Genomic DNA, 144,179 nt, shown 5'->3' with positions numbered 1-144,179 from the left:
AAGATTGACACCAATGATCTTCCGACACTGTTTAACAAAGCTTCCCAGCCTATTCTTCCTAATCAAATTAAGATTGCCGAACCAGCAAATCATTGAAAATGTGAGAATTGACTCAACAAATGATGAATAAAACATTTTCATAAGTGAACTTTCTACATTAAAACTCCTCAATTTCCTTAAATAAAACAGTTTTTGATTGACCTTTTTGCAGATCCTATCTGTATTGGCCTCAAAGGTCAATTTATCATCCAGTATAATTCCCAGGTACTTATACTGACTGACAGTCTCCACTGCTGAGCCATTTATAATGGTACATGGCAAGGCAGATGGTTTCCTACGGAAGTCAAACCGCATGTCTTTAGTTTTTACGACATTTAATTGTAGGAATGACTCCTCACACCATTCTATAAAACTGTCCAAAACTGGACCATGGCCCACCTCATGGTCCTGCAAAAAACTAAGTATCACTGAATCATCAGCATATTTAATTATGGATGATGATTCAGAACTACTGCGCCAGCGATTTGTTTACAATACAAATAACAATGGCGATAAGACACACCCCTGGGGTGATCCAGTAGAGCACACCAGGGCCTCAGACAAGGTGCCATTTACACGTACTCTCTGTGGCCTCCTAGTCAGCCAGCCAACCAACCAACATATAGTACCAACATCTATTGCAGGAATTTCAGAGAGCCTCTGAGCAAGAATATGGGGCTGCATGCAATTAAAAGCTGATGAGAAATCAATAAAAGTAGCCAGTACATGTGTCTTTGTGCCCTCTAAGTGCCCCGTAACACGGTCCAGCAGTGTTGCTGTGGCATCCTCCACCCCTTTGCCTGCCTGATATGCAAATTGGAGTGGGTCAATAATATTCTGTGACATAGCAAGCAAGCTCTCCTTCACAATCTTTTCTAGCCGTTTCATGACTAATGACGTAAGAGCCACAGGGCGGTAATCGTTCAGTCCCTTAGGTGATGGAATCTTAGCCACAGGAACAATAATTGATTCTTTCCATAAAGCAGGAACATCCATCTGAGCTAAAGAAAGCTTGAAAATACAAGAAAAAATATCACATAAAAATAAACCAAAATTTTTGAGCAGGCGGCCACAAACGCCGTCAGGCCCGGGACTTTTTCTCTGGTCAGTCCCCTCCAAAATTCTACAGACATCCATTTCACTAATCTGAATTTTACTGCCCTCAGGAGCCTCCCTAAATTTAGACAGATCCTCAGAGAAATCATGACAGTCAAATCTCACATAGAATTGGTTCAACTCCTCAGCCAGGGCAGTGTCAGACTTATCAGGGTGAAACACCCCCTTTTTTATCCTTAATACAAACCATAGATTCATAGTTATTATTCTTCAGTTCATCCTCCACTTTATCTTTAAACCTTTTTTTGGCCAGCTTTATCTCTTTCTTAACCAGCTTATGGGCCTCTCGTTGCTGGTGAATATTACCCTGGCGGAAAGCCAACTTCTTCTGATTAAGGACACTTTTAAGGGATTTACTAACCCAAGGTTTGTTATTTGGATATATTCTAATTGTCTTCTTGGGAATAATAATATCTTGCATATGTAGTACATTACTTGTTACAGTATCAAGCAATTCATCTATGTCATTACAAGCATATTTAAAAACATCCCAATCAGTGTTATGAAAACAACCATTTAGTTCTTTAATGGCACTCTCTGTCCAAAGAACAACCTCTTTGTGTTCAATCTTCCCTCTCTTAAGGGCTGGCTGATAGACAGGGGCTAGAAGAACACAATTATGGTCAGAGGATCCTAACGGAGCCATTGCATATGATTTATACGCCCCTTTTATAGTGCCATAACACAAGTCTAGCACTTTGCCATGTCTAGTTGGGCAATTTACATATTGGTAAAAATGACCGAGGGGCTTTTTAAGACAGCAAGAGTTAAAATCCCCCAGAATAAAATGTGGAGCATCAGGAGAAATACTCTGCAAACGGTGCACAAGTTTGACAATGGTGGATGTGGCATCTGCCAAACTGGCTTTAGGATGGATGTACACCACCGTCAAAAATACTTGCGGAATTTCACATGGCAAGTAGAATGGACGCAGTGAAATAGATAAGAGTTCAATATTGGAAGTGCAGATCGATTCTCTCACTATGACTGTCTTACACCAGCGTTGATTGACATACAGGGCCACGCCCCCTCCCTGTGTCTTTCCGGTCAGCTGCTCATCATGATCGAGCCGGATAGGTTGACCAAAGCCATCGATTTCATAGTCGTGGCTCGGGTACTGATCTTTCAACCAGGTTTCAGTCAAAGCAATCACACACGCGTTTTTATATTCAGGAATACTCTTAACATGTGCCTGCAGCTCGTCGATCTTATTCCTCAGTGACTGCACGTTTCCTAAAATAATAGAAGGCAGTGGCAGGCGACGAAACCCTTGCCTGCGTAGCCTCTGTCGCACTCCTCCTCTTCGGCCCCGCTTCCGCTTTCGTCCAGCGGACCGCTGCCGGCTGCCTCCAGTCCCATGTGACAAGTGTAGCCACACTTGCCCTCCTCCTTCCCGGCCGCGCCTCCTCGCTCGCACCGCTGTCAGCACATCCAAATTAGCAGCTCCGTGACTGTAGATCTCCGGCGGAATGCAGCTAGGTATCGGCAAAGTCCCGACAGCTGATTTGCCGCACCCTATGAGGAAATCCCGGCTGTATTGGAGCCTACACGGCTGGTTGTTTACTCCGTAGCACTGGACATTTGTTTGGAAGCTCAAGATGGTACCAAGAGTGACAATGTTCATAAGCAAAGCATTCATAAATTCCATGATGATTTCACGCAATTAAAAAAGTGTCAAAAAAGGTTAACAAACACCATGCGCACGACGGTAAAAAAAACAAAAAACATAAATAGACAAATACACGCAGACCCAACCACTGCTGTACGTCGCCGCAATGCAGCGCCGCTTCCACTATGGCAGTTACAACTTATCTTATGAAAAGATAAACAGTAGTTCCTCTGGAAGTAAGAAGGTGAACCTAATTCTAAATTTAACAAATAAATCGAGACATTATTTGTTATTAACTGACATCAGCTATGCAAAATCTAATGTAAATTATTTCATCATATACTGACAACATACACTAATGCCAAGGTCTCTGGAAAGAGGTTTGGTAAAGTGATCTTTACTGAGACATGCAGAGTCCGAGAGGTGACGTCTTCCACTTGCTCAGCTGGGGTGCATTGCAGTGGGAAGAAAGGAGTTGGAATCCGTTTCACACAGAACGTTAAACTCCTAGAGCACAGAGAAGGTCCTTATTCTGGAACATGCAGATGAAGGAGCCTTGAAGTTGAAGATTCTAACGTTTGAGCAGACGATCCTTATAATCTATGCAGATGAAGGATCACTGAAGAGAAGATTCTGAAGTTGGTGCAGACGATCCTTATAATCTAGAACATGCAGATGGAGGATCCTTAAAGAGAAGATTCTGAAGTTGGTGCAAAAGATCTTGAAAGTGCTAAGCTTGTGGTCATAGTTGCTGTTTTCAAACTCCCCAAATTCACTTTTTGCTGAACTTCTTTGTTTCTCTCTTTAGAGCTTCAGAGTCTTGAGATAGCAACTTCACAGCTCCATAGAGTTGCACTTAGAGCCTAGAACATCTTGGAACTGCAAACTTATACCAGAACAACTCTTGTCTCAGAGGGAACCTTTTTAACCTCTCCTGAGGAGGAGGGATTTGCAAATTGGCGGCTTTCAGATTCAACGTTTGATTGGCTGATGCTGTCAGAGGTGGCCAACGTATCTCTGGCATGAGGTTCATTTGCATAGCTTAAAGTTCATGTTTGGAACAATGTCTTTAAGGTTTTTCCTATGCATAATTCACTTTTCAAACCAATTCCAGATTAACCTAGACATTGTGCTGAAAAAATAAAGACTACACTTCATTGGGTAATATTGAACTTTTACCCATGCATTCATGTATACCTTAATAGGCAAGTTTGTTTATTTTGCATGTACACAAACAACACTCATTAAAGGTGCTCTAAGCGATGTTGGGTGATGTCAGTATTGTCGAACAAAACGGAGGCTAGCTCGACCCTCCCTCCTCCTCATCCCGTCCCGTCCCACAGCATTCGCAGCATTTTGTGCCATTGTAAGTTGCAAATATGTTTCTTTTGTGTATATATCCGATAAATCTCACATAGTATGCGTTTGGTTGAGTTAATGAACGGATGCAGTAAAGCACTTCACTTTACCAGTGATAATCTTTAGCTTTAGCGTGCGCAGCTCAAACAGCAATGCACATAAATAACTATGATTGGGACTGTCATATTCATGACATTATAATGAGAACACTATTGTAATAAAATGTTGTGAATTCTCTGGGTTTAGTTGCCGTTTCAGCCCGTTGTTGTGGGAATAGCACGTCCAGAACAGGGGTTTCACATTCTGAGCAGCACAGTCAAGTTAGCTTGTGCATTCGCGTCATGTTGTGCAGATATAAGCCGTAATATTATGTTTATGTAATATAAATATCTGATTAATCTCATATAGGATGCATTTCGTTGAGTTAAATAACCTGCTAGAAAAGTTCTTCAGTTTCCCGGTGCTCATTCTCTTCAGCTTCAGTGAGCGCGCTCAAACAGCGATGCAAAACATTAAAAGCTATGATTGGGACTGTCATATAGCCTACGTATCATTATAATCGTATACACATTATTCAGCGCGTGCATCTCAAACAGCAATGATGTCATTTGAAACAGTAGGCCCAATATTAAAGATGTTTACTATTACTGTAATATTAAAAATGTTGATTTAAAAAAAAACATTGAAACATTATTATTATTAATAACTAGCACTTTTTTGTTCTCGTATTGTCATCAACAATATGGCTTGATTAAAATAATTTCCTTATTGTCCGTGCGGAGGCTATTTCATTTTATTTATCCATGGCACATGCATTTTATGGAAGTAAAATAATGTCAAATGTTTTTGAAGCAAAAAAGCCTGTTGAATTGCACTACTTGAAAAAAAATAGGCATTGCATTAACCATGCTTGCATTTTAATGCAGTGTATTTTTAGGGCTTGCATTTTTATGGGCTGAAATTCAACATGGTTGAATATTTAAGCTGTGAATATTTCAATTAAAAACATTTCAAACACATTTTCATTATTAAAAATTCAATAATCCATATTCACCTTTCATATTTCACTTCCAAAATATTCAAACTGTTTAAAAATACAACCTATAATATTCAACAGGCATTTTTCGGTCCATTTTATTTCGCTTTGCAAATTCGCATCCACAAATTCAGTGGTTCAAATTCGACAGTAAATTCAAAATTAACATCCAGGAACTGCAGGAAAAGCAGTAGATTGCCGAGCATATTCTCCATCTGCTGTTAGTCAACCTCACCAGCAGGGGGTGCAAAAGCGCGTGTTGTTGACGAAGACCAGCAACAGTTAGAACAAGCCATTCATTCATAAAACTCATTTACAGCAATGTAAGTGTATTTGTGATTATTAAGACAGCGGTTTTATGTTAAATTCAGTGTCTTCACGGTTACTTTTCCTGTGTAGCCTACATGCATCTTTCTCTACCGTGAACAAGATTATAATGTTATTCCCCGATGCGGATGTACAGATCCAATGTTACATTTTTGAGGTTGACATATTTCTCTTGGTTGTTTAGTTGCCTTAACTTTATATTGTGGCAATGTGCTGCATGCAGGCTATTAGGGTTTCCCTCAATACTTAAGGATTCTCCTGCTGGACATACAAAACGCTTAACGTAGCTTAATGGACTAATACAGTGATATTAAAAACCAAACTCGCAGGCAAGTAGATGGACTCAGAATAACGCGCAAAGTTTAATGCTGAGCGTTTCCCAGTGATAGACTGGCATAAAGTTGGCTTGACGTTGGATAGTCGCACATTTAGGGACCGTCTCTAAAGTGTATACGACATTGGTATGTATGTTTCTAACTTCAATAGCATTTGAATAGAACGCCTTACAGTCATAAAACCAACTGTAAAGTGTTAATTTAGTGTCAGGCATACTGCGCACCCTTTAGATTTTTGATATATTCAAATAAATTCAAGTTTGCTATTTAAGTTAGAAACGTGTATGCCAATGTTTTATGCAACTTTGGAGACGGTCCCTAAATGTGCGAATGTCAAGCCAATTTTACATTTATTAGGCTACATTTAGTCATTTAGCAGACGCTTTTATCAAAAGCGATTTACAGTTAAACTAACAATAGGAGGACAACAATATGCAAGTGCTTTATGACTTCCCAGTTTAAACTAATGCAATACACGTAGGCATAGCCTACTATACTATATATATATATATATATATATATATATATATATATATATATATATATATATATATATATAGAGAGAGAGAGAGAGAGAGAGAGAGAGAGAGAGAGAGAAGAGAAGAGAAGAGAAGAGAAGAGAAGAGAAGAGAAGAGAAGAGAAGAGAAGAGAAAGTGTTAGTATTAATTGATCAAGTGTTGATTTTGTGCCAGTATATCACGAAACGCTCTGCATGAAACTTTGCGCGTTAAGTTCATATTCTGAGTCCATCTGCTTGCCTGTAGCCTACAGCCTACATCCCCAATAAGGTGCGAGTTTGGTCTTTTATATCACTGTATTAGTCCATAAAGCTACAGTACGTTAAGTGTTTTGTCCCGACGGAAGGGGAATCCTTGAGTATGAGGTATTGAGGGAAACCGATTATAATCCTGTTCATGAGAAAGCTGATGACATGTAGGCTACACAGGGAAAGTAACAATGAAGTTATTGAATGAAACAAACACAGCTTTTGTGTCTTTATCATCTTTTCCGCATATATACTGACACAGATAATCATTTTCATTTTATGAATGAATGGCTTGTTCTAACTGTTGCTGGTCTTCGTCAACAACACGCGCTTTTGCACCCCCTGCTGGTGAGGTTGACTAACAGCAGATGGAGAGTATGCTTGGCAATCCACTGCTTTTCCTGCAGTTCCTGGATGTCAATGTTGAATTTACTGTCGAATTTGAACCACTGAATTTGTGGAAGCGAATTTGCAAAGCGAAATAAAATGGACCGAAAAATGCCTGTTGAATATTATAGGTTGTATTTTTAAACAGTTTGAATATTTTGGAAGTGAAATATGAAAGGTGAATTATGGATTATTGAATTTTGAATAATGCAAATGTGTTTGAAATGTTTTTAATTGAAATATTCAACCATGTTGAATTTCAGCCCATAAAAATGCAAGCCCTAAAAATACATGCATTAAAATGCAAGCATGGTTAATGTAATGCCTTTTTTTTTTCAAGTAGTGCAATTCAACAGGCTTTTTTGTTTCAAAAACATTTTACATTATTTTACTTCCATACATTGTTTCTTTATATGCAGCCCAATGTTACCCAATGACTTGTTTGCATTATTTAGGTAATTTATTTTATTTTAAAGGGATGGTTGATTATGATTTCACTTTTCTAACTTTAGTTAGTGTAATGTTGCTGTTTGAGCATAAACAACATCTGCAAAGTTACAATGCTCAAAGTTCAAAGCAAAGGGAGATATTTTCATTTACAGAAATCAATTTTTAAAGGTGCTCTAAGTGATGTCACGTTTTTTAGGCCAAAACATTTTTTGTCACATACAGCAAACATCTCCTCACTATCCGCTAGCTGCCTGTCCCCTGAACACACTGTAAAAAAAACACGGTCTCTCTAGACACCACAGGCTCCACAAACGGCAACAAAAACAAACTGGGCTCACCCGCACCACGAAACACAACAAACAGTGCTCCAGCCAATCACCGACAAGAAGTATTTGAGGGTGGGGTTTGGGGGTTAGTGCACGTGGACATGAAGGGGGTGTGTGGAGGAGAGAGAAGCATGAAGAGGGAAGTTTGAATTATGGCCGACACACGACCAAAGAGACGACGTTCCGATTAACAAATTGTAAAGAAGAGGGACAAGGATAAGGAACGCGCGAAGTCCCGAATTTACATCGGAAAAAACCCTCGAAATGTGGCGAGAACTCCGCCGGCAGAAGGGATTCCAATCCGACATTCAGTTGCTCTGTTTTTGCAGAACAGGCAAATCCATTTTTCTTTCTAAATTGACGTTCATGTTCGCCAAACCAACACAAGGATGTAATTAGCTAGAACTATGCAGTCAGCGTTAGCTTTGGTGAATACAACATATATGTTTCAGCTAGCGATCAATCTCTATTGTAAATGGTCAAGCAAATTCACAGTAGGGCGACAATTTGTGTGAATTATTGTTTTCACCCACTGTTTGTTATGGATTTGAATGTTCATTTATAGGCTATTGACAACTTTGACTAAATTTGTTTACGACGCCGCCGTTGTTCATGCTAACGTGAAGCTAACGTTATCTTGCTATTATTGCGTCCTTGTATGGGAGCTATAGTTATAACCTCAGGTGGCGAAACGATTTTAAGACAATGTTTCTCTTTTTCTGCATTCTGTTCTGCAATATATAAAAGCATTTATCTAACTTGGTGACATTACACATTGAATGAAGTATCAGTAAAACTTAACTTTGTTTTTAGTGATTACTTTGACTTTCCTTTATGCCGGAAGGGAGGGGAGGAGGGAGGAGACTGGATGAGGAGGAGGGAGGGTCTAGCTAGCCTCCGTTTTGTTTGACAACAATTCGAATGTCAACACTCCCAGCATCACTTAGAGCACCTTTAAGGACTACAAAAATGACTGATAGGGACTACACGAGTTTCCTCCCGGGTTAGTGACATCACAAACCCCAAAATTGACATAAACCCTGCCTCGCAACAAAGGGCTCTATATGGCTCTGCTAAGAACAAGCCAAGAACAAGCTGTTGAAGCTCCGCTTCCTCACAGAGTAAAAATTCTGTTTTTTTGTTGTTTTTTTTTGGCAATTTCACATACACACTCTGGGGACATCAGAGACTTATTTTACATCTTGTAAAAAGGGGCATTATACCACCCCTTTAATTTTTATTTTTTTTCAAGTATTGTTCATACATTGTTGGGTCATGTTAACTAATGCTAACAAAATGAAATTTTATTTTAAAGTGTTACCATTTTTTAATAAAGAAAGTTGGCCATAGGAGTGTAAAATTATTATTAAAATAATGAAAATCTTACACAGGTTCAAACTAGGTTACTGTATTGTATAAATTTGATTTATGTTCAAGTGTTTGGGACATGGCTTTTAATGGTGAGCCTTTTGTTTTTGTAATCAGGCTAATCAAAGTATATAAAAATTTGAATTTAGATATATCGGCCAATATATCGGTTATCGGCTTTCAAATGTAAAGAATTATCGGTATCGGCCAAAATTTTCATATCGGTGCATCCCTAAAGTATATGCAGTTCTTTAAATAGATATGAAGAAGATTTACTCCATTTTACATAGAAAATCCATCCTTTGTGTTTGGTGAGTGAGAGACTGTCGCCATTCACACCTTGGTCTCAGGACTGAGGGACTGGGATAAACAATGGGCAAATGGTGATAGGATCAGTCTTATCAATGACATGCTAATGTCATCATTCTTCCCTTTCTCAGATGGTACCTGGCAATTGTCTTTGCAGGCTTATCTACTAGCCCACCTAGTTCCTTGTTTGTGGAACTTCTTTAGGAGGTGTGAGTTTTAAGCCCCTTTCACACAGCGCTTTGAACCCGGGAAATTGCCGGCAAATTGCCAGAGCGCCTTCTGTGTGAACGCAAACTCGACCCAGGATTGATGCCGGGATCGATGCCGGGTCGGGACCTAGTAACATTGCCGTGTTCAGTCCCGGAACGCGCGCTGTGTGTACAAAAGCCGTAATAATGCCGTGTCGTAGTGATGACGCTGAAGCCGGGCTCGTTCTCCAGCTGTGAAACGGTACGTAAAGCGCAAGTTTATGATCGAATCAGAGAAAAAAATGCACAAGCGTGGTTTCTCGAGAGAGAGATCGCAGCTCATAAGCAAACTTAAGACGCTGCTGAGATTACAAGTCACATCGATGTCACGTGTCTTTACGGCATTTTTACGGGTTGTGTGTGAATGCACTCTCTGATTCTGGAAAATCACTGGCAGTGTGAATGAACCAAAATCAAACGAACCCGGGTCAAATCCCGGGTCACTTTATCCGTGTATTTTCCGGAATCTCTGTGTGAAAGGGGCTTTAAAGTCCTGTCCTTTTCATCATGGCAGATGAAAGGGGACTCCTGTTGTGATGAGGGGAGTCTGCCCTCATGTTTGCCTGCTGATCACTACAACATGTTAACCCTCTTGGGTCGACAAACTCGTTGGCGTATTTTGCTGGATTTTCTTCACATTGCAGCAAAACAGACTTAAAATAACTCCATTTATGGTCATACAGACAAAAGAAATATGAACTGTAAAAGGTTTACTTTTGTATGTGTCCACTTACAATCAAAACAAAACATAGTGCTTTTGTAAAATAAAGAAACTAAACAGGGTGTGTTTTCTGCCTCTCCATCTCTAAACTGTTAGTTGCCAACAGCACAGCAGCTCCAGACACACAATGACACTCAAACACAGTGTTACTCACGTGTGGACCCGAATCAAAGCAACATCCGTGTCTGGTTTCAGGCCTTCCCGATTAGCTCACTCCAGCGCTGGAAAGCTTTTCTAATATTAACACTAAAGCTCTTGCCCAGACATAACCCTTTATTTCCCAGGAATTTCTTCTGAGCTTTGCTCTTTTGTATTGTGTCTCATCTCTATTTCTGCAGTATTTCTTCAGTTCAAATCTCCCTCTTGCTCGTTCTCTCTCCTCCACCGTCATACGGGGTGTTTGATGCACCACTAATGCTGATTGGCTGACACTTTTGTTGTTGGTGTCGGACCGACTAACATCCAATCAGCATATTTAAAAAACTACTGATCCCACCTTTAAAGAACGTTTTAGATAATGCTGTCAGAATGGTGAAATACATTAAAAGTCGTCCACTGCACATTTGTTTTCCCTTTTGTGTGAAGAGATGGGTAGTGAACACCACCAGCTTTTACTACATACTACATTGTTAAAAAAAACTTTGACTCAGTTCTGGTTACATTTGTCAAACAAATACCCTGAACTCACCAACAAGGCAATCATGTTTTTGATGCCGTTTGCCACAACGTATATGTGGTGAAGTGGGATTTTCAGTGCTTGTGGCCTTAAAGACAAAGTACAGGAATGCATTGAGTGTGGAATCTGTTCTCAGTCTTAAATTGACGTAGATTCAGCCAGACATCAAATCCTTAACATCTGAAAAGCAACATCACCCATCTCATTATGTACTGTCTGGAAGACTGCTGATTAGACTGTGGGACTGTTCTTTACTAAAACTGAAACAGTTAACATTGTTCTTTAGTCAGTTTAAATGTAGTTAAATGTGTTTTTAGTGGAGCTTTTGCTATGTTTTTGGAGGGCCTTACCACGAAATTTGGGAAGCTCTGTCTTATGGCAAGCTATTTTAATGCTAGGCCAAATTCGTTTTTTTTCCCATCTCTGCATACATATTGGTGATTGGGTTGAAGACTCTCTCACACCGTGGTCAGCCTCATTTCATGTGATTGATGCGGTGCTTATGATACCAGCACTCACTTCACGTGACTGGCTGCATTTATGTGCTGCAGCATACATTTAATGTGCACTACAAATTTTGGAGCTTTGTTCTACCAAACAGTGATTTGCATGACTAATTATTATGTTCTTCTCAGCTATGCTGTTGTGCTGAGCTGGAACTTTTGCATGAATGTGTTTGCGTGTTAAGAGTAATTTCCTATGGTCTCCTATTGGTGTGGCCTGCCAGCTCCTGTCTTAACTGTCCTGCCGCATGTTGCACCTCAGGCAGTTTTAGGCCAGGGCTTTTCAGTCTTTGTGTACAAACAGCCCATTTATGACAGCGTTCAAAGCCCCCACTGTCGATGTGGTGGGCCAGCCCGATCGGGCGATTGGACCACTTCCTGTTTTAGAAGTTCTCCTCGCCACTCATGTACTTCGGGGGCCCTATGCAGGGAGATCAGTCTATAATAAGTTAATTAAATGCGGTCACTTCACACTATAGAAGCTATAGAAGAAATACCCCCTATCAGATGGAGTCAGGCTTCTACAGCCATTATTACATCAAGAGAAACAGGAAGTTCCTCAGGTTTGCTTTCGGGGGCAAAGCTTACCAATACCAAGTTCTTCCGTATGGACTGGCAATGGATCCTCGAACATTCACAAAGTGTATGGACACGGCTCTTGCCCGGTTGTGGCTCCAGGGCATCTGAATTTTAAATTACCTGGATGATTGGCTGATATTAGATAAAACATAGGGTTTAGCAGTAGCTCATCGAGACTTGGTACTCGATCACTTGGAGTCTAGGATTACGTGTAAACCTTCAAAAGAGTGTATTGCTACCAAGTCAGGGAACAACTTTTCTAGGCGTGGACTTGGATTCTTGCACAAGTCTGTCCCCGCACGTGTTCAGTTATTAAAGCTGTCTGAGCCAGTTCAGAATAGGACATCTAGTCCTCATAGGTTTATTCCGCAGACTGATGGGTCTTATGGCAGCAGTGTCCCTGTGGTTCAGTTGAGCCTGCTCCATATGAGGCCATTCCAGTGGTGGATCAAGAGCCAAGGGGTCTCGCCTCACTGCCACAATTTCCGCAGTGTCATGATTAAGCACAGGGGCTTTCACGTTTTACGTCTGTGGATGAGGCTCCCGCTCCTTTTCAGGAGTCCAGCTAGGTGCGTTTTGTCGTCATAAAACTATCACGACGGCTGATAGCCCTAGGGCTGGGGGGCAGTCTATCAGGGACGTCCGACCTTTAGAGTTTGGAAAGGGGTGCATTGTGACTGCCATAATAAGTAATTTGGAGATGCTGGCAGTGTTTCTGGCACTCAAACGATTCTTATCACAAAAGGCTATCACAAACTGCTCAGTACAAACAACATGACTGTGGTCTAGTACCTGAATCGCCAAGGAGGACTGCGTTCCCGCCCCCATGTGCAGGCTGGCGAGGTGTGTCCTTCTTTGGGTGCAAACAGAGTTTCTGTCAGTCAGAGGGGTTCACGCTCCAGGTCATCTGGAGAGCAGACCTGAGAATGCATGGAGACACCCTCAAGCGGCGAGCCTCATTTGGCAGAGGTTCAGCCGAGTGGAGGTGGATTTGTTTGCTCTGAGCATTACCATGTATTGCCCGCACTGGTTCTCCATCTACTCCGTCCCCTATGTAAGTGAATGCTAAGGCTTAAGACTGCCCCAGGACCAGACTTTATGCCTTCCCGCAGATCTAGCTGCTCTCAGTGGTTCTGCTCAGAATACGGGCGGACAAAATGAGACACCTGTTGCTGGTAGCCCTGTTCTGACCCCTTGACCTGTAGTTCCAATACTGGAATTCCTATAGAGTAGTTTTGCGGTGGGGCCAGCCCCTGCCACACTTAAGGTTTATGTGGCAGCTATTTCTGCTGAGCATGTACTCATGGGAGGTGTTTCCGTAGGGCGTCACCCTCTGGTTTCCCGTTTTCTGCAAGGGTCGAGACGGCTTAGACCTTTCCGCCCTGCACGAATTCCTTAATGAGACTTCCAAATTGTACTGGAAGGTCTAGCAGGCCATCCATTTTAGCCATAGGAGTTGGTGTCAGAAAAGCTTCTGACCCTTAAGACGGTCCTTTCGATGTCTCCATCCTTTCTTAAGAGGATAGGGGACTTGCAGGCTCTTTCAATCAGCCCTTCATATATGGACTTTGCCCCGTGGATGGTTAAAGTCTTGCTGCAACCTAGGCCAGGGTATATTTCTAAGGTCGTGTTGACCCCATTTCACTTCCAGCAGGTGTCTTTTTCCCCTCCTGACTCAGGGACTGGGAGTGATGTGCGACTTCTTGGGCTCTGCCCTGTGAGGACATTGAAGATCTATGTCGACTGCACAGCCCAGTAGTGTAGATCTGACCAACTGCTTGTGTGTTTGAGTGGTAAAAACAGAGGAGCTGCTCTCATTAAACAGAGAATGTCTCATTGGGTGACCAAGGCTCTCTGCGGCCTATGAGGTGCGTGTGCTCATTCCACCAGAGGAATGGCTTCTTCTCAGGCTCTTTTCAGGGGCTCTTCTTTGGAATATATACATGTGTTGCGGCAGGATGGTCCTCTCTGCATACCTTTATCAGGTTTTATGGTCTGAGCGGATTCTTTTCTCGGTCTTCCAGTTAATCTTCAGGAAGGTGAAGGCGTTATGGTATATCGTTCCCATAGCGACGGCTACACAGCGTACAGTGAACCTATGAAAGGGAATGTCTCGATTACGTATGTAACCTTGGTTCCAGGAATAGGGAACGAGACGCTGCATTGTCAACCTTTCCCTTACCTTGCTATTAGACCTTCCTCTGTAATAGAAATCTAATGAAATGGCGCATAAGACGCTCTTATGAAGCATAAGTGACGTAATCGCTACTGGTCAATAAATGCCGTGATGGTATAAAGGCTTCAGACATTGGTCACACCAAAGGTGTTTCCATAGCGACGGCTACGCAGTGTCTCGTTCAGAGACAGTTATGTTTATATTCGTTTATATCATTTATTTTGCATGGTGTATTTTAAGTGTTGTTCAATAAAACCCATATGATTACTTACTTTTGCTACTTTATTTGGACCAATTATTATTGCTTGTTCTTATATATTTGTATTTTAAGTCATTTTAAAGGCTGTTGTTAACTTGGATCTATTTTTTTTTACCACATTTTTTTAAACCGATTAATCGATGGAATAATCTGTAGAATACTCGGTTACTAAAATAATCGATAGCTACTGCCCTACTCATATTCAGCACATCGGGGGATTTTCTTACCGATGAGATCTCTGGCTGTCTCTTGATCTTCTTGAATGCGACATACATCTGACAGCTGCAGGAGTGAATCAATATGATATGGGTTGAGTTGCAGGAGAACCTGAAAGAAAGAAAAAAGAGAGAAACGGAGCGTCAAATACATAATGTAACACATTTGTCACTCATGTGTGCATAAAAAAAAAATCTAATCAGTCCACAGCTAATAGCATATTAGAATAAAATTACCACAATGTTGTTGGGGTCCATTGACTCGACCGCATCAAAAAACTTGAACTGGACTTGCTGATAGTCACGATTATGTTCAAAGGTGAAGTGCTGAATGCCATCTTTAGACTCCACTAGACTCATGGAGATACCTAAGAGACACAACTAGTTAGCTATATTTCACACAAATTATGTTAACAGTACCAAAAGTTCTCTCAAACGCCCACTGCAATTCACTGCTCAACAAAATACACAAATATATTATAAATTGTTTTGTAAACTTAGAACCACACAGATCATTTCACTTTCAGGGAATGAGCGCGTTTACATGCACGTTATTAACTTGATTATGCTGAATAAACTGACAATGCATGTCATGTAAACACATTAACCCGTTTTCCTTTATCGGAGTCAAGTCATAAGTTTAAGTATAACCGATCGACTTTTAGATTTTTGCCTTTGATTTCTCCCGGCATTTAAAACACAACCCGCGTTTTTTTGGGCTTATTGAAGTGCGATATGTGAAGTGCATACAGACAGAGAGAGCACTGGTAGGAGGACATATATCACAAACTCCGACTCTTTCTTGACCTAAGAAATTATTAAAACGTGTTCCCATCTCGTGCAGAAGTAGCCTACAGTCAAAATGCTGCATCTGTAACGGCATATGAGAGGATAATGTGTGTCCGTAAATTTCCCGCTGACATGTTGAAATACTCTAGGATCTTTTTTTACCTCACTATACCGGGAAATAACCTGATTTAGCCTATTAATAAACACTCCACCTTTGCTAGCAAAATAGAAAACAATTCTCATATATAAAACGAACTAATAAAACAAGCAAATTAACGAGTAAATAAGCAAGTTAATAATCAAATAAGTAAGCCTCGCCCCCCTCACGATAATATCGTGTATCGCCGATCTCAAAGGCTGACGATAGGACGATATGAAAATAGAGCATTTCGCCCAACACTATCACATCGTGTATAGAGTCGATGGGCGAGCTTAACATAATGGCGGCAGAGTTGTGTTTTTTTACATTTAGTTCTCCTTCCAATAGTAAGTTTCCCCTTTTGTTTGTTGTTTTGGCCTGACCTTCTTCTGAAGATTGGATGCTTCCATTTTCTTTAACAAAAATAAATAATTTTACTTTTGCATCATCAAGTGGTTGGCTCACATTTTTGGGGCAGAGGATTGAAGGGAATACTCCATGTTTATGTTTCTCCTTTTTGATTTAATTTAATCCTGTTACCCTCTCCCAACCCTAGACTGGGAGAGCTTGTAACAAGTGGAAGGACTAGACAGCCTTTCCAGTAGAGACAACCTAACAACCCCGGATGAACTAGTATTCATTATAATGATGTGCTTCAGTCACTTCTTGATACTTAAAAGAACCGTATGTAAGATTGTGGCCAAAACTGGTACTGCAATCACTTTCAAATTACTGTAGAGCGGTGTTGCTTATTTTTCACTAGATTTTTTTATAAGCAATATTTACGTTTAAACAGCATGTAGCCTTCAATGCTTATATGTATTATTTACTACTTTTTTTTTTAAATAGTTAAATGAAATAGAAAAATAGTTCCAACAGATTTGGCTGTGGTACCGAAATTGGTACCGAGAACCGTACAATTTTAATGGTATCGGGTACCGACTACTGGAATTTTGGTATCGTGACATCCCTACATTCTTTAATGTAAAAATTGAAAATATACACCAGTCTCTGTTAGTTTCAGATTTGGCCTGTCCTTTATCTTGTATCAGTTTTACACAGTCAATTAACTCTACTCTATCTGCTTTTAAACTTCCTACAGTCGATGAGGTAATCTAAATTATTCGGAAATCTAAATCAACCACCTGTCAATTAGACCCTCTTCCAACTCAATTAGTTAAAGCCTGCCTATCAGTTCTTTTGCATTTTATTACTGAGATCATGCATTCTTCTCTCATTTCTGGCACTGTTCCTTATTCATTTAAAACTGCATTAATAACTCCTGTACTCAAGAAGCCAGGTGCAGATACAAATCATTTTGATAATATCCGACCAATCTCCAATTTGACATTTCTATCTAAAATTTAAAAAAGGTTGTTGCGGCTCAGGTACACAATCATCTCTCAGTGAACAACCTATATAATCAATTTCAATCAGGTTTTCGTTCTCATCGTAGTACTGAGACTGCCCTTGTCAAAATTTACAAAAACTTATTGGTAGAGGCTGACTCAGGACTCTTATCTATATTAATTCTTCTCGACTTAACTTCAGCATTCAACACTATTTCTCATGAAATTCTTTTAGACAGACTGCAGTCCGTTTAAATTATAGGAACTTCACTGGCTTGGTTCATATCTTTTTTTCTCTGGTCGTACTCAATTTGTTCAATTAGGCCAGTTTAAATCTAAACCATCACGTATTACTACAGGTGTCCCGCAGGTATCAGTTCGTGGCCCTTTATTATTTATCATTTATTGTCTGCCACTTGGAACCATTTTTAGGAAATATGGTATCCATTTTCATTGTTACGCTGACGACACCCAGATCTATTTATCTTCAAAACCTACTTCTGTAAATTTCTTAAGCTTAACGGTAGTAAAACAGAAATACTTCTTGTGGGAACAAAAACTAATCTATCAAAGACCAGTGGTTTCTCCATGGGCATTGATGATTCTACAATTGCTCAATCAATGCAGGTCAAGAGCTTGGGTGTCATACTTGACTATACTCTATCTTTCGAATCACAAATCAATAAGATTACTCGGACGGCTTATTATCACATATGTAACATTAACCGCCTCCGCCCAGCCCCATCAACGAGGAGCACAGCCATTATGGTTAATGCTCGTCACCTCACGTATTGACTATTGCAATGCTCTTTTTTATGGTCTTCCCTTTAAACGTTTACAAAAGTTACAGTTAGTGCAGAACTCAGCGGCACGTATTTCGCTTGGCAGTGTGCATGGCTTTTTTTGTAACAGCGCGCGGCTCCACATCCGAAGATGAACTTTTCACCACACCGGCACCCAGTTTGCGCGTCTAAATTAGTTGCTTACATTTAAAAAATGAGCATACAATAGCATAAAAAGTATTTTTAATGAACATAAAGGTCCATGTTTAATAAAAATGTTCATTCGGAACTTAATGAAATGTTTAGTGAAATTAGAAAATATGTAAGAGATTGTTAATTTAGTTATGTTGTATACACATTCTCATATCCATATATTTTGTTTTATTGTCACGAGTAATAATCTCAGGGTTTACTGGGTTTTACACGATTCTTTTTGTAGTGTGGTATTGGTGGTGGTGTACTAAAATAAACTGTCACGTGTGTATAGCTTTCTTCTTCTCACCGCTGATTCCTGATGGTTAAGAGGACAATTACTCGAGTCGCCCCCTATTGTTTCAAAGAATAGTACAACGGCGAGCACATCAAGTATAAATGCCTCGTCCGTTTGGAGAGGTGCGCACACAGTCTGTGGAGACTTGCGCTGCGGAGACAGGCGAAAGTATTAAACAAGGCTTAAGATGGAACACATATCTCTCGCATACAACTGCATTGGCTTCCTGTTAAACAGCGCATTGAATTTAAAATTTTGACTCTAGCTTACAAAGCAGTGCATAACCTAGCTCCTTCCTATTTATCTGACCTACTTTCAACCAGGTTTACATGCATCAAAGGTCAAAAAACTGTTTAATTTCCTCATAATATACATTTGTACATCACCACATTTTCAATGATTCTCAAACGACTCGTCAGATGAAATCCCTCCTTTCCACAAGCTACTCTGCTCTGATTGGCCAGACGGCTCAGTCTGTTGTGATTGGTTTACCGAGTACAGCGCGCACGTCGAAAACAAAAAACGCCCATTGCGTTTTTAACAACGTTCATAACGTCAGCTCTGCGTGTCCTGGCATAGACTGTTCATTACTGTGTTTAGTTTACAGTGTAGGAAGCTTTTACAATGACGTTGATTTTACGATATCAATCCGACTGCGAGTCCGATGATGAAACATTGGAAGAACTAGTTATTCAACCCGAACCTCCATCGCAAGGACGACTCGAGCAGGACGTTTCTCAGTGATACACTACTCCGTTTGAGGTAAATTATTAGATGTTGCAACTATAATTCCTCACCATCAGCATTAACAAGTGCAAGTCCATCAACAAACCGATTATTTTACTTGTACTAATTTATTTACAAAGTATTTCTCTAATGTTATGCGGTGAACACGTGGAAACTGTATCAATGACAGTGCATGTATGCAATATATACATTAGCCGAGCTCTAGCGTGAATGACTGATGTAACAAACGTTGGTAAAACAAATCTTGTTCCATGCTTAATCTTTCCTCAAAGTAGTGAGAACGACATATAATCTGCATTAACAGAGTTTTAGGTAATAGTGGCCCACAACTGATTAGGAGAAGTATTTCAGTAAGACAGTAATAATGTGAGTTAACCAGGTAGCAGGAGACCAACACAATATAAAAATCAAAACTAAGTATTTTGAACACTATCTTTCAAGAGCAAGCGGTTTGCGAATCCTGCATTGAACTCTGAGATTTGAGAAGCAGTCTTAAGTAAAATGAAGGCAAAAGTTTAGGATTATACTGCAGTGGAATCGCGGTAAAGATGAATTTTAACCACAGATTCATCACATGCTCATCCTTGGGCCGTGAAAAAAAAAAAAACTGCCTTTACCTTCAGATTGTAGAGCACAGCGTCTTCTCGACATGAGGTTGAAGTTTTCCCTGGTGTCTGCGCGCGAAATAAGTGGGCGGGCAATATGTTAATGTTTCGTCTTGACGTCACAACAAAACGGCTTATGACTCGTTTGAAAAACGATTCATTTCATTGACTCAGAGTCGACTTTTACTTTTGAAAGACAATAACTTTATATACGGTGCACTTACAGATTTAAAACTTTGCAGGATGTTTTCATTCACTTAGAGCTATGTTACACACTATTTGAAAGGTCATTCTCAAAAATCCATAATCCTTATTAACCATTAATAAGCAGTAATTATGAGTTTATTGAGGCAGAAGTCATAGTTAATAGTTAGTTAATAGTGAGAATTGGTCCCTAATCTAAAGTGTGACCCAAATAAATTCTTCATTACGTGACAACAAATACAGCAACAGTAGGGGTGTGAACCGACACTGGTCTCACGGTTCGGTTCGATTATGATTATTATGTCATCGATCCGGTTCAATTCGATATCACGATGCATCACGATGCACCGCATCCTCAATTTTAAATTTTACTTCAAAAGTGATGTGCGCGCATGTGCTCGCCTGTTCGGGAAGTTGCAGTGACATTCCAGTTTAAGTTTCAAGGGATTAAAGCTGGTTTATGACACTAAGAAAAGGAAAATCTGTCAAATAAATTTTGTTTTAAAGAAATGTTCATTTAAAAGCAGCGCTCATTAATCAGTGTATTATGTTACCATTAAAGATGCGCGCATCAACCGCCGCCGAGTCCGCTGTTGAAAGTGACGATCATCCATTTATAATCACGCGTAACAACACAGAATAATTGTAATTTGACCATCGGGTGCGGATACTTAAATCAGAGAAAGTTATTGGGGCGGGTGGATGATTTGTTTTTGGCTGCGGATTCGGGTTACGGAGCTCATCCACTTACTCTAAAGCAGTCAGACTCTGCCGGGCGATAACAGCTCGGGGTGAAAACGGCTAACGTGGTTTATCAAGTGGTATTACCTCCTGCATTTTCTATTTGTGCGTGACATGAGCGTACACAGCGCGTGTCTTCTGCAGGTCGTGCTTACCACGTTGTTCATAAAAGCCGAAATGTGCCCAGATGTTGGCTTTTAAAGTAGTTGGAGCATTTTTAATTTTCTCTCACTCGCGTCTCACCTCCCTCTGCCATTGTATGCTACCGCAACAAAGCACGTACGCGACAAATGACGTAAGAAAAGCGTCAGTACTAGGGCTGGGACAACGCGTCGAGGTCATCGATGACGTCGACGCAAAAAATACGTCGACGCAAAATATGCGCATCGATTCGTCGACCTGTTTTTATTTCTCTAAAAAACGTTTGCAAAACCTTATGTGCGCTGAATATACGCGATGGCCGGATCAACATTCTGTCCAACGTTATATAACCAATCCAGGGGTTTTTCTGCATTGATCTTTTTTTTGGCGGCTGTCAAAGCCTTATTTGATCGGTGAGTGATGTAGAATAGAATGACTGCTGAGGCGCGTACGAGAGAGAGCCCCGGCCGCGCGCGCGCACTCTTCAAACAACACGAGCGCTGCTTGCTCTCTCTCCCCCTCGTGCATATTAATCAAAATCATTAAACACGATAGAAAAAGGGCGAAACACCAAAGTTTCACGCGCGCTCGCGCACTCACAGTCTTCAAACTACACGAGCGCTGTCTTGCTCTCTCTCTATCCCTCGTGCATATTAACCAAAATCATTAGACACGATAGAAAAAGGGCGGAACACCAAAGTTTCACGTGGAGCATTCGGAGATTTTTTTTTTTCTCCATGACAGGCTGCTGGCTCCCACTGTTAATTTTTATAAATTTTTTGTTGGAAAAGCACTCTCTGTATTAGCTTAAAGCCCTCAAGTTGACATTGGTTACTGTATTCTTTCAGTTGCTCTAAACAAGTATTTTGGGTGACCTTTTTTATTTTTTTATTGAATGCTAGTCATCAAGTTGTTGTTATTTTCATCTGAAAGAACTTTTTTTCAGTAAGCTAGGCCCTATGTGTTCAGTAAGCTTGTTTCAGTAAGCTATGTGTTTTCAAGGCTTCAAGGTTTTATTGAATGCTATCTCTGACTAAGAATGCATTACTTTGCACTTGTATAGTCTTTTATTTTGTAATTTTAAGAGCAATAAACATATATTGCAATGTTAAGGAATTCATGTTTTTTCATTCAGATATGTAAATCAACATGTATAAATTGTTAGTAGTCAATTAATGGGGAGATAATCGATAATCGAATCGAAATCGAATCGGTCCGGAAAAATTAATCGTTAGATTAATCGATGCATCGAAAAAATAATCGCTAGATTAATCGTTTAAAAAATAATCGTTTATCCCAGCCCTAGTCAGTACATTATAACCGGTTATGGTCTATTACTGAACCGATACCGAATCGTCCTCGTCTGCATCGCGATGCATCGTAGAAACGATTAATTTTGACACCCCTAAGCAACAGTATAAAAAGATGCAGCTATGACTATTCAGGTGAACTGATAAAAGCTTACAAGTGATACAGCTTCACAATTAAAGGTTAAAAGATTGCAATATCAATTCAAACACCCATGCAATTTTATTTAGCCTTTGTTTAACCAGGTAAGTCAATTAAGAATGAATTCTTATTTTCAACAACAACCTGGCAGAAATCTTATTCCTAAAATACAATGGTTCAGCTATGTCTATTAAACCTTTAACAAGTACGATCACAGTGGAATATTTAAATCTGTGTTGGCGTTGCCTCTGACCAAGAGCAGTTGCATGAAACAGCTTCACAAACAAAGTCTTTTTAACCACACAGTATCATCATTTCCATGTTATGACAATTCACATTATCACAGAACTACTGGGATTAAAGTTTGGATATAAAAACTGATGTCTACAGTAGCGATCAAAATAGAGTAAATCACCTTTTGAAAGTAACTTGATGCTTCAAATAAAGATTGCATAGATTACATTGCTACAACAGTAGGTGGCAACAAGTGACTGTTAAAAAATGTATGCGCCACTGAATCATTGAAAAGATTTGTTAAAAAAATGCTGATTCATCTAGTAATGAAACAAGTGAAGTCTTAATGAGGGACTCACTGAAACATTCATTCAAACTGATGGAATGATTCATTCATGACCACCAGTCATTGCTAAAATACAAAATCTACACTTACACATAAAACATATTCCATTTCAATAACATAGATTTTAACGATGTTTAAAAAAAGAAAATTGACAGGCATGTTATTTGTCAACAACCTACAGTGTACTTATTGTTAGTGATTTGATTTCAGTGTATTTGTCATGTTTGTAGTGGTTATATAGTTTTAATAATATGCCAATATTGGTGGGGCCCATTTTCATGCTCTTGCCTGGGGTCCCACCAGCGCTCTACAGTGCGCCCATTTTACTCGCACATGCGAGTAAATATTTCGGCGTGCGAACGTGAAAAAATATTTGGGCGCACTCGTGCGAGTGACAGCATTTTTCTATAGAAACAGCTGCAAATACATCATCATGAGGAGGGGCAGAGTAGGACACTTTACCGGGAGATCAGTTATTTAGGCCTAAATCTTCAGTAGCTAGTCTGTAGCCTCATAAAAAAAACTACAGTGCCCACACACGAACTATTTTAGGGCCCTATAATTTCCGCGATCACAGAATCGCAGAATTGGCAAATTAACGCGGAATCTAGTGACAACGCGGAATTTTACTAGCCTGACTACATCAGACTTCCTACTTCCGCTAATTTCATTTCGCTCCTGTAGTCAGTCTGAGATAGCAGCCTATCTTTCAGTTTTCCACCGGCCTGAAAACAGCCGGGCCAATCAACGAACAGAGGGCGGGCTGAGAGCCGTGACGTAGACGCTGATTGTACCGTGGATGCGTAGATTTACTTCACATAATCTCCAAAAGTCATTCACAGCCATGTTCACTCCGGTATTTCGCTCGGTGGTTTAGTTTTTGCATCATACATGCGTTTACAGTGGAAGTTAGATGCGGCTGAGCATGCGCATAACACACGCCATAACCAAACGTTATGTGATTGGCTTACGGGTAACCAATGATTTTAAACATCAGACAAGCGCCCCCCCGCGCGAGAGAAAACACTTCTCTATTATGCCCTTCCAGACTCTGTATACGAAGCAAAGTGAAGTAGCAGAGTCTGGTATTACCAGGCTAGAATTTTACATATTTGGAATAAAATTCTGTTTTTGTGTGGGAAAAAAACGTATGTCTGAGGAAAATCGCATATTACTGAAAGAACGAGCAGAGAGAGAGACCCGGTCGCGCGCGCGTCTTCAAACTGTCTTGCTCTCTCTCACTCCCTCGCGCTTATTAATCTAAATCAATTGAGAATTGACACAATGGTAAAAGATCGGAAGAACGAGGTTTCACGTGGAGCATTCGGATATTTTTTTTTTCTGAATTAGGCTACCGCTGTGTGTGAATTGTGCAAAAAAAAATTTTTTTACCTTTCCTTCTCTGAAAAGCGTTCCGCCCATTCAGCTGACATAAAAAAACACTTTCAATAAACTAAACAAATCCTATCCAATGATGAAATGTTTTCTGTGTTGACAAATCTTGTGCGATGTCCTAAAACTGCCGGGATAATCACACAACGCGTACAAGTCTGCTAATGATACGTCCGATTCGCGAACTAATGACTCCTTTGAACCGATTCACTTTAATGAATGGTTAAAACAACTGATCTGTCCAACACTGAATCGGTTCGGTGTTTAACAAAATCGGTAACACTTTACAATAAGGTTCCATTTATTAAACTCTAGTTAACTAGATCAGTTAACATTAACTATTAATAAACTGCACTTCTACAGCATTTATTAATCTTTATTAAAATTAATTTCACCATTTAGTAGCCTACATTATTTAAATGAAAAGTTGTATTTGTTAACATTAGTTAGCTTAATGCACTGTGTGCAAGTGTGCAAATGCAAGTGTGAAGTAACATTAAAAATACAGGGTTAGGGTTAACTAAGATTAACAAAGATTAATAAATACAGTAACAAATGTTTTGCTCGTGGTTCATGTTAGTTAGCCTAATACATTCACTAATGTAAACAAACCAAACCACATTTAACATCTCTTAAAATGAGAATTTTGTTTGTTACCTCAATAAATTTAGGGTCATTCCTATTTTATTTGTGTACATTTTAATCATTAACATTAAAAACACTCTTTTTACGACTTAAATTACAGTAAAGGGTAAAAAAAAAACTGAATACCCAAAAATTAAAACGGAAAAAACTGAATTTGCTAAAAAATAAACGGAAAAAACGGAATTTGGGAAAAAATAAAACGGAATTTGGGAAAAAATAAAACGGATTTTATAGGGCCCTACTAATTCGGATCAGCACAGAGGGGCCCTCCCTGGAACTGTTTGATCCTACAAAATGTGCTGAAAATTGGCTGTCTGCTGGAAAGAGGTCAAAGCGACCAGGCTACAAAGCTTGGCCAAGTGACTCAGACATGATTTTCATTTCAGATAAAATGTGAAACATACATAGGGCCTACATACAATGATAAATGAAATCTACATGACGATAAAATAGAATTAAATGAAAATCTTTTGTTGGAAAGTTTTGGTCTGATGTTCTTAACCTTACAATGAGCATTGTAAATTTAATTGTTGAATAATTCTAATAATAAAACTATAATGATAAACTTATACAACAAAAATGACTGTGCCCCCAAATATTTGTCTGTGCTCCTAAATTTTTTTATTTAGGCGCACCAGTGCTCCTTGTTCAAAAAGTAAGTGTAGAGCCCTGGGTCCCACAAACCCAAAGGCCAGCCCTGCACAAATCCTACAAACTGATACTCTGGGTGGTACTTCGATTTACTGAACAAACATTCTGGGAAAATGAGATAAATTGGTTAAAGTCTGACCTGGTCGACTGAAGCGGGGCCACGTGTCTTTATAAACAGTCATCCACGAGCAACGATGAAACTGCCTCTGTCTCTGTTTCGATCTGAATGTGGACACAAACAAAAAAGAAAACAATTAGTAGTATAATTCTCAGGCTTTGTGCACATAACACAAATCTCCAGAACTTAATATGATGCAAGAGATGAGATCAGATCCATTTGTTCATTTTGCAATTATCGGTGTAGTGGATGATGCAGACATCTGCACAATGGCGACAGACTTTCTACACTTGGTCACATCATGCGTCATGAAAAAAAGACTTGGTTGTAAAAGCTCTTCAAAACGTATTCGACATGTATTGCATCCAATCACTTAAACCACTTCAAACGATGTGACTCGGCCAAGTACAAATGGATCTGGTTGTTCAAGGCACATACTGTATTTAAAAAATTCTCCTCCCAACAGTGTAAAAAAAAAATAAAGGCGTAAGAGGATGTTATAGCCAGATACCACAGCGTTATTGTAACACGGATCTCCACAGATAATCAAGCACAGGCACAAACTACCTCAACGCATAACTGTTGGTCCGTGCTAACTGGAAGCAGACAGAAGAGTTCAAAGAGTACAAAGCATCTTTTGCAGCGATTTTTGTGTGAGCATATCAGTGAACACCCCTGACCACTCGGTGAGTTTCACGTCTTTGTAAACGAAAGTTTAATGCGTTTTTGGAAGGATTGTTCCAGTGCACCTATGCAACCATTGTGGAGGTGGGAGGGTGCTACCACAGAAACTGAAAATTCTCGGGACAGCAGCATGTGTCCAAATTTCAATCTTAACCGTTCTATTTCATCAGAAACGATCTGAAAGCAGGGCTATAAGTGTAAAATACCGAACTTGTCCTTTAAGTGCGCTCTCTTACCGGTAGGCGTGGCTTGGGAGTGGCAGTTTTTCAACAAAAAAAATAAAATCTTGTGACCAAGCACAAATGAAACATTTAAACTCAATTGGATAAACTGTCAGATAAACTGCAAATAAGGAAAAATAAACTGAAAAGAAAAAAATAGCACAACTGAAAATAGTATTTTAAAATTACCTCTGGTCTCCCAGAACTGCCCGTGCTCCAAAATACTTCTTCAACTCCGTCTCTGGATTCAGATTCCTTTGCGACCCAGAAGAAAAAGATATCATTTGATTACATATTTGTCTTATTACATATAAATGTAACAGAATTATGACATGAATGCATCTCACCTGTGTTCCACGTACAACACAGGTCTGTGTTCAGAGGCGCTGTTGTCTGTGCTCCGATGCGACAGGCCTTTGCTCTTCTCCAGGGTCTCTAAAATAGCATCAATATTATCTCCCGCACCCATATTGTCCTGCAATCACAAAAACGCACTAAATTAGACAAACTAAGCTGGTGACAGATCTACAGCATGATTTTGATTATATTGCTTTTTTTAATTTTTTTATTACAAATCAATAAACTAGAGGTTAATAACAAATAGTGTACATTTCAGACACTATTTTATTTATTTATCCAAAGACAACAGTCCCAAAAGAAGCCATGAACACAGACATGCAGAGTGATAAAAACAGTGAAACCCTGCAGTGCTGTTATAAACAATATTGGCACTTTTGGAAAACTGCTTGAAAAATGTATTTAAAAGACCAGGGCTATGTTTCTCAAAAGCATTGCAAGCCTAAAAAGATCCTGAATTTTGAGTGTTTTATGATTTATTTGATCTTTTTAGGTCATCACGCTGTAAAAATCTCCAGTTTTCACAGAACTTTTGGAACTCCCTACTTCCGTTCATTGTCCAGGCAAAACCAACAATAGACCTCTACTGGGTTTGTCAACAAAACAACTATCAGGTGTACCGCAGTGCCACTCAGCCGGATGTTGTAAAGTCAGTCAAGTTGAAAAAAACAGGAGGGACATCATATCGTTGACAAGATTTAGGCCGCTGTACGTGAGCTGTATCGTTCGGTTTCGTTCCGACAAACGGGGCACTATTTCTAGGCCTCTTTTAGGCTACCGGCAGCGGCCTAATTGTTTAGTTTATTGTGAGATGGTAGCGGCTGCAAAAGTGACCCTTCAAGATCTGTCTGTTCGCCTTGAGCCCAATCCACCATGTTCCAAGGATTGTCATATTCATTACTCTTTTGACTTTGCACAACAGGTTCATTTACCTAGTGACCAATGCCAGTATATTTTTTGACACCAAGGAAATGTGGGGCCCAGTACTAGGACAGTTGCTTTTCACTCTGTACATGCTACCCTTGGGAGATATCATTAGGAAGCATGGAATTAGTTTTCACTGTTATGCTGATGATACTCAGCTCTATATTTCTTCACGCCCTGACGAAACTTACCAATTGACAAAATTAACGGAATGCATAGGTGATATAAAAAATTGGATGACTAGTAATTTCCTACTACTTAATTCTGAAAAAACAGATTCTAATTATTGGACAAAAAGACGACAGCGCAGTCCTGAAGTGTCAACTAGTCTCTACCCTGTGAAGACCTCCCTCCCCTCCCTTTACCTCTCTGCAGATAAAGCGTTGTTGGGATAATTCCGATTCGCGTGGCTACACGGAAGCGATAAAAATTATGTATTATAAATTAAGGCCAGACAAGTAGTATGATGAGGGTTGATTTGTAGGGAAGGACTACACGCCTGCGCACATATATTCAAACGCGCATACCTATAGACTGAACTCGTAATGTGCATGTGCACGCCATCTGCATTCTCACTGGTTTGCGTTTTTGAAGTCTGCGCAGAAAGAACTTAAGAGTTTTCTGTTAAAACGGTGTCCTGTTAGCGGCCCCTAAGTTAATAACTAATGATCGTTGCGACGGAAGTGAACCAATCAAAACTAACTTTAGCTGGACAATAACTTTATTCTAGAGCTGCTATAAAGCCAAAACAATCTCTGTTACTTTAATTTCCTATTATCAATGTAAAGCTGCTTTGGAACAATCTACATTGTTGACTTGACTTGATGAAGTCCAACAAAATAATCCTTAGCTGTGATCAATTACTTGCACCATTTTTCAAGTCACATGGTTTGGGTGAACTGTAATTTTGATCTTGATTGTGACAATTGCACGGGACAAAATAAGAACAAGTTTGTCTTGTAGTATTTGTCCAGGAGGGTGATTCATGGTCTCCACAAATCCATAACATTGAATTTTCTTATTACACTCAAAATTGACTTGATTTTATTGATACTTTGTTGCATAATTTTGCTACAGGGATTGCTACATGGGTAGCCCTTAACCGGTGACATGCTTCCCAAACAGATTTTTCTGCTTAGCAATCATATAGGTAACAACATTAAATATTCTCTTTATAAATATTATCAATAAAGTTGAAAATATTTTTTTTCTATAGATATATGGTTTTGAATTGGTATGTGACAAATTTGGTGTTATTATCAGGGTTATGGTATGGTATGGTATGGTATGGTATGGTATGGTATGGTAGCTAAGTGATTTTGTTTTGGAACCTTCAGAAAACTTGAACTAGATGTTTCTGAAAATTTACTTTGCTGACTGTATCGACTTCTAACAGGTGTAGCTCACTGATATTTTTGTCAAATTCCAACAAATCATACATCATTATGAAGTTTTTTTTTTTTTATGGATTAAATTCAATTTGATTTAATGGAGAATTAATTGTGGAAAATGTGCTCAATGTCACTCTTTTTGCCAGCATGGGTCACATACATTGTATATATGTGTATATACATTATATGTGTGTATATAAATATATATATATATATATATATATATATAGTCGTGAAAAAAAAAATACACCCTTTTGAATTCTACTGTGTTTTATTGTAGATTTGCTGGTGAGCTTGGGATCATTGTCCTGTTGCATGACCCAATTTTGGGCAAGCTTTAGCTGTCAGACAGATGGCCTCACATTTGAGTCTAGAATACTTATGCAGAGGAGCTCATGGTCGTCATCATCATCATCATCACCAGGTTTGCACAACTCAGGAGGGAATTTGGTCCATTCCTCTTTACAGATCCTCTCTAAATCCTTAAGGTTCCTTGGCTGTCGCTTTGCAACTCGAAGTTTCAGCTCCCTCCACAGATTTTCTATAGGATTAAGATCTGGAGACTGGCTAGGCCACTGCAAGACCTTAATGTGCTGCTTCTTGAGCCACTCCTTTGTTGCCTTGGCGGTGTGTTCTGGGTCATTGTCATCCTGGAAGACCCATCTTCAGTGTTCTGGCTGAAGGAAGGAGGTTCTTGTCCAAGATTTTACGGTACATGGCCCCTTCCATCAGCCCCTCAATACGGTGAAGTCGTCCTGTACCCTTAGCAGAGAAACAGCCCCAGAGTATAATGTTTCCACCTCCGTGCTTGACTGTAGGTATGGTGTTCTTGGGGACATAGTCAATATTTCTCTTCCTCCAAACACGACGAGTTGAGCTGAGGCCAAAGAGCTCAATTTTGGTCTCATCTGCCACAGCACTTTCTCCCAAACCTTCTCTGAGTCATTAGATGTTCATTGGCAAACTTCAGACAGGCTTTTACATATGCCTTCTTGAGCAGGGCATCTTGCGGGCACTACAGGATTTCAATCCATTGCGGCGTAGTGTGTTACCAATGGTTTGCTAGGTGACTCTGGTCCCAACTGCCTTGAGATCATTAACAAGCTCCTCCCGTATTGTTCTGGGCTCCCTCACCTTTCTCAGGATCATCCTTACCCCATGAGGCGAGATCTTGCATGGAGCTACAGACCGAGGGCGATTGATGGATATTTTGTATTTCTTCCATTTCCGAATAATGGCACCAACAGTTGTCTCCTTCTCACCAAGTTTCTTGCTGATGGTCTTGTAGCCCATTCCAGCCTTGTGCAGGTCTACAATCTTGTCCCTGATGTCCTTTGACAGCTCATTGGTCTTGCCCATGCTGGTGGAGAGGTTGGAATGGAAGATAGAGACTCTGTGGACAGGTGTCTTTTATATACATAACGAGCTAACATTAGGAGTACTTTCTTAAAGTGACAGGACTAATCTGTGTTTCACATGGGCACACAACCAATCTGTGGGAGGCAGAATTCTTGCTGGTTGGTAGGGGATCAAATACTTATTTCACTCGATCAAATGCTAATCAATTTATAACCTTTATATAAAGTGTTTTTTCTGGATTTTTTGGTTGATATTCTGTCTCTAGCCGTTAAAAAAAAACAACCATAAAAATTATAGACCCTTAATTTCTTTGTGAGCAAACTTACAAAATCATCAGGGGATAAAATAATTATTTTCTCCACTGTATATAGCGCTTTTTACAATACAGATTGTTTTAAAGGTGCCTTGTGTAATCTTTTCCTGTCGGCCACAGTAACTTCTGTTGGTTGCAATTTGTAACCTCACCACTAGATGCCGCTAAAAAAAACAAAAAACAGAGATACTTTACAGAGATAACAGGAAAATAATGCAACAAAGTTTTTTTCGGCTGTACAGCAGCTCTAGAAGTAAATAGTGGCATTGTCCAGCTTAAGTTAGTTAAGTGTTATTAATTTAGTTCATTTATATATATACAGCAGCTCTGGAGAAAACAGTGATGTCATCATTAAGCTCAGTTCAGTTCTCATTCAGCAGCGTCGGTCCAGTCAGATCAATAATATTGTTAAATATTAAGTGTCCCCAAATAAGCAAGCCAGAGGCGACAGTGCCAAGGAACCCAAACTCAATCAGGTGACACTGAATGGAGAAAAAAAAAAACTTGGGAGAAACCAGGCTCAGTCAGGGGGACAGTTCTCCTCTGGTCAACAAAAGCACAACAATTATGATTCAGGCTGCATTACAGGTCAGAAGTCAGACTTGACTGACTTCTTGTGAGTAATCTTCCTCACTTCCCATAGAATGATGGAGTTCAAATTGTTTGGAAATGGCCTTGTAACCCTTCCTAGATTGATGGGCAGCAACAATTGCTTCTATAAGATCATTGCTGATGTCCTTGACATTGTGTTAACACACCTGAATGATCCAGCAAACTGCCAATACTTCTGCTTTTATAGAGATGGTCACGCTTTCTGATGATCAATTAATCAAAGGTATTTGATTAGCAGTGCCTGAATGCTAGTTACCTTTTTAATTTCTATGACAGCAGGTGTAATATGTCATCTGTGGTTGTATTTACTTAATTTTAAGACCTGCCAAGGACCAAATGAATTTTTATTATGTCCTGATACCTAAAAACACAGAATTCAAAAGGGTGTACTTTCTTTTTCACATGACTGTGCATATTTAGTTTGTATATATTTTTGGATCCTGCTATAAAGGTTTGCAGTATAGCGGTTTTTAATTTCTCAAGTATTTAACAACATTTTCTATCGTCTAACGCTAGTGATGCACCCTTGCACTTTTCCATGTCAGTTTACGTTCTGAGATAACACCGCCATGTAGCGGTCAGGCTTAAACCAAACACAAAGCCACTGACCCGAATCTTGGATGTAAACAAATAAATAAATCGATACAGTATCGCCAAACATAATATTGCGATATTAACGTGTATCGATATTTTCTTACACCCCTACCCAAGATGTGTTAAAGAACTTGCAAATGCCTTAGTGGAAGAGTGGGGTAACATCTAACAGCAAGAGTTGGTAAATCTTGTGCAGGCCATGAGGATGAGATGCACTGTAGTAATTTAAACAGCTGGAGCCACACCAGATACAGACTGTTACTTTTGAAAGTGAGAAGATGTTTCCATTTTTGCTGCGTTAAAATGCATTAAAAAAATCCAACCTTTCCATTCTCAGCTGGTGACTTTTTCTTCTTCTTTTTCTTTGACTTCTCATTCTAAAATAAAGAACATTAAACAGAAAACAACAGATTTGAAAATTGAAAAGAATCAAGATTAAGTTAAAATGCACTCAAATGTTCTCAACAGTGTATTTTACAAAACTCTCACAAAAAAAGTCACGGTTGTACGTTTTATGTGTGTGGATGATGATATCAAGGTTTTACACACCTTCACACCATTTTTCCCCATTGGAGCTCCTTGTTGTCTGTCATTGATTCCCTCTGCCGGCTCCTCATCTGACGGACATGCATCCACATCAGCCTCACCTATCTGACACACACCGACACCATTAAAGACTTTGTATCTGACATGACAGCAGCATCATGATTCATGACACTGACACACAGCATTATTAATACTCGATCTATGGGCAGCAGACATGATAGCAGTATGCTGTTTTTAGCTTCCCTTTCATTGACAACCATATAAACATTCACCATGCTATCAATAGTTAGCTTGCTGACGATTCTGTAATTTCGGTCAAATACAGTATACATCATACAATACGCTTCAAATGATTATTCATATGTAAATATGCACTACTTTAACGACAAGACAAGGCAATGTACTACCCCAAGGGGCCCAGCCCGGCCACTGTGCCCCCTTCACCTCTGGTTGACCTCCCCACCTAGCCACAGAGTAGGCGCCCTAATTTTAGTTTGTGAGGCAGTACTGCCCTGGGAAGATCTCCCATTCAGAAGTACGAGATGGTGAGTAGATGGGTGTATAGGCTGTCAAATACATGGTTTAAAATCTAATTGGGGGGTTTTCGGATCGTTCTCAGCAACAAAAAAATTATAATAATTCAGGTTCCTGAGCGAAATGCTAAGGCAGAAATGCTATTTCTGCCTTAGCTTCTTCCACTAAGGCAGAAATAATAAATTATAATATTCTTTGCAAATTATCTTTGAATTGCTAATAATCTTTGAAAATAACAATAAATCAATCACTGCTGATTTATTTTTATTTTTTTCAGAGACAGATGTAGTTGTAACCTAAACGTATTATTTGTGTAGTTATTTAAAAAATTTGACAGCAACCAACATTTGGTCTACAGCAACAGAGCCGTCAACACAGGAGTGTGGGCCTTCAGTTGCGGATTCACGCATTTAGCTTCAAATAACGATTCTAAAATTCTTTTAGAGCTCCTTGGATTCAAACCACTTTATGTTCCTCATTTGTTTGAAATTAAATTACATTACATATTAATAAACTGTATGTAAACAGTTATTTCATTATTTAATTATATATTCATTATTAGGTAAGCTAAGCATCATGTTTGTGATTCATGTACGACAGATTCTGACAATTGAAACAAAAATCAGGTAGTAACTCAAAAGGTTATTTGAAAGGGATGCACCGAAATTTTGGCGGCCGAAAATGCCATTTTCGGTTTTGGGCCGAAAGAGAAAAAAGGCAGAAAATATATGCCAAAAATATGCCGCCCGCCCCTCCGTGTTCAGCGATCAGGTTTCACTCTCACGCAGAGTTTTACTCATATTTAAAACTTTATAAACTATAATCACTAGCTTCCAACAGACGGCCGTACACATCGATTTACGGTAGAAGAGTAACCCCTGACCCGACGCACAACGTAATGACGAACGAAGAAGCTCAGAGGAAAGAGCAAAACAAAACCAATTTTAAAGAGAAATTTTGGAAGATTTCTATATAATAGAAATGGAGCTTCAGTTTGTTACACAGCCCTATTTGTTTAAACCGCGAGAAGCGTCAAAGCTTACGATACTCCTACATAGTCGGGTTAGGCTTCTCTTCGTAAGTCGACTTGCGTATATGCGTACGTACGGTTGTCTGGCGGAAGCTAGTAATTTTAGATTATAAAGTTATAAATATTATAAATATGGGTATTTTTCTTACAAAAACCCATATCTTCGCTTCAGAGGGACTTTATTAACCCCCTGGAGCCGTGTGGAGTATTTTTATCATAGATAGATGCACTTTTATGGGCTTCAAATTTTCTCCAGCCATTCACTCCCATTATAAAGCTTGGATTAACCAGGACATTTTTTAAAGGGGTCATCAGATACAAACTTCACTTTTATATGGTGTTTGCATATAAATGTGTCTTTGCAATGTGTGGACACAACCACCATACAATGAAAAAAATCCATTCACTCCTTTTTTTTAATCGTCAAAAAGACTAAAGACTCTCAATAATCAAGCCGTTTGGATTTTCTGAGCAATATGATGCCGTATTAGCATATTCCCCCTCCGCCATTTGTATACTGTCCACCAAGGCAGCACTTTATGTGTCTGGTGTCAACATGCCCCACGTAAGAGAGGGGTGGGGTGAGCAGTTGCTCATTATCATTTAAAAAGACATGCACCGAAACGGCTCGCTGTGAAAAGAGCTGTTTTTGAGGAGGTAAAAAGGGTGTTGTTTTACACAACCATTAAGGAAATTTAACAAAAGTATGTTACAAACTTTACATGAAGACCCTAAAGCAGGGTTCATCAAACTCGGTCCTGGAGGGCCACTGTCCTGCACAGTTTAGCCCCAACCCTGATCAAACACACCTAGCTGTGAGTTTCTAGTGATCCTGAAGACATTGATTAGCTTGCACAGGTGTGTTTGATCAGTGTATGAGCTAAACTCTGCAGGACAGCGGCCCTCCAGGACCGAGTTTGAGGAACCCTGCCCTAAAGAATCATACCAACTTGTGGAAAATGGGCATCCGATTAACCCTTTAATATAACTCAGATTGTATTTGTCTGAAAGAAGAATGTCATGTACACCTAGGATGGCTTGAGGTTGAGTAAATCATGGGGTAATTTTCATTTTTGGATAAACTATCCCTTTAATTTATTGATATTTAATATAGGGCTATTTTCTAATTTTTGTGTCACTGTAAATAAAAGTGTGGTTATTTTTCTTTTACTGGCTTGTAGTTTTTTGAATTCCGATTCAGTAAAATAAAAAAAATTCTAAATATTAATTTAAAATAAGAAATGAACAATTATTTTTAAAAAGTAATATTTGGTTTCAGTTTTCATCCAAGTGCATCCAGAATTTTCGGTTTCGGCCCAGAATTTTCATTTTGGTGCATCCTTATTATGTGTGTAATTGTACTTTTCATATTTTTAGTATAGTACAGCAATTTTTTATGGAGCTGTCAACACTGGAAACTCTGACGTCATGCAATCAGATGACGAACACGCCAGTCATATATATGTTATTAATTTGTACATATAAAATTATTTTATTCACAGTTTCGTGTTGTTTTTTTCTTTCTTTTTTTTTCCGTTTCACCGGTTTCTGAATGTTGCTTTAAAATTGTACATGCAACATGTCAACATGTACAAAGTGTGCGCTCTGGCGCCGACCCTGGCGATGTAACTCTTGTGGTAAATATAATATACCAGTCACAGCAGCAATCTTCGCCATATTTAAAGTTTGTGGCAGGAAATCATAATTATCCCCGAACTTCCCATTGATTTGAGAGGGTGTTGATGTCCAGTTTTAACTAGGAAACTCGTATTTACGATCCGTAAACGTGAAGGCAGCAAATCATATTGTGAACTACACGCATGAAGCATAAGGCTAATATGTGACGACAAACAATAAATCTTACAACAGCTCACATTTCATAATTACTATGGTATTTTGGGTACCAAAAAGCTTTTAGACTAATATCCTGGTAGTGTCATGCCACTTTAAGCACATTGAAGTACCATGTAAATATCATGTATAGTTATCATTCAATACCATATCAAAGTACCATAGTAATGTCCATCTTATCCCACCTCTACAACATGACAATCACACATGACAGATGTTACCAGCTCAAATATGTTGCTGATGTTCTTCTGCTTATGGGCTGTTTGTTTGTTAACGTTAGTCTTCATCTGCTCGTCTTCATCTTTGTCATCTTCCTCAGTAAGTTTGAGCGCGTGTAAAGCGGCCTGAGCGCGCTGCTCGCCCTTCAGCCTACGCAGAGCACGACTCGACATGATGGACGTCAAATCAACTGATCAGTGATCAATAAGCTCGCACCGACCCCAAATGTCCCACAAACTTGAGGATGTTCAAGAGTAGACCAGACGCTATAGTCATATAGGAAACACGTGACGTCACATTAAACGGAAGTGGGTGTGTTCAAAAAGTAGGCGACCCGGATGTTATTTTCATGGATTTCATCAGGTCCCTTTCCACAGGTGTATTAATCAAGCACAATGCAGTCTGCATTCATAATCTAGGTGCTTGATTTTATACACCTGTGGAAAGGGACCTGATGAAACCCATGAATACCTTAATACTAGTGTTTCCTAATTTTTATATATATCCCAATATTACTATTATTATTATTATTATTTAAACAGATGCAATGACTCCTTATTTATTCAAAAGTAAAATTGGGTTACAGTAGTAAAACAGGGACCCATCATAATTCATGGTAGGGTGAAAACTTTTTCTTAATGATTCCACAGTGTCTGGTGACGTGGACTATGAATGGATTCAAACAACAAAAAGGGACAACTTTATTCGGGCCAAATTAAAGCTCGGAGCCACCGAGCGCCCTCTGCATGATTTGACTGTAGCCTCTAGTAAACAGATATTTCTATCTAATTCGAATTACTAACTAGAAAGTAATTTTTGTTTGGACAAACTTTTATGTTGGCTTGACAAAGCCTTGTTTGAAAGTTTTATAAGCTACAAACAGGTTAACAAAATGTAAAATAATGAAAGACATTGTCTTTCATTATTTTACATTTTGTTAACCTGTTTGTAGCATGGTAATACATTGCTATCATGAATTAACACCTTGCAAGCATTTTTAACATGTTAGCATGTCTTACCAAAACATTAAAACATTTTTTTTTTGCTAGTTTTGCCACGTAGGAAGTACGTGATATACACGTGTGAAGGAGTGCTAGATAAAGCATGAGGTGTGAGAGTAATCAGCTCCAGGCACGGGGTGATGGGAAATGTAGTCCGATACGAGGTTAATATACTCCGGTAAGGGAGCCCTCTGGCGGCGATCGGAGGGAGCATACATCACCACGCCTGCACAGAAGATTCCACCTCCACGACCAGGTTCTGAGTCTTTCTCCAGCCAGCGTCATGACTTCTCTAAGATCAATATACTGATAATATGTGACCCTGGACCACAAAATCAGTCTTATGGGTAATTTTTTTAAATTGAGATTTATACATCATCTGAAAGCTGAATACATAATCTTTCAATTGATGTATGGTTTGTTAGGATAGGACAATATTTGGCCGAGATACAACTATTTGAAAATCTGGAATCTGAGGGTACAGAAAAATCAAAATATTGAGAAAATCGCCTTTAAAGTTGTCAATTTCTATTGGCGATAGTGCTGCAGCCATTCACAAAAATAAATGTTTTATATATTTAAGGTGGGAAATTTATGATCTTTACTTAATATCCTAATGATTTTTGGCATAAAAGAAAAATCTATAATTTTGAGCCATACAATGTTTTGTTGGCTATTGCCACAAATATACCTCAGCTCAGCCCAAACATGCATAAAACACAACAACAAACCAACTTCAAATAATTGATTGAAAGTGTAATCTATTGAACACAATTAACAAACAATCTAATACTGAAGTGTCTGTATAATATGCAGTTATTTTATTAACTTGTTTTGCTTGTTTTATAGAGATTGATTAATCAGGCCAGTTTTTCTGAATTGCTAAAACACTAAACCCCATTCTCTGAACCAAATTCAGGCATTTAAAACACTATTTTAAATCTCATGCACTCTTTTTGCAAAACTCTAAACACATTCTCACTCACCAAAACACATTTTGCACAATTATGCACTTATGTTTCAAAATGCTAAACAAAAGCAGGCAAAAGTCAAACACAACTACAACACAGTTGTCATCGTTTACACACAACGACTCAAAATTGTTCACACTTATTTCTAATGATGTGACCAAACCAACTGTACATAATACAAGTCAGTTCAGAGTGCCAAAATTGAGACTCAAAATGTTGAATGTTGATACCAACAATGGATGGAAACAATATAAGAGGGAGAGTCGGAAGAGAATGAGTAAGAGGTGGTGAAGAATGAGGAAGAGGATGAGAAAGAACAAGGTGTGGAGAATGTTGTCGAGGCTGGATCTGGCACTAGGGGTTTTCCCTTTGCCTGCAGAAATGACATTGTCTGTAAAGTGGACAAAGTCCTCCGGCCAGACCCAACATGAAGACATGATGCTGAAGAAGAATCAATCTCTCTCACTGACCTTGATTTTGCAGTTGCACAACTCTTCTGAGTGTACTGTAACATGCTTTTCATTTACTGTAACATGAGTTTTTTACTGTAAAAGAGTTTTTACTGTGTACAGACATTCAACACCATACATTATTTAGTACAATACTATACTTGCAGTGCATTCAGTATACAATTTATTCATAATTAATTTATATACTACTGTAATTTTCATTACTATACTTTTTAACGTAATTGCAGAATTTGTTTACTTGTTACAATATACTTTTTTTCTGTAACTGCATGCTTTGGGTTCTGTGTTCTCCATTTTTTTATGTATAGTCTAACTATGTAGTGTCTATCTGTAGTGTTTATAATATTGACTCATGTGTGTATGATCTGAAAGCATTGGTTGATTTTGAGCACAAATAAAATGGTTTTGAGGCAGTTGTTTCATTTTGCCAGAAGAGTCTGAGGTTCTCTGAATGTGGTTAGAAAATGTGGTTTTGTGTTTAAGGTTTAGAGAAAGTGAGTAATTGTTTCAAGCAAATGTGTTTTAGCAATTCAGAAAAACTGTAATGTTTTACAGAAAAAGTGATTGATCCGACAAATTGGTTTAGGCGATTGAGAATTTGGTTCAGAGCATGGGGTTTAGTGTTTTAGCAATTCAGAAAAACTGTAATCAAGCTTTCTTTTTGTGAGATGAAATGATTCAAATGTTTTTGTTCATGTACTATATTGTTTTTGGAATATGTTCTTATTTTCATTGCAAAATGCAAACTTTGGAAATGAATGGATGTATTGAATGGTTTATAATGTGGAGAGAAATAATTATTTTCATCAACGTGCAGTTCTGGACTTGTGTGTTATGTTTGGTCACTATATTCATGTAGGGGAGCGCGGGGCACAACCTAACACAGGGCTAGTTGTAACACACTTGTTTTAAATACTTCCACACATGCTAGCATGACGAAACTTGGTGTATTTACTAGTTGCCATATCAACACTATATACTGTAGAGAAAAAATTGCGCCAAAATAAAAAAAAATTTTGGAAGATATCCATAGACATTTATTAAACCATAGCAAAAGTAAATTTCTTATTTAAGTAAATTTTTCATCTCTATTTTTTGTGTTTATTTAAAATTAGACAAATCTGATATTATTCTAATCTCCAATATGTTATTTAACAGTTGAGATAGTTCTTTAATGCTTCGCTAACTAGCAGAAGACACTAGCAGGGTTTAAATGGGTGCACTGCGTTACAATGGGTGCCCCTATTAGAAATATCCTATTATATTCTATACTTTTATTAATTCTATTGAGAAAACATGAGAAAAAGGTGAATAAAGACTCAATAAAGTCAATGTTCAGAAATTACTAATTATTTATTTGTTTTGAACTATGTTGCATAGCTGTGTTTTCATGTGTTCATAGTCAAAACTCAAAAATTGTATTTAATTATTAAAAAATGCCATTATTTTAAATGAAAAAGTTAATAATTGTATTTTATTTAGAAAATATTTTAGTTTGACTTGTATATTTTTTTTATTAGATCAGATAACATTTTAAGCTGTCATATGGTCATGTTACAATGTACCCCACCTATGGGGCATGTTGTCACATTTCACTTCCATTCTTTCGGGGTATGTCAAGAAAAAAGTATATACTGTAAAACAAAACCACATAATTGTACTAGACATGTGGGAAATTAATGTGGGGAAAAAATAAATACTCTGAACCATAAGTAGATTTACACAAACTGAGAGTCAAAAAGCGTTAGGTTGTGCCCCGCTCTCCCCTACTTCGCTCTAACAACATCTCTGAAAAAAAATCAAACACAGACTATCGTCAACTCAAGTCACCTTTATATATTTATTTATTTTTTTGCGCTTTTTACAATACAGATTGTTTCGAAGAAGCTTTACAGTGATAACAGGAAAATAATGCAACAAAGTTTGTTTAGGCTGTACAGCGGATCTACAAGAAATTAGAAAAGTAGAAATGTTTAACGTGTTTAAGTTTGAGCAGTGTATAAGTGGTTCAAACAGAATCAGATTGTATCAACCATGTGTGTGCCATACGGTGTCAAAAACTGTGTTTTGTTAAATGATTGTAAAGTTTTGAATGAAGTGTTTCATTTTGCAAAAGAACTGTTCTGCTACTTGTGTGTGAGGATGTGTGAATTGTGTGTAGTGTTTTGACTAAATGAGCCTTGTTTGGTAAAACCGTGCTTAAGCAATCATAAAAAATTAATAAAAAAAAACTGTAGAGGATCACCCTACTGGACCATCAAATGAACACAGGATTTTTCGAGCAAGATTAACTTCCTTGTTCCTTGTGGTGTAACAGTGATTATGAAAACATGAACATGTGGTTTATCTGATTTACCCTCTGTCATTACATGTATTTGCTTTGCTTATGAATATGGTGCATTCACAAAGAAAAATTTCCCAACATTTTGAAACTGTTCACAAGTCACTCAACATTAGGTTATATGCACAACACAAAAAAGAGGAAATGAAACTTAGCAATATTTTTAACTCTATAAATGACAAATAATTGAATGAAGCAAATCCTGAGTTTATTGTAAGTACAAATGAACACATAACACACTCTCTTGAGATAAATAAACAAAATCACTGTTAACATTTTGACAGCATCCAAGTAAACACATTTTTCCTTCTATTATTATATTAGATAATAAAAATCGCTCCTCAGTGACAATAATAATGAAAATGTATGAAAGTAACAGGGATGTATAAAATTGATCACGATCACACCCAAGATATTATAAAATAAACACAATACAAGTCAATGCCATATCTCTCTGTCATCTATCTCTGTGTGTGTTTTGATGCAGTTTGTCAGTTTAAACTCATCATAAATGCTTCATATTTCAGTTACTTGCTGCTGAAGCCTCCTTGAATGATAGGTAAACTGTTTTCACACTGGAATCTTTATTCGTTGCTGGTCACAGACATGGGATTGTCATACGCTGCAGTCTCTAGGTTATCCACTTTCTTTCGGCGGAGTTCGGGAGGAGGTCGAGGTGGAGGGTTTTGAGGAGGTTCTTTGATGCTCTCCCCAACACGCTTTGTTGGCTCTGTCCGGGGCAGTATTGGCTCCCAATGCTCTCCATGAATAGCTGCCTGTGATGCAGTACAATCATGTACAAAAGGCTGAATTTAATGTGAATAATCTTTACAACAAGGCCATATTGCCACACAGATAAATACATCCAAACATAGATGTTGTCCCAAGACTTCTTTAAGTGAGTTCATATGAGTCTAATGAAGTGAAATACACTGTACTAAGGAGAATGTGAATGTTTCACAGAATGTGCATATGGACTACATATAACGTCATACGAGTTTGCAAATGACAGAATTTTCATTTTGGTTGAACTGTTCACTGTAACAGTTTGAAAGTGAAAAAGGGGATTTTACAAGAGGAAGCATCTGAACATGAAGCAATAAGATCTTCTTTTAGTTTCCTATCTTCTTTTAGTTGTGGTTGCATTCACATTCATTCAGTCACTGAATTATTTTGGATCTGTTTGGAGGAACTTACCGAAAGGTAGATTAAACTGGCAATTGCTAGACACACACTTCCCAGAACTGTGGCTAACATGAACCCTCCAGGAACACACAGCCTGCAGGGTAACACACACAGAAACACAGGTAAGTTGCTGTCTTATCCCGCAACAATAAAAGTTCATGGACACATAACAACAACTGACAGAAGAATGACAAACTTACGCAGCGTGCAAGAACGCTCTGATGTAATAGTTTCTGGTCAGGGGTCCAAAAGCCTTTACACATGCTGTGAAGCAGTACTGACCACTAAAAAATATATACATATGCTATTAAAACAAAAAGCCTTTCAAGAAAAGTGTATGATTCAAAGCACACAAGGAAGTTTTCACTATACAAATGACTCAGTCCAAAATGTTTTTATGTGGTGAAATCACCAGGCTGTACTTCCTGTAATAACTTACAGTCTCAAATGAGGTCAGATTGATACATTAAAGACTTACGTTCTCTCAACGCTGGTGCCTTTCGCCCGTTTGCTGCGCGGATATTCAAGCAAACACACAAACACACCGGCAGCACTATCACAGTAAAGGATATAAATGTATACACTAGAAATACACTTGGGAACTTTACAACAACAAAAAAATGGTAGGCTACTTTATCAGCCGAAAGACTAAAAGAACAAATGAGGAAAAGAAAAAGAAAAATGAGGTCAAATCAAAGCCATTAATAGGAAAGATTCCTGCAGAGGTTGTAAGGATACATGCCGAACGCTGCAAACTGCCAGCCTCTGAACTGACCGGCCACTCCGACGATTCCACCAGTCGCATAAACTGCAACAGGAAAAAAGTTTAATGTCATCATGTTTATTTTAAATGTCACACAAGCCTGCATTAACTGACATATGTATTTTTTAAGATAAAAATAGTAGACCTATATAAGAATTTAAACATTGTTCTTTCACATTTAACAATTAGCTCAGATAGCTACTGAAAATCAACTTCTTGGTTTTAATATAAATAAATAATAGGCTATACAATAATAAAATAAAATAAACCATCACGGAATGAACGACCGCTTACAGTTTTATACGTTAAAACCTTTAGTTATGTAGTATTCAAATATTAATGTAAGTGTAACTTCCTCGTTTAAATGCTTTAGACAGCCAAAAAAAAAAAAAAACAGAATGAGATAAAGAATTAGAGTATGTGTGTTCTTACTGAGTCCAGCAGCCAGAGCTTGCTCGTTAGCCCACATAGCCCACTCAATCTTCCCCATGGCCACTTGAGTGCGTGCTGACACTGATAAATGAAGTATATTTTCAACTTAATTCTATAATACAAGTGGGCAAGTGGGTAGTGGCCAGTGTTTCGTAACCCCAACCCTTTCATTTCATCACTTCCGCTTTTACTTTGCTCTACGTTTCATCAAATTGACTACAACTCCTGCGACTGCGAGGACATATGACGCAAACTCTGAATCAACATGCTCCACCTATGCTACATTCTCCATATATTGTAATCATTGTTCACAACTTATAATAATAACTGAGCTCATTGTTTCTGCCGTAAATTAATAACGTTACTTTATTAGCTGCGTGATTTGTGTACAACTTGGACACAGTCACCTCTGATAACAGATTCCTCTTAATTGTAATTTAGACATGCATTTTCTGTAAAGCTGCTTTGAAACGATGTGAAAAGCGCTATACAAATAAATGTGAATTGAATTTAATCAAATTATTCAGTAAATTCGTTAAAGGAAAATTAAAGCGCTAGAGTGGACATGTCAATAACGAGGAGACCACAGGAGGCGGGACGACAGCAAAAATGAACCTTGTTATTGCTCAGACGAGTTGAGGTCGAGTCTAAAATCGAAATGCTCTCTTGCAGCTCTTGTTTGTGTTACGTTGCAGTGGAGTTTTTAGATTTCTTCAAGGAGTTTAGATACAGGTCAAATTATTTCTTAAAAATAAAAATAAGGATTTTTTTTTTTGAAAATGTAGGCTACATAAAAATGTGGCAAGAAAAAGTAGTACATTAATTACAAATTTAAAATGAGAAGGTTCTAATTAGATATTAAGTTTATGTTATAATACCTTTATGTGTGCCTTTCGTCAGCTGCTTTCAAAGCGATGTTATGTTGTTTTTGTTTGTATTTTAACATAATTGACGCAAAAACACGATATGCTCTCGTTGTGTCGTGGCGACATCATGTGGACAACATGTGAACGTGACGTGATTGCCAGGAATTTACAGAGGCCTGAAGTGGAACATAATTTGTATATTCCCACGCCAAACCTCGTCTGGAATGCAGTAGTGTGTGTGTGTGTGTGTGTGTGTGTGTGTGTGTGTGTGCATGCATGCATGTTTGAGCTGTTTTAAATGAAAGCAACTTGCACTGCCATATCTTAAAATATGCCAGTGCCGTTGTTTTGTCTCAAGATGCACAGTAGTGTTTTTTTTTAAAGGCATTTTTATAAAAGCTACAAATGTCCTGATTGAACTAAAAGACTAATCCTGGCTTAATCTAAATCTAAATTTCACCAGGCCCATCGCCCATGTGTTTCTCTTATTTTCGATCTCCCCCATTCATTTTAAATGGATGGTCATTTCTGACTTAGATCAATGAGGCCTACAATCAGTCAGTTTAAAAAATAAATACAAAACCTGTCCTAATTGAAAGAAAACAAGTTGACAAAAAGATTGAATCTTGACTGAATATTTATTATTTGCTATGCTATTTTGTAGGCTGGACATTTGTTTGACCGGGAAAACCACAGGTGTGACTTTTTTACCATTTAGTACAAGATAAAAGCATTTCAAAACAAACTTCCTAAACATTAAAGCACACTAGTGTGATACATTTTGACATTTTATTCAATATTGCCAAAATTACCCACAAATAATGCTTTTTGTTTTGGTCAAACATTTAGGTGCATAGGCTCAGATAAAGGAGGCCTTTGTGGTGATTCTTTTTCGAGATCCGAATGTGTGCAAAGAATTGTGGTGACTTGGCAGCTGAGATATGCAGCCTTACTAGGATGCAGTGTTCCGATTGAAAAGCACACCCAAGCATGAAGCATGAAAAGAAAGTTGCAATATTCTTTTCTTTCCTTTTGTGGCATATATCCAAGTGAAGTGTGTTCATATATCAATAGAAACAAAGATAAAAATCCCTTTTTGCAGACCATACAAAAAGACAAATCATGTCATCATTAAAAATCATTCTTTTATTTAGAGTAAATGTACTCTTTAGACAACAATTTATATTAAAATATATTTACAAAGTAAAGTATATATTTATGCAAAATCTTTTTCTTTTTTTTCTTTCTTGATCTAAAAGGATTTTTAAGGTTAATCTGAAACTGCATTCTTCTTGGGCAGCCCATCAACACCCAACAAATGATGGTTTGGATCCTCCACCACACATGGTCCAGGACCAGCCTTAAAACAGGTTATGCAGCAATTATGATAAAACAGGTCATGCATACAACACCATTTTGCACTGACACAGAATTCAATAAGGGTATAGTGTTACATAAATATAGTGAGACAAACAAGGTATTTTATTTCTTTTTAAAGAACTATTAGATAATAGATGAACGTGCCTTACAGTTAATGCAGTTTCCAGATACTTACCTTAGTGCTGATTATGTAGTGTATGCCCTTTGGAGTTGGCTCCATATTAAGGGCTCTCTTCAGCTCCTCAGAGAGGTCAGCTGAACATACAGGAAGACCTCTGACAAACCTGCAAATTAAAGTTACTGCGTTGAGTTATAACTTGAAGTGCTTTGTTTTGTGAAGAGCTGCAGTGTTTGTTTTAATATGTCAAAGTAAAAATATTAACAGCATGCTTGATTTTAGCAACTTACTCTGATCCATTGGCTTCTGAGGGAAAGAAATGACGAACCACCTGTACAAACTCTGGTACGTGCTCTTGCAAGGTGTAAATAACAGCATTAGGACCAGCATCAAAGGTATATGCCACCTGAAACAAGACAAAAGGTGCAAATACATCAATCCACTTACATCAAAACAAAGGAGTATGCTGAGATTTAAAGAAAGAGATGTAGATTAGACATAGGGCCAGATTTACTAAAGAGGGCAAATTAGCGTTACCTACTGACGACGTGCAAATAAAACAAAACAGACACAGCCGGATCATTTCCATAATGAACAACGCAATCTACCAAAAGCAGCGCAAATTAGCATTTGGTTTAAGAAAAAAAAAGAAAAGAATTTGCCCGTTAAATAATGGTGCAAATATTAATACATTTCCTAGGCAAACCTTAGTCAATGACCTTGCATGATTCATTTAAATACTCTCCTCCCATAAATTTTGCATCTGAAAGGGAATCTCCTATAAATACATAATAAGGTCAGCCGCAAAAATAACCGTCCACGCCTTTTTAGAGCTATTTTTGCACTGCATGTCTTTAATAAATCCTGACAGTATTTTTAACGCCAAAAGGTTTGACCTGGTGCAAGCTGTTAGTAAATCTGGCCCTTAGTATTTTATATAGTATATACAGTACAAAATAGTATTTAAAGTGCACCGTCTCTAGGGTTCATCTTAAAACCATACATTCCACACACTATCAGAGTCAACAGATTAACTATATACTACACTATACTAAATTATATCATACCATTCCATACTATCCTATTGAAGGATCTAAGGATTCTTAATAGTAACCTGTTTGTGCAGCTTCAAGAGAGCTAACATATGTCTGTTGTACTTTATGTGTGTTGTTACTTTGTTTCCTTCAAATTACTTGCTATACCTGTATACTAATTTAACGATTTAGCTGGCGATAGAGACATGGAGCAGGGACCCCCGATACAAAATGTGTCAAACAGAGCTACATATTAAGCATATAGCCTTCAATATTAATAGAAACCAACCATACACCCACAACCAACAGTTGATTAGAATTACGGTATGCACATTATCGTTGCACATGATTAATTGTCTGTATGTTTTTTTTTATTGTTAAAATTGAGATTTATGTATCATAACGAACATACATGTTGCAGTAAAAATCACTATTCATTAGTTGTTTGTTAGATTGTTTTAATCACAATTATTTTAATGGGTTTGCAATCATACATTTTAATTTTACTGTCAGATGGACAATTAAACATTTACCTGAACTTTAGCTTTAGGTGTATAAACATTTTAATTTTACTGTGAGATCAAATCAATGAGGGTGCTTCTGAAATTGGTGAGTGAGGGTGCTCAAGTAAAGTGCAGATGTAATGTGTAACTAATGGGTCCACAATAACAAGAATATGTACAGAGAGAGTCTGTAAAGTCATTACTTTTACAATTAGTATAGAATAGAATAAATTTTTTAAAATATTTTGATACCTATAATTTTCTGTTAATCTTATGTCTGCATTTACATGGCTTAATGCGTATCTACAGTATTCTGATGTCATACTTTTGTCCCGTGCTATGGTTATCACTCTGTCAATCACTGCCATTTCGAGAGTGCATCCCGCATATGAAGATGTCACTTACGAGCAGCGTGTAATTGGCCTTCGGTCCTCTAAGCTTAAATAAAGGTAAGCCAGGGTTTTTTAAAGTGGGGTCTGTGACCCATTGCCAGGGGGGCCATGAAATTATTTGCTATACTGTATATCCGGACAACAAGTCTTGTTTTGTTTTTATCATCTAAGACATGCAACGATTTATATTCCAAAGTGACTTATATAATGCATTTAACGTCAAAAAAGCAAAGTGTAGAAACTTAAAGTAGGCACTTCAAGGTTTCTATATATTCTTGTGTCTGCGTGACAAGTAGGTAGTAATCTCTGCTAAGTTTTGGTTCATTTTTGTTACCTGGAAAAAGTTCACGGAGACCAAGATGGCAAGCGCATTGTGTTTGTTTGTTTTCTTTCTTTTTTTCTTTTCTTTTTTTTTACAAAAGTACAACGTTTTACTGTTATTTTTAAGGTTCACAAATGAAAATAGACCCTTTACCATTTTGAATGTCTTACTTTTATCTGACAGGGTATTTTAACTTGTTTCCGCTGATATAAGGAATCCAAGTGATCGCGCTGGTGTCTCACGCACACACACACAACAATATTAGTTCTTCTCACATTGCTAACTTGACGTTGCAGCCTCTTATAAGACAACTAAACTCATACACTGTTTGTTTGTTGGCAAGAGGGGAACTGGCCCCCCGACTGAGCCTGGTTTATCCCAAGAGTTTTTTTTTCTCCATTCTGTCACCTGATGGAGTTTTGGTTCCTTGCCACCGTCGCCTTGGCTTTTGGGTTGCTTATTCAGGGACATTTAATATTCAACGATATTATTGATCTGCCTGCATTGACACCATTATATGAGAACTGAACTGAGCTGGAAGATGACATCACGGTTTTCACCAGAGCGGCTATATATATATATATATATATATATATATATATATATATAAATATATAAATAAATGAACTAAATTAATAACTTTTTTACAACACAAATTAACCATCACTGAACTTACTTAAGCTGGTCTATGATGCTATTTTCTTCTAGAAACAAACTTTGTTGCATTATTTTCCTGTTATCACTGTAAAGCTGCTTTGAAACAATCTGTATTGTAAAAAGCGCTATATAAATAAAGGTGACTTGACTAAACAAAAAAGTTATTCGGTTACTCAATTACATTTTTCTGTTGTACAATATGTAGGCTGTGTCACTCCGTGGTGTTATTCCAAACTATTTTTTTTTTTGCATATGTGAAGGATGGTTTTTTACGTGGATATTGGGATTTTTATTTTATTATACCGTTTCTTTTTTTTCTCTGTTCTGAATAGGCCTACCATTAAATTGAAAGGATTTAGAGTGATGGGAAGTAAAATACATGTTATGGGGAGACCGGGTATGGTTGTAACATGGGGAGAGTTGTAACACCACCAATCAGGGATAAGCTAGGAGTCCTTTCATTATTTACCCACTTCCTCCCAGATCCCATTGAGTCCACGGTTTGCAGTGTGTGTGGGTTCACTACTAACTGCTCCTAATGTGTGCGCACTAACTTGAATGGGTTAAATGCAGAGGACAAATTCCAAGTATGGGTTAGCAGACTTGGCCTTCCCACATCACACACTTAAAATGTGATGCATTTTTAACCTGATCATTTCAAACAATAAGCTAATACGGCTAGCTAAACACTGGCTGACAGGGGTGACCACATCTTTAAAAAGTGTTACAACCATCCCCTTACATACAACTAAGATCAGTTTCTTTTAAATAATATTACAGAATGCCTAGACAGTGGAGGGCAGATAGATGTGTGCCTGCCAGTGTTTAAAAAGAGGAACTGGTGAGGTTTCAAAGAAGGGCAGGTTAATCAGATCAGTTGAGATGACAATGTTGAAAGCCAGTGGTGAGGATTCTGAGACATTAGACAATTAAAACTTTTATGTGTCTATATGGAGCCATTTGGCAACTCAAAGCCTAAGGAAGTGTGGGTAAAATGTGTCCACCAAGCCTACACTCTAGGGTTAAAAACGCTGCAACATTGTTACTCTGAGAATATTCACACATAGATCGTTTTTTATTAGATCTACACGTTCTTTACACAAATACACTGCAGTCGAGTGTTCATTACTCAGCATAAATACCGCTAAGGAAGTTTGTTCTAGTAGACTAAACTTACACATGCACATCCTCCTGAGCTGTGGTCAATCACAGAAAGAGGCATTGTTTTGTATTGTTCTTTTGTATTGTTTTTGAAGTTTATTGCATGGTGTGGCTGCTGTTTTTGCTTCTTTTGTCTAATTGTTACAACTTACCGGTAGTGGGGTAGATTGTAACAAAGGCACACCATGTATTTGACATCAACTCATAAGGGCTGTGATATTCTTACAGAGGTTTGAATGGGTGCCTTTTGTAGTAAACAAATGTGTGTACTTTGTATAAAATTCATTGAGTTACAGACGCTGAAGCTAAAGGTGTTACAACCATACCTGGTCCCCCCTATGGTGTTTAGAGTGTGTCAATTTACCAGTTTTATTTACCAGTATTTAACATTTCTGAATCTAATAATAAAATGTCAGGTTTTTTTTTTCAAACCCAAGTTTGACCAGGTGTGACTGATTTTCTGGAAAATAAGGTAAATAATAAAATTGAGCTGAAGCCTATTATTAAAAACGTTTGCACCAATAAAACAAGCATATTATGTTCATTACTCTCACCCACATTGATATTTGGCTTAATCAATGTTATTATTAATAATATGACAGGGTCCTAGAACATTTTCTTCCCTGTAAAGGGTCCCTGAAGCTGCATGAAAAACATACGTTTTATTCAATGGATTATATATAGCCTCATAAGCCCAAGACCACTCTTTGAGTCTACACTTTGTTAATGAGAGGATGTTTTGAGCTTTGTTTTGAGCGGTGAGTGGATTCTAACTTAAACACCTCTAATTGGCCATTGTGTTCAAGAGATCAACAAACATGTCTGTGATTGGCTAAATTGCTCACCGCTGTAAAAACACATTGTAAATAGAAACATTTGACATTCTCCAGAGCCAAAATACAAATATGCACTGGAGAGTTTGCCAAATCTGTTTCGACAATGTGATATTATTTATTACAGTATCAACTTGCAGAGTGCTCTTGCTTTCATTTGAGGGTTCTTAACACCTCCGTAGAACCGGGCATGAGTGGGTTTAATAGCCACCACATCTGGATTTGCATCAGGTGTTTCTAAAGAGGTGGAGGTTGCGTGAAAATATTGCGTGCTCAGGGTGTGTAGATATTGCAAAGCGATCCATTCTGGCGAGCTAAATTGTATAAATTATTAGCCAATAGAGTTTTACAGTTTTATAGCGCTCAGTCTTCAAAAACAATCACATCTCATTGACTATATTGTACATCCACGTGATGTGGGTTTTATTAAAGCTGTGAATGTATTAATCTTTTAAAAACCAAATATTATATATAAATTTGACTGTGTTTTTTTACCCATGTTTTAATTTTTGCCTCCCAGCAGTACTGCTGCAGACCCCAGGTTGAAGACCTTTGAACTAGCACGTATATCTTATTTGATTTATGTACTCATTTTATAGATTTGTTTTTATTAATGTTTAATAATATGTTGTGTTGCCTTTACAAGTATGTTGTGAAGCAGCCTTCACAATTTGGGCTGGTCAGACGAAGTCTTTCTTAAAGCATCAAGAAAGGCACAACTAGAAATGATTCAACAAACTCTGCTGCATTTTTACCATTACTTCATCGTTGATTCCTGCTCTGTCTGCCTCTTGGGCTGATAGAAGAATTAGATGATGACTAGTTTGGATATCAGACAAAATCAGTGTTAACTGGATTTAGGTATCAGACAAAAACAGATATCTTTTAATGAGATTTGGTAAAGAAACTGGATCCATTATCCTGGACAGTATGATGACAGCATCTAACACTATACTACGACCTCCTTACAGTTAGTTTTAGAACTAGATGAACATCATCTGTGTTTGGTCATTTGATGTCTTTACTAGAGGTTGCAAGACTCCTTAGGTAGACTCAACCTCAGATGTCATGTCCACAGTCCATTCACTGACCCTCTGATGCATATTGCACACAGAAATACTTTCTAGTGAGTGTTGATCTGTTTGGCTGATTTAACTCAACTTTCAAGAGGACTTTTTTCAACTTTTAAAAGGAACGTTGGTTTCATCATCCGCCTGGAATCAAAAGTTGTGTTTACATGGTACTAGGTTGACATCATGAGCTCTTTCAAGAATGAAATAATCATTGGATTTGTCCAAGTTTGCAAGTTTGGCAAGGTTAAGATTAAATATCTGAATATTTAGTTGTAATGTGCTCACCCTGGTCTCTCCATAGAACTGGTTGTAGCGGTGCACAAGGCTGATGATTCGGTGGGATACGTTGTTCAGGTAGAATATTGGTGGGTAGGTGTCCAGGCAGGTGGCATGAAACTGATTACTGTCTTTCATGGTCAGCTCACCAAATGCTGGGAAGTCTCGTTGGCGAATAACCCTGATCATCTCCACCATACGACAGGGCACCACAACATCTGCCCGGTACTGTGGAAGAGTATAGTAGGTGAACTAATATACCTAACTTATGCAAATAAAACAAACCTAAATTACCTTAACTTGTATTCCACTGCTAAATTAAAACAGATGTCAATTTAGACTGCAAACTAATTTAAGTTGTATACTGTAGCAGCTGGTTACAGTACTAAATTCGATCTTGTTGTTCTGTTTGTTCTAGACAGACTGATCATTTGTGCATTATTGGTGGGGATTTTTCATTGATTCCTTCTGCAGGTTAACATCATTATGCAAGTCTTTTTGAGTGAATCACTGAATTATCCATTCAATAATTGTCCCAATACCCACACGTGCGGTCTTTGCACTTGACCACTTGCCTACATACATGACTTATTTCCTGTATGTGGCCCAAGTGTTCAAGTGGGTCCGAATTACAATTAGTTATGCGCTTTGAGACATGAGGTAATTTATTGGCGTCTCTCGTTTTGAAAACGCTTTGTAAACTCTTCTGTGAGCGTTTATGTGTTTTGAAGGTGGCATGGCTTTGGAGAGCGCTCTGAAGGGAGGATGGGATCTCATGCTTTCAAAGCCTTTCCGAAATTGCTTACCCTACCTTTAAGTAAAGATTTTACATAGCTTTATTTACACATTTTTCTTTTAAGGACTTCCGGTGAGAGTACGCTGTGCACAATATGTTGCTTCTCATTAGCTATTTCCATCCACCTATTTGTATGCACATTTTGGAATATTGCATAAAAAAAAAAAAAACACTGGATGGAAACACCAAAATGCACATAAATTCAAAAAATGTGAATAAAAAAACGTATGCGCTCAATTGAGTCGGATAATTATTTTAACTGATAAGAAACTACGATAAACTACATAAACTACGATAGAAACACATTTACTGAATAAATTCCTTGATGCGCATCATCGTCTATGCGATGGGACGGCATAACTGGACCAACTAGCAGATTGATCTCGCTGCACAGCATCTGAAATGCTGTTTTGGTTGTTCTGAAATGCCTGAGTAAAGTCTGTTGTCAAAGTGGTTGGGTATAATTACCTCCCAGAACTGTCTTACACGACTGTGTTTCCAAACAGTAGGCATCCGCTTGTGAAAGCAAGATCACTTTACTGTGTTCAGTCTGCATGCTCTGGGGCGCAAGTCATTTATTATAATGAAATTATTATATACAGTGACTTCTCTTTCTGCAGCAACTTATTTCTTACTGTGATATTTCTTAGTGATATTTAGCGGCAGTTTATCAGGAAGTGACGATTTTGTTCTCTTTGGCTCACTGGATGGAAACGGTTCTTTATTCGCAAATGTTTTTTGTGATATTCCATTTTTGCGCATGCGTTAAATTTGCAACTTTGGGTGGAAACATAGCTATTGTTGTTTTGTTGATTATTTGTTAATTGCTTGCAAGTCGCTTGTCAGTTTGTTTTATGGTTAATCGTTGATCTTCCACCGGTCTGCCTCGCTGGATGTTTGGATGAGTGTTTCCTGCTACTTTAAAGTGCTGTTGTCTTGACTCGTGTAAGGCGATGTTTAGATTATATGTGTGGATTAAATGGATCATCATCATTATCATAACCACCACCACCTTCAACGTCATCATCTGTGTTTTCCTATTTTTTTATCTATAATTTTCAAATAATCGTCAAAGACATTTTTGGACTGTTCCTAACCTATTATTTATAAACTTTCGCTCTCACCTGTGACGGCGGCTGTTCATGACGTTCAAGCACCTCAAACCCCTGTGAACTATGGGATTATTTTTATTCAAAATAAATAGACTGAGATTTACAAATAAATGAAAAGAAATTCACAAAAAATTATCAAATTAATAATACAAATAAACAAATTACAAATAAAATGAGATTTGCAAATTAATGGACGTGCACGCAAAAATTCTAAATGTCTGTCTCTGCGAGTTTCCTTGTAAACACAGTCGGTAATGTGTTGTAAACAATTGAAAAAGAAAACGGAAGCGTATCATGCTGCGTTCACGCCATGTCGTAATTACTATAAACAAATCTCTGTGTGCTTTCGAATCACTCTCATGGTACTTTGATGTCATACACTGTGTCGAACACACCTTAAATCTGCAGTGGTCAGGTGGTACAAGTTGTAGCTCTCGAAAAATATGAGTTTACACGTTGTAATTACAAGTTCAATTCAGAATCATTACAGTAATTACGACATGGCTTGAACACATCATTATATTGGACCCGGCATTCGTCTTATATTTTACTGTACCAATCTTATGGGGCTTATACTTCCTATTTGAGCCAATGCAGATGAAAGAGCAAAGCTATTTCAGGGCAAGACCGCTGAAATAATTAGTTATTTATGAGTTTAATAAAGAACTCTGTCTCGTCTTCTGTCCAAACATACTGCGCCGTCTACGGCAGGTGATCTGTAAATGTGCAAAAACTGTTTCCATTGCAGTTTTGCAAAACCGCTCCCGGAAGTGGCTCACTGAACAGTCCCTGGTCCCTTTGAAAGAGGAGGGCCAGAGCACGGTTCGGTTCAGTTGGGCTTGGGCGCGGTATGCATGTAGTTAGTCTTTTTGTTTAAATCTCGTTTTCTTGATTTACAGCGAGTACCATATTTTAATATCGATCTAGCTCACAGCAGTGTGCAACAAGTGTCTCATAGTAGCCGCCTGAGTAGCATTATAACAACTTTCATCACACTCAAATGTATCTAATATGATAAAACAGCGCTGCGTTACCCCACATATGCATGACCGGAAGAAGCAGAAGCGGCCTCGTTCTGCTCCAACGGCTTTCGTAACGTTAATAAATCTTTAACACATTACCGGTCATACATGAATATGATTTCTGCCCGAGTCCCGTCGTATTCTTCACCGGCTGCAGTGGTGAAGACAACAACTGCCATGATTCCGCGAAATCAAGGCGTCATCAAGCTACGCCTTTGTTTTGAATAAACAACCTCTAGTGGCGAAAAAATACATAGAATGCCTTTAACTAGTTTAAAACTCAGCTGCTCATGCCCTTACATTGAACAAAAAATCAGCTCACATCACTCCCATCCTTCAGCAACAGCACTGGCTCCCTATTGTGTATAGCATTTAGTTTAAAATACTTGTCCTAGTTTCTAAGGCTTGCCATGGTTTAGCACATGGTTAATACATCCTTATGTTCCTACCCATACTCTTAGATCAAGTTCTGAGAATTTGATTGTACTACCCAAGTTCAAACTATCAACTGTTGGAGATAGGACATTCAGCATATCAGCTCCTAAGCTTTGGAACAAGCGGTTGTCTCCTTACTCTAGACCAGGGTTCCTCAAATCCGGTCCTGGAGGGCCATTGTCCTGCAAAGTTTAATTCCAACCCTGATCAAGAAAATTGCAGATAGGTGAGTTTGCTCAGGATCGGATCTAAACTCTGCATGACAGTGGCCCTCCAGGACCGGATTTGAAGAACCCTGCTCTAGACCGTCAAGACTAACATTTACTTATGTTTTGTTAACAGATGTTTTCTTTCACTGTCAGATCCTTACTTATTTCGGCTACTATCTTGTGTTATGTTATATGATCTCTGTCTGACTATCTGTTAAATTCGTTGTTCCCTGATTATATCTGTATTATAGGAGTTATTTTTCAAAATTATGTAAAGTGTCCTTGGGTTCTTGAAAGGCGCTATATTAATAAATAAAATAAAACATATTTTGCTTTTCAATGCTTTGCACTTTAAAATAAATTTGGTTAAATGTGACAGTGTATGTAACAGACAGCACAATTTAATTGTGGTGCTTCTCATTAAATGATAAAAAGCAGTTTTACAAAATACGTGTGGGTATTGGGACAAGCCCACTGATTCATTCAGTAACAAAACATTATTTGTGATTTTTGGAGTTTGTTTGGAATTTTTCGTTGACGGAGCAAAAATACACAGAGTAACTGGCAACTTGTGTCTAAAAGGTAAGTTAATCAACATTAACTTTCAGTTTTTTTCCTACTTGTAATCAGAAAATCAGGGCCGCTGATTACCTGTGCAGATATTCAGAACAACAACACTCTTGCTTGTGTTATATTGCTAAAATACACCCCCCAGTAAGGACAAACAGAAATGATGAATCATTTGTACCTTCAGAAGTTGACTTGTTTCCACACTAGTGTGCATTCCAGACGTGCTCCCAACAGACTTCTGCTCAGCACTCACCTGAGAGAAAACATATTCATATCAGATACAGAAATGAGTAGCTGACAAATAGACATTTTCCAAGATCTCAGAGTAAATTGTTTATATCTGTTGAGGGAAAGTGTGTGTTTTAAAAATGCTGTAACTGGTCACCAGTGAGCTTTTCACTACATTCGGAGGTGGTGTGAGACCTCTCAATGCATCTTGCAGAGCATTTATGTCTTTTCATGATCTGACCAGTAAAAACAAGTGAGTTGAGCAAGTGTAAATGCACTTAGAAATTCATGGGATTCCATCACATTTATAGTGTAAATGCTAATGATTATTTATTTTTTTGTCCCAGACAGCACAACTGCCTACTTAACTGTGAGTTAATCATTGCACAAACACAAACTCAATTGGAACAAATTGTCACAGAAATTTATTAAATGGAAAGACTGACATTCAAGTTAAGACTACAGGAAGAGACTTTTGAAAAACACTGGGGGAAATGGACTACACATATATCAAAACAGAGAGAAGGGAGATAAATGTATGCATATAAATATTCCTATCACACATGTAATAGCTGATTGTGGATTTTTTTTATTTTTTTTTATGTTACATTTTGAAATAATTTCCATGCAAATACCCATGAAGCTGTGTTGACTTCTTTGTTAATGTTTGTCTTTGTTCTGAAAATTTTTACAAAAAATTAAGTAAAAAAATAATAAAAATCATTGCACAACTACAAAGGTTTAAACTTTAACAGTCAAAGTTGTTCAGTCAGTGGAAAAAATGGAAAAAGTTCAAACATATACATGTTAAAGACATGATTTGCTTTGGAAAAAAGTAGATCCAGCGAAGTACATCTGATGTTTTAATACAACTGCTAAAATAACCATGAACATTTTGTTCACAACATTGTGTGTGTTGAGAATAAAATTGAAAAGTATTTGGGAGTAACCGTTGCAACTTTTTAGTGCTTTGTTAACATGCAGTGATACACTGATGTAGTGAATGTGAAGTCAAGAGATGATAAAATACACACCACTTTTGTTGACTACTTGTGCCTGATTACTTAAGACATTTTAGACTCATATTCCTCGTAAAGTGTGTGATTTTTCAGTCACTAAACCCGTTTTTGCATCCTGAAGAACACAGACACTTCGTATAAAAACTTCCCGGATACACTAATGCTCAGCAATGTTTAAATTGTTGGTCTATGTACATGTGACAGATATCCTATTACAAAGTACAAAAGGATAATGGACTTGCTGACCAACTCAGAAGCGATATTTCTGCTCTTCCTGCAAATTATTGTAATTATCTTAAGCACACCGCCATATTCATCCCAGTTGCCTTGACTGTGTATTAACTGTGGCTAGTGGGTTTTTTAATATAATATAAAGAATCTCTCTCAAAACCATGTGCTCTGTTCTATTCGGTTATGCATTGTCTAACTATTGGAAAGGAATGCATCCTGTGTTTTGAGAGCCAGATTCAAGTGACTGTGTGTATACGTAATTACAAATTTAGTAAAGCCACTCATTGATCATAACCCATCATTGCTTTCTGAATCGATCATTGGTGCTACTTTCAAGAACACATGCCCATTCATAGTATTACCAAATATATTTATACCATGGTACCATTTTAAATATTATAAAAATTGCTGACAACACACTAATGTTTTTAAGAGCAGAGGGTTCAAATATTTAATAAAATCTTATTTTTTTTTACTTTTAACCCCAATTGATATGCATCCTGGTAGATACAACTAACTTAAAAAAAAATAATAATAATAATAATTTTATCCACATTTTATGTATGCTGCTGCCATTCTAAGGGTTAAATCCACACACTCACCACTAGGATCAATACTCTGAGCTCCGGCCAGTACGACTCAGATTCCACTTGTTCAGCGATACTGTCTTTCCCATCTGACCGTTCCCCCATCTTCCACTGGACAAAGCCACCGTACAAACTCCTGCATGCACTGCCAGAGCCCTGTCGCGCCACTGTAGACAGCTCACCCTCCACACCGAACAACTGTGACAGTGTGTACACTAAAACAACCCGAGTTTTCACATCAGCATCAGGAGCACAGAGTCTCATTTTATGTCATTTCTTTTTTTACTTACCCAGACAGGCATAGCCTGCTGCAGAGGATGCCAAGCCAGCAGCAGTGGGGAAATTATTCACAGAGCAGATATGGACCTTATGGGACACTATGCTGATGTCAGAAGTTGGATCACCAGTATTCCGTCTCTTGCGAGCTAACCTTCGAACTGGTGAATTAAAATGAGTTTAATATCACAATGACAGCTCCTGTCATACAGTGCTTAATAATGTTAATGTTCTGAAAGTCAGGGACGTACTTTCCTGCAGACATGACTGCAACCTGGGGCAGCTGATATCCTCCTCCTTGCCATTCAGCCAGATGCGGTCTTGCTGGAAACTTCTGCTGCATGCAATTGTTGTAGTTGTTTTCAGCTGAGAAATAATTATAGTATATAATGGCAACCTTGCTGTTACAGCAAAAAATCTGGAGCTCTTAAAATGCATTGTGGTAAAGCAACCAATGTTGACAGGGCTAATAATATGGGGACTATCAGTCACCTGTTCCTGATGCAGTGTCACACTGAGGGATGAATTGATTGGCAGAATGAGATCTTCATTGCGTTTCCCCCCTGATTCAATGGCAATAAGTAATAATAACTCAACAAAACTCTGACTAGAACATGTCCAATATTATAAATATTTACAGATGATGTATACAGTTTCCCCCAAAAAGTATTTGGTCACTTAATTCACACTTACAAATGTGTGACTGTCACTGCATAGTATTATGTATCAATTTTTCTCTTCACTAAAATTCTTTTTTCTTCATTTTTGCTCAATGCCTTCTAATCAGCTGGAGCTTTGGAGATTTATGGTTTCTCACCACTGTCGCCTTTGGCTTGCTTAGTTGGGGACACTTACCCCCGGTTTCACAGACAAGGCTTAAACCTAGTCTTTGAGCTGTTTTAAATGAAAGCAACTTGCACTGCCATTTCTTAAAATATGTCAGTGCCAATGTTTTGTCTCAAGATGCACACCAGTAAGGTATTTTTCTAAGGAACATTATTAAAGATACTTAAATTACCTGATTGAACTAAAGCCTAATCCTGGCTTAATCTTAAACCCTGTCTGTGGTATATATATATAAACAAATATGAAAATAAAAAGAACACAGTAAGGATAAAAAAAATCTTACAATAATCACAAATGAATCCATTATGTTTGAAAGACATAGTACACTTACAGTATTTGACGACCGCAATGTTCACTGGTGCCGTGCAGGTGACCATAGCAAGATTTTGGTGACTGCTTTCCAGCATATTTCTAAATGTAAAAAAATTGACAAACAGATGATTTAACAAAAGTGAATTATTTACACATACAACGTGCACTGGAGACCGGCTACTGCTTGACAGTTTAAAACAGAACGCAAATGAACAACAATGAATTTGGATTGGGTCGCGCTGAACACGAGAATTCGTATTTGACCAATTAGAGAGATCACCGTACAACCCTATATTAAGTGAACCAATGATTGGGATCGGACCATGGTTCACGCACAGATAGCGGATTTGTCGAATAGAAAGCCAGATCCTCCGCGCATGCTCAGTGTCACCAGCGCATATCTATGTTTATAGTGTATACAGATATCCATAATATCTATGGGTAATCCAGCACCCGGAAAGCGTACCTTCCCCGGGTGCCGACATTGGTTAGCAAGCCATCACCTGCTGTTAGCATGCCATTGACTCCCATTCATTTTGGCGTCACTTTGACAGCGAATAACTTTACATCTGAGGGGTTTAAAGACTCTATTTATCCATTGTTTATTTCTAAAGAAACACGGCAATGTATAAAAGGCTCCATTACCTTGTATCTTACGTTATGGCACCGTATAAGCAGTTTTTGTAAAAAAAAAATAGGCTAACGATTACGTCATAACAACGCGACTCTCTGTCGCACAATAGATCAATTACCGTATAGACAGGAGGAGAAGCTCGCAGGCAATCGGGGGACGTGGAGGCATAAAGTCCGATAAAGTCAAGGGAGAAGCCCATAGAGACTCATAAAGTTGCTCCTGCTCCTAGCTCATGGACAGCTCCTACTCAAGCTCTCCGTCTCTGCAAGATTCGGAAGGGAATGATTCAGATTTTCCTTGGCACAGCTACTAGAAGACTTACAATTGTCAGACAGGTTGCTCACATCACATCTACGTCGTCAAGCTCAGTTTGAGGCTGCGCAGTAGGCTACGCTCAGCCAAACCTTAATTGGAAAAAAATCAGGGCCCGTATTCATAAAGAATCTTAATGCAAAGAGTAGCTCCTAGTGACAAAATTCTAAGAAAATTCTTAGAAATGTGGGCGTTTACTCTTAAAATTAAAGAAAAAATCCTAGTAAAGAAAAAAGTAATTCAGAAAGCATCTTAACCCTTAAAAGAGGTCTTAAGGTCAAAATTGTTAGGAGCACGGACGAGGACTTTTAGGAGGCTTAAGAGTTTCTTTAGCAGAGGAGAAAATGGCAGAAAGACGAAGAGGGAGAAGAAATGTGTTGCAGACAATGAATAACAGTGAGTTAATAAGACTAGATAAGATCGTGCAGGGATCATGTTTGTGACTGATCTTATTAGAGACACGCTAACATCTCCGACACAGCGCAGAAATGCCATAGCGCCAGAAATGAAAGTAATCACTACATTACGATATTTGGCAACTGGGAAGATTCCATGTTTGATACATTAAAACCAACATTCAAACCACCACTTAAATAGACATGCCAGCAATCAGTGTAATTGGCTTAGAATGATAAAAATTGTTCCACTCTTTCCAATCAAATACCTTATAGGAAATTAACAGCATGGTAAATAAAAAAAAAAGGATTTATATACACATATATAATGTGTGTGTGTGTGTGTGTGTGTGTGTGTGTGTGTGTGTGTGTGTGAACGGTCAAATAGGAAAAATTACGCATGTAATTTCAAAGTGAAGGCTTAGAATAGACCCTATACTTAAAATCACTTTTTTTTTTTCTTGGACAACCAACCAATCATAGTCTTCAAAAGATTGTGTCATACATAGCAACGGGGTCAACCCCGCCTCCTTACTAAGATGAAAGTTTTTGTCTTTTCCTTACTCAGAGTTGCTCTAAGATCGGTCCTGAATCGCTTTTAAGCTAAGACTCCTACGTAAAAGTTTTTAAGCTAAATTAAGAGTTTTCTTAGAGGATTCTTAGAATCTTTATGAATACGGGCCCTGGTCTTTACAGCAGAAATTCTTTCTCACAAATAAAGTGAAAGAAATCTCATTTAAGCTCATACACAGGTTCTATCCTGTTAAAAAAATGTATACAAAGATTTAAGTCTGACATTGAGCTAGTATACTCTTTTTGTTTGAATTCTGATGAAACAGTGGTTCACTTATTTTGGTCGGGTCACTACACTCAGAAGCTTTGGAATGACACTGATGTATTTGTCAAGTGTAAGATTTGGCCAGGCTTCTCAATACATATGAGAAACATTATATTTGGTTTTTGGTTTTGTTATTAATTTAATTATTTTCCTAAGCAAATTTTACATTCACAAATGCAAATTTTCAAACTGTAAACCTGTCTTCTTGGTCTTCTTAAACAACTTAATTTGAATTGTTTGTGTTTTTTTGTTTTACTTTCAGACCAGGACTGGAGAACACCTGACAATGGGATGTTGAGACTTCTTCCTCTGGTTGAGAAAAAGCTACACCACATCAGTGATCACATCTTCTGTTCTTCGTCTAAACACAAACTGTTTAGACGAAGAAGAAAAACATGAACATGATAGAGACATGTACAGGGAAGAGCAATAAACCAGTTTAGCTGTGATAATGAATCATTATTTTCCAACACAATATCAAATCTGTCTTTTGTATCATAGGTGACTGAATATGATTCTCTGGCACTCATTTGTGTGGCTTCAGCAGCTGTGAATGTATTAATATGATGTTAATGTATTTTTGAAGACACATTTTTATGTATCTTGAATCTCATTTGTCTTTATGCTACTTTATCAACGTTATGCTTTGTCCTCCAATAAAGTGTTGTTTAATAAAGTATGGTGAAAATTGTAAATTGAAAGTGGTGTTTGGTAGCCTACAGTAAATAGAACATTTTATTTTAATTTTTTTTATTTCTTATTTCTTTAGTTTAGTTCATAATTTAAAAACAACTATATAATTAATTACCACGATTATTTTATTTAGGACACAACAATGTAGATCTGGTTAATGATATTTGGGACAACAATGTTGCACATACTTGCATGTATGCCAGTTTGCAGTGAAATAAAGGGAAGCTATGTGAATAACAAGAGGCTGCAGTGGGCTATCTTACTATAAACACTTCAAGCATAATTGAAGATGATCCATGTTGATCATTCTAGTACATGTACTACTGCATTTCAAATTAAAGCATAGACATTACTGATGTCAGGCATATAAGCAGCAATCAGAATTGAGCAGCAACCTTTTTTTATTTTGGGTATGTCATGTATGCAGCACTTGCCAAAATTGGGGGTGATGAGGAAGGGGTTAATAAATAATGTTGGGCACAGTTTTCAGACATATATGGAAAGCTGGCATAAAGGTTATTTTTTAAAGTGCTCACAGTTAAATATCACATTTCAGCCTGTCCCTCATATGTCATAAAGGTTAGCACAATGAACAAATTTAGATATCCAGTTGTCCATTAAAGATATTATTTATTTAACATTTATTGTTTCATTACTAAACGTTTTAAACTACATTACCCACATATCGCTGTCTTTCTATCAATGGAATAGATAGAGACAATTTATAGTTAACTTAATGTATAACTAGCGAAATAATAACACCAAAACATACTTTGTAACATGAAGCTCCGTTTTATATGGGTTAAACGATTGTCCAATCACAGCGAGTTCTGTGAAAAAGTCACAACCAATAACAACCCAGCTGAACAGATGCGTCACACTTACTTGCCCATTTATGGTAAATGATGACATATCTCTTCTGGTTCCGGCTGCAGGGATAGATACCTTAAAAATTTAATATTTGGGCTGTTAAAAATGTATTCCTTCTAATTAAATTATAAAACTCACATTTAAAAACAAAAGACTCCTTTGTGTGGTTACCATCCAAAAACGAGTTCTCATGATCAATGACACAAATTTGCTTATTTGATTAGACTGATACATAATCATTTGAAAGAGAAACTTTTTTTCTAAGCAATGGCCTATAGCAGGGGTAGTTTTGCAGTATTTTAATTAAAGATAATTACATGTACTAAAGTGCTTCTAACATTTATAGTGTATGTATTGTGTAGTATATCAAAGGTATATCAATTATATTCAAATAAATGTAACAAAACCACAATTAACGCACACAATTCTGAAAGCATATTCCAATATTTAATGTCAAACTGTTTAAAGACAACAATAAAAATCTGTTAATTATATATAAAAAAAAATATCCAGATACAAGGGCAATCTATATTATAGTGACACATACAGTAACGTAAAAAAATAAATAAAAAAATTCCAAGTTATTTTTTATAAATATTTTTACAAACCAAGAGATGAGATTCAACTTTGTTATGTGAAAATATATTTGTTTCTTCACTTTAAAGATCAAATAGGCAAAAACGTAAGCACAACATTTTACATTCTCAACTTTAATTATATCCTTGTGATTATTGGTCACTTTTATTGTAACTAAATGAAAGGCAACTTAAAATAGTTAATGATTATAAACGTCAGCTAGAAAATGCTTCTATAAAATACATTCACGGGTATATTACATTTACATTAACGAGGTAGTGATATAATGATACCATAGATGTAGTTATGGTATACTATAGTGACCACTGTAATAAAAGGTTTAATGAAGCTAAATGTAAGACATTAAGTCCATCTAAAGGTAAAGGTAACAAACTCAGAATAATGTCCAGTGTGTCATTTCTGTAATATTCTTTCAGCACTGAAAATAATTTACTGAAAAGAAATATTGATTGTTTTCAAAAGGTTTTCCTGAACACTCTCACTATCTTCAATTGTTCGGACAAACATCTGCTATATTTGCAGAAATATGCATTTGTCTATTGCATCATGAAGTCACTGCATGACTAGAACTAATGGATGGCAATGAATATGTACTTTACCAAAACACCTGATGAGCACTTATGCTTTTTTGATAAAGGCAGACATCAAGTACAGTTTATGAAGCTGAAAAGAGAAAACAAAATGCTTTAACAATATGGAAAAAGATAAATCACTATTTTCAATATTGGTTCTGCAGGGCATTTCTGCATTGGAGGACACTTGTTGCCCAATGTGCCTCGCACAGCACTTGATGATGATATTGTGAGTTTATCCATTACTGTGGGATATTTTTCTGTAAAGAGTGTTGCATAATTAAATGTTGAAAGCATTTTTATGTAATAAGTTCACTGATGGGCATTTCTATGAATAAAAGTATGTCTTTAATAGCAAGCAATAATCATATGAACTCGTTTAACAGAACAAAGAAACTCATACAGGTTTAGAAAAACTTGAGTATAAATATCAAAACCATGCGAAAATTACCGAAGCCCTGAACCTAAATATATATACAGTGAGGAAAATAAGTATTTGAACACCCTGCTATTTTGCAAGTTCTCCCACTTGGAAATCATGGAGGGGTCTGAAATTGTCATCGTAGGTGCATGTCCACTGTGAGAGACATAATCTAAAAAAAAAAAATCCAGAAATCACAATGTATGATTTTGTAACTATTTATTTGTATGATACAGCTGCAAATAAGTATTTACCGTACACAAGGGACCGTGTGAAAATTCAGAACATTTGTGGCGTCCAACCATTAATTCTTCACATGTATTTAACAAATTATAATAAGAAATGTTATAAGGTTTGAATTAGGCTCCAACTCAGTTAACTGACTGATTTACAAGAGTAAATGTAATGTTGTAATGTAATGCAAATGTTGGGAAAGTGTTACCATTGTTCCCTTTGTGTTTATATCTAACTTTTAAATTCATCCCAGTTTCCTTCCATCTATCCTATAAGAAAAGAGTTCAAAGAGACGCTGAGTTCAAAATACCCACCTAATATGGTCAAATGAGAGAAAATAACCTTAATAATTTACTTTCATTTTATTTTACAACCTCTTCTTCTTCCTCTTTAATATCCAAAGGTGTTCTCCCAGCAGCAGTGTTGAGCAGCACTGTCATCGTTGTTATCACTTTGAGTATCAAAGAGCACTGCTTTGAGTATTTTTTTTTTTTTTACATTATACCAAAATGTATAGGCCATAATGAGGTCTTAGACCTACTTAAAAATCTTAAAGCACTGTTTACAAGGTTACATGTGTCAAAAACAATTAAAACAATAACTTCTTTGTGCATTTTAGCAGTGCAGGTAAAAATCTGAACCAGCCCGACTGGGCCTGTAGAAAAGAATCTTAGCATTGAGCCCTGATATATTAAAGGCACAGCTAAATGTGACATTTATTACAATGAGTTTATGTGAAGATTGTTTTAAATTCACTTAAATTAAAAGTTGTTATATTTTTTATAATTTTAAGCCTATTATGTTCAAATTGATAGCTTTCAATTATACTGTAATTGTTGAATGGCTATAATTAATGGCTAAAATTGAGAAAAAAATATATTTAAAAGAGAAATCAGTATCAGTATTGGTATCGGTTATATTGGACTTCATTCATAGTGCTTAGTAAAAATATTCCATTAAACAAATATAAAAAAAATACTGTCTTTATGTTGTTTCTACATTATATTGGAGCTTCAATCCATGTGAACGTATTACAATATTAAAAAATATTAAAAACTTTAATGTTAGGTGCGATAATCAATCATGATTATCAGAAAAATGTGTGATTAATAAGTACATTTTTTTAATCGATTGTCAGCATTATATATTATATTATATTATATTGATCTTACCCTTCTCTAAAATTTCACCTTTTTCTCTGAGGATAAAAAAACTGAATATTGATTTTGGGTGAACTATTACTTTAAGGCCATTGTAGAATACTTCTTGATATATATCAACAAATAAAAATAAAAGATGTCCTTGTTACAGTGTATTATACATATAAGTACAGAGTAATATTAATTAACTACATGTACTTACTATTAGAGTTAGGGTTAGGATAAGGGTTTGGTTTAGGGTTTAAATATGCTATTACTACATGTAACATAAATAACAAGGATACAGTAATAAAAAGTGTTACCAAAAAAAAATCCTACAAAACATTTGATCTGAATAACATTTGATCATTTTATTTTATCAAGATAAAATATGTTTTTTCCTTTCTTGCTAATTTGGAGCAGAAATGAGGGCAGCAGGGCCCTGACCAAGACTCTGTCCAGCAACACTGCTTTCGAGTGGCTTAAAGCCGAGTTCTTCCACAGGGATCCCAAATGCCCGTAGCTTTGCTTCAGAAGTCTTCAGCAAGTCATTATAGGCCTGTGGACAGAAACAGACAACTACACTTAAAACTACAGATATTTTTTAACTAGGTAGTTTGTCTTTGTCACAATCAACATCTAGTCAGATTTCAGTGATTAAACTTTCATTTCAACATCCATTCTCATAGACAAATTAGGTTCCCGTCTTGTTATTCTAACATTTTTATTACAGTTTGAGACCAATTCACACACACACACACACACACATCGATTGTGGGTTAATTGTGAATTTCCTGTCAACAGATCTGATACAGCAGAAAATGGAAGTGTCAAAAATGGTCAAACTGTTTAATTTTGTGTCATTGACATAGCATGCATTGGACAGGAACATTTGAGGCACCATATAGGGTCTAAAGGCCCGTTCACACCAAGAACGATAACTATAAAAGATAACTACTGTATATCATCAACCACACCAGTGCACAATATCGTTGTTTATTCTATGCACGTGCTGTGCAGTTTTGTCGTCTGCCACTTTAAATGCTCGAGTTCAATAAAGCAGGATGGATTCTGATTGGCTCTCAAAGTTTTTATCATTCATCAGCTGGAAAAAAAACATTCCGAAAGTGATTCCAACGATATTATTTGCCTGTGCCGATATCGTTATAGTTGTAGTGTGAACTCTGCTAATCTTTTATATTTTATATAACCTTGGTTCCCTGAGATGAAGGAACGAGACATTGCGTGAGAGGTTATGCTATTGGGAAAAGTCTGACTGGAATAACGCCCAAGCACTGCAATGGCAAATGGCCTTCAAGTGCTCAAGTTAAGGGCAGGCTCTATATAAGGCAGTGCTGAACGACATTACCTCAGAATCTGTCATCTAAAAAAGCAACTCACGAAAAAAACATGAGCATGAGTAACACGGCATGATCGCAGTGTCTCATTCCCTAAACTCAGGGAACCGAGGTTATGTCAGTAACCGGAGATGTTCCCTCTTAATATTGGTTCAGCTTCAGAGCTGACGCTATGGGGAACTGCTTGCGTGAAAAAATTGTTGCACAGAGGACAGATGCAAAATGATAAGGGAAAGCCCTTTGATTGCAATTATTACACTTTTACTAGATTGCAGTGTTCTGGTCAACCGCTATAGAGTTAGAACCAGTTAGACGTTAGAAGCGGTTTATAGGTTTCATAGAAAGAGAATGATGTGAGCCAAATCAGTCGCTGTTGGAATACTTAAATGGCCATGGACAAAATAGCTCAATACGAGAGGCAAAGCAAATGCAAAGACATGGGAAATAAAACATCATCATGTTTTAAGAAAAAGAGTGGCTTGATTAAGTGGTGAAAATAATGGATGACGGGCACAGCACATTTACTGTACAATTTCACATCCACCAAAGGTGTAGCATGCAAACTCAAAATACCTAAACTATAAAATAATTCAAAGTTAGCATGTTTCTTGAAAATAAATCCTGTAGAATTCAACCAATCAGATTTGTTTCCCGTTTTGTTTGCCTTATGCACCAGACATTCAGCCAACGGTCCATATGGGCATGATGTCTGAGGCTGACATTATGCTGTCACTGTGTAAGTGAGCGGCATGCTGTGACATGCATTTCAATTTGCAGCTGTAAAATGGGGCTTCGTTTTTCGAGCAGGTGAATGGGCACTAGGCGTTGTATACAAGGCCACCGACAGAAAATTCAACATTTGACATCCGGGAACGCCAGGAATATCAGTAGATAATCATCACAAATACTTACCACTTGCTCAATTTCTGTAAATCTGTTTTTATGAATGAATGACTCTCTCTACCCGTTGCTCTGGTCTTCGTCAACAGCCGCTTGCACCACCTGCTGGTGAGGTCGACTTACAGCTATGGAGATTATCAATCGGCAATCTGCTGATATTCCTGCCGTTCACGGATGTCAAATGTTGAATTTTCTGACGAATTTGAACCACTGAATTTGTGGAAGTGAATTTGTAAAGCGAAATAAAATGGCACAAAAATTGCCTGTCGAATATTATAGGTTGTATTTTTAAACAGAATGAATATTTTGGAAGTGAAATCTGAAAGTTGAATATGGATCATTGAATTTTTAATAATGAAAATGTGTGTGAAATGTTTTGAATTGAAATATTCACAGCTTAAATATACAACCATGTTGAATTCAGCCCATAAAAATGCAAGCCCTAAAAATTCAATGCATTAAAATGCAAGCAGGGTTAATGCAATGCATATTTTTTTCAAATAGTGCAATTCAACAAGCTTTTTTGTTTCAAAAACATTTGTCATTATTTTACTTTTGCCCTCTGCTCTGCAGCAAGGGAGAAAAAGACTCTGCCATTGAGACTATTGCATTCCTTCACTTGAAAGGCTTAGTCATGAAAAAAAAATTTGACTTCATTGCCCAACATGCAGGGGAACATAAGACAAGCTGAAATAGACGCATGGATTGTACACGGCTGTTAATGTAAGCAACAGTACAGCAGCGACACAACAGGTGCTTTATCATAAAAAGTCTATGAACGGCGCCAATGCTGGCTTATATAGCATATAGCCAGGTATGTGATTGTGCGAGTGAAAAAAAGCAGGACATTTTATTTAAGACCCAGCATGAAGCACTTTATGTTTTTTAAACAACTGAATCAGCCATTTGCTACATGAACTACCAGGAAATGTGAAGAGTGACACATGGAAACATATTTAACAGTTATAATTTATTTATAGTAATACAAAACAGGACATCTAAACATCTTTGGGGAAAATGTAATCTGTCTCTTGCACGTATTATTGTGCTTTTAATACTTCTTTTTATTATCATCATTAGACAGCGTTTTAATCTTAAATCTTTAAGTTACATACAAAAGTGCATGTGCTGCATTTAAACCTGCATTTTTGACTACTGACATACATTTTGTTCTTGCATTGGTTACATTTGTAGCAATTTTGCACTTTGACAGTCAGTTTGAGATATAGGCTATATTTGAGTATTGTGTGCGTCTTTAGATAGTTTACAAAATAAAATAGGCTACTCTTTTAAATCATAATTGTATTTCATTACATTGTTTTAAACCCCAAATCTTTTACTATGACATTTTTCATTAACAATTATTCAGTTATTTGTAATACACAATGCCATTGTAAAAAAAGAAAGAAAGTAATTTAAATGTAGCTAGCTACTTTTTGATAGTAACTTCCAGTGTGGCTATCTACTTTTTCAGAAGTATGAGTAGCTTGTCAAGCTACAGGTTCAGAGTAGCTTCCCCAACGCTGCCAAGGAACTCTAAAAAGTTTTTTTTAGATTTCTTTACACCATTGCATACCCGACTTCTGTTTATACTGAAATGTCTTATTATTAGATACTGAAAATCTCACACATACATGAAATTAATTGCACATCCTGTATATATAAAACTTGAATATGTCTTCAGTCAATGTATTTTATATGTGTGTAAGCATGTGGACATTATATTCATCGCAAGTTTAATAGGTGTATACATGCATTGAGTTTGTAGGTGAATATTTTTGTTTAATAATTGCTTATGCAATCTCAGACTTTATTTGTATGTGTTTTATGTTTACGCATGTGTCTAGTTTATGTGTATGTGAATGTTTTATAAGTGTATGAATGTAAAAGGTGTTGCATAAGTGGTCTATTTCATATTGAGCATTCAACAGTATACATGTATGTAATTAATATATTTGTATATGCCAATGCTTCATTTATGCAAATTAGTAAAGTTTGATTTGAAGTGCCCCTATTATGGATTTTTGAAAATGACCTTTCATGTAATAATAACAATAATAATAATAATTTGTTACATTTATATAGCGCTTTTCTTGGTACTCAAAGCGCTTTACATAGAAGGGGGGAATCTCCTCAACCACCACCAGTGTGCAGCATCCACCTGGATGATGCGACGGCAGCCATATTGCGCCAGAACGTCCACCACACACGTCAAGTCAAGTCACCTTTATTTATATAGCGCTTTTTACAATACAGATTGTATCAAAGCAGCTTCACAGTGATAACAGGAAAATAATAAAACAAAGTTTGTTTCTAGAAGAAAACTGCTTCATCGTCCACCTTAAGTTAGGCAGATCAATAATATTGTTGAATATTAAATGTCCCCAACTAAGCAAGCCAAAAGCCAAGGCAACAGTGGCAAGGAACCAAATCTCCATCAGGTGACAGAATGGAGAAAAAAACCTTGGGAGAAACCAGACTCAGTCAGGACCAGATCTCCTCTGGCCAACTAGCGATCAGTGTAAATTGGTGGAAAGGACACAGAGTGATGAAGCCAATGAGTATATATATATATGGGGATGATTAGGAATGTAATGTGTAACATAGCTCTAAGTGAATGAAAACATCCTGCAAAGTTTTAAATCTGAAAGTGCACTGTATATAAAGTTATTGTCTTTCAAAAGTAAGAGTCGACTCTGAGTCAATTAAATGAATCGTTTTTCAAATGAGTCATAAGCCATTTAGTTGTGACATCAAGATGAAACATTAGCATATTGCCCGCCCACTTATTCCGGGCACAGACACCAGGGAAAACTTGAACCTCCTCAGACACTGCAGCTGATTCCTGTGGATACTGAATAGATCATGTCGAGAAGACGCTGTGTTGTACAATGTGACGGTAAAGCCAGTTTTCACTGCCCAAGGACGAGCATGTGAAAAATCAGTCGTTAAAATTCATCTTTACCACGATACCACAGCAGTATAATCCTAAACTTTTCCTGTATTCCCTTTATTTTACTGACAACTGCTTCTCAAATCTTGGAGTTCAATGCAGGATTCGCAAACCGCTTGCTCTAGAAAGATGGTGTTCAAAATACTTAGTTTTGAGTTTTATATTGTGTTGGTCTCCTGCTAACTGGTTAACTCACATTATTACTGTCTTACTGAAATACTTATGCTAATCAGTTTGTGGGCCACTATTACCTAAAACTCTATTAATGCAGATTGTCTGTCGTTCTCACTACTTTGAGGAAAGATTAAGCATGGATCAAGATTTGTTTTACCAATGTTTTTGTTACATCATTCATTCATGCTAGAGCTCAGCTAATGTATGCACTGTTATTGATACAGGTTCCACATGTTCACCGCAATAAAAAATAATAAAATACTCGGTAAATAAATAAGTACAAGTAAAATAATCGGTTTGTTGATGGACATGCACTTGTTAATGCTGATGGTGAGGAATTACAGTTGCAACATCTCATAATGTACCTCAAACTGAGTAGTGTATCACTGAGAAACGTCCTACTAGAGTTGTCCTTGCGATGAAGGTTCGGGTTGAAGAACTAGTTCTTCCAATGTTTCATCATCGCACTCGCGGTCTGATTGATATCGGAAAATCGACGTCATTGTTCGTTACTGTCTTTAGTTTACGGTGTAGGAAGCCTCAGGATAAGCAGAGCTGACATTGTTATGGCAATGGGCATTTTTGTTTTTGACGCGCGCTGTACAAGGTAGACCAATCACAACAGACTGAGCTGTCTGGCCAATCAGAGCAGAGTAGCTTGCGGAAAGGAGGGATTTAGAGAGATTGATTCATCTGACGAGTCGTTTGAGAATCATTGAAAATGTGATGATGTGCAAATGTTTATTATGAGAAAATGAAACAGTTGTAAACCTGTTGTAGGAGACTCCAAAACAACATTAGGAACACTGCTCCTGTCTGTCTTGCTGCAGCTGCTGCTGTTGAGTTGGTTTGCGTCTGTAAGCTTTGTATATCTTTCGGTTTTGAATCTTTACTATCATTCCTTGTTGTTTATACTGCTAAATATAGCTTACTCAACATCACACATTAATCTGACATTGCTAGCTTCAATCTAAATCGTTATTGCTAGCACAACACGCTAGTAATTCGCTAGCCTGACAGCGTGCCATCCATGCACTCTTTATTTATTTATTTATTTTTAACAACTGTGGTGAGTAGGATCAGTCAACAAACACGGTGAGTAATGTCATATTCTCCTCTTATTGTCACTTGCACTTAATGTAACATGTATAGCATAGCCTTCTCTGTCAGCACAGGATTTACATGTGATAAATGCAGGGAGATAGTCAAGCTGACGGAGAAGATTTCAGAACTAGAGACACGCATTCCAAACTTTAATCGAGGTTAATTGTAAGAGTGCAAAGGCTTTAGATACTGCTTTGGATGTGACTAGCTTAGTGAACTCTGTACATTGTACAGTTCCGGCTGTAGTAGAGCCCGTGCAGCAGGGCAATTGGGTGACTGTGAGGCGCTGTAGTCACGGGACAAAACACTGCTCTTTTGTTCCGATTACCATAACAAATAGATTCTCCCCACTCAGTGAAACACCCAGTGTGAATCCTGTTGAATGTACCCTAGTTATTGCCGATTCTATTACACGGAACATGAAAATAAAGCCACCAGGCACCATAGTCACATGTTTGCCGGGAGCCAGAGTGCCTGACATCAAAGCAAATTTAAAAGTGCTGGCTAATGCTAATTGTAAATTCTCTAAGATTATTATTCACGTCGGCACTAAAGATGTTCGACTCCGCCAGTCGGAGATAACTAAAATTAACGTTAAAGAGGTGTGTGAACTCGCGAGTACGATGTCAGGCACTGTAATTTGCTCTGGCCCCCTTCCTGTTCGCCGGAGTGATGAGATACTTAGTAGATTGTCCTCACTCAATGGCTGGCTGTCTAAGTTGTGTCCGCGAAATAATATAGTATTCATAGACAATTGGAAAAGTTTTTGGGGCAGACCTGACCTGTTGAAAAGAGATGGTATTCATCCCTCCTGGGATGGTGCTGCTCTTCTCTCTAGTAATATGGCACATAGTCTTAGAGCTCAAACATGAATTGGGGCTCAGGTCAGGAAGCAGGCAGACTGGCTAAACCAACCGTCTGCTAGCTCTCTCACGTCACCGAGGTCAGATAAATTCCATCACATAGAGCCTCTTTCATCTAGATATCATCATATAGAGACTGTGTCTGTTCCCCGAATTAGGAAATACAAAAAACTTCCAAACCCATCTGAGGGTAAAAATGTAATTGATGTTCAACAAATAAAAAACAGATATAATACAAATAAGCAAATGATAAAGCTTGGGTTGCTGAATATTAGATCCCTTACTTCAAAAGCACTTATTGTTAATGATGTGATAACAGATTGTAACCTAGATGTGCTGTGTTTGACAGAAATGAGTCAACCCCCCAAGATTACGGTTATAAACATGAGCCTCGTCTGAAAAGCAAAGGGGGAGGTGTTGCTGTAATTTATAGTAATATTTTCAGAATTACTAAGAAGTCTAGTTTCAAATATAATTATTTTGAAGTGTTGGTGCTTAATGTAACCATATATAGTGTAAATGATGAATCACGTTTGAGATTTGTGCTGGCTACTGTATACAGGCCACCAGGGCACCAGACAGACTTTATCAAAGAATTTGCTGACTTTCTATCAGAGTTAGTACTGGCTGCAGATAAAGTCCTAATTGTTGGTGATTTTAATATACATGTGGATAACGAAAAAGATGCATTGGGATTGGCATTTAAAGACATTCTTAACTCTAATAGAGTTAGACAACACGTGTCAGGACCTATTCATTGTCGTAATCATACTCTAGATCTAATATTATCACATGGAATCAATGTTGATGCTGTTGAAATTCTGCAGCAGAGCGATGACATCTCAGATCATTATCTAGTCACATGTAAACTTAATTTAGCCAAGGCTGCAAAGCCGACTCCGTGTTACAAATATGTTAGACCTATCACTTCTGCCACTAAAGATTGCTTTATTAATAATCTTCCTGACCATTTCATCATCTCAGCATCCCAGATAGCTTAGAATAACTCGATATTGCGACAGAAACTTTTAACTCTCTCTTTTCCAGCAGTTGCTCCTTTGCGTTTAAAGAAGATTAAAGAAAATAGTCCAACGCCGTGGTACAATGAGCACACTCAGGCCCTTAAGAGAGGAGCCAGAAAAACGGAGCGTAACTGGAAGAAAACAAAACTAGAGGTATTTCGCATTTCATGGAAAGAGAGCACGATTGCATACAGAGACGCCTTAAAGGCTGCTAGATCTGCTTATTTTTCAACCCTATTAGAAGAAAATTAACAAAACCGTCTACTACAGTATGCGAATACTTTTCAATCAGTATTTAGACCGTACCATAGTACTGAGACTGCTCTCATTAGAGTCACAAATGATTTGCTCTTATCATCCGTTCGTGGTTGTATCTCGCTATTAGTGTTACTCGATCTTAGTGCTGCATTTGACACTATTGACCACAACATTCTTTTAAATAGACTCGAAAATTATGTTGGCATTAGTGGAATTGCATTAGCATGGTTTAAATCATACTTATCTGACCGTTATCAGTTTGTAACAGTAAATGAAGAGATGTCTAATCGATCAAAAGTTCAGTTTGGTGTACCACAACGCTCAGTACTAGAACTGTTGCTGTTCACTCTGTACATGCTACCCTTGGGAGATATCATTAGGAAGCATGGAATTAGTTTTCACTGTTATGCTGATGATACGCAACTCTATATTTCTTCACACCCTGAGGAAACTTAACAATTCACAAAATTAAAGGAATGCATAGCTGATATAAAAAACTGGATGATAAAAAATTCTGGATTATACATTTTTAAGGCCAGACAAGTAGTTTATTGGGGGTTGATTTGTAAAGAAGGACTACACGACTGCGCACATATATATTCAAACGCGCATACCTTTGGACATATTGTTAAAAGCGCTATATAAATGAAGGTGACTTGACTTGACTAGTTAACAACACAAGGGGCACTTAAACCCTATACAGTGCATTATACAGGAACAGTTTCTCACCTTGCAAACTCGTGCCACTTCATACTGTAAATCTGTGATAGTATGGTTTTTGGACTCCAAAACTTCCTAAACAAAAATAAAAGTCACAACTGTAGAGACACATTAACAAACAGTTCTGTAACACTGATTTATTTATTTCTAAATCAGTAATATATAACTGGAATTGTAGAGGTCCTTTGCATATGCTTATATATAACTATATACTAGGGCTGTCACCGACTAGAGATTTTTGTAGTTGACAGGTAGTCATCTAACTATACTGCGGAGGGGGGGAATCAGGGCTGAGAAGAATATTAACATTGCTAACATTGTTCTACATAATTGAGAAATACTAAATCATAATATTGAGCATTTAAAATATAAATCAAGCGCTCAAGTGCATAACACTTGCGTTGTACACCAGGAAAGGTAATGATTATGAATGTGTCGGAAAAAACCAGCAAGGAGACTTACTGAACATTAATAATTAATTGTTAAACTAGTGTTTTTTGTGTCAGGGTCAGCTGCAAAGATGAAGTTGACGATGCTGACTCGCCATCTCCGCAGTACAGTGGACACATCAATAGAGAGAAATGCAAGTTTCAAACGGATTAAAATGAAATAATCAGAGAACATTTGTTTTTGAATTGGTTTCAAATTTCAACTTTATATCTCAAGCATATAGAATATGTCTGTGAGGCAAGTATATGCTTGTAAGAGGCTACATTTACACTAATGCGTTTTCGTTTTAAAACACATACATACTTTTGATATGTTTACACCTGCCGTCCACACTATTCCGGAGTTCTCGACCCTCGAAAACTGAGACTTTTGCAAACGCTGCAGACCCCGCAGTTTAGCAGTTTTAGAGGTTCATTAGTTTGAAAACTCCGGGGTTGCGTTTCAGTGTAGATGGATCAAAATGGAGTCTTTTGAAAACAAAGACGTGGTTGCCCAAATTCACTTCGTGATTGGGTCTTCTGGCTCATTGCGTATCTTTCCCTTAATCGTCAAGCCCCTATCATATGACCATTACGCTACCGGAAAGACGACAATAACAGACCAGCCCAACGACTAAGTAAACAATAACAGACGGTACTGCAAGTTTAGCTGACTTTGTGGTCCTTTTTAGCAGCTATTGTGCAGTTAAACTCTACATTTTATAATTCTGCAGCTGCCTACATGCGCAAGAGGCAAGCTATTATTAGAGCAATCGACAACAATCTGCAACTGTTTACAAATGTATGCGCATACCCATTGTGCATGAATGGTCATGTGACATGCGTTTTCGGTCGTGTAGTGTGGACTGAGATCTTTTCAGAAACGTAGTGGAAACGCCAGTATGGTGGAGGATTGTTTTAATTTTAAAACGCTGTGTTAAAACAAAAACGCACAAGTGTGGACATAGCCAGAGAACGAGTTTTGGTTCATTTTTATGACCTGCTTCAGAAAGAAGTTCACACAGAGACCAAGACAGCTAAAGCGCATCCTGTTTGTTTTCTTTATTTTACAAAAGCACAAGTTTTATTGTTATTGTGAGTGTACACAAATAAAAGTAAAATGTATTACTCTTATCTGTATGACCAAAAGTTTAAGTTATCTCTGCATGAACACTTGGATATGCATCAAATAATAGCCCATTAATCCAGGTTAACATTAGAGCTAATGTTGGTTAATGTTAGGCTACAACTTAAATGTTTCAGATGATAGGCCATATTTGAATAATAGGCGAAAATTTGGATTTCCTGTCCGGCAAACTGTAATTATTACATTGACCAGCCGTGTTAACGATCTGTTTGTCACAGGCTGTGACTTCACCACTTCCTATGGAGTTTTTTTTTTCTGGAACTAACCGACTAATTAAAATTTTGGTCGGCTAAGCCTCTTCTTGTCGACTACCGTTTAATCAGCTATTAGGTGGCAGCCCTACTATATATACGCTCATAAATGTACCTCCAGTTTATGGGTGACCACACTGAGGGTAGTAGGGTCCAGGTTGGAAACAGACAGCACCTCACTGAGCTGGGCTTCCTTCTTTTCCAGCGTGTCATTGAGTGCACTCAGTTTGCACTCCAGCAGCAGGTTTTTGAAGCCACTTTTCTGCTGAACCTCCAGGATGGCTTTAGTGAACTTCATGTACAATTCGTCTCGCTCCAACTGAACCTGCACAACAATCAAACAATCTTTAGCTCTTACACATGCAGCAGTCCTAATGAATCACTATGAACAGATAAAAACTTTAAGAGACAACTGTTATCCAGTATAGTAATGTTATAGAAAAATACAATAAAAACAAAAAATACAATTAATAATTACTTGGCTGAAATGTATTACAGTGTGTACATCAAACAGAGATTCTTGTTATGTCATGGCAGAGATGTTATCAAGATGAAGAGGAAACCTGTTTTTTCCCCCTTGTAAGTTGTCATAACACCATTAAGGCTGATAGTTCAGTGCGTTTTAAAGGTCTGATGCTGTTCCTTCAATCACCTTAGTAAATCTCTGCTCCAACACTTCATGCTCCCACTTAAGCTCCTTCAATTCTCTGTCAAATATTTTGAGACGAGCTCTCGTTCTCTGACAGCAGAACACAAAGAACAAGATTTACATACATTACTAAAATTAATTAAAACTTTTGTTATAATTAACATTTAACATTATGCCACAGTTCAGTGTCAGTACAATCCACTAGAATGACTAAATACTACTAAGACCCTGAACATACAGTTAGAGCACTCTTGTCCTTCTCATAGTTGGCAAGCTGTTTCTGAAGCTCTGCGACTTCCTCTTTGGCCTTTTGTGGAGACTCTCTAAGTTGCTTATTTTGCTCAAGCACTTCCGCCATCTCTTTATTTCTTTTCTCCTCCTTCCTTTTCATGTCCTTTAACTCTTCCTGCACACATTCCACCAGAAGAGAAAATAAATAAGAACTGACAAATAATCACTTCCTGTACCTCAGCTGGTAGCATTACACCAAGGAACAAACATACTTATACATACATACACTGTAGTATTATAGTTTTTTATAGCTTGATTGCCACATACATAAATGTATATTTAATAATTGTGAAGATGCAATGATGACTATGAATAAAGTTACTAAAAACAGATCTATGAGAGACACTATGTTATTTGATTTATAATTAATATGAAGAAAACAAATGTGTGTATGTGTTCACGTGTGCGTTTTCACCTTGAGCAAAGTTATCAATTCCAGATTTTTGTAGACTATGTCATTGAAGTAGTTTCTGATGTCTCTGAAAGCTTTCTCATGATTCTTCATAAGCATGTTGATGTGGCTGTTCTTTCGCTCCTCGATCTCATGAATCTCCGTCTTGCGTCTTAGTTCTTCCACCTGACGCAGCTTCTGCATCCTTTTCTCATATTTGGATCCAATTTCTGTGCCAATATTTTCACTCTCATGTTAAATCATTAAAGCAAGCCTTAACTCCCCATAAAACTCTTCACATTCCATTCCATTTTATTTTATGACACATTTTGTCAAGAATATTTGCTACTCATCAACAAAGTACTTCATAATGTGAAAGTGAAAAAATGCAGAAATTGTATTGAATTAATAACAAAAAACAAAACAAAAATAAAGATAATAAAGTATTTCCTGGTTACTTTTTTTTATCAATCAACCATGAAGACCAAAGAAGGAGATCTGAGACAAAGTTCTTCAAACAAATGAGCCAATGATGAAAAATAACTTGCAGGGCACTGAATATTATCTACAGTAGAGAAAATCCACACTGAAATTGACTTTACCAATGTGAAGCTTCATGCCACTTGTCCTCCAAAATAGAGTGTTCAGGCACTTAAGAGCACATGCATGCAGCAGGAAGTAAGTGTGTAAGAGGTATAATAAATGCAAAGGCTTAGTGCCATTATCACACACTAAATCCACTACATCTCTAATAACTTAAGTCCTGAATGTTGAGAAGTGGGGTCTCCATGGATTGAATTTGTTGGTCCAGCGAATCCCATAGGCCCTGTTTACACCTGGTATTAAGAAGCATTTTTGTCAATCCGATCTCAAGTGGACGACGTTAAATACAGGTGTAAGTGGGTCCTAAAATGTTTTGAGCTTTTCCATTTGACCATTTCCAGACATAGTCGAAAATGCATTCGACCAGCTTGCTTTCGTGGTGAAGTAGTGTATGGGTGAATACGCTCGAACAGCCACAAAAGGCCGCCTACTCTCCGCCTATTGACATGGTGAAAAATTTGTGTTTTTATTATTTTTTCATCCTCTTATACTTTTCTGACCGCCTGAGATAATGAAATCATCTGCAATTGATTAACTAGTTGAAAATCTCCCCTCGCTCTACGCGTTTCGTACCTTCTCGTTCTGTGTGCGTGAGAACTATTTACTCCCACTGACAATCCCACATTGCGCTGCAATGAAACCACACAGACGCGTCACGCGGCTGATATTTCACAGACAACTCTTAAAAAAAGCAAACCGACTCTTTTTCTCACGTAATTGTTCTGACTTTGGTAGTAGATTTGTAAAGAGCCCGAAGACATGTGGGAAATATTTATATTGGGGTGGGGGAAAATCGATTTACTAATGAATCGCGATTCTATCTTCTACCGATAACGATTTTCTAAACTGTTACACTTCTTTAACTTTGCAGTATTACTTAAAGTTATTGACACGTTAGGTTGTTATTAATCACAACATGCCGCGAAAAAGGTTGTGTGGTGTCATTACGATTATTCTACTGCTCCCGACTGCGTTGGAGCCTGCACTATCCCAAATCGTAAATTTCAAACATGTTTGACATTTACAACTCTTGATCGGGCTGCCTGTGATGTGATACCTCTGACAGCAATTGGGAGTGAGCAAGGTTCACCAACCGGATGTTGCGTATTGAGGGCCCTATTTTAACGATCTGAAACGCAAGTATCAAACGCGAAACGCAAGTAACTTTGTGGGCAGATCTTGGGCACTGTTGCAATTATACCAGCGGGATAAATGACTCTTGCGCCCGGCGCAAATCTAAAATGGGTTGGTCTGAAGTAGCTACATTACTCATAGGTGTGGTTTGGGCGTAACGTGAAATAAACCAATCAGAGCGTCATCTCACATTCCCTTTAAAAGCAGGCGTGCTTGTTCCATGGCGGATTGCTTTTATAACGGCGGATTTGCACGGCGGAGATCTCCTCTCACTGTGAAAATGTTACTACAATCGACAGGTGTGTGGTCTCGCGGTCCAGATGAATCTTCTAGTGTGTGCATTCGGAGGAGTATAATGCTAAAAATCGGTTGAAATACCCTTATGTCTGTCGTCTCCCACAGTTTTAAAATCGGTTAAGATTTGAAAATCGTCCCAGGCCTTAGGAGAAAATCGGATGTGTAATAGTATATTAGATCTGTGCATTCATTCTTAAAGGGACAGCAGCCTCATAAACTGTTGCCGCATGTTTCATTAAAGCTACAATATGTAATTTTTCCGCTGCTAGGGGTCGCTAACCTCTTACAATAACAAAGGCGTAGATTGATGACACATGAGCGGAATTATGGAACTTGTCGTCATGCTGATGGATCTAATAATGTTTATGGATGAGTGAATACAGTGATGTTTTTAACATGACTGTGGTATGAAGCAGGGCATGATTGAGACAGATATCAGAGTCACACATGAGTCCCACGGATATAAAGGAATAAGGACATTTCATTCTATCGAACTATTCACTTGGTCTAACGTTACACTTATTATACTAAACTGCATTTGAGTGTGTTGAAAGTTATAATGTAACTCTATGTGTTAGTTTGTTGGCGGTATGAGACTAGCAGTAAGCTAGATCAACATTAGAATAACATACTGATCATATTCTAACATTTCATCATGTTGAGCAGTAGCGTGTTTACCCACCACGCAAAGCAAAATTGCGGTTAACTCATTTAATGATTGCTTTTGACATTATTCATTAACGTGCGGCCCAGATACATAGAAAGAAACAACCATGTAGCGCGCATCTCCAAGCGGTGCTCAAAAACGTAAGAAAGCAAAAGAAAAGAAAGCAAATTCTGAAAGTTTACAACGTTTTTTTTTTTTTTTTTTTTTTTTGCCTAAAAATCTAATTGAAACATCTGAAGAGGAGGAAGACTCAGCCATGCCGCGGCTGCCCGCTGAACATTCTGCGCCCGCACTTGTCACTACCTTTGCTGGCGGCGGAGATGAGTATCCTGTCCCTGATACCTAGCCCCCGCCCAACGATCCGGTGGTAAGCGAAATCCTACTTTCCAATGACCCAGCGCTTTGGCCTGAGAAAATAACTGACCAACAAAGATGCAGCATATAAACTGGCAGTTATAAAACCTCTCATTAAGAAACCACAATTAGATCATAATAATCTAGCAAATTATAGACCCATTTCAAATCTTCCATTTATGTCTAAAATATTAGAAAAAGTGGTGTCCGCTCAACTGGGCTCTTTCTTGCAACAAAATGATATCTATGAAAAGTTTCAGTCTGGATTCAGACCGCATCATAGCACTGAAACTGCGCTCGTTAAAATCAAAAATGATTTACTTTTAGCTTCTGACCAAGGCTGTATCTCAATACTAGTTTTACTTGATCTTAGTGCTGCGTTCGATACTATAGATCACACATTACTCTTAGATCGACTACAAAATTATACTGGTGTTCAAGGACAAGCACTAAGCTGGTTCAAATCATACCTATCTGACCGCTACCATTTTGTCTATTTAAATGGAGAAAAATCGATCATAACTCCAGTAAACTATGGAGTGCCGCAGGGATCTGTGTTAGGCCCTCTGTTATTCTCAATATATATGATGCCACTTGGAAATATTATAAGGAAACATGGAATTAGTTTCCATTGTTATGCTGATGACACTCAAATATATATTTCATCACGGCCGGATGAAAACGCAAAATTTTCCAAATTGACAGAGTGTGTTAAAAATATAAAAGATTGGATGACGTGTAATTTTCTTTTATTAAATCCAGACAAGACAGAGGTAATACTTATCGGTTCAAAAAACCGCCCACAAAACCTCGCACAATACAACTTTGACATCATAGGATGTCCTGTTACTTTATCCTCTACAGTAAAAGACCTGGGTGTTATACTCGATTGCAACCTGTCTTTTGAAAATCATATTTCATATGTTACAAAAACAGCCTTTTTCCACCTTAGAAACATTGCTAAGCTACGTAATATGTTTCTGATGCAGAGTTTCTGATGCAGAAAAGTTAGTTCATGCATTCATGACCTCGAGACTGGATTACTGTAATGCTTTATTAGCTGGTTGTCCTGCATCCTCAATAAACAAGCTACAGTTAGTCCAAAATGCCGCCGCTAGAGTTCTTACGAGATCAAGAAAATATGATCATATAACACCGATTTTATTATCACTGCATTGGTTACCTATAAAGCTCCGTATTAATTACAAGGTATTGCTACTGACTTATAAAGCCCTAAACGGCTTAGCTCCAGTCTATTTAACGGATCTTCTATCGCCCTATAATCCATCGCGCTCTTTAAGATCACTAAATTCAAGGCTTTTGGTCATACCTAGGGTATCCAGAACCACCAAAGGAGGGAGAGCATTTTCACATTTGGCTCCAAAACTCTGGAATAGTCTTCCTGATACTGTTCGTTGCTCAGACTCGCTCTCACAGTTTAAAACTAGATTAAAGTCGCATCTCTTCAGCCAGGCATTCATATAATCCTACAGTTCAAACTACAATCCGGCCTCTAGCTCATAAATGCCAGAGGAGAACTGGCCCCCGACTGAGCCTGGGTTCTCCCAAGGTTTTTTTTTTCTCCATTAGGTCACCTGATGGAGTTTTAGGACACCATTAGGTCACTTGATGGAGTTTTTCGGTTCCTTGCCACTGTTGCCTTTGGCTTGCTCAGTTGAGGATATTTGGGGGATATTTAATTTAATTTGATCAATCAATAAATTCCTCTTGAAACAAACTTTGTTGTATTATTTTAATTTAATACTGTGAAGCTGCTTTGATACAATCTGTATTGTGAAAAGCGCTATACAAATAAACTTGACTTGACTTGACATTGTCAAAAGGGGACCAGTTCAAATAAAGGATTTCAATTTTCCTCAAAATTGTGATAAAATTCCTCGTCATTTCACTGCAGATGGTTATTAAGCTGAAAGCTGAAAGGACTATATTTTTGAATATGCAAGACCGAAAATTTTTAAACCAAAAGTTTTTATGTCTTCTACCAAACTGTAGACAATTGTGTGTGCTGTAATGCAGCTGTAAAAATAAATACGGGTTTTATATGCCTCACTTACTTCTATATCCTCAATATTACTGTTGTGCAATTCAAAGGAAAATCTTAGGCAATGTTGGGGTGTGGGGGCCCACAGGGCGTTACTTTGCTAGGGATACTGGAGGCGTTCTGCTAAAGGCCCGTCCCCTTCTCTGCATTCGGGGGTGAGTAAAGTAATGCAGGTAATGCAGAGACATGAGTAGTAAAGACCTAGGGTTATAATAAGACCTATTATACAATTTGCAAGCAAAAAAAAAAAAAAAAAAAAAAAATTACATGCTTCCAACTGTGAACCAATTTGGTAGAATATATATATATATATATATATTGCTCTTGCATTCTTTCTTGTGGCTATAGGTGACACACCTGAATGAATGGCTCATTAAGTATGCGGGCCCCATTGTCTCCTCAGGTGTGAATCACTAAATATGCATGATGGTGTTGAATTGTTGACGCCCCTTGCGCATATTGCCTTTACAAACAAAAAGTTTTTTACAAGATTTAAATCAATGTATTGTGTTATGTGAATGATAAGGGCAGGATGATTTTCACATCATTTTGAAGAAAAAACTCTAGGCAACGACATCCATTAGTCAAAAGTCTTATTGTCACATATTTAGTATGTGTTTTGTGGCCTTATTTCAGAAACTTTAGTTTTTAGTTTTTTCAATAACCATGCATAAACATTATTCTCTCAAAAATACAAACATGTACATGCATGTTGCTCACATATTATGGTAGCCCTGTTTGTGCTAAATAGAGTGTAATTATACCTTTGCCATTAATATGTTTATAAGCAACTGAAAAAAGCACAAATGTCAGGGCATGTCAGAACATCTCAAGGACCCCAAAAACCCCTCAGACCCCAGAGGGTTAAGCCTCCTGTGGGTGGGCCCAGTAGTTATGTTGGTGTAGTATGGTTCCCAAAAGTGTATGTTGGTAGCAGAATAGACTTGCTACCAGCTAGTAGGCCCGACCAGGCCTCCCTGATAGGCAAGTCCCAAGCACTGTGAAGATGGCTGACAGCACTGACTAGCTTCAGGCCTAGTAGGCCTCTTTAATCCTCTAAGTGAGTCTGCGAGTGAGGGGAATACAAACAGCAGTGTTGATGATTAGGCTCTGACCTTAGCCGGCCTTCCTGACCTTGAGCCCCATAATGGGGTGCTCGACTGTTATTTCACTGGCCAATCAGACAATTGGCCTCAGTGGGCCTCTCTGGAGGCGAGCCCCGATTACGATCAGTGGTTATAAGGTAGTAGGCCTCACTAGGCCTCCCTGAAGGCGAATTCCCACATATGGTTGTTATCAGGTAGTAGGTCTCACCAGGCCTCCCGGAAGGCGAGTTTCCACATTTGGTGGTTACCAGGTAGTAGGCCTCACCAGGCCTCCCTGAAGACGAAGTTTCCACATGTGGTGGTTGTCAGGTAGTAGGCTTCACCAGGCTTCCCTGTAAGTGGCAGCTCGGACAGCTAGTGACCGCTTGCTATCAGTTCAGCTGGCCTTAGCTGGCAGCTTCTGAAGGCGAGCTTGCGCCCTGGCTCGACTAAAGTATTCATTCTCTGCTACTGGTTACCTCCCGGAACCTCTTTTTATCCTGCCTACAGCCTGGTTTGCCTACCAGGCGGACCATGTGGTCCCCTCACTGAGGGTCACTATGAGTATGCGGACTCCTGAGTCTGGTCAGACGGTCGTAGGCCTCGCGTGAGGCCTCCCAGTTAGATCAGCCTTTAGGCCTTCTCAGGCCTCCTCAGTGTTTTGAAAAAACAAACGCTGGGGAGATCTATGGATCGAGCAGAGAAACTCCCCTCGCTGGCAAGGGTTGTAAGCGCTATGCTGAGGCATTCTCTCTGGGATACCCCGTCTCTGAGATCTGGGCCGAGTGGTAAACTGTCAGTTTTGCAGTCCCTCGGGCTGGATGCCTCATCTAAAGGCAAGTGTCCAGAGTCTCTGTCTTCGGACAGACAGGAAGTTGGCCAGGCTGAAGTATCCAATGTAAGTGACGCCAGGTCAGGCCTTCCTGGCATTTAGGGTGAGTATGTTCCCCTGAATAGTGATTGGCTGGGACTCTTTCGGGTTACCTAGCCACATTCCCTAGAAGGGACCCCTTCTAATTTGAAGCTGTGGTTCCATGCCCTTGAGCAGGCCCAGGTAGATCTTTCAGTAAACTATGTTTATGGAGGTTTTCCTCTGAGGCTTATAGCTTGGGCTATGACCATAGGGAATGCTGTCACTGACAGCCTAGTGTGATCTGAGGGTGAGTGGTTCTAGCATTTCATTTGAATTTGCTGGTTCTGACAGTTGTCACTGCCACTTGGCATGCACTCCCCTTAGCATGGCGGCGTGGGTATATCGTTCCCCAAAGCATCATTCGACGCAGTGCGAGTTCTCTTTCGAAAGGGAACGTCTCAAGTTACGACTGTAACCTTGGTTCCCTGAGAACAGGGAACGAGACACTGCGTCTCCTTGCCATGCCTCGGGGCCTGCCTGCCTACCAAACAGTCCCTTCAGACGATAAGATGAATGTCATGTTTGCAAGGCGCTCCTTTTATACTTCCGGGTCGCATGATGATGACATCATGGGCTGTCGCAGGTCAATAGGATTGCCGTAATTCGATTGCAGTTTCAGACAACTGTCACGCCTAAGGCGTTCCCCAAAGCGTCATTCGACAGTGCCCCGAGGCATGGCAAGGAGACGCAGTGTCTCATTCCCTGTTCTCAGGGAACAGAGGTTACAATCTTAACCTGAGACGATTTCGGGTCAAAATTAAAGGATTGAGGGCCTGTGCATATAAACTTTCGTCCACTTGAGACTAGGGTTGTCACGGTACCAAAATTTCAGTAATCGCTACCAATACCAGTAAAATGTTGTGGTTCTTGGTACCAATTGGTACAGTCAAAAACTGTTGAATTGAGCACTTTTAAAAACTGTCCCGCAGTTTCCGTTTCAATTGCACATCTATGCATTTATATATAAATGCATATATCTGGCAATGTGAGGCGTTTACAGATCAAATCTTACACCTCACGATCTGCTCGCAAACACATCCAGGCCGCCCCGACAATATAAATCATGTTTGATATTTAGGATTTCAAATTTGGATGATTACGGCTATAATTACGTCAGTACTTCCACAATAGCCAATGAGAGACAAGTCTACAAGGAGACAGAACTGCAACAACAAGCCGCTGTAACAGAGATGGAGGAACGGCTGGTCAAAATGTGGGAACACGACTGTCTAAATGTCTACTCAAAAGCATATCATAACCCCAGCGATAAAGAGAAAAGCTGGGAAAACATTGCAGCGGTTTTGGTTTGTACTGGGTGAGAGTGTAGAAAGTTGTTAGCGCACTACTGTAAACAGATTAAAAAATCTTACCTCCAGTTCTCGATGAAGAACAGACAATCTGTGCTGACCCCGTCTCCCCAACCACTTTCTCATTTGCAGTCGTTTAACTTTCTTATTTTGTTTTTTCTTGCGACAAAGTATCCATTCTGTCTACTGTATATCCACTTCCCCTATGAGAACACGTGAGGTGCTAAATCTGGCATGATAATCTTAAGAATATCTTGTAGTGTGTGATGCACAAGCTCACTGAATTCTGGACTCTCACGAAAACTCCTGTTAAAATAAAAAAAAAGATTCTTAATTGTACAATGAATCTCCTATTTAGATTGCGTTTACACTTTGTTGGTTATAATTAAAGGATTCGCAAGCGTGTGGCTTGCATGAAACGTCAATTTTCAGCGGTGTTGATTATGATTTCACTTTTCTAACTTTAGTTAGTGTGTAATGATGCTGTTTGAGCATAAATAACATCTGCAAAGTTACAACGCTCAAAGTTCAAAGGGATATATTTTCTTTTACATAAATCGATTTTTAAGGACTACAACAAACGGCTGGCAGGGACTACACAACATTCCTCCCGGGTTAGTGACATCACAAACCATAAAATTTACATAAACCCCGGGAACACGATTTATAGATTCACAGACACAAAAACGGTGCGTTTTTGCTCACCCTCAAAACGTGACAATTTTAACATGCTGTATAAAAATATCTGTGGGGTATTATGAGCTAAAACTTCACATACACACTCTGGGGACATCAAAGACTTATTTTACATCTAGTGAAAAGTGCATTACACCACCCCTTTAAGCAGATTCTGACTAACTTAGTGACTAGGACCTCTGACAGGCCATTGCGATCACACGTTCGATTGTGATTGGCTACAATGCTCAACGCTTGTAAAAACACGCTGTAAACAGAAACCTTTGATGCTCAGAGAGCGCTCAAACAAACACAAACAAGAGCATTTGAAAACAGCGTCTATCAGCCAACTGGTACTGGCAGTATCGATGTCTTTGACAACCCTACTTGACACACACTTCAAAAGGGACTTTAGGGACGTTTGTAATTATGTGTCTAAAAGTGAAGTGAAACACAGCCTGGGTATTGAAAAAAAAAAAAAAACGATTTCCACGACAATTCCTTAAAAATTAGAGACAGGTGTTGATTAGGGCTATGATTAGGGCTGGACCTAAAGTCTGTAGTGGCCCACCAGTGTAAAAAAATCCAGATCTGACCATGAACATTTTATCTGAAGTAAACATCATGAAGACCTTAATCCACTTGACAAGACAAATGTGCAAAAATCCCAGTCTCAGTAAAACTGAGAGACAGCCTCTGGACACAGATTATCAGCAGTTAACAATGCACAGTACAAGCGCAGCGTTGAGCTTCTTGAGTCTGTTCAGTAAGGAGCGTTTTGATTGGTGGATTAGAAGCTCACTGCGATTGGCTAAACAGTACATCCTCCAAAAAAAAAAAGATATTTATGAATCTTAACCTGTGAGGAAGGTCTCAAAAATACCGCACACAAATTCAAAGCAGTCAACAATCCATAAATACATGTAACATCATTCATAAATGTGTGATGGGAATTAATTCAAGAACTTGATATATACATATTTGTGTAATATGTATTTGTTTTTATTTAGCTAAGATGCATTTGTGTGAGCATTTGTGTAAATATTTATGCTTTTACTTGTGTATTTATGAATTATGTTTTGAATTTACGAATTGGATTTTGTAAATGTGAACTGTGCTGTGCATTTATTAATTTTGTTTTGTAAATGTATTATGTTTCAGGCTGATCTGGCTCCATACAGGGCTTTGCAAAATCTTCTTATTTATATGCTCATGCACAAAAAAAAAAAAAAAAAAAAATAAAAAAAAAAAAATAGGTACATGAAACACTCCTGAACCAGGAAGAGCAGGGAGACTGTCATCATTTGGTACAAGAACTTTATAATGATCCGTCAGGTTCAAAACCTATTAATAACCTGTTCGATGATTGGTTAAGGCTGACTCAAATATTTTATATTTGGCGGCACCTGCCGTGCTCGTGAAAGTGGCAGGATTTTTGCCTCCACGCCGCCAGCGAAACTGTTGCATCCTGTGTGAAAGGGCCTTTACACAAAATAGCTTCAAGCTGTTAAATACTAGTTGTATATAAAGTATAAAAGAGGCAAATGATAGATAGATAGATAGATAGATAGATAGATATATATATATATATATATATATATATATATATCTATCTATATCTATATATATATATATATATATATATATAAATGATCAATATAAAATTGCATACAGCATCTTGAAGCCTGAGACTGAAAACTTAAGTATTCATGTATTTACATGAATTATTTACTTCTCAAAAGTAGTTCTATACAACAAAAAAACTATTGTTAAAATCTAGCCCATTCAAATGTATAAAGAAAGTGACTTCACCTCGTACTTGTCTGGCAAAATCATTTCGCAGATCAGTAATTTCCTCATCGTGTTTCTGTTGAAAGACAATTTTGTTTATGGTCATGAGAGATCTAAATCAGAAATGTAACTGTCATTGTCATTGTAATCATTATATACAGGGTGCGAATTGGCTGGGGGTGTGTGGGGGTGCCGACCCTGTAATGAGTCATAGTCATACCATGAACATTTCCTGAGCAGTTGACTTAAATAAGCTTAGAAAACATTGGTCATTCAATGACGTACATGGACGGAGCAAGAACAATGCAAGTGTTCAAAATAAATTTGCGCATTTAAGTTGAATGATAAAGTTTGACTTCTTTAATGCTGTTAAACAATGTACAAAGCCAACTGTTTGCTGAAATATACAAAACATTAACAACAACACTGAAATAAAAGTGCGATTTTTCTGTAAATCAGATATGTATGAAAGTTGCGTTTTTGTTTCTTTCATCATTGGCTGTCAGAAAGATAATGGTAGCATTTTATTTAAACTGAGAATAATATTAAGACTTTTACACACAGGGTGTGTTATAAAATGTTCGATATGAATAAATATAGTTCCTTAATAATTATCTAAGATTTCAATCCCCAGTGAAGACACCATGAGCCAGAGAAATAGAACAAAGAGGGCACAGTTTTACTTAGGATTTACACTTGCAAACAAAATTATTCAACCCCACAGAGACTGCACCAATTTACAAATGTAAGTTTTTCTAAAGATCCAGAGTTTAATATAGTATTTGTTTTTGTTTTGTTCACAAAACACTGTATATGTCAATATGTCATAGTCACTCAACCGCTATTCAACATTGCTGTGCAACATTTAATCACTTACTAGTATGGTAGGGTACAAAACTGTGTTAGAACACAATTAAGCCTTTGGAAACTCTATAACGACAATTAGTTTTAGATGTGACACATATGCATACATTTAGCCCATGCATTTTCTGAATCTGATGTTGAGTAGCAAATATGGGCAAGACAAAAGAGATCTCACAGAAGATAAAAAAGAAGGCTATAGATACAAGAACATTTCCAAGACACTAAAGGCTCAAATATACCTTAATCGAAATCGAAGAATGAATTGATGTGACGTAATTTCAAACAAAATCAGGTCAAAAAGTTTGTTTTCGAACTGGGTGGGAGTTCACATCAGTTCGTTCTTCGACAGCTTGCCAAAGCGAACTTTCCGGAAAAGTTTGCTACGGCTGGTAAACACCTTTGTACTACTATTGGTCCTTGGTGATTACGTAACAGGTGGGTGTGTGCTGAGGCTCCGCCTTCTTTCACGTCGAAATCTTTTCCACTTAATTTCTCCTGTTCAGTCTGTCGAGGTCAGACATCAGCGAGTTAAAATGTGAACACACTGGAGAGCTGCTTCATAGTAGAAAATGAAGTTGTACTTCTGATGAAATGAGACACTGACACTTTAAAGGAACACTATGTAGCTTTTCAACCTTCATAATATATTTCCAAGACTCTTGTGATGGTACATCGACTTACAATAGGTTGAATGACACGTCTGCCATAGCCTGACGGGGTCTGTATCGCTTTTACTGGCACTACGTAACTTCGGGGTTCGGGTAGTAACCCTAGCACAAAAAGAACTACAAAATTCGACTGCTTTACGGCATACGTCACTTCCCCCACCACTTCCTCAAATTTGGACGTGAGCGTTTATATACTGTCAATGGACGTGAGAGGCCAACCAGCGTTTGTTTTCGGCTTTCGTGCGTATGTTTTTGTCATGGGGGCTGTTTACACCTGGCCACTTCATGCGTTTTCTAAGATCGGATAGCTATTTGATCGTGAAAAGACTAGGTGTAAATGTCCTCCGAAACGCATTCAAGACGGATTTGAATCCGATCGCTCAAATCACTTCAGGAGGAGGTCTGAGACGCATTCCAGACGAAACTGGACAAGTGTGCATCTGGTTGTTGAAACCAAATATGTAAATTGTACTCCTCCCAAAAATGTTACAAATAAATAAATAAAAAAACGTGTGAGAGCGTGTTATAGTCTATATGTTATTGCCAGATATGACGACGCTACTGGAACACGCATTACCGCAGCTGAGCATCGATTCATCAAGACAATGTACAAACTATCGCAAATCAAAGTGAAAGTAAGTCGCAGACGCTTATCACACAATCATCATCATTAAAAGTAAAGAAACGAAATGATCTTACCAGGGCTGTTACTGCTCTCTCTTATTGCTGTCTTTGATTTTGAAATTTTAGCTGATGATCAATAAAATGCAGCTCATATCTGTTGCTTTCGATGATGTGCACTCCATTAAATCTGCATATAGCGCGAGAATTGAAGATCGGATTTAAATCCGTTTAGCAAAAACACATTTATGTGACCAGGTGTAAATGGAATCGTTTTGATAAATCAGAAATCCGATCTGAGAAAACGCATTTAGTGGCCAGTAAATAAATCTCTTATTTGTAAACTTGTTTGCATTCTGTTGTATGTTGTTGCACTTGCTTGTAGTTTGTCATTTTTTTACGATGCTGTTCATTCATCCATTGCTGATAATTAGACCAGTCCAATAATTTCCACATATGTCTAGCTAGCTTTCGATTATCAGAGCTGTTAACAGACTTGCTAACAAACACTTGTTTCTCTTACGTGTTTTTTGCGTTATGTTTTATTGCCTAGCTTGCCCCACGAACTAGTTTGCCAGCTGAACTCAGGTGTTGTGAGGTGTATTTATCACGTAGTCCTGAGGGATATCAGACGACGCTGTTGACGTTGATTCTTGCGATTATCATGAGAACAGTTTTCAATATCTCGCATAAATATCAAGACATAAATAAGTCCAACGTAGAGGTTGGGGGGCTGGAGGGGTATTTACGACAGTGGAAGTATTCCACAGCGACTCTAGGGGTCGCTGTTTGACAAAAACACAATTTCTCCACAGTGTGCCTTTAATATGGTAAAGCTGCTTGATTTTAAGCAATCTGTTGTATAAAGTGCTATATAAATAAACGTGATGTGATTTTACTAGTGTCGAATTGCAGAGCTCTTGCAAAAATATCATTGCTATGATCCGATGCTTTTCTCATTGTTTATTAAAAAAATGCTTGCGACACGTAAATTGAAACTATTTCATGGAAATTTCAGGGACTTACAGAAGAAAACTATTTATACTTTTATGCAGGCTTTTGCAGGCGGGAGCAGGTCAAAACATGAATGTTGCGGGTGAGATGGTAACATATGTTTTTGCGGGAACGGATCCTGTGGGAGCATGTGGGAGTGGGACTGAAAACATTGAGGTGGATCAGTCTTGTTAGGTGGTGCTTTGCTGCTGCAGTAAGTGGAAATCTTGACATGAACAGCGTCATGGATTCTTTTAAGTATCAGGCCATTTTAGCAAAAAGCTGCAGAACAATGATCCCAAGTACACAACCAAATAAGCTTGGTTCAGGGTTTGGTCCTGGATTTTTCTTGAGTGGCCTGATCAGTCTCCAGAATAAAATTTCCTTGAAAAATCTTTCCTTGAGATTGGAAGAAAGCATTGGCAGCATGGAAATCAAATAATATTATTGAGCTGGAAGCTTTTGTAAAATAGTAAAGGATTCTTAAAAAAAATTTACTTTTGAAGGTTGAATAATTTTGTATATTTGTATATTGATCTTTAGAGCAAATTAGATTGTTTTTATTTGAACTCAGTAACTCAACTTTACATTCTAAGGGCACTTTCACACTGGCAGTTTAGTTCGGAATGGGGCACGGTTCGCATGAAAAATCACTAATGTGAACGCTGTCATGCGGACCCGGGTGCGCACTGGGGTACTGAACCGGAGACTACCTGGAGGAGGTGGTCTGAGTTCGGTTGCTCCCGAACCGTGCCGCGGTTCGCGTGAATGTGAAAGCATCATGGACTCGGGTGCGCACTTGTTCAGGAAGTGACCTACGCATGCGTTTTAGCTGATTATGACGTATTTAGTTAAATAAAACACATGTAAGGGATATAGTGTTAATGATTTACCTTGGATACCAATGAGCCTGCAGTGTATTCGCGCATAGCGCGTGGAATCAGGGCAACAAATTAATGGAAATCCACTGTCTCCTCAAAAGAGTCCGTTTGCAAGCAGCAGAAAACCACCTTATGCGTCACACACACAGTAAACATGTGTTGTTCACCAAATTAATTTAAAAAAAACCACACAATATATTGAACCGAGTTCTGTTTTCTATCATGCGCCGTGCACGTTTGCGATGACGTAAGATGCACGCAAATGCACCAGAGTTCGATAGAATCAAGTTGAGTGTGAAACCAGACCAACGCTGCGGGTGCCGGGAACAATCGTGCTCGGGCTCGGACCGCCGCAAACAGTGTGAAAGCACCCTAAGAATCACTCAAATGTTTATTAATTAACTTTCTATGATGCTTTAGTTGAAATATTTCCACAAAACCAGAATGTCTCAGGTCACGGAGGTTCAATAATTTTGCTTGCAAGTGTGTGTGTACACTGTATATTAGTGGTGTAATGATACACTAAACTGACGGTTCGGCATGTACCTCGGTTTTGAAGTCACGGTTCGGTTCGATTCGGTACAGCAGGGGGGAGAAAACTACACAAAATTGTTTTTGTTTTTTATTACAGTGGTTTATTACAGTGGTTTATTACAGTGGTCTCTGTCTTTAAATGAATTCAATTCTAATTAAAAGTTTCTTAAGGATAATTTTTTTTAATCTCTGCTAATGGGTGGTGTGGCGCAATGGATAAGACACATGCCTTTGGTGTGAGAGACCCGGGTTCGAATCCACTGTGAGACACCAATGTGTCCCTGAGCAAGACACTTAACCCCTAGTTGCTCCAGAGGCGTGCGACCTCTGACATATATAGCAATTGTAAGTCGCTTTGTATAAAAGCGTCAGCTAAATGAATAAATGTAAATGTAAAATGTAAATGTAATGCTGTAAACTATATAGGGAGCCCTTACTTGCACATTACTAAAGGTTAACAACAGAGCCCAAACTACTAGCCTAAATTGAGCTGCTATTTATTTTTATATATAATAATCAACATTCAAATAACAAATTGTATGCAAACATGTAAACTGCACACAAGGCAGTTTTCGCATTAACTTCTAAATCTATTTATAAAATTATGTTTTTATTCCAATTCGTTGTTGAATATAATCATTTAAACAGTGGTTGTCATTTTCATGACAGATTTATTTACAGCATGGGCGGGGCGTGTTAGGGTACGTGAGAGTATCACGGTTCGTACCGTGGGTGGTGTTGTATCGCGTTTTTTGGTCTGGTTTGAATATCGTTACACCCCTACTGTATATATATATAATTTGGTTAGTTGTTGAAAATATTCTTAGCATAGAGCCCTGCATGTGCCCCAAACTGCGACACTAGTAGCAGCAAAGCAAAAAAAAAAATCATAACATTTCTTTTTCTTTCTTGACTGTTGTCATGCTATAAGATGTCATCAATACTGATTTCATGAGTGACTTGATTTTTCCTCCATTATTTATTTTTCTTTATTATTTAAAAAAACTAAAGTGTATTTTGTTTTTCTGTGGATGTCCCAAATGTGGTACAGGACATGCAATTTTAAGAGAAATGTTCAGGTTACATATTTACAAACACACCAAAACAAACAATTACTAAAAACACACAAAAACTGATTTTGCACGGGCATTTTGCACTAGTTTACTAAATATGAAATGGGCAACTATCTTTAGGAAATTTAGTACTGATTTGACAAAAAAAGAAAAAAACTGATGAAAAAACCATTATATGCAAAATCACCAATCTTTTATAAAAAAAAAATGTGGATGATTTACTTATTTGTGAAAAAGCAGAATTGGTTGACTTACAGTGCAAATTAGAAAACATATATAAACATAAAGCTAAAGGGGCGTTCATTAGATCACACAGAAAATGGATTGAAGAGGGTGAACAAAACTCTGCATATTTTTTCAGATTGGAAAGACAGCAAGCTAAAAACAACCAATTTAAAAAAACGAATGATTAACGGTAATATTAGTCATGACCCTAAAAGTATCTCAGTCATGATTTATGCAGAAAAGAAACATTTCTAATAATATACGGTTAGCGCTAGATATGTTAGACTATTCAGAATGAATTGACAATGATGAATTTTATTTATTTTTAAATTTTTTTTGATTATTACAAAGCCTTTGACACATTGGAACACACATTTTTATTTTAGGCTCTTAAAATTGGCTTTGGTGACTCCTTTTGCAGGATGGTCAAAATGCTATACATAAACGTAAACAGCTCAATCAAACTAAGTAATGGTACTTCACCTAGATTCTTTTTAAAACAAGGAGTTTGACAAGGATGTTCAGTTTCCCCGTACCTATTCCTAATTGCAAAACAGTTCCTTAGCACATATATCAATAGTAGTCCTTCCTTTAAAGGGTATCACAATTGGCAACACTAAATATTTAAAAAGGTCAATTAGCGGACGACACAGCTTTATTCTTGAAAGATTTGTCACAAATTCCAGCAGCTTGGGTGTTCTTCAGTCCTTTTCTGAAGCCTCTGGACTAAATCTAAATTTTAATAAATGTGAATGGCTACCAATTAAAAATGGTTCTTTTACTTTAATTGAAGATATTGCTGTTAAAAATATAGGGTAACATATCTTGGTATACAAATTACTAAAGATGAATAAAGGTGTTCAGCAAACTTCAAACCTATTCAAACCTGTCAGGACCACTATCGTCAAATACGATTGACAATTAGCATATAGTTTGGGATTGGCGGTATGGTTCTGTTCTGGGCAAGAACTCCCTGTGCATCCATGCAGCCTAGCATGGTTAAGAGCAGGGAGAGCAGCAATAGCCCCCCTTAGGGTAAACAGAACTGAACCAACAAAAATGTATTGCAGATATCATTAACTCATTCAGGGGAATCAAAATGCCAAATCCTGACTGGACGAGAGGAGGAGCTGGGAATGGAGAAGGGTGATTAGCTCCGGAGAAACGCGATAGCTTCTGATAATACTGAAGGAGCTTATATATGAATACAGTGATAGGCGTCATATTCCTATAGGTAGACGTGGATCAGCTGAGAGTCAGCTGATGCGAGCTTGACTAACGTGACCTGCCAGAACTAACGCTACGCTTGATTATTACCAAAAAACTAAAAACAAAAGATCCCCTGGTTACAAAGGGATCTGTCCATAAAAGGCAGAACACTGCTCACTAAGGCAGAGGGTCTGTATTGTTTGGCCTATGCAGCTTAGTCTTTTTTTGTGGATAAGCCCACGTCTAAATTAATTAATGAGGTTTTAATAAAATTCTTATGGAGAAAAAGGATAATTATATGAGAAAATCAGTCATATTAAACTCTTATAATAATAAGAGGTTTTTTTTTATTCCCTCAATACAATACATTTAAAATGAATTGGCTGAATCAATTCCTAGCCAAACCATCTTCTATTTTGAATGTTTTTCCTCAACTTGTTTTTTCACAACTTGCTGGCATTCATTTTCTCTTAATGTGTAATTATGATATATCCAAACTCCCTATCAAACTTTCCAACTTTCATCGCCAGGTTCTCTTAGCATGGGCACTAATTTATAAACATAACTTTTCACCACAGAGATGTTTTATTTGGAACAACAAGAACATCTTATTCAAGAATAAATCTCTGTTTTATGATAATTGGTTCAGTAATGGATTATTTTTGATGGAGCAGTTGTTTAATAATTGTCTTTTGTTCAGATATTCAGAATTTCTTTTCAAAGATCTTTATTTCTTAAAAATGTATTTCTGTTCCACCTGTAATTTCCTTTTGGAAAAATGTGTTTGTTAATAATTGGAAAAAAATCTAGTCTTTACATTGTTCTTTCTCACAAATAAAGTGAAAGAAATTTCCTTTAAGCTCATACACAGGTTCTATCCTGTTAAGAAATGTATACAAAGATTTAAAGCTGACATTGAGCTAATATGCTCTTTTTGTTTGAATTCTGATGAAAGAGTGGTTCATTTATTTTGGTCATGTCACTACACTCAGAAGCTTTGGAATGATTGTGTGTAAGTGATAGTAAAATGATAGTAAAAAATATAGTAAAAAGTGTAAGATTTTGCCAGGCTTCTCAATACATATGGGAAACATTATATTTGGATATTTTGACCTCACACACACACACACACACACACAAATCTGTTTTGGTATTAATTAAATAATTTTCTTAAGCAAATTTTACATTCACAAATGCATACTTTCAAACTGTAAACTTATCTTCTCTGTCTTCTTAAAAGAAATGGAATATCATTTAACTGTGATTTCAGTATCTACTAATAAGAAAGCTACAAGGACTGTTAGGATTTGCTCTGCCTCTGATCTCTTCATGTGAGCATTTTTATGTGATGTAATGGCCCTCTCTCTTTTTTCTCTTTCTTCTGAATTTATTTATTTATAATTTTAAATTTTTTTCCCTTTTCTTTTTTGCTGTTGTCTCCTTTATTATTGTTGTGGTTGATATTATGTGATGTATGCTTATTCTTTTGTATGTTCCAGTTCTCTGCATTAAAATGCATTATTCAGTGCTGTAAATTTAACGCAACTGCACGGTGGGCAGACGCGACTAATCGATCATGACATTCGTTGCCGATGATTTTCTTTATCGATAATTATCGATTAGTTGTTGCAGCCCTACTTGCTGGAAAGGCATTAAAACTGAAATCATTAACACACAGTTTTATAAGTAACCCCCTTTCATGCAGTGGAAGCAGATGGAAAGTTGGAGAGTTTGCCTGGAACCTGCACCTGAACACTGTTGGTGGAAAAGTGTTGTTGTGTATGTTGATTCTCAGTTTATCCAGAATCGGGCAGCTCTAAGGCATACACAAACCACAACTGTAATTGTTTTAGCTGTAATTATTTAGAAATATTTTGAGACATAAGTGCACTCTGACCCCAAACCTTCCTCTGAAAATAGCAGTCCTTTTTTTTTTTTTGCTGTGCCTGTGCCTCAAAAGCACTGATGCCAACCCCCCTTTTACCCCTGTTGTGCAGTTTGCTCTGGCTATGGATCTCTTTGACCTAGCATACACATAACACATTATACTTCTATAATTCAATGTTAGGCTGAATAGATTAGGTCAGCCGGAACCGGGAACACTCCCCATAAATCCTGATGTACTCGTTTCATCAAAAGAAGAATGGCGTCTACGCTAATATTAGTCTCTCTGTTTATCCCGAGGTTTACAGCAGTCCGCCATATCCAGGCCGCATCCAGATCTGATGAAGGACCTGCGCCTGGACACAATGACAACGCAGTCCTGAAGTGTCAACTAGTCTCTCCCGTGAAGGCATCTTCTCCTTCCCTTTACCTCTGTACAGATAAAACGTTGTCAAAATAGTTCCGGTTCACATGGCTACTCGGAAGCGATAAATAATTCTGTATTATATATTTTAAGGCCAGACAAATAATTTGTTGAGGTCAATTTGTAAAGAAAGACTACACGCCTGCGCACATATATATTCAAACGTGCATACCTATAGACTAAACACGTACTACGCATGTGCACGCTGTCAGCGTTTTCACAGGTTTGCATTTTCAAAGCTTGCGCAGAGATAAAATAATTTTCTTCAAGGCTTGTACCTTGGAACCTATTTCAAGGTTTGCGTTCTCGAGCCACCAGGCATGGTTGTTGTGCGAATGAGCGGGCCAGAGCGTAAGGGTTTTCTATTAGAATGGTGTTGTGTAAGCGGCCCCTAAGTTAATAACTAATGATATTTGCAACAGAAGTGAATCGATCAAAACTAACTTTAACTGGACAATAACTTTATTCTAGAGCTGCTGTAAAGCCAAAACAATATCTGTTACTTTAATTTCCTATTATCACTGCTTTGAAACAGTCCATATTGTTAAAGGCATGCAAACTTTGGAAAAATTATTTTTTTGGCTCCAAATCTCAGGTGAAAATTGTCATTTTGATACCCCTCAACAAAATACTGGATTACTTTATACATTTATACATTTGAACACTATAGTGTTAGGTCCCATTTAGGCCTAATTATTACATGTCTGTACCTGAATACACTACAGTTTAGGGCTGCCCCCAACTAAAGATTTTCTAGTCGACTAGTAGTCGTTCGTTTAAGCCATTAGTCGACTAATCGCACATTTATATTAGTTTAATTACTGGGGGGCGGATCGGCCTATTCCGCGCTCAAAGCGCACGCATAAAGCTTGCCGCAAAGCACTGGCAACCAAGAGTAATGATTATGAATGTGTAAAAAAAAAAAAAGGAAGGAGACATTTTAATTGTTTATTAATAAACTAGTTTTCTGTGTCAGTGTCGGCTGCAAAGATGAAGTTGACGATGCTGACTCGTCATCTCCGCAGTAGTGTGACCAAAAATGACGGCGCATTTTAAGTTAAAAAAAATGCAAGTGATTGTGCCGGCACCTCCATGTCATGCAGTAAGGATGACATGTAGTTGCCTTCCACACTCGATATGCACCTAATAATAGCGCACATTATCTAGGTTAACGTTAGAGCGAACGGCTACGTAAAGTTGCTACTACTTACATGTTTCAAATGATAAGCCATATTTGAGGTTTATGAATGATAGGTGAAGATTTGGATTTCCTGTCCAAAATATTGTAATTACCACAAGGACCTGCCGTTAAGAATCGTTTCCTCACGGACTGTGTGACTTCACCACTTCCTGTGGAGTTTTTTATTTTTTCAATGACTAACTGACTAATAAAATCTTGATTTCCTCTTGGTGAAGCCTCTTCTCCTCGACTAAAGTCGACTATTAGGGGGCAGGCCTACTACAGTTAGACCTTACTTTATTTGTAACTTTGCTATACTGTATTTATCTATGCTTGTAATTAGTGTATTTGATCTTAACCCCCCCACCACCACCACCACCACCCCACCCCACCCCCACCACCACCACCCCACCCCACCCCAAATGCTTGTATTTTTACAATTCAGCATCATTAAAAATATTGAATTTCATTAAAAAGTCTAATATTAATAAAATTATACCAAAATAAGCTAATTTAAAGCTACACTGTGTAGGTGTTTTTTCTCCCATCTAGCGGTGAAATTGTTTATGACTATCAATTGAATATTACTTTCTAGCCCCTCCCATTCCGAGGGCGTTTTAACTCCTACGGTGGCCGTAGTATTTCAAATCTGCCGGCAGTCGCGAGTAATCTCCCCCTCGCATTCGTCACGGTGTCACTGAGTGTAAAAACGCGAAAGGCGAAGCTTGAATTTCCAGGTATGTCCCTCTTTGGCTAATGTATTTTCAAGATGGAGGCGCAACAAGGCTTCCGCCATTCGAGCGACTCGCTCATATGTATTCTAAATGGCAGATTCTATGCTTACGAGAATACTTGATTAGTTGATAGAAGTAATTACACATGAATGAGCACATATCATTTTGAAAGAACAAAGTGTTTTTTGCTAAGAATCAACTTAAAAAATTACACAGTGTAGCTTTAAAATACTATATCCTGCACTATATCCTGCAACATCTTGACAGACCTGGGACTTATGCACGGATCTTATTTGTGGACTTCAGTTCGGCCTTCAATACCATCATCCCTGATCTTCTCACAGCCAAACTGACTCAGCTCTCCATGCCATCCTCAATCTGTCAGTGGATCTCCAGCTTCCTGACAGACCGGCAGCAGCGAGTGAGACTGGGGAAGCTCACATCCAGGACCCTCACCATCAGCACTGGCGCCCCCCAAGGGTGCGTTCTCTCCCCACTGCTCTTCTCCCTGTACACTAATGACTGCACTTCTAAAGACCCCTCTGTCAAGCTCCTGAAATTTGCAGACGACACCACCGTCATCGGTCTCATCCAAAATGGTGACGAGTCTGCTTACAGACTGGGGGTTGAACAGCTGGCTGTCTGGTGCAGCTATAACAACCTTGAGCTGAACACGCTCAAAACAGTGGAGATGATTGTGGATTTCAGGAGAAAATCCCCAGCACTCCCCCCTCTCACCATCATGAACAGCACTGTGGAAGCAGTGGAGTCATTCAGGTTCCTGGGCTCTACCATCTCTCAGGACCTGAAGTGGGCAAATCACATTGACTCCATTGTGAAAAAGGCCCAGCAGAGACTGTACTTCCTTCGCCAGCTGAAGAAGTTCAATCTGCCACAGGAGCTGCTGATCCAGTTCTACTCAGCCGTCATTGAGTCTGTTTTAAGCACTTCCATCACTGTCTGGTTTGGTTCAGCTACCAAATCGGACATCAGGAGACTACAACGGACAGTCCGGACAGCAGAGAGGATTATTGGTGCCCCCCTGCCAACCCTCCAGGACCTGTACTCTTCCAGAGTGAGGAAGAGAGCAGGTAAAATCATCACAGACTCCACTCACCCTGGACACCCCCTGTTTGAACTGTTACCGTCAGGACGGCGACACAGATCACTGGCCACAAGAACATCCAGGCACAGGAACAGTTTCTTTCCACAGGCCATTTCCCTTCTGAACACTTAACATGCCCCCCAAGGCATATGCCTGCAAGTGCAATACTCCCACTGTCTAGTGCAATATTCTCTTAACTCAGGTGATATTTATATTTATATTATTCATACTACTCAAAATACTGTAAATATGTTCATAATCTGTAACATGCACTAGACTCCCACTGTCTAGTGTAATATTCTCTAACTCAGGTGATATTTATATTTATATTATTCATACTTCTCAAAATACTGTAAATATGTTCATAATCTGTAAATGTTTATTCAGACTAAACCCAACTGTGACCCCTTTTTTTTACTTTTTATACTATTTTATTTTATTTAATTTTTTTATATATTTTATTCTTAGAATTTGTATTACTATGTTTCTTGTTGTATTTGTATTTGTATATGTGCACTGGAAGCTTCAGTACCAAGAAAAATTCCTTGTGGGTGCAAGCACACTTGGCAATAAAGCTCTTTCTCTTTCTCTCTCTTTCTGAAGTAATTACACATGAATGAGCACATATCATTTTGAAAGAACAAAGTGTTTTTTGCTAAGAATCAACTTAAACAATTACACAGTGTAGCTTTAAAATAAGAAATAAATCATTTTTAAAAAGCATTTTCGGTTTCGGTTTTTGGCCAAGAGCATCCAGAATTTTCGGGTTTTGGCCTAGAATTTTTATTTCTGTGCACCCCTAATGTATATTATATTTATTTTAACAGTGTTGTTCAATAAAATTACTTGCTTTTGATACTTTATGTAAACCAATTATTACTGCCTCGTTCTTATTATATATGTATTTTGAGTCATTTTAAAGGGTATTCACTTAGGTCTATTTTATTACCACAAAAATTATTATCTGATTACTCAATTAACTACTCAATTTAATAACTCGATAACAAATTTTTTTGTTAGTGACAGCCCTAGATTAGTTAAATGAGAAGTAAAATGCACCTGCATTGCTTTGCGTTTTGTGACTTTCAGTCGAATAAAAAACTTTTTTTCCAGACATTTTTGTCATTGAATATTTATATATTTTTTAAATATAATGTTTCTTAGTTAAAAATGTCTTCTCTAAGTGCAACATCACACCCCTAATATAAGCCTAGTTGCATTGTAAGGTAGTCAGTCACTGTGTAATTCGCACCCTGATTATATCATATTATAATCATGCACATACCAGATGAATGCTCTTGAGCACATTCTCACTGGACAGCTCCTGCTCTTTTAAGTAGACTTTCAAGTTGCGCATGTCCTTCTGCAGATGATTCTCGAGGACATCGTTCTCCTTCTGCAGCTGTTTGGTGCTGACAACACTTTCAGCCTTCAGCTCAGAAAGCATGTTCTGCTGTTCATACAGTAAGTGCTTCACCTTCTGCTTATAAACCTGAACAACAACAGATTCATGTCACACAAATTGTTCATTATAAGCCCACATGCAATTAATTGAGGGGAAAATTACTTTGACATCACCACAGGACTCTTCTCAATACCTTAATTTCCACTTGATGGCGCTCCTCACCCTCCTCCAGATCACGCTCTCTGTTTCTCAGCTCGCACTTATTCTCTTCCAGATTTCTTCTGGTGATTTCCCAAAATGTGTGGATTTTGTCCCTCTCTAGCTGGAAATAGTTGCGTTCCTCTCGTTCTCTGTCCAGCTCCTCTCGCAGACGCACAATGTGCTCCTCCAACTACAAAACACCCATGAGTTTTGTAGATTGGGGTTCCAGGCAGATTGGTAAAATAAAATAAAAAATAACATGGCTGTCATCAACAAAGTGTGCTTGTTTTCTTAATTTTCTTATTGCCTGACCAACTAGGACATTAGAATTATATATATATATTTCATCCATATAATACTAATGTCCTAGTTGGTAAATATCAACAACAACAAAAAAAATTCTTTCTTTCTTTTTTCCCCAGAGAATAACAATTCTAAATATGAGAAAATCACACCTGCTCTTTGGACATCTCGTCTGTGGACAAGCCATCCACTACTGTTGGAGTTCTGCCCTTTGGGGACTTGTTGGAAGATTTTTTCTTTGGCGGCTGGAATATGAACAGATAAACGGGTAACGTTAACGTTAACTTAAAGCTCAAAAAAGGAGAGGTCTCTTGTATTCGCCTAGATACTGTAACGTTAACTGTTAAATGTCTAGTGCATGGCACAATACATTTCCACATTTCATAAACATATTTATATGTTACTACTAATGGGTTGACGTCTCAAAATCAATATATTGCAGGGGATACATTTTAATTTGCGGAAATGCAATTTGCATTAAACACATGATCAGACTTTGGCTTCTGTATTAGCCGATGAGCTAGCATCTCACCCACAACAACAGCGATACTAAGCTTTTATTTATCCCCGGATAAATTTCTTCTGACAATAAATGAACGATTTCATAAGTCCAATTTCATTATTATTTAATACTTGCTTACCATTATTTGTGAACGAGTTATCACCCCCTAAAATGAAAATAAAGTGACTTGTTGCTTCACAAGCTGCTGCTGCTACTACTCAACAACGGTTTCCTAGCAACATGAGAGCTAGGCTCATAGAGTTATATACATAGAAACCTAATTAATGGTTAGGGACACGATTAATGGGCCGCTGCCGTCCGCCATATTGGAACGGTCAAAGCATGTCTGTGAACACTCGAGAGCAAGTTGACTGTGCATCTGCAACCGCAGTTAGACGAATATCTATATCTGCAATAAACTTCAGCAGATGATTTTTGCTAAACTAAAACGGCATTAAAAAATTACCATGGTAAAAGTAAAATTATTTAAAAAGTACCATAGTAAAACTGTAATACTGAGTTAATATATAAACACAAATATATAAATTCTCACCTGTGAAAGGTTATCCCATTTCTTCGGGAATTTAAATATTGGCGGTTTCACAACCAAATGCTGCGCAATGATTATTTTCAAAGTCCCCCAAAGTCTTTGTTGTTGCTGTGAATGACGACACGCTGACCATTCCAAGATGGCGGGTGCGCCGACGTGTCTGGAGGTCTGGAGCAGTCGAATGTGGTACCTACGTACACATTTCTATAGCTCGGCTTCATAAATGTCTTCTTCTTTCGGGGCTGGTTTGGCTTTTTCCTCATCTTAGGCACATAACGCCACCTGCTGTTCCTTTTCTAACATGGATATGTGTTTGTACCATAGACTGTAAAAAAGAGTTTGTTTTGTACAAACTAGAGTAGTAGTTAAATCACTAAAGATGACAAATTCTACGCATCTGATTGTGCATAACGATTATATAGAACAACAAACTTGCAAAAAAAACCAAAAAATAAAACAAACATTAAACAATAAAACAAATTAACTATAGATAAAAAAAAAAAAAAAAAAAAATGATACAGAAGTGAAACAGCTTAAGGGCTTTCATGTCTTTAAAAAAGTTTAACCTCATTCTCCAAAGTTGAACTTTAATATATATCTGCACTTTGGAACTTAGGTAAAGTGGGCTGTTTAAGCTTTATTGAACTGTGCTCAATGGGTGTACATTTTCCAAGCACAACAATGGTCTTTAATTAAAGAGACTATTTCTTTAAATGATAAAATAGTTTTGGCTGATGTAATGACACTGTTGGGTGTGGCCAGATCTCAAAGGAGGACTCCCTCATGGTGAGAGATAGAAAACCCATCTAATTTATAAGGTTGCTCACTAAATTTAAACACATATTATTGTGACAGTTCCTGTTTGGTTTGTTACTACAGTTAATAGGGAATACAATTCAAAGAATAATAATAATTAAAAACAAGTTAGTTGCCTTGTAATGAGTTTAAATATTGCTGACCCACTTTGGCTAAACGTGAGAAAATGGATGCGAAAGTGGATGACCTTCATTCTTCAGTAACTATACCCAAATTAAATACTGTAAACTGACATTCACTGGTTATTTTATAGTTTACATGTGTAAATGAAGAAAGGAAGGTGAGGCATGAAGTTGAATCTGTGGAATGAAGAAAGAAATAAGAGGAACAAAATATAGATGCAGAGCATAAATCTTTAAAATATGGACACAATTGAAATTCATTTAAAGTGTTTAGAGAAAACAGGAAAAAATGGTTAACATTTTAAATGTTCCAGTTTTTTGTTAGCCTGTTTGTTGTTGCATGTGTTATAGTCACATTTTTCATTTTCAGAGTTAATTTTCATGAATATTATGATTTCTGAATTTTACACATGAATTGAGTAAACTTATTTTTACAGTAACAGGAACAGAAAGTGTGCTCCTTTATTTGTGAGTCACACTTGTGTTCTTCATGGTCAAAAGTGACCCCCTATTTTTGTTCAATAATATTAATAATTTATTAATTATGGTCCATTTATGCCATTTAAATATATTGTTATTATAGAGACTAGGCCTTTTAAAGGGGTCATCGGATGCAAAATTCACTTTTATATGGTGTTTGCATATAAATGTGTCTTTACAGTGTGTGGACACAACCACCATACAATGAAAAAAATCCATTCACTTTTTTTTTTTATTCTCAAAAAGCCTAAACACTCAATAATCAAGCCCTTTGGATTTTCTGAGCAATATGCTCCGCCCACGACCATATTTCACACAAAGAATGTTCTTGTTCCCATTTTTTTTTATCATGCCATTTTATCACATTTAATTTAGTTATTTAATTTAGTTAATATTATCATCTAACATTTAAAATTGTAAATATATTTTAACAATCATCAACAGTTTCAATTAAAACCAGTTGAATGAATGAAATTGAAAATATGAATTCAAATAAATGTGCATTCTTTATTGTCACTAAAGCCTATACACAAGTATCAAAGTGAAAGTCTTGGATGCAATTATGTTGTGACAGGAAAGACCAGAATCCACAAAACATTAACTGCATACTATACATGTATACAAAGTATTATCATGATATATATTATTATACAAAATATCAGAGGGCCATTTCTTTTTTGTATATTTGTAAAGGGGAATCATGTACCTTCTTTTTATTGCAAATAAATGTCACTTATAATAGTTTAAAAATAGAGACTTTTGTGTAATTATTCCATATTTAGTGTAGTCATTCTATATCAGAACCCCTGACATACAATCCAAATAGTCTACAAGTAACATCAGAGTGTTACCTTTCATTTGATTTGATTTGATTTTGCTTCTACACCAAGAGGTTGCCACACAGTAAGCCTTTTATTGTCAGTATGCATTCTGGGTAACCAAAAGTCATATGGGGAGTTTCCATAGGGCATTTTACAATACGCATGACCATACCTTGGCAAACAATGGTCTAAAGTACTCAATTTCATTCTTTATTGATCTGCTTTTGCACACAGCTTCACAAGACCTGGTGCTAGGGCTCAGTTGTGTTTCTAAAGTCATATCAAGTGACATAGAGGGCTGAAATGTGGTCAGTTCAGAGATGCTTGTTATCCAGCAGAAAGAAAAAAATTAATAATTCAAATTATTTTATTATAATAGTAATATTCATATTACAAAAGTGTGTATATGTGTGTGTGTGTATGTATATATATATAGTCAATGTTGCCATTCTGTACACCGAGTTTTAGTAGCCTAAATATTGATTTAACATAAATTCCTTGTGTGTGTATATTCATTGCACCTATCTGGTTCTGTTCAAGGATATTTTCATATGGAAGTCCATGGTTATAATTATTCATATGTATCCAGTGTCATAACTACATCTCTGACGTTTATAACAAACCAAACTGTTTGAAAATCGGTAGAAAATTTAGCAAGTTAAGGTTATTTAAAAAGTACATCTCTCTGCACTGGCTACCTCTCGCTGCTCGCATCAAGTTCAAGGCACTGACGCTTGCTTACAGAACTATCACAGGCTCAGCTCCCTCCTACTTTCACTCACTCCTACGAGTCTACATCCCTACCAGACACCTACGATCGGTCAACGAGCGACGTCTCGTGGTTCCATCACAGAAAGCCACAAAATCACTTTCCAGAACATTCTCATTCACAGTTCCATGCTGGTGGAACGCTCTCCCCACCCTCATCCGGAATGCAGAATCCCTGACAACATTCAAAAGACAGCTGAAAACAAATCTCTTCCGTGAGCACTTAACCTTATAAAAAAAAAAAAAAAAAAAAAAAAAAATTTTCCTTTCCCTTTGTAACATCACTTATCAGGCTTATGCTACTCTGAATAATACCTGAACTTCGTACTTTGAGCACTTCTTGCGTTGTTGTTGCTTTTGCCTCTTTATGATGACTCGCTGAATTTTGTCCTAATTTGTAAGTCGCTTTGGAGAAAGGCGTCTGCTAAATGACTAAATGTAAATGTAAATGTAAATGTACATGCAGCATTAAAACACTGTTACGAGTGAGCGAGCTGCCTGTGGCAAGATGGCCGCCACGTGCGGACGTCGACCTCCATTGGCCATCAGCGCGCACGAGACATCTATCCTTTATTATATGATATCTATGATTGAAACGCTTTGATTAAACATGACTGATAAATACACGACTGCCTTATTCTGTGTAAGAAGGCACATCATCTCACAGAAGGATGAGCTCATCTGTCGTTATGAAGTGAGTTTGGAGTAAATGCATGTTATTAAATGTTGTCTTTTGTTGGACAAGAGGTTCATAAATGCTTCTCATGTTTTGGAAAGATGTTTGATGCGTGTTTTTTCAAATGCACGTTATAAGTGACTCAAACTTACAGTGTTTTCAGATGGAGCAGCATTTACAGAGCTGTACATCAATGACAAGCTGCGCATGAAAAATAATCGCATCCTTTCCGATTTTAAAATCGCGATGAGCCATCTCGATTTAAGTGCGATTACATGGAAAGTTTACATTATTAGTATTTTTCTTATCTAGCCTATTGTTTCACTTCTGAAGGCATTGATTCATCCACTGAGGTCGCATGGACATCACGGCCACTGTACAATATTTGGTGCTTGGCTGGTTAAGGATGAGTGCTACCAGAAAGGTGTGTCGATTAGAACACAGGAATGAGTCCAGAAGTTACTTCTCAATTGATTTATTGCCATTTGCTTTCTTTCTTCATTGTCCAATTTCCTTAATGTGGCTTTATAATTGCTGCATATTGCTGGTGTCTACAATCAAACAAAGTTAACTTTACTGATACAAATCATAATAATAATAATAATAATTATACATTCACATAACCATAAAGAAAATACATCCCTTAATCAAATTAAACAAATCAACAGTTATCAAATTAATATCAAAACAAAAGGTTTAAATAAACGTACAAAGTCATAGACGCAGCAAGCAGAGGAGCAAACGGTCAGCACAAAGAGAGACACACTAGTGAGGTTGATTGGTAATTATCCTCAGGTGAAGAAAGTTCCAGGAAGTGGGCGTGTCTCCCAATAGAGTGACAGGAGAGTGACTAATTGGGATTTTTAACAGCCGCCCCCAAATATGACAACATATTTGTCCAAAGAAATCCCACTCATACAGTAAGATCAGTGGGAAAGGCAGGAAGAACATTTAATCGGCTAACTGGACGGATAAATTGTTTGCCATTTATGACGATCTCAGCCACTCGAATGCGGCCATCAGAACTGGGCAGGACCTTGGTGACTGTCCCTATGGGCCAGGAACTACGAGGGAGCTGGGGATCCATCACCATGACAACAGCAGAAGGTGAGAGAGTTTGCATCCATTTTCCACTTCTGACGGGACTGAAGGCTTGGGAGATAATCCTTGATGAAGCTAACCCAGAACCTGTCGGCAAGGATCTGACTGTGTCTCCACTTCCTATGGGTCAAGAGCTCAGAGTCAGCATACATTACTTGTGGAAGGGACGCGTCTCGCCGCTCCATCAGAAGAATATTTGGCGTTATCGGATCCTTGTCCGAGATGTTCGATATTCGGTAATTATCCTCAGGTGAAGAAAGTTCCAGGAAGTGGGCGTGTCTCCCAATAGAGTGACAGGAGAATGACTAATTGGGATTTTTAATCATAGATATCCATATAAGGCTAGATGTCTTAAGGCGGAGTCTCGAATGGCATCACACCGGCGGCCATCTTGTCACAGGAAAGCTTTCTGGCGAGCTCTGTGGTATCTGAAGTAAGGTGAGTGATCAGCACGAACACAAATCCTCTTATCTCGCTGAAATCTTGACGGATTTACAAACGGTTTGGTTTCTTACAAACGTTATTAACGTGGCTATAATTCTGGATGCTTGAACATGTTTAAATATATAATATTATATTTACTGTGGCAAGATGGCCGCCGTGTGCGGACGTCGACCTCCATTGGCCAGCAGTGCGGACGAGACATCTAGCCTTTATTATATGATATCTATGTTTTTAACAGCCACTATGTGTGGACTCGCAGAGATGGATTACTTTCCTTATAATCTTAATTCGTGTTTATCTGTAGAAAGAAAGTAAAATGCATCTGGGACAGCATGAGGGTAAAATAAGTGAGAATTTTTATTTTTGGGTGAACTATCCCCTTAACATTCATTGGTATGCTAATCCAAGATCAGCATAGACTAGAAAGAATAAAGTGAAACCTCTTGTGTACTTGTGAACTGTGTTTGTTTTAATCAATAGCTCCAAAGAAATTTAAATATTTGCTATTTTTTTATATTAAAATAAAATAAATCAGGTGTTTGAAGATCAAGATCCCAGTCATTCAAAGGTGATGCGTCTCAACAAAGTAAGATTCTTGTCTGATGGAGACAGTGGATCTCTAGTACTACCACTCCATCCTCTGTGTCAGCATCACAAGTTTGTTTATAGAAAAGTTGTTCCACTCCCTGGAAAAATGAGAATGGAAATGTATTATAATCTAACAATACAAGCAATACAATGCTTTGAACTCCCACACACAGTTACACATTGTTGGCTCCACCTGAAAAAGCAAGTACTGTATTATAAATAGTATTAGTATAGTATATTAAAAGTCAGACTTACCACGAGTATCCAGTATCCTGATAGCGACGATGACTATTGATAATGATATCATTCGTCTGTACTATTCCTTCTATAAGAAATCATCGCAACAATGTAGTGTATCAGCAAATAAATAGAGATATAACGTGATAGCAATAAAATAAAATAGAAAGCAGCGCTTACAGACGCTCACATCCACACATAAATATAACACTGTCTTCACTTCTAGGTCAAGAAGCTGTCAATCAAAAACTCAGTAGCCAATGAGAACAAACTGCTGCTAGCCCCGCCCCCACGAGAGCTATGTGCCAGAACGGGAACGAAAATTGTAAACGAAAACTTCAGAAGTGTAAATGAAAACTCTGGAAGCGCATTTGTATGTTCAGATCGAAATATGAAAGAAAGAAAGATGAGAAAACGGTTAGCAAAACGTGCATTTTATTAAAAACGAAGTCAAAAAATTTGCCTGCGATTTATTCTTTTTCAGTTTCAAAGATATTTTATTCAGTTTCAATTTATATTTTCATTAGTTTCTTGAAAAGTTACGTTCATTTTTATTGGCACAAAAGTAATTCGATAAGCGCCCGGTGATTGCCTGGATCTCACAACTCCGAAAACGTCAGATAAAATTTTTAGATAGGCGCTATCTTAATAAATAAACCACAGATTTGAGCTTTAAACAACTACATTGTCGACTGAAAAACTCTTAAAACTACATTTCGTGACACAATAACAGTAGTATTTAAAAATTTCACGGCCTTTCTCCTCTGAAAATAAAAATAGTAAATGAAATAGTGACTAGTACGTACCCGAAATGAGTACTTGTCATAAAAGTCAGTTTTAAGAAAATATATTTAGATTTCAGGAAATTTACTTTTTAATATAAAATATAATGTAAGCTAAAACTATACACTCACCTAAAGGATTATTAGGAACACCTGTTCAATTTCTCATTAATGCAATTATCTAATCAACCAATCACATGGCAGTTGCTTCAATGCATTTAGGGGTGTGGTCCTGGTCAAGACAATCTCCTGAACTCCAAACTGCATGTCAGAATGGGAAAGAAAGGTGATTTAAGCAATTTTGAGCATGGCATGGTTGTTGGTGCCAGACGGGCCGGTCTGAGTATTTCACAATCTGCTCAGTTACTGGTATTTTCACGCACAACCATTTCTAGGGTTTACAAAGAATGGTGTGAAAAGGGAAAAACATCCAGTATGCGGCAGTCCTGTGGGCGAAAATGCCTTGTTGATGCTAGAGGTCAGAGGAGAATGGGCCGACTGATTCAAGCTGATAGAAGAGCAACTTTGACTGAAATAACCACTCGTTACAACCGAGGTATGCAGCAAAGCATTTGTGAAGCCACAACACGCACAACCTTGAGGCGGATGGGCTACAACAGCAGAAGACCCCACCGGGTACCACTCATCTCCACTACAAATAGGAAAAAGAGGCTACAATTTGCACAAGCTCACCAAAATTGGACAGTTGAAGACTGGAAAAATGTTGCCTGGTCTGATGAGTCTCGGTTTCTGTTGAGAAATTCAGATGGTAGAGTCAGAATTTGGCATAAACAGAATGAGAACATGGATCCATCATGCCTTGTTACCACTGTGCAGGCTGGTGGTGGTGGTGTAATGGTGTGGGGGATGTTTTCTTGGCACACTTTAGGCCCCTTAGTGCCAATTGGGCATCGTTAAAATGCCACGGCCTACCTGAGCAGTGTTTCTGACCATGTCCATCCCTTTATGACCACCATGTACCCATCCTCTGATGGCTACTTCCAGCAGGATAATGCACCATGTCACAAAGCTCGAATCATTTCAAATTGGTTTCTTGAACATGACAATGAGTTCACTGTACTAAAATGGCCTCCACAGTCACCAGATCTCAACCCAATAGAGCATCTTTGGGATGTGGTGGAACGGGAGCTTCGTGCCTTGGATGTGCATCCCACAAATCTCCATCAACTGCAAGATGCTATCCTATCAATATGGGCCAACATTTCTAAAGAATGCTTTCAGCACCTTGTTGAATCAATGCCACGTAGAATTAAGGCAGTTCTGAAGGCGAAAGGGGGTCAAACACAGTATTAGTATGGTGTTCCTAATAATCCTTTAGGTGAGTGTAATATACACAGCTAAGTTAACTAGCAACATCGCTAGCTATTTAAGTCTGACTGACTCTGGTGGCCAACTAACGTTACTATTACTAATTATATCATGACCAAATACAACCAGAAACAAATGTTCAGTCTTGCTTGTGACAGGTAATTCCCCAAGACCTATTCTCAATTGACCCTTCGCAGGGAGTTTGATTGACAGGCGATCTAACCAATCATAATCCGCCATCCGCCATTTTTGTCCGACAAAGCAGTCAAGAGAGTTAGTAGATTAATATTGGAGGATTTTAACTCGAAAAACAGAGTGTACTGATGTCTTTCCGCGGTTAAAACAACATTCCTTCTTATGTTCTTTCATGTTTATTTGATGCTATAAATGAACTAGAAGTAAGAGATGATCGATTCACGAGCTGCTTTAAGAGGCTCTACAGCGATCTCTCAGACACATTAAAGAGCCACAAAATGGTATTTATTGTTTAAATTTCTTTTAAAAAAATGACCAAATTCGAAAGGTGAGACTTTGTTTCATATCAAAAGTAACCTGGTCTGTCCTGTCTGTCAGCGTGTTGTCAGTATCCTCTCTGCTCCGCGATGTATTTTTCACTGAGTGAGAACATGGTGTAGCGCGAGAGCGGCGTCGCTTGTCGGACATAGCAACAGTAACTAAAGGGGGCGGGTCTTTGCGAACGGCCAAGCAGCACACGAAGCAGGTATTTTTCTCAATTCCTGTTATGAGAGGTATGGGAAAGTTGCCCTCCGCAATATGGCGGCGCAATATGGCGGCGCCGTTGATGTACGATCCAGCGGCCAATAGGGCGTCTATGTATTTATTATGTCTATGGTCAACACACCCCACAGAAGAGAGGGGTGGGGTGAGCAGTTGCTCATTATCATTTAAAGAGACATGCACCGAAAGCTGCGAAAAGAGCTGTTTTTGATGAGGGCAAAAGCTTGTGAGGACAAACTTTACATGAAGACCCTAAATAATCATATCAACTTGTGGATAATGGGCATCCGATGACCCCTTTAAAATCCAATTTTCCACCTTAAAATTTTCCACTTTAAAATCCACTGCGCTATCCGGTGAGAGAAAATAAAACAAAACATGTAATTTTATAGAGTAACCACTAGATGCCTCTATAGCTCTCTTATAGAGAGGCTTGTGAATTCCCTATGAGTTTTTATTTATTTCAATCCCTTATTCAGTCTTCTCTGACTCATTTTTGCTGGATGGTAATAGACCTACCAGTTCATTTGTGTGTATAATTGTATGTGTGTGTGTGTGTGTGTGTGTGTGTGAGTGAGTCTGTCTTTGCACTCTTGATGTTTTAGAGTGTAACTCCTTCCTTGCTGTCCACTTTTTTACTGCATTGTGGTTGAATTATTGATTTTAATATTTTTTCTGTCACACCAATTCATTAGTGTGTGTGTGTGTGTGTGTGTGTGTGTGTGTGTGTGTGTGTGTGTGTGTGTGTGTGTGTGTGAGAGAGAATGGGTGAGTCTGTTTTGACCTCTTGATGTTTTAGAGTTTCACCACTTCATTGCTGTTGTGCCTTTGCTTTCCAGCTAAAGACATCGAATTTATCCAGAAACCAGACAGGTTTATCGTGAACTCAACTTGTGTCTTTACTCAGTTTTTCTTTCTCTACGTAATGATGTCACACACATCACGCTTAAGACATGACATCTCCCCTTTGTGTGGAATTAAACGTGCCTTTGAGAAAATTGCATAGAAAACATTGCAAACTTATTCAACTGTCATAATCAATACCACCAACAGAAGTAATTACTTAAGAACATGGACCTCTTTTTTTTTTTTATGTTAAACTTCCTTTTACATTTCCGTTGTAGACTGAGGACATATTGATTTTAAACATCTTTTAAATGTAAATGTAATGTGAACACAGTGAAAATATGTAAATGCATAACATCTCAGTGCCTGCAATTTCATCACAGGATCACTCAACAATAAAGTATTCAAGGCTACGTCTACATTAATCCGGATACATTTGAAAACGGCGTTTTCCTTTATAAACGCTCTCTGTCCACACTAGCATTTTCAGGCGTTTTCGGACGTTTCAGTGTGGATGAGAAACTTTTTAAAAAGCCTGAAAACGCTAAATTCACCTTACTGCGCATGCGTAAAATACCCACAAAAGATCACTGAAATGATTCAGATGGAAAAATAAATAATGAAGTTATCGCGCAATTCTTCTGACAGGATCATTTTATTTAGTAAAATATCTCACCATTCACTGATGCGGTCCAGGTCGCACGCAGTCACCACATGTTTGGTCTAAAACTCTCGTGTATTGCCGCAGGACAGCAAATGTGAGTAAATTCTGTCATCTTCGCAGGACTGTGATATGAAGAGTGTGCAATCCCAGCAAACACAGAACGTTGGCGCAACGTACCCAACCTTCTAACAACGTTTTAACAACATGGCCGAAAGGTTGCTATAACTACGTTGTGTGGTGAAGGTTGTTACAGCGTTGTCACAATGTTGACATTAAACCACCGTTCAGGGCCATTGCTTAAGGTTGTGCCTATGGTGTCTTGACAACCACTGGACAACATATGTACTCGTCACTGGCTGCCCTGAAGTGCGAAAATCAGCTTTTTGAATTTCAACTGATCGTTGGGCCGTCTCATTCTTCATCAAGCAAGGATACGTGAGAATTGCGTTTAATTTACTTCAGCTAAATAAGATACGTAATTATTCGAACACAACCTACAACTTCCTTATCTGATGTGACATTTTTTTGAACATCATCTGGTCAGGTATGACAAATATTTAACTTTATGCCAAAAGTATGAAGCCAAAATGACTTTAATGATGAGTAATGGATTTCAGCACTCATTGAACAGGCAGCGACGCGTAACGTTAGCCTACTTGTTGCACGTTAATGTTTTTTACCTTTTTGGTTTTTTTTGGAAACGCAAAAAAAAAAAGAAAGTTTGTAACTGCTTGCACACCTGTGTATATATTTTTCTTTGATTTGTCGTCTCATTCGTTTCTTTGCCAGATTTTCGCATGTTTGCTCATGCCAGTTAGTCCACTCCCTGTATAATATGTTTGTTTGTTTTTTTTCTTCTCACAAATGTATGACTTTTGGAAGTGCAATTTGATTACCATATGCAGTTTTAATAAAGTTGAATTAGCTAACCTTCTATGTAATTTTTACTCTTCAAAGTGTACACTTGCAGGTGTTGATTATAATGAATTTACTGTTAGGCCCATAAATAATAATAAGGATAAACAATATTTAAAAAAGTATATAATTATTTAACATATGACTAATTAAAAATGAACCACAAAACATAACATGCTACATGGGGGATATCTATAGACCAGTGGCGGCTACTGGTCTGTCAAAGAGGGGAAGCTCATTTTCGGCCTACTTAAAAGTAAATTCTGCCCTACGTTCCTTTTCAAGAAAATGGTCTGTGACCCTGTCGTACCAACTAGGAGTCTTTTCCAGTGACTTGACCAGTGTCCTCTCAATGGCCAGCAGAGCTAGGCTGCTTAAACGGCCTTGGCCTATTGTGTTACGGGTGTAGGACTTGAGCAGCTTTAAACAGGAGAAGCTCCTTTCTACACCTGCAGATGTAGCTCCAATTGTTGCCACTAATGAGAACAAGTTTGTAAAGCTGAGGCATTGCACTGTCCAAATCCATGTCTTTTAAGAAACACCAAGTAATCACACAGCTTTCCCCTGTTACCCTGCAAGTCCTGATCTGAATACAGGACTTGAAGTTCTGACCTCAGTCTCCCTGAATCAAAGTGATGGCCATAACTTTTCAGGACACTTTGGAAGGCCTCCTCTGGAAATACTTGTCTCATGTCATCAAATTACCCTGGATTGACTAATTCTAAGAAGAGCATACTTTCCAAATTTGAAAAACGTCGAGGAATCTGCTCCAAGATGTTATCAAGGATGGCCATGTACAGATTTCTGTATCGCTCTTGGGGATCCTGCAATTGGGTCAGACGGCGCTTTCTCATGGGCTCATCTCGTGAGTCTGATGTGAGACCTGCTGTTTTGGCATAAACAGCTTGGAAAGCCCCCAACCTGGGCAACCTTGAACAGCCTGCAGACTCCAGAAAAGATGTCCTCTTTGTGGATTTTGAAAAAAATGTGGCAAATCCAGAGAGCGATGCAAAAACAATTCTGCACTCAGGCAAGCATTTAGCCCCCTGTGACAGCACCAGATTCAGTCTGTGTGCATAGCAATGCACAAACATTGCACTGGGGGCTATTGCTTTCACTTTGGCCTGCAGACCATTGAGATCTGAAGCCATGACAGCAGCCCCATCGTAGGTCTGTGCCACAAGCTTATCCTTAAAATTGTAGCCCTGCATGTTCTCATTTAATATTTCAAAAATGCCCCCCAGAAACATCAAAAAATCCAATAAAGCGCTCCTGAATTTTACCTGCACCATCCACATAGCGAAGAATGACAGAGATATGGGCACGGCAGGATATATCAGTTGTTTCATCCACCTGCCATCCAAAAAAGGGAGCATCCTGAATTTCATCTCTGATCTGATCAGAAACGGTGGCTGCAAGAGCAGAGATCAAGTCATTTTGAATAGTATGGGACATACCAGAAAACACAGTTGAGGACTTGAATTGTGTGGACAGGACAGAGTCATATTTAGCTAATGTTTCTGTGAACTCTCTGTAATTCCCCTTGTTGGATGATTCACTACTCTCATCATGTCCCCTAAATGACAGCTCCTGCCGGCCAAGCAAGGATGTCACATCAATAAGGCGGTTTAGGAAGGCCCTGTTTTGTTTGACTGTTTCATTATGTTTAGCCACTTGAATGCGAGCACCTTCATTTATTGCATGCTCAACCCTGATCCTGCCCATGCAACTTGATCTTGCACATGCACTCACATGTTCATTGCTCTTTTCATGTCTTTTATATGCCCTGTCAAAGTTAGACAGATCTCCAAACCCCACCTTTGACCAAACAACCTCCGTGAGATGGTTTCATCAAGAGGCATGGCCAGCAGTACATTTTATTTGTCACAGCACTTCCAGTCAGCCAGCTAACTTTGTCATACCAGGAGAGCTGAAAAGACCTGTTATTTTTCCCTATCTTTTGCACTAAATCAATCTTAGGTGTTGATCTGCCCTGCTGTTTAATTCTAAGTTTTTCCTCGTAAGGAACACTTTTCAAATGGCTTCGCCAAAATCAGGTCGACAATATTAGCACCGTCTGCCATCGTGTGCAGTTTCACTCCTACTATGCTAGCCTAGCCTACTATATGAACGAACGAACTAAAAAAATATATTAAACTCTGTAAAACTGAAACAAGGAATGTGGTGTATAATTGTGTGAAATGTATGATGAAAATCAAGCAATTTCGCCAAGCAAATATCAAGAAATAGGCTGCAGCAGTTTTTATTTCGACTGAACTTGAGAAATCCACGATGGGACTGAGCGCAAATAGCTTCAGCGATTTCTTATAGTACAAAATCGCTGTCAGTCAAAAGGAAATGCAGTCTTTCGACAGACCCTCCAATCATCACGCAGAAGCTCGGCGTCCAGTCCAGCCCACTTCTCATTCCCCCCCAAAAACGCTGAGCGTCCGTGAGCGGGACATAATCGCAGCATTTATCCAATGACAGTCTAGTTTCGAAGCACTGAAAAAAAAACGTTCAATGGACGCTGGGAATTCCCTATTGAATTCCCTATTCCCTATTGAAGTCAATGGACGCTGGGCTTCAATAGGGAAATGCACTGTGACGCTACGGGAATGTATGAGAAGGAAATCGAGTCAGCCGACCTGCTGTATGTAACTGATTCTGAACGAACTCGTCTTTGAGATGAACGTTTTCTAACGCATTTTTAGTCAATAAAATGTTAACACAATAGTACATATTTGACCCTTAATTTTTTTTACATTATAGGGGAAGCCGAGCTTCCCTTGCAGTCTTAAAGAAATCCCCACTGCTATAGACCTATCTAGCATTAAAAAAAATTATTGTCAGAACGTCGTCTCTCAGTTGCTGAATGTCGCGTAGCAACGTTGCGACAGCCCTGTCACGTCTTACAATTCTACGTTGTTACAATGTTGCGAGCACGTAGACAGCGACGTTGCCATAGCAGAAATGCAACGTGCCACAGACGTTGCCACAATGTAAATGTGTTTGCTGGGATGTAGAATATTTTTAGCAACAGTGTGAAAGTGAATAGCACATAACAGGCACAATACTGGTATAAACTAAACATGAATATCTATTGGTACAATATGCGTCACATGACTAAATTTACGTCATCGTTTTTAAATACCACCGGTTTCACAGTCCACACTACAACGTGAAAATGGCGTTTTGAAATGTATCCACTTTGGAGTGCGATTTCAAAAAGCTTTGTTTTCATTAATAAAAACGCCGTCTCAGTGTGGACGGAAGGCCAAAATGGAGAGAAAAATATATGTTTTCAAACGATAACGTATTAGTGTGGACATGGTCTAAGGGCCTGTCCACACGGAGACACGTTTCGCTGTATACGTATACATTTTTTATCGTATTGGTGTTTCGTCCACACGGATCCGGCGTTTTCGGAGACTGAAACCGCTATTTTTTTAAACCGGGTCCCAAGGTGGATAAATCTGAAAACGCCGCCCTTGCGTTTTCGTGTGTACGGCCAATCCGTACATTTTGTGAAACGATGATGTCATCACACCAAGTGTCAACTAGTCAGACACCGTTAAGTCACAGCAACTACATTTATGGTTTTTCATATTGTTCAACAAAGTTCTTGTTTAAAAAAGAAAAAAGAAAAGAAAAAAAGAAGCTACTGTGCCTAATATTATTGTTGTATACAGCCATAGTATACAGCGCGCAAGGTTTATGCGCATGCTTTAAGTCTTCTTCTCCGTTTTTAGTGTATGTCTGTGGCAGAATTACAGCGCCACATACTGGTCTGGCATGTATACTACATCGTTTTGAGTCGGTTTCAGTGGTTTCGTGTGTACGCAGATATTTCTTGAGACGACGCCGTGTTTACGGAATTTTTTTTTTGAACGGGGAAAAAAAAATATCGGATAGGGAAAGCTCTGGCTTCGTGTGGATGTGGCCTAAATCTCTCCTGCAATCTGATTTGTCTCTGTGGTCTCATTTGTGGAGCCACCACACCACCTAGTGGCACACTCTGGGTATGCATTTTGTCAGACATCATTTGCCCAGTGTTCTCTGTCCCTGATTTGACTGGTTCTGTCTCTGCTTGGCATTGCCGTTCTACTGGACTGTCACTTGCATTCCCGCTGAAGAATTTATTCACAAACGTTGTAATCCTTTTATATTGTGCTCCCCCTGAATCTTCAATTGTCACAGAATTTCCCTTTTTGGACACGACAGTGTATGGGACTTGACTGAATGCAGTTGTCAGTTTATCTGTCTTTTCTTGCCTCACCAGAACCTGATCTCCCACATCCAGCTGTGAGCATTTTGCCCCTCTTGCGGTGGTCTGCGTAAAGCTTGGTTTTACCTTTTTGCTCTGCATCATGATCTCTTACCTCCTGGTCATTTCGTGGGTAGTTTCCCCCTGACATGACCTGACATGCCTCTCTCTGCATCCTTATCCATGGCAGGCCACCACACTTTACTTCAAAGGTTCTGTTTGGTGCCTACCATGCCCAAATGTCCTTCGTGAGCTAGGTTTAAAGCTCTCGCTCTGAGTGACTGTGGTAATACGATGCGTGTACCCCTTAAAACTAATTGTCCGATCACACTTAACTCATTGACAATGACTTGCATTCATCAAAACGACCAGTTTGTATGGCCAGTCTGACCTTCCTTAACTCATCATCTATTCCTGATGCTTCTTCAACAGTTCTTTTCGTGAGTGCGCTGGGATTACCCCATTTAAGGTCAAGCTTACTGAAAACGGAGGAGCCATTCATACTTTGAAGGAGCTCGTCTACAGTTGGAATCAGATATCTGCCCTGAATTATGGCTTTATTTGGCTGCCTCATATCCAAGCATAGCCTAATGTCATTGTCAGGCTTAGGTATAATAACTACCGGATTTACCCATGGGGTGGCGCCAGAGACTGGTTTAAGAATGTCCAGCTCTAGAAGCTGCGGAATCTTACGTTCCACTGCTTCTCTCAGATGAAATGGAGTTTGGCGTAATGGTTGAGCTATAGGCGTGTTATCAATGGGTAAAATTATCTGTTTTGTGTTAAGTTTTCCAACTACCTTAAACAGAACCGGAAAATGTTCCCGAATTCGGCTTGCCACGTCACTGATTGTAGCTATACTAACCCCAACTTTCAATACTCCCAGTTTAGTAGCTGTCTCTTTACCCAGGTCTTTGGTGAAATGATCTTGTCACCCACGTCTATAACACAGTCTTTCTCTCTTTTCTCCCGCTAGTTTTGAGATACTCTTTTGATATTTTCCCCTTTTTTCACAATCTGATGCATTTAACAATGAGTTGAGTCAAGTCAAGTCAAGTCACTTCACAGGGGAGAGACTAGTTGACACTTCAGGACTGCGCTGTCATCACGTCCAGGTGTAGGTCCTTTATCAGATCTCGATATGGCCTGGATCCGGTGGACTGCGGTAAACCTCGGGATAAAAAGAGACTAATATTAGCGTAGATGCCATTCTTTTTCTGATGTAACGAGTACATCAGGATTTCAATAGACGTGAAGGATTATAATGCGTTAAGAGCTCGCTCAAGTACTGCGGAGCTAAACAATTTAGTGCTTTGTAAGTAATCAGCAATATTTAAAAATGTATACGATGTTTAATAGGAAGCCAATGCAGTGTTGACAGAACGGGGCTCATATGGTCATACTTCCTGGTTCTGGTAAGAACTCTAGCTGCTGCGTTTTGGACTTGGAATTTTTTTATTAAGCGTGCAGGGCAACCACCCATAAGAGCATTACAATAATCTAGCCTTGATGTCATGAACGCATGAACTAATTGTTCCACATTTGTCAATGACAGCATATGACGTCATTTTGATATATTTTTTAAGATGGAAAAATGCGGTTTTACAGATACTAGACATGTGACTTTCAAATGAAAGATTGGTATCAAAGAGCACACCCAGGTTCATAACTGATGACGAAGACTTGACAGAGCAGCCATCAAGTGTTAGACAGTATTCTAGGTTAGTATCTGAGGACGTTTTTTGTCCAATAATTAGAATCTTTGTTTTTTCAGAATGAAGTAGTAGGAAATTACTTGTCATCCAATCATCTATACATTCCGGTAGTGAATTGGTAAGTTAGGGTGTGAAGAAATATAGAGCTGAGTATCATCAGCATAACAGTGAAAACTAATGCCATGCTTCCTAATGATATCTCCCAAGGGTAGCATGTACAGAGTGAACAGCAAACGGTCCTAGTACTGAGCCTTGTGGTACGCCATACTGAACTTGTGATTGATAAGACATTGCTTCATTTACTGCTACAAACTGATAATGGTCAGATAAGTATGGTTTAAACCATGCTAATGCAATTCCACTAATGCCAACATAATTTTTGAGTCTATTTAAAATAATGTTGTGGTCAATAGTATCAAAAGCAGCACTAAGATCGAGTAACACCAATAGCGAGATACAACCACGATCGGATAATAAGAGCAAATAATTTGTGACTCTAATGAAAGCAGTCTCAGTACTATGGTACGGTCTAAATCCTGACTGAAAATTTCTAAAAAGCAACATAGTTGTGAGGATTCCGACTTTTCTAGTATCTTTGACAGAAAAGTTAAGATTCGAGATCGGTCTGTAATTGACTAATTCTGTACAATCAATTTGTGTTTTTTTAACAAGCGGTTTAATCAGCCAGCTTAAAAGTTTTTGGTACGCATCCTAATGACAAAGATGAATTAATGATATTAAGAAGAGGATCTATGACCTCTGGAAGCATCTCTTTCAGTAGCTTAGTTGGTATAGGGTCGGTATGTTGTCGATTAAGATGATTTAACAAGTTTAGAAAATTCTTCCTCTCCTTTAGCAGTGAATGAATAAATGTTTCCTTTGGGAGACTACAATGCACTCCTTGATGCGATACTGTAGTAGACGGTTGCATAGTTATAATTTTCGCCCTGATATTATCAATTTTATAAGTGAAGAAGTTCATAAAGTCATTACTGCTGTGCTGCTTGGAAACTTCTGGGCTTGAAGCTTTATTATTCGTTAATTTAGTCACTGTTTCAAATAAATACCTAGGGTTTTGTTTATTTTCTTCTAATATGGTTGAAAAATAAGCAGATCTAGCAGCTTTTAAGGCCTCTCTGTATGCAATCGAGCTCTCTTTCCATGAAATGGGAAATACCTCTAGTTTTGTTTTCTTCTAATTTCGCTCCATTTTTCTGCCTGCTCTCTTAAGGGCCTGAGTGTGCTCGTTGTACCATGGCGTTGGACTATTTTCTTTAATCTTCTTGCAACGGAGCAACTGTCTCTAAAGTGCTGGAAAAGAGAGAGTTAAATGTTTCTGTCGCAATATCGAGTTCTTCTAAGCTATCTGGGACGCTGAGATGATGAAACTGATGAGGAAGATTATTAATAAAGCAATCTTTAGTGGCAGAAGTGATAGGTCTAACATATTTGTAACACGGAGTCGGCTTTTCAGCCTTGGCTAAATTAAGTTTACACGAGACTAGATAATGATCTGAGATGTCATCGCTCTGCTGCAGAATTTCAACGGCATCAACATTAATTCCGTGTGATAATATTAGATCTAGAGTATGATTACGACAATGAGTAGGTCCTGACACGTCTAACTCCAATAGAGTTCAGAATGTCTTTAAATGCCAATCCCAATGCATCTTTTTCGTTATCTACATGTATATTAAAATCACCAACAATTAGGACTTTATCTGCAGCCAGTACCAACTCTGATAGAAAGTCAGCAAATTCTTTGATAAAGTCTGTATGGTGCCCTGGTGGCCTATATACAGTAGCCAGCACAAATCTCAAGCGTGATTTATCATTTACACTATATATTGCTATATTAAGCACCAACACTTCAAAAGAATTATATTTGAAACTAGACTTCTAAGTAATTCTACAAATATTACTATAAATTAGAGCAACACCTCCCCCTTTGCCTTTCAGACAGAGTTCATGTTTATATCAGTAATCTTGCGGGGTGGACTCATTTAAAGTAATGTAATCGTTTGGGTTTAGCCAGGTTTCTGTCAAACACAGCGCATCTAGATTATAGTCTGTAATCATATCATTAACAAATAAGTGCTTTTGAAGTAAGGGATCTAATATTCAGCAACCCAAGCTTTATCATTTGCTCATTTTTATTATATTTGTTTTTTATTTGTTGATGAATAACATGTTTACCCTTAGATGGGTTGTCCTAATTCAGGGAGCAGACACAGTCTGATGATATCTAGGTGAAAAAGTCTATGTGATGGGATTTATCTGACCTTGGGGACGTGAGACAGTCTGTCTGCCAGTCTGTCTGCTTCCTGACCTGAGCCCAAATTCATGCTTGAGCTCCAAGACAATGTGCCATATTACTAGCGAGAAGAGCAGCACCATCCCAGGAGGGATGAATATCATCTCTTTTCAACAGGTCAGGGGCCTCATGTATCAATCTTGCGTACGCACAAAAACTTTGCGTACGCTAGCTTTCACGCTCACGGTCGTATGTACTAACAGTGAAATTAACGCGAGAATGTGCGTTCCTTATGGAAGTAAAATAATCTCAAATGTTTTTGAAACAAAAAGCCTGTTGAATTGCACTACTTGAAAAATAATAGGCATTGCATAACCATGCTTGCATTTTAATGCATTGTATTTTTAGGGCTTGCATTTTTATGGGCTGAAATTCAACATGGTTGAATATTTAAGCTGTGAATATTTCAATTAAAAACATTTCAAACACATTTTCATTATTAAAAATTCAATAATCCATATTCACCTTTCATATTTCACTTCCAAAATATTCAAACTGTTTAAAAATACAACCTATAATATTCAACAGGCAATTTTCGGTCCATTTTATTTCGCTTCCACAAATTCAGTGGTTCAAATTCGACAGTAAATTCAACAGAACTGCAGGAAAAGCAATAGATTATCGAGCATACTATCCATCTGCTGTTAGTCAATCCCACCAGCAGGTGGTGCAAAAGCGCGTGTTGTTGACGAAGACCAGCAACAGTTAGAGCAAGCCATTCATTCATAAAATGAAAATGATTATCCGTATCAGTATATGCGGAAAAGATGATAAAGACACAAAAGCTGTGTTTATGTTTCATTCAATAACTTCATTGTTACATTTTGTAGCCTACATGTTATCAGCTTTCTCTACCTACATGAACAGGATTATAATCGGTTTCCCTCAATACCTCACACTCAAGGATTCCCCTTCCGTCGGGGCAAAACGCTATGGACTAATACAGTGATATGAAAGACCAAACTCGCACCTTTATGGGGATGTAGGCTGTAGGCTACTATGGACTAAGAATATGAACGTAACGCGCAAAGTTTCATGCAGAGCGTTTCGTGATATACTGGCATAAAATCAACACTTGATCATTAACACTTTCTTTTCTCTTCTCTCTCTCTCTCTCTCTCTCTCTCTCTCTCTCTCTCTCTCTCTCTCTCTCTCTCTCTCTCTCCACACACACACACACACACACACACACACACACACACACACACACACACACACACACGTGTGTGTGTGTGTGTGTGTGTGTGTGTGTGTGGAGAGAGAGAGAGAGAGAGAGAGAGAGAGAGAGAGAGAGAGAGAGTAGTAGCCTACGTTGCATTAGCTTAAACTGGGAAGAGTCATAGTACTTGCATATTGTTGTCCTCCTATTGTTAGTTTAACTGTAAATCGCTTTGGATAAAAGCGTCTGCTAAATAAATGACTAAATGTAGCCTAAATGTAAAATTGGCTTGACATTTGGACATTCGCACATTTAGGGACCGTCTCAAAAGTTGCATACAACATTGGCATACACGTTTCTAACTTCAATAGCAAACTTTAATTTATTAGAATAAATATCAAAAATCCAAAGGGTGCGCATTATGGCTGGCACCACATGAACACTTTACAGTTGGTTAGTAAGTCGTTCTTTTCAAATGATATTGAAGTTTGAAACGTGTATACCAAAGACGTATACACTTTAGAGACGGTCCCTAAATGTGCGAATGTCCAACGTCAAGCCAACTTTATGCCAGTCTATCACTGGGAAACGCTCAGCATTAAACTTTGTGCGTTATTCTGAGTCCATCTGCTTGCCTGCGAGTTTGGTCTTTTATATCACAATTAGTCCATTAAGCTACGTTAAGCGTTTTATATGTCCAGCAGGGGAATCCTGACGTTTTGAGGGAAACCCTAATAGCTTGCATGCAGCACATCGCCACAATATAAAGTTAAGGCAACTAAACAACCAAGAGAAATATACGTCAACCTCAAAAATGTAACATTGGATCTGCGTATCCGCATCGGGGAATAACATTAATAATCTTGTTCACGGTAGAGAAAGATGATTGTAGGCTACACAGGGAAAGTAACCGTGAAGACACTGAATTTAACATACAACCGCCGTCATAATAATCACAAATACACTTACATTGCTGTTAAATGAGTTTAATGAATGAATGGCTTGCTCTAACAGTTGCTGGTCTTCGTCAACAACACGCGCTTTTGCACCACCTGCTGGTGGGATTGACTAACAGCAGATGGATAGTATGCTCGATAATCTATTGCTTTTCCTGCAGTTCCGTTGAATTTACTGTCGAATTTGAACCACTGAATTTGTGGAAGCGAATTTGTGGAAGCGAAATAAAATGGACCGAAAATTGCCTGTTGAATATTATAGGTTGTATTTTTAAACAGTTTGAATATTTTGGAAGTGAAATATGAAAGGTGAATATGGATTATTGAATTTTTAATAATGAAAATGTGTTTGAAATGTTTTTAATTGAAATATTCACAGCTTAAATATTCAACCATGTTGAATTTCAGCCCATAAAAATGCAAGCCCTAAAAATACAATGCATTAAAATGCAAGCATGGTTAATGCAATGCCTATTATTTTTCAAGTAGTGCAATTCAACAGGCTTTTTGTTTCAAAAACATTTGAGATTATTTTACTTCCATAGTTCCTCCACGCCAATTTCATGACTGGCGTACGTACATTTCTCATTGTTTTTGTCCGTTGGTGACTCTTACAGGCAATGAAGTGAAGTTGCATTACAACGAATTGTTCTACAAGTCTATTGCACCACCACCTGTGGGAAGCATTGCTATTAATTTGCAATTTATAAAATAATTGACATTGTCACACGAGCCTTATGGGAATACTCTATCAATTATGCAATTAAGTAAGAACATATAAAAGCATATGCAAATTGATACAACGCTTGGTCTATGGCAATGACAGCTTTGGTTTAATGTCCACCTTTATATCAGACCATTTCTTTTTAAGGTCATTTATAGACTCTGTACATTTGAGACGTGTACAGTTGAGACACCTTAAATAACTTGCGTTCGCAGCAAGCACAAGTTGTGATTTTTGCTGTGCACGTGCGTATTAGTGTCCTCTTTGATCGTGGGAAATTTGAACAACGGACGCATCTCCGATCCGAAAATATCGGGAAAAGTTTTTTTTTTCTCAGATGACGTTCACTTCACCATGCACCCTCCACAATGAATAGCTTATTATCCTTATGTGACTGTTAAACGTAACTGGTATCACCACAAACGTTATTCTGTGCCCTAAAAACGGTTATATTTCATTGTATTGTGTCATGCAAGGTAATTGCAAAATCTAGAGAAATGTGCGAGGTTGCCAGCGGGGGATAGTTGAGACATATCTACTGTACCCCCGATAGAGTTCTATTAGGAAACACAGTTTAGTTATTCAGTGTTATGATAACAGTTTAAACGTCGTAATTAGCCAGCATAGGACGCAAATGAAAATAAAATTTGATATTTGTAATATTTAAACCGTGTATTATTAATAAATATTGTTACATATCTTGTTCCTGCTTTATACATTTTAACCAGTGCTAATTTAAATAAAATGAATGAATATAAATGGATGAATAAACAAAAATGTTGCCCAATTGTTATTTTCTTTATTTGTCTTTATTTTTTATATTTACAATGAATGGTTAGTTACCTTCACATCATTAAAAATGGGTGTCTCAACTGTACCATGCACCACATATGGGTACAGTTGAGACAAAGTTGAGACAAAAAGCACCTTATTTTTATGAGCTAATTGTGGAAAATATAAACTACTTGTGGGTATTATTGATTGATATGCTATATGCTAATGAAATGTCATGTGGAGTGTCATGTGGAAATTAACTTCTTTTCAGTGTCTATTTTTGTGTGAAAAATCAAAACGCAAAAAGTGTCTCAACTGTAGGCTACTCAGTCTACTCTACAGTGCGACTTTCAGATCCCACCGCAACTCTCCCACTCATATTTTTTCCTTTTGTTATTAATTCCGGAGGACAAAGTTCCAAATACATTTATTTATTTTTCGTTTCCACCTCCAATTCACTTTCTGTAAAGTTTCGTTTCTTGCCGCCATTTTCTTACTGCTTTCTTTTGCCAAAGTGGACTCATTACCATATTTAAATTAATTAAATTAAGGGAGGAGACTGGGTGGGGCGTTGTGCTCGTGCATGTGCGCTCAATTTTACGTTAATTGGGATGTACAAAGAGAATATGCGTGGGATCCTTCGTACGCAGAGATTCATACATCTGTTTTTTTTTGTGCGTACGCACATTTACAGCTTTGTCCGTACGCAATGTTTTAGTATGAATTCAATGCAAGTCTTTGTACATGAGGCCCCAGGTCTGCCCCAAAAACCTTTCCAATTGTATGAATTCTATATTATTTTGCGGACACCACTTAGACAACCAGCCATGGAGTGAAGACAATCTAATAAGTATCTCATCACTCCTGCGAACAGGAAGGGGGCCAGAGCAAATTACAGTGCCTGACATCATACTTGCGAGTTCACACACCTCTTTAACATTAATTTTAGTGATCTCCGACTGGCGAGGTAGAACATCTTTAGTGCCGACGTGAATAATAATCGTAGAAAATTTACGATTAGCATTAGCCAGCACTTTTAAATTTGCTTTGATGTCAGGCGCTCTGGCTCCCGGCAAACATGTGACTATGGTGGCTGGTGTCTCTATTTTCACGTTCCGTGTAATAGAATCACCAATAACTAGGGCACATTCAACATGATTCTCAGTGGGTGTTTCACTGAGTGGGGAGAACCTCTTTAATGTTGTAATCGGAACGGAAGAGCGGTGATTTGTCCCGTGACTACAGCGCCTCACTGCCACCCAATTGCCCTGCTGCACGGGCTCTACTTCAGCCGGAACCGAACAATGTACAGAGTTCACTAAGCTAGTTGCATCCAAAGCAGTATCTAAAGCCCTTGCACTCTTACAATTAACCTTGATTAAAGGGATACTCCACTTTAAAATGAAAATTCTGTCATCATATACTCACCCTCATGTTGTTTCAATCCTTTATGAATTTCTTTCTTCTGCTGAACAGAAAGGAAGATATTTTGAAGAATGTCAGTAACCAGACAGTTTGTGGTCCCATTGACTTCCATAGTATATTTTTTTCCTACTATGGAGGTCAATGAGACCAGAAACTGTCTGGTTACTGACATTCTTGAAAATATCTTCCTTTCTGTTCAGCAGAAGAAAGAAATTCATACAGGTTTGAAACAACATGAGGGTGAGTATATGACAGAATTTTCATTTTAAAGTGGAGTATCCCTTTAAAGCTTGGATTCGTGTCTCTAGTTCTGAAATCTTCCCCGTCAGCTTCACTATCTCCCTGCATTTATCACATGTAAATCCTATGCTGACAGAGAAGGATATGCTAAACATGTTGCATGAGGTGCAAACAATAAGAGAAGATGACATGACTCACCATGTTTGTTGACTGATCCTACTCACCCAAGTTGTTTGATGGACTCGTAAAAGGCGCGAGAAAATAAATAAATAAAGAGTGCACGGATGGCACGCTAACAGGCTTGCGAATTACTAGCGTGTTGTGCAAGCAATAACGATTTAGATTGAAGCTAGCGATGTCAGGTTAATGTGTGATGTTGAGTAAGTTATATTTAGCAGTATAAACAACAAGGAATGATAGTAAATAATGATTCAAAACAGAAATATATACGGAGCTTACAGACGCAAACCAACGCAACAGCAGCAGAAGCTACGAGGCAGACAGGAGCAATCGATCAGACAGGCCAATGAAGCATTCAACAGCCCTGTAGTATAAAAGTACTTATACCGTATATATTTCAGCACTTCATGAGCAGACAGCGATTCTAGCACTCAAAGCTTGTACATGTCGTTTCATGTTAAATGCATTTTTGGGAAAAGCAAAATTAATTTGATTTGTAATATTATTGTGAACCATTTCAATTAAATTACTATAAACTCATAGACATACCTTATAGAAGAGCTGGTATCATAAAACTTATTGACACTGTTTAACTAAACAATTAATACATAAGAATAGAGACGTTTAACATAACACTTCATTATTCTCAGGCTTTGTGATTTCAGCCAAAACTCACATTTTCATGACCTGTTTTTCCAAGACCCTTATGGCGCTTTTCCACTACACAGTACCAGCTCGCCTCGGCTCGCCTCGACTCGACTCGACTCGGCTCTGTTTGGTTTTCCACTGTGTAAAAGTTGTACCTGTACCCGCTTCCAGGTACTTTTTTTCGTACCACCTCCGGCGAGGTTCCAAGCGAGCTGAGGCGAGCTGAGGCGATACTAAAATGTGACGTGAAAACACGGCAGACTGCTGATTGGTCAGAGAGAATCGTCACTATTCACTGCGTCATCATTGCACGCGCCAGACGGAGTATCCTGAATAAAAAACAGCAAAAACAAAAACAAAAACATCCAAAAACAGCATACACTCGATTTCCTCCATTGTCCTGTGTGTGTGGGTAGCGGGTGTATCTCGCGCGTCTCGCGTAAAAGATTAAGTCACGGCAGTTTCCTGCGGCGTCGCTATGACGACCAGGTACTATTGTGGAGGTACTATCTGCAATGGAAAACGGAGCGAAAAGCGAGCCGAGCCGAGACGAGGCGAGTCGAGTCGAGTCGAGTCGAGCTGGTACTGGTAATGGAAAAGCGCCATTAGATTCCTTGTGTGAGAGTTCAGATCCAAGCATACACTAGATAAATGATTATTCAGAAAACTTTATTCTTGTTTAGAAAGGTGTACAGGTCAGAATTCTGGATTGAACACTACCTTCTCTAGGAGCCTAGTGTCCTTTACCAGCCTGTTTTGTATCCTGCCAGGGCCTTTGGCCTCTAACTCCTGACACATTCAGCATGTAGGGTGTGGCTATAAATTGAGTTTTTTTTGTTTTTTTGATTAGTGAGCATGCTCTGCACCAGTGTCATCGATGTACAGCAGGAATGCCTTGTGCTTTGCCCCCTGCCAGATGATTCACAGAGGAACAGCTTCCTGTTCTCTGAGCAAGCTCTTCAACTCACTCGCATGTAATCCAGCGGGAAAGTCACTCAAGTATACAGTGGTGACAGGACTTTTAGGGAATTTGCGCTCAAATGCAGCACACTTGTCACCTTCAGAAGCTAAACATTCACATTGAAGCTCAGCTTTAGGATAACAATCAGGTTGCCATTTTAGCTCTTTGGATTTCTTGGTTCCATCCGCTCTGGCAGGGGTTGTCTTTAAAGCAACATCTTTCCCAGCTTCCTGCTCCAGTGTTCTTAGTGTCTTCAGAATTGGTATTTTCTTCAGTACTTCTGTGTGTAACTGAAAGCATTAGTAAATTGTAATAGTTTAGTTAATCTGAAGGAACCATCTAAATAGAGCTTCATTTTTATTGTAATATAAGGTTAAGGTATTTCTCAAGAATTTCATGATCTCAGGTCACATTGAAAAACTCAACACGAAACATCTTGGTTACATATGTAACCTTGGTTCTCTGAATAGGGAACAAGATGCTGCATCTGTAGATGATGCTACAGTCCCTATTCAGGGAACCAAGTTTACATATAACAGAGACGTTCCTTTTCAAAGGTTCACTTAACAATCGGTAGCTGACAATATAAGAACCCTATCGAACTGTGCCATGCACCATCCTTTACAGAAAAAACATGAATTTCACGTGTTCCACATGTGATCACGTGTCCACATGTGCTACATTTTGTTATGTCCACATGTGATCACATGTGGAAAACATGTTACCAACATGTGGAGCAGATGTGTAAAATGTTTCCAGATTTGTAATGGCTTTTAACATGTGGATCAAGTTACCATGTCACAAATACATAATGTATTATAAATATGGTTGTAGTAGCCTACCTTGTAGTTTTCCTTGTTAATTAGTTAGTTGACATAGTTGCAAAGTTAGTAGAATTTCTAAAATGGGCCATCGCAAGAAAGTGTAACCAAAGACTGTTGTTTTGAAATTATGATGATTACTACGTTTTAAAAATTCATACAGTGTCTTACGTTTAATTACTTAAGATTTTAATGACATATCAAATATTGTAGTGTTTTTATATATATATATATATTTATTTTTTTAAGGGTCCGATTCCGGAATCCACTGCCGCGTCAATGTATATATGTGTGTAGTATATATGTGTGTAATATATACAGTGGGGAGAACAAGTATTTGATACACTACCGATGTTGCAGGTTTTCCCACTTACAAAGCATGTAGAAGTCTGTAATTTTTATCATAGGTACTCTTCAACTGTGAATGACGGAATCTAAAACCAAAATCCAGAAAATCACATTGTATGATTTTAAAATAATGAATTTGCATTTTATTGCATGACATAAGTATTTGATACATCAGAAAAGCAGAACTTAATATTTGGTAAAGAAACCTTTGTTTGCAATTACAGAGATCATACATTTCCTGTAGTTCTTGACCAGGTTTGCACACACTGCAGGAGGCACTCCTCCACACTGCCCACTCCTCCACACAAATCTTCACTAGATCAGTCAGGTTTCTGGGCTGTCGCTGAGAAACACGGAGTTTGAGCTCCCTCCAAAGATTCTCTATTGGGTTTAGGTCTGGAGACTGGCTAGGTAACGCCAGAACCTTGATATGCTTCTTACAGAGCCACTCCTTGGTTATCCTGACTGTGTGCTTCGGGTCATTGTCATGTTGGAAGACCCAGCCTCGACCCATCTTCAATGCTCTAACTGAGGGAAGGAGGTTGTTCCCCAAAATCTCGCAATACATGGCCCCGGTCATCATCTCCTTAATACAGTGCAGTCGCCCTGTCCCATGTGCAGAAAAACACCCCCAAAGCATGATGCTACCACCCCATGCTTCACAGTAGGGATGGTGTTCTTGGGATGGTACTCATCATTCTTCTTCCTCCAAACACGTTTAGTGGAATTATGACCAAAAAGTTCTATTTTGGTCTCATCTGACCACATGACTTTCTCCCATGACTCCTCTGGATCATCCAAATGGTCATTGGCAAACTTAAGACGGGCCTTGACATGTGCTGGTTTAAGCAGGGGAACCTTCCGTGCCATGCATGATTTCAAACCATGACGTCTTAGTGTATTACCAACAGTAACCTTGGAAACGGTGGTCCCAGCTCTTTTCAGGTCATTGACCAGCTCCTCCCATGTAGTTCTAGGCTGATTTCTCACCTTTCTTAGGATCATTGAGACCCCACGAGGTGAGATCTTGCATGGAGCCCCAGTCCGAGGGAGATTGACAGTCATGTTTAGCTTCTTCCATTTTCTAATGATTGCTCCAACATTGGACCTTTTTTCACCAAACTGCTTGGCAATTTCCCCGTAGCCCTTTCCAGCCTTGTGGAGGTGTACAATTGTGTCTTTAGTGTCTTTGGACAGCTCTTTGGTCTTGGCCATGTTAGTAGTTGGATTCTTACTGATTGTATGGGGTGGACAGGTGTCTTTATGCAGCTTACGACCTCAAACAGGTGCATCTAATTTAGGATAATAAATGGAGTGGAGGTGGACATTTTAAAGGCAGACTAACAGGTCTTTGAGGGTCAGAATTCTAGCTGATAGACAGGTGTTCAAAAACTTATTTGCAGCTGTATTATACAAATAAATAGTAAAAAAATCATATATTGTGATTTCTGGATTTATTTATTTTTGATTATGGACATGCACAGTTTTTCACAGTGGACATGCACCTACAATGACAATTTCAGACCCCTCCATGATTTCCAAGTGGGAGAACTTGCAAAATAGCAGGGTGTTCAAATACTCAAATCTTCACTAGATCAGTCAGGTTTCTGGGCTGTCGCTCACTGTATATATATATATATATATATATATATATATATATATATATATATATATATATATATATATATATATATATATGGGTTCCTACACATATTCCAAAATTCCATACTTTTCCAGACTCAAAAAAAAAAATTCAATAAAAAAAAAGTGGTGAAAAAAATGTGTAGGGCTGTACATTATATTTCAAGGTCTGCTTTAACACACTGCTTTAACACACTTTAATGGCGGCCAAGAAACCACACCGTGAAATGGGCTGATGGTGCAATAGGTGGCTCAGTGTGCATTGTCTATGCTAAGTTTAATGGTTTCTCATGCGCACACGAAAGTCTGCATATTTTTTATTTTTGCAAAGATCCTTTTAGTGGCTCTGTAATACGGTGCTAAGAATATCATGAGAAGAAACCCAGAACACTTATAACCTGCATTTTTGCATAATGAAAAAGTGCACCTTGAATTCAGTTGTGTTAGACAATCACTAAACAGCTGCCATGAAAACACACTTCTATGATACATTTTTGTTCATTAAATTCTTAATTTTCTACTATAGAAAACTAAACAGGGGCAATAGTCTGGAAATGCAAATATTTTTCCATAATCTGCTTTCTTTTCCATACTTTTCCAGACCTGGAAATTACTCAAATCAAATTCCATACTTTTCCAAACTGCGTAGGAACCCTTATATATATATACATACATACACACACACAGTGGGTACGGAAAGTATTCAGACCCCTTAAATTTTTCACTCTTTGTTATATTGCAGCCATTTGCTAAAATCATTTAAGTTAATTTTTTCCCTCATTATTGTACACACAGCACCCCATATTGACAGAAAAACACAGAATTGTTGACATTTTTGCACATTTATTAAAAAAGAAAAACTGAAATATCACATGGTCCTAAGTATTCAGACCCTTTGCTGTGACACTCATCTATTTAAAGGGATAGTTCACTTTGAAATAAATTTTTGGTATGTTTTAGCTTACCTCAAGGGCATCCAAGATGTAGGTGTCTTTTTTTCCGCAGTAGTTTCAATTTTTATATTTTTAGGTCAAACCGTTCTTGTCTGACAGTCATATAATGCAGGTCTATGGTCATTATCTCAAAACACAAGCACAGAGTCCAAATTAAAACAATTCCCCGTCGTCCAAATTAAACAATTCCCCATCGTAAGTACACATTGATGGCCTAAGACACGAAACGAGCGGTTTGTGTGAGAAAACGAACAGTATTTATATCGTTTTTACCTTTTATACGCAGCCATGTCGAAGTGATCTGATCTGACGTGTACGCAGACTGGTGCATAGATATATACACTAGATGTCGCCTTTAAGACATTCGTTCCAATGAACTGCCGTAGACAAGGCGACATCTAGTGTGTATATATCTATGCACCAGTCTGCGTGGGGAATTGTTTAATTTGGACGACGGGAATTGTTTTAATTTGGACTCTGTGCTTGTGTTTTGAGATAATGACCATAGACCTGCATTATATGACTGACAGACAAGAACGGTTTGACCTAAAAATATAAAAATTGAAACTACTGCGGAAAAAAAGACACCTACATCTTGGATGCCCTTGAGGTAAGCTAAAACATACCAAAAATTTATTTCAAAGTGAACTATCCCTTTAACTCAGGTGCTGTCCATTTCTTCTGATCATCCTTGAGATGGTTCTACACCTTCATTTGAGTCCAGCTGTGTTTGATTATACTGATTGGACTTGATTAGGAAAGCCACACACCTGTCTATACAAGACCTTACAGCTCACAGTGCATGTCAGAGCAAATGAGAATCATGAGGTCAAAGGAGCCTACTATTTAAATCGATTGCTGGACGTAATGTTATTGTACATATATCTGATTTAGCATTGTATTAGCAATCCCCACCCCACCTGTCCCACCCACTTTTAAAAAAAAAGTTACACCACTGTGTGTGACTGAGACCTGGATCGGTGTTGGTGAGTCAAGTGTTTTTTCAGAAGTTTTACCACTGAACTGTACCTATTTTAACTCTCCATGGCTTACGGGACGAGGAGGTGGAGTAGCAACTATTTTTAAAGAACATTTAAACTGTCCATCTTCCATCTTACTCCTATTACAGCTTTGAACTCAGTGTTTTTGAACTTAGTCCAAGTAATCCGGTGTTGTGTGCGGTTTTTTATCGGCCACCTAAATATAACAAGGACTTTATCGAGGAATTTTCAGATTTTTGGGCCGGAATCATGACTAAATATGATCGTGTCTTAATTGTGGGGGATCTTAATTTCCATGTGTGCTGTCCCGCCAAGCCTTTGACTAAAGCTTTTTTAAATCTTGTGGAGTCTTTCAACTTAACTCAGTTTGTCACTAGTCCCACACATATATGTGGACACACACTAGATTTGGTTTTAACATATGGCTTGCCTATTGGTAATATCAAAGTCTGTGATGCCACTTTCTCTGATCATTTGCCTGTTTTATTTGAGATATGTATTCCGTGTGATTCTAAAGTGACTGTTCCAAACCGTCACTGTCGGACGATTAATCCTTCAACTGCCCAATTCTTTTTTGAGGCTTTTAAATGGCATTGAGGATGATTATCCAATGTCCTCATATGGCCTTAACACTGATGACTTAACCTCATTGTTCTTTTTAACCTGTCAAAGTATTTTGGATGTAGTGGCCCCCTTTAGGACGGTTTGAGAAAAAAAATAGAGTTCAACCGTGGCTGAATGCTACTACTTGATCTATAAGGCTTGAATGCAGAAGGGCGGAACTCCACTGGAAGAAGGATAAATTACAGATCGTCTAAATTTGTCTAAATATCAAAAAACTGTTAGATCTGAGAAATCATAGTATCTCTCTAATGTTATCTGTAATAACTCTCATAAGCCTGCTGTGCTGTTCAGTACTATTACTGCTGTTTTGAATACTCCCCAAGCTACTTGGTTAGAGCCTTCTGCCGAAATGTGTGAATTTATTTTACACTTTTTTATCAATAAGATTGATAGAGTTAGAGATAATATTTATTTCCCTTTGACTTTTTTTTAATCTATTTTCACTGAGTGCTCTGCTGTTTTCAATCAGTTTGAGCCGGTGTCTCTTGTCTCATTGAGGGAGATCATTGTTGAAAAGAAATCATCCTCATGTGGAGTGGACATTGTTCCTCCATGTCTTTTAAAAGATTCATTTGAAGCTATTGGTCCTATAGTACTTGCAATTATTAACCCTCTGGGGCCTGAGGTGTTTTCTGGGCCCTGGAGGTGTTCTGACATGCTCTGACATTTGTGCTTATTTCTGTTACTTGTGACATTTTCATGGCTAAAATCTGATTACACTGTATTCAGCACAAACTATGCTACAATAATATATCAGCAGCATGTATGTAAAAGTTTGTAGTTTTGAGAAAATGACATTTATGCGTGGTTTAAAAAAAAAAAAAGAAAAAAAAAACCACTAAAATAAGATCATAAAACCCATATTGATTATTTCTTCACAAGACTTTTGAAAATTGTATGACGTAGCCTAGAATATTTGCTCCAAAACTATGTGAAAATCATCCTGCATACTCATTCAGATAAGACAATATATTGATTTAAAATTTGCAAGACATGTTTTGTGTGAGAAAGCTTTATGCGAAGAGGCGTGAACACATCATGAATATTTCATTTCTGTCACACCTGAGAAAGACGAAGACCCTTCCCTAATGGCCCTATCAGGTGCTAACAGGCCCTATCATTCTGAGCAACCTTGCACAAAGAATGAGGAGATTAAAAAAAGAATGGCTTTTTGATTGTTTGGATTAATTTACAACACAACATAATCCAAAGATACACCACAAATGACAAAAAAAGCACATTATTTAACACACTGAACTAAAGACAGAGACTTAACCAGTCACACACCTTTGTGCCATTCCTGAAACATAGTACATACCTGTCATTTCCATGGTGTTTGATTTTTCACTTAACCATGTTCATGTACGGAGACTTATGTGAATGTTGAAGTCAGCAGGACTCATCAGTGGGGCATCTGGTCCCTGAAAAAACAACAAAAAAAACGCTGTGAACATACTGATATCAAGAGAAACTATAGGGCTGCACGATTTGGGGAATACATTTGAGATTTTTCAGGTTAAAATTGCTTTTTAAAATGTACAGAATACACACACACACATATATACTGTATGTATATATATATATTATATATATATATATATATATATATATATATATATATATATATATATATATATATATATATATATATATATATATATATAGTGTTGTCAAAAGACCCGGTACTTCGGTACCAAGTCGGTACTATTTTTTTTTAAACGTCACGGTACCAGGTTTTCTCAAACCCGGTACTTGATGCGCGTGCATGCCCGAAGCGCGTGCAGTTGCGTCCTCTTCATAAAAGCGCTGATGGCGATCGGCGGTGCTGCTGCTGATGTGGTGCTGATGTTTTTGCGCGTGCAGATACGTTATTTCAAATGGCGCGCGGCAACGCTCATAATAGAAGCGGCGCGCTCGCTTTTCCATGTGCGTTCATGGATGCATAGCAACGACAGACGCCACGGGAGTACAAACGCTTGTGCGAACTGCGCTCTCCATGACGACGAGGAAGTGTGACATAGGCCTATTAATTGATTTCTAGCCCTTGCATTAGCTTTACTACTAGATATATTTATGGAGATGAGAAATAAAAAGCCGTCATTAATATCAGTCCGTCAGAAAAGCAGTTCTAGTCTTATTCTTGGCTGGATAACTCTTAGCAGGTTTAAAAAGCCCTTTTAAAGTTAAATATGAATACAGTTTTGGATTAAATAAAAGTATAGTCAAGTCAGATAAAACATATTTTATCTCCTGTATAGTTTGGTAATGCTACAATAAGATACCATTCATTAACATCACTTAATGCGTTATCTAACATAACACATTGAGTGAACAATATATTTTTACAACATTAATTATTGTTTGTGAATGTTATTTAATACAAAACACTTGATTGGTCATGTTTGTTCACTTCATTCATTGTGCATTAAATAATGTTAACAGAAATAATGTTAACTTTTGATTTTAAAAATGTATTTTTAAATTAACCCCTAAAGGAGAATAATTGCGACAGTATATAACTATTGTTTTTTTTGTTAGGTCATTTTATCTAATGTTATCTAACAAATGGAATCTTATTGTAAAGTGTTTTTAATACTACAGTTTCCATCTTTGTGATATACACTTTAATATAATTATGTAAATTTAATCTAAATTAAGCTTTGGTACCGAAATTGGTACCGAAATTGGTACCGAGAACCGTGGATTTTCACTGGTATCGGTACCGAATACTGAAATTTTGGTACCGTGACAACACTATATATATATATATATACACACACACATACATACATACACACACACACACACACACACACACACACACACACACACACACATACATACACACACACATACATACACACACACATATATATATATATATATACACAAAGGGGTTAAATTGGGCCGGGGCTCAGCCTCGGCACATAAGCCTGCTCGTTTGTGTCCTGATGTGCCTGTTTGCAGTCAGTTGCCTACTGGAAATTGTGTCACAGAAAATTTGATGAAAGTGATGCTTTTGAAAACATATTTGTGACAATAAATGAAAGATTTTTGAAATGGCATGTCTATTTTGTCTCGGCGGAGCTGAGATGAGAACAATCGGAACACGGCCGCATTCTTGTTCAGCTGCTTAATCTCGTTGTCAGTCGACCATGGATGTGGAAGCGCGCAAAAGTTCCAGAATCTTCTAACTTGCTGCCTTGAGAAAAAAAAAACGAAAAAAAAAAACCTCACGAGCTGCTGGCCGCCGCTGCAGCAGCAGATCAATTTTGTCAAGTTCAGCACAACGTTGGCTGTACAAAAAGTGCCCTGGCCTTGAATGACAAGGTAAGGAAAATATGTTTGGCACATTGTATGGGTCACTATATCATAACAAGGTAATACAATGTGTAATCAAGTGATGTCAATTCCAGCGTTATGGACGTGACATTTGCAGTAAATTTTTTTATGAAAAAAATTCTCAGAAAGTGCATTTAATACCAATATATTGAAACTGATTATATATCCATACTCCCTCAATAAAGGAGTCCAGACATTAGAAAAATATCAGTCTACACATGCGTTTTATATTTAATATGAGGGAAAAAGGCTACACATGCCGTGGACGTGACACAACAAATCTTTAACTTTTAGGTGGCAATTTTTTTTTTTGTAGTTCTGTGAATTACACTGCGCAAACCAAAAGTAATACTACCCACCGGATACTCTCCACAGAACAGAACATATTCATTTTATTTTATTTTTCATGTTCGCATTTATGAGGAAAAAATGTTACGGACGTGAGCGCTCTGAAAGCGGCACTAAAAGACTGTTTAAAACTTTCACAGAGACCTCAAACAGAAAGCACAAAGCCTTTCTTTAAAATGAATTTCGTTTTGTATTAATTGTATCTTAATTTTAATCAATGTTTCATAAACCAATTGCCTGGATTTAATAAATAAGAAGTAAATATAGCAGACAATAGATAATCATGACACGAAGGCTCCGGCGCGTGAACTGGAGCTCGTCTCATAAATGAACAGAAACTCAGCGTAAGGTAGCCTACTTGCCTGACAGACCTGAGAAATATAGAAAGCTTGAAATGTCTACTTTTAAACAGAACAATTCAAAACGAAAGAAAACAGACTGCTGCTTGTATAATCCGTATGAAATGCGCATTTCTCTCTGGCGCGTTCACTGCTGCGAAGATCGCGAGTCAGCATCGTCATCTCATCGTTCATCTATGCAGGGCACTGACACAGAAAACACTTGTTTATTAATAAACAATTACAATGTCTCTTTGCTATATTTTACATATTAATAATCATTACTTTTGCCGGTTCTTAGTAACAGCTTTTAGGTGCTTTATTGGCAGCGCCACCCTTACATGTTACATGAACACGTCACCACCGCATCAGCACTGAAAACAGTTTTGGCAGGGGGAAAAACTGATCAGAAAATGTAACGAAACGTAGTAGAAATATAGTGGAGTAGAAAGTATAATAATTGCTGCAAAATGTAACGAAGTAAAAGTCAAAAGTAGCCTATGCACTATTGATTCTACTTAAGTAAAGTACAGATAAATGAAAAATGTACTTCAGTAAAGTAACGAAGTATTTGTACTTCATTACATTCCACCACTGCTGATTAACAGTAATGTAAATGCTAAATGTCCTAATACCTGTTGATACTACAACAATGCAAAGTATATGCTCTTAACTTTGCAGTTTTTCACATATCATGTAAGACTCAATTTCTCCATTTCTTTGCACAAAACTCTCCAGAAAATGATATTTTCTTTTTTTATTCGGGGGGAGGGGGGGCATACCCCCAGACCCCCCATAGGGAGAGCCCCACACACACACACACACACACATATATATATATATATATATATATAAAAATGAACACCAGGTTTGTTGTGCCTTGTAGGCATAAGCTATGTGCTGTGCTGCATAAAATTTATAATAACAATAGCCTATAAATCGTTAAAAGGAACACTTCAGTAACACTGCACTAGAGAAAAATATATTGATTATCATATGTTACTTCAATCTCATTTCATAATGTCATAACGAAAATAAACATTGAGTAAAAAAAAATGAAGCCTATTGTTTGGCGCATTTTGCTTTTTAAACGCAAACGCGTGCAGAGAACATTTACTGAAGCGATCAAGCCGCTCAAAACTATTAAACTAATTATTGTTACCATTTTATACATCTACGTTTGAGCAGATATCCACAAACACATTATTTAACAGTAAACACAGTTCTAAACATTATAATATTCACCATAGTATACACTCATACTAGCCTACTTTTATAATGCTGGGTTAGATTATTATAGAATATAAAAACATCCTCATGTCGGACATGTATATACATTTAGCACTGAAAGGTTGCCTACCAGTCTAGTTCACATTTCAACATGTTTCTGTCTATTTATAGATGCATATACATGTACAATATTAGGCTTCATGTTTTTACTCCAATCTCATTTCATAACATACATTTTAATCTGGCACCACCAGTTTAACATGTCTTACCTTAAAAATCTTCTCATCTTCAAATCGCGTTCTTCTAATTCTTCTGAGGTAAATCCAAGTGAAACAGCACAGAACAGCACAAACACAGTCTTCCAAACTCGATGAAAAGCAGAGAAGAATAAGTAACTGAAGTCTCTGATTCTTTGTTTTGAGGTAATGAGGGCGTTTACAGGTCTGCGTTCCTCCGCATGGATCATTTGCATGTCAATCGCTCGTGGGCGTGGTCACATTAGAGTTAATTAGGACGCGTTTGAGAAATGAGTCTCTGTACATGAACATGGTAAAATGAAAAATCAAACACCTTGGAAATGACAGGTATGTACTATGTTTCAGGAATGGCACAAATGTGTGTGACTGTTCAAGTCTCTGTCTTTAGATCAGTGAGTTCAATAATGTGCTTTTTTGTCCTTTGTTATGCATCTTTGGATAATGTTATGTTGTAAATAAATCCAAACAATCAAAAAGCCATTCTGTTAAACTCTCCTCATCCTTTGTTCTACTTCCCTCACAGTCCCACCTGATAGAGCCATTAGGGGAGGGTCTTATCAATATTCATGAAGATTCACGGTTCCTCGCATAGAGCTTTCTTACAAAAAACATGTCTTACAAATTTTAAATCAATATATTGTTTTATCTGAATGAGTGGTGTAACGTAAATGTAGTGATTCTGACAGGTCAATTTAACTCAAAAGCAATTATTAATTAATTTATAGGGAATTCGAAAGAATCACTTATTACGGCCGTGCAAATGACTCGTCCAGGGTTCATTTGAACCGGCCGCAACTATCAGCTCTGCAGCGGATATAAATATCCAAACTATAGTGAAACACTATTTATTAGCAAGGTAACTTAGATCAGCAGTTTAAGACATTAAATTCGTAAGCACATAACACAAGTAACACTTCTCTTTAAAATACAAACAAGACTTTGATTATTCTAACACCTAAAACTAATATCTAACACAAACACATGCACACACATTCATACGAGTTGCAGAAAGAACGAGAGTGAGGAAAGAATGAGTTTTAAGAGTAAGATGATGAAATCCCAAGTTTCTATATGCACTTTTAAGACATGACCTGAACGAACCATCAATACTTAATTTAACCCTTCTATCGTTTCTTAGGCGGGTTATTAAATCTATAATCAATGCACCAGTTCAGTTTAAGAGTCTGGAGGCTACTTGCTTGTCTTTGCTTTTGGGGATTCCTTTCGTCAGCGTGAAAGGGGTTTCCCAGGTTCGTTGGCTGGCATCTCCTCGTGCCTGGATAAAGATGTCTGGGGCGGCCAATCACGTGGTGTGCTGGCGGATGGATGGAAAGTCTTTGAAGCTGGAAGCAGGCTTTGCAGTCGAATCGTGGACCGAAACTTTGCCGCAAAACTTAACTTAGAACCAAGACTCACAATGGAAAAGAAAAGAAAACTAAGAAAAG

General features: G+C 38.0%; 5 protein-coding genes and 2 long non-coding RNA genes across 9 annotated transcripts in view; 1 reads left to right on the top strand and 6 right to left on the bottom strand.

Moving 5' to 3' along the window:
• The window catches only part of tcf25 (TCF25 ribosome quality control complex subunit), a 71,376-nt gene extending 34,807 nt beyond the window's left edge, over positions 1-36,569 (bottom strand). Inside the window, exons 1-8 of the mRNA XM_082182969.1 lie at positions 36,265-36,569; positions 32,632-32,733; positions 32,406-32,459; positions 26,880-27,007; positions 26,722-26,787; positions 25,649-25,731; positions 15,043-15,173; positions 14,818-14,917 (exon numbers count right to left, since the gene is read on the bottom strand). Coding sequence (XP_082039095.1) covers positions 14,818-14,917; positions 15,043-15,173; positions 25,649-25,731; positions 26,722-26,787; positions 26,880-27,007; positions 32,406-32,459; positions 32,632-32,733; positions 36,265-36,435 — 835 coding nt within the window. The 5' untranslated portion in view covers positions 36,436-36,569. The remainder of the gene's footprint in view (positions 1-14,817; positions 14,918-15,042; positions 15,174-25,648; positions 25,732-26,721; positions 26,788-26,879; positions 27,008-32,405; positions 32,460-32,631; positions 32,734-36,264) is intronic.
• Positions 36,570-41,236: 4,667 nt separating this feature from the next.
• cyba (cytochrome b-245, alpha polypeptide) lies at positions 41,237-43,585 on the bottom strand. Its single transcript, XM_082183125.1, has 6 exons — positions 43,426-43,585; positions 42,969-43,038; positions 42,709-42,783; positions 42,431-42,514; positions 42,243-42,324; positions 41,237-41,821 (listed from the first exon to the last, which is right to left on the bottom strand). The coding sequence occupies exons 1-6, from the start codon at positions 43,481-43,483 to the stop codon at positions 41,630-41,632; spliced, it is 561 nt and encodes a 186-aa protein (XP_082039251.1). The 5' UTR covers positions 43,484-43,585; the 3' UTR covers positions 41,237-41,629.
• Positions 43,586-45,416: 1,831 nt separating this feature from the next.
• On the bottom strand, positions 45,417-60,229 carry mvda (mevalonate (diphospho) decarboxylase a). Its single transcript, XM_082183043.1, has 11 exons — positions 60,150-60,229; positions 59,703-59,782; positions 59,018-59,088; positions 58,777-58,891; positions 58,540-58,686; positions 58,265-58,464; positions 56,363-56,437; positions 52,050-52,268; positions 46,080-46,195; positions 45,847-45,955; positions 45,417-45,651 (listed from the first exon to the last, which is right to left on the bottom strand). The coding sequence occupies exons 1-11, from the start codon at positions 60,212-60,214 to the stop codon at positions 45,562-45,564; spliced, it is 1,287 nt and encodes a 428-aa protein (XP_082039169.1). The 5' UTR covers positions 60,215-60,229; the 3' UTR covers positions 45,417-45,561.
• Positions 46,234-48,857, top strand: LOC309508616. Its single transcript, XR_014209607.1, has 2 exons — positions 46,234-46,337; positions 46,430-48,857. It is a non-coding gene; the product is annotated as an uncharacterized lncRNA (long non-coding RNA).
• Positions 60,230-66,733: 6,504 nt separating the features above from the next.
• Positions 66,734-105,286, bottom strand: drc4 (dynein regulatory complex subunit 4). Of its 2 annotated transcripts, none has more exons than XM_082183023.1 (11): positions 105,145-105,286; positions 104,242-104,334; positions 103,779-103,976; positions 103,466-103,672; positions 89,807-89,861; positions 78,922-79,127; positions 78,454-78,621; positions 78,219-78,305; positions 77,682-77,891; positions 75,750-75,815; positions 66,734-66,947 (listed from the first exon to the last, which is right to left on the bottom strand). In XM_082183023.1, exons 2-11 carry the CDS (start codon positions 104,254-104,256, stop codon positions 66,798-66,800), a joined length of 1,362 nt encoding a protein of 453 aa, XP_082039149.1. In that variant the 5' UTR covers positions 104,257-104,334; positions 105,145-105,286; the 3' UTR covers positions 66,734-66,797. The 2 variants fall into 2 exon arrangements, with proteins under 2 accessions (XP_082039149.1, XP_082039148.1); XM_082183022.1 differs by lacking the exon at positions 105,145-105,286 and adding an exon at positions 104,731-104,873.
• On the bottom strand, positions 80,912-88,896 carry LOC309508575. Its single transcript, XR_014209565.1, has 2 exons — positions 86,748-88,896; positions 80,912-86,437 (listed from the first exon to the last, which is right to left on the bottom strand). It is a non-coding gene; the product is annotated as an uncharacterized lncRNA (long non-coding RNA).
• A 25,645-nt stretch (positions 105,287-130,931) lies between the features above and the next one.
• The window catches only part of mthfsd (methenyltetrahydrofolate synthetase domain containing), a 47,906-nt gene continuing 34,658 nt past the window's right edge, over positions 130,932-144,179 (bottom strand). For both annotated transcript variants that reach the window (XM_082183075.1, XM_082183076.1), the window contains exon 8: positions 130,932-132,121. In XM_082183075.1, coding sequence (XP_082039201.1) covers positions 131,792-132,121 — 330 coding nt within the window. In that variant the 3' untranslated portion in view covers positions 130,932-131,791. The remainder of the gene's footprint in view (positions 132,122-144,179) is intronic.

The sequence above is a fragment of the Leuciscus leuciscus genome (assembly GCF_965113295.1).
Source record: "Leuciscus leuciscus genome assembly, chromosome: 10".
In the NCBI taxonomy this organism is placed as follows: domain Eukaryota; kingdom Metazoa; phylum Chordata; class Actinopteri; order Cypriniformes; family Leuciscidae; genus Leuciscus; species Leuciscus leuciscus.
This window is presented reverse-complemented; position numbering and strand designations above follow the sequence as displayed.

What these genes read in the sequence shown, in the direction of transcription:
- cyba (XM_082183125.1), bottom strand. Translation starts at nt 43,483, where the DNA reads ATGGGGAAGATTGAGTGGGCTATGTGGGCTAACGAGCAAGCTCTGGCT. An exon ending in AGCTCTGGCTGCTGGACTCA is followed by an intron (nt 43,039 to 43,425) that starts GTAAGAACACAC and finishes TTCCTGTTGCAG; the next exon opens with TTTATGCGACTGGTGGAATC. An exon ending in CAGTTTGCAGCGTTCGGCAT is followed by an intron (nt 42,784 to 42,968) that starts GTATCCTTACAA and finishes TTACTGTGATAG; the next exon opens with TGCTGCCGGTGTGTTTGTGT.
- mvda (XM_082183043.1), bottom strand. Translation starts at nt 60,214, where the DNA reads ATGGGAGTCAATGGCATGCTAACAGCAGGTGATGGCTTGCTAACCAAT. An exon ending in GCAGTCATGTCTGCAGGAAA is followed by an intron (nt 58,687 to 58,776) that starts GTACGTCCCTGA and finishes TTAATTCACCAG; the next exon opens with TTCGAAGGTTAGCTCGCAAG. An exon ending in AGTTCTATGGAGAGACCAGG is followed by an intron (nt 46,196 to 52,049) that starts GTGAGCACATTA and finishes GTCTTGTTTCAG; the next exon opens with GTGGCATATACCTTTGATGC.
- drc4 (XM_082183022.1), bottom strand. An exon ending in AGGACAAGAGTGCTCTAACT is followed by an intron (nt 78,306 to 78,453) that starts GTATGTTCAGGG and finishes TTCTGCTGTCAG; the next exon opens with AGAACGAGAGCTCGTCTCAA. An exon ending in AAGTGGCACGAGTTTGCAAG is followed by an intron (nt 66,948 to 75,749) that starts GTGAGAAACTGT and finishes TTCTGTCCACAG; the next exon opens with GCCTATAATGACTTGCTGAA.